Source organism: Macaca fascicularis, chromosome 11 (genome assembly GCF_037993035.2).
Source record: "Macaca fascicularis isolate 582-1 chromosome 11, T2T-MFA8v1.1".
Taxonomy (NCBI): domain Eukaryota; kingdom Metazoa; phylum Chordata; class Mammalia; order Primates; family Cercopithecidae; genus Macaca; species Macaca fascicularis.
Genome location: NC_088385.1, coordinates 103,301,802 through 103,445,980, shown reverse-complemented (window position 1 = coordinate 103,445,980; position 144,179 = coordinate 103,301,802). Strand labels below are relative to the sequence as shown.

At 38.2% G+C, this 144,179-nt stretch overlaps 1 protein-coding gene, 1 non-coding gene and 1 pseudogene across 5 annotated transcripts; all 3 read left to right on the top strand.

Annotated features, from left to right (window-relative positions):
* Positions 1–26,750: 26,750 nt before the first annotated feature.
* Positions 26,751–142,414, top strand: CDK17 (cyclin dependent kinase 17). Of its 4 annotated transcripts, none has more exons than XM_005571919.5 (17): positions 26,751–27,331; positions 93,354–93,500; positions 103,897–104,061; positions 108,569–108,702; positions 110,859–110,984; positions 121,280–121,336; positions 122,646–122,760; positions 123,616–123,710; positions 124,010–124,072; positions 126,196–126,319; positions 132,014–132,134; positions 134,513–134,610; positions 135,126–135,231; positions 137,332–137,374; positions 138,369–138,459; positions 140,084–140,161; positions 140,690–142,414. In XM_005571919.5, the coding sequence occupies exons 2-17, from the start codon at positions 93,383–93,385 to the stop codon at positions 140,725–140,727; spliced, it is 1,572 nt and encodes a 523-aa protein (XP_005571976.1). In that variant the 5' UTR covers positions 26,751–27,331; positions 93,354–93,382; the 3' UTR covers positions 140,728–142,414. The 4 variants fall into 4 exon arrangements, with proteins under 4 accessions (XP_005571976.1, XP_073863674.1, XP_073863673.1 ...); XM_074007572.1 differs by lacking the exon at positions 26,751–27,331 and adding an exon at positions 27,806–27,969; XM_065524672.2 differs by lacking the exon at positions 26,751–27,331 and adding an exon at positions 56,473–56,539.
* On the top strand, positions 35,291–40,733 carry LOC102144781 (small nuclear ribonucleoprotein Sm D1 pseudogene; annotated as a pseudogene).
* On the top strand, positions 118,481–118,617 carry LOC123567841 (U4 spliceosomal RNA). The gene has a single exon (XR_006690933.2). It is a non-coding gene; the product is annotated as a U4 spliceosomal RNA (small nuclear RNA).
* Positions 142,415–144,179: the final 1,765 nt, after the last annotated feature.

Sequence of the window (144,179 nt, the reverse complement as noted above, 5' to 3'; positions counted from 1 at the left end):
ATGCACATTTCACTATTTTCTCCATAAAGCTGAACAGGTCTTAAATGTCCTGTTTTCCCTAGTAGGGTGCTGATTCCTCCTTTCTGCCAACCCACCTCTCTCTGTTGCTTCCAAACAGGCACTAAATACTTCCCCCCTCCAAGGCCGTTTCCTAGATTAATTCTATTTGGCTTCAAAAATTCTTACCATTATCTTCATCTCCTCTTTCCTAATAATTTTTTTCTCATAAAGATCTTTTTTTTTTCTTTTGAGACAGAGTCTTATTCTGTCACCCAGGCTGGAGTGCAATGACACAATCTCGGCTCACTGCAACCTCCGCCTCCCGGGTTCAAGAGATTCTCCTGTCTTAGCCTCCTGAGTAGCTGGGATTACTGGCACCCGCCACCATGCCCAACTAATCATTTTTTGTATTTTTAGTAGAGACAAGTTTTCACCATATTGGCCAGGCTGGCCTGGAACTCCTGACCTCAGGTGATCCACCCGCCTAGGCCTCCCAAAGTGCTGGGATTACAGGCATGAGCCACCGTGCCCAGTTAGAAAGACCTTAAAATAGCATTTATCACTGATTCAGTAATTACTTAAGGAATTTAGCATTCCATAAACATGAATAAAGCCACTACTGCATACCAGGTATTGTGATAGCTGCTAGAGATACAGTTCTTGCCCTCAAACAGCTCATAGTCCAGTAGGGAAAAATGTATCTTCTGTACCATCTACACAGACATTTTTGTCCTGAGGTTAAATTTAAAAATACAAATGGCAAAGAAAATATATCTCTCTAGAGAAAGATTTACAACTCTTTTGGGAGACAATATAGCATTACAGTTTCAGTAGGAACTCCTTTTCCTTGCTGATAACTTTAGTATAAACTGGCCAGGCATGGTGGCTCATGCCTGTAATCCCAAAACTTTGGGAGGCTAAGGCAGACAGATCACCTAAGGTCAGGAGTTGAAGACCAGCCTGGCCAGCATGGCAAACCCTGTCTCTACTAAAAATACAATAATTAGCCGGGCGTGATGGCGGACACCTATAATCCCAGTTACTAGGGAGGCTGAGGTAAGAGAATTGCTTGGACCCAGGAAGCGGACGTTGCAGTGAGCTGAGATCATGCCATTACACTCCAGCCTGGGTGACAAGAGCAAAACTCCATCTAAAAAAAAAAAAAAAAAAATTTAGTGTAAACTTACTACTCTGGTCATGTTATATGTCTACAGCATAACTTTTTTTTTTTTTTTTTTTTTTTGAGACGGAGTCTCGCTCAGCCGCCCAGGCTGGAGTGCAGTGGCGTGATCTTGGCTCACTGCAAGCTCCGCCTCCTGGGTTCACGCCATTCTCCGGCCTCAGCCTCCCAAGTAGCTGGGACTACAGGCGCCCGCCACCTCGCCCGGCTAGTTTTTTTGTATTTTTTAGTAGAGGGTTTCACCGTGTCAGCCAGGATGGTCTCGATCTCCTGACCTCGTGATCCGCCTGTCTCGGCCTCCCAAAGTGCTGGGATTACAGGCTTGAGCCACCGCGCCTGGCCCAGCATAACTTTTACAACAGAGCTTTTCAGTACTAGTTTCATCAGCTCCCATAGACATAGTCTATGTTCCAGTAAAACTAAATTATGTTCCTATTTCTAAAATACAACTGATGATTATAAGGCACACCATGAATTAATGAACATTTCAAAGAAAAAATGACACAACCATAGTACATTCAGATGGTGGTTATAAGACATGTACCAATTACACAAATTTGAAAATGTTAAAATGGAAGAGGGGAGCAGAAGGGTAAAGTGTGCATCTTCAGTTAAAATATATATAGTGTTTGTTGCTCTCAGAAAATGCTTTGCATTTCCTGGGCTCCAAACATTTGCGTGTGATTTTCCTTCCATTTGGAACATCTCTCCTCTCCCTTCCTCTACATACAACCTACCCAGTTTCTAAGGATTTCTTCCTCTCATCAAACCTGTCCTGATCCTACCAACCAAATGTGATCTTTTGTTTGTTGGTTGGTTCATCCAACAAACAGGTATTGAATGCCTACTATATGTCAGGCACTGTTCCAGGCATCAAGGATAAAATGGTAGACAAGACAGGCATAGTGTCCTGTCTTCATGGAGTTTCTTACACGGGGAGACATAAAAAGCAAGTGGATCAACAAATAAATGAAATAATTGTACATTGTAATGAATGCTATGATAAAACAAACAAGGTGCTGAGACAGAGAACTATATAGGGGTGTGTCAGCTGTGGCAGATGGTCAGGAAAGATCTCTACAGGGAAGTAAAGTAAGCTGAGAGCTAAAGGGAGAGGAGGAGTTATATGTGCATGTCTGGAGAGAGGCACATCCTAAGCACAGGGAACAACATGTGCAAAAGCCATGAGGTGGGGTTGCGTTTGATGTGTTTGAGAAATCCGGCTTTTCATTCCTTGGAACCTCCAGAATATTTCATATCTTCCTTTGAGGTTAATATTTGTTTGCCTTGATCATAATCCTTGTTATTTTCTTTCCTTTTCTTTTCTTTTCTTTTTTTTTTTTTTTTTTTTTTTTTGAGACAGAGTCTCACTCTGTTCCCCAGGCTGGAGTGCAGTAGCACCATCTCGGCTCACTGTGAACTCCACTTCCCGGATTCAAGCGATTCTCCTGCCTCAGCCTCCTGAGTAGCTGGGACTACAGGCGCTCCCCACCACACCCAGATAATTTTTGTATTTTTAGTAGAGAAAGGGGTTTCACCATGTTGGTCAGGCTGGTTTTGAACTCCTTACCTCATGATCCGCCCATCTCGGCCTCCTAAAGTGCTGGAATTACAGGCATGAGCCACCATGCCCGGTCATAATCCTTGTTACCTTCTTATCACTGTTTGCATACCTTACTAATTCATAAGTTCTTGAGGGCAATCATTAAGTCTAATTCATCTGTGTTTTCCTTACAGCACCTATGACAGTACCTTGCACAAAACAAATGTTCAGCAACTATTTTTTGAATTTTGTAACACTGTAAATTGGGACCATATTTACTTAGCCAATTATAGAACATTTTATTGAGCTACATTTTAATAGTATACTTTAAGTTTTTACCAAAGGTTGCTGTCATAGCCATATTAGATTCATTAAAATATTTTCTGTAACATGTTACTGAAAACCTTGTTGAATGCCTTATTCACTCTGCCCTATATGAGCTCTTTTCAGAATTCAGCACTAGCAAAAATTTCACTTCTGAACTGGTTTGCTTTTTCTCCCTTCTGAACCCAAGATTCGTATAATGAATTGTGCTTCTCCTTGCTGTTCTGGTGCTAGGAAACTCAAAGTCAATTGAACTATTTAATTTGAACAATTTAAGCCACATGTTTATCCATATGGTTATAATGGTTGTGTTTTTCTTTTTCCTGGATCCTGACTTTTCTTCTTATAATGACTAATAAAACAGTTTGCCAGGCTCTGTGCCAAGCGATTTACATGAGTTATCTCATTTAATCTTCACAACAATCTTGGGTTCTATAGATGAAAAAAGCTGAGGCTTAGAGTACTTATCAAACAGTTAGTAAATATTGGAGCCTGGATTGAACCCAGGCAGTCTGGCTTCCCCACTATGTTGTATTTTAGTATCTTATCATGTGGAGTATTATCTCTTAAAACAATTTCAAGAAAGAGGAGGAGAAATATATGTATGTATGCTTATCAGTACATAAGTATATTTATATAAAATGACTTGAATTGAATTAAAAACAAATTACAGTAGGTGTTGATGACCTATCTCACACATTATATTCGGTGTTTTTGTTTGTTTTGAGTCTTGCTCTGTTGCCCAGGCTGGAATGCAGTGGTGTGATCTCCGCTCATAGAAACCTCCACCTCCCAGATTCAAGTGATTCTCCTGCCTCGGCCTCCCAAGTAGCTGGGACCACAGGCACATGCCACCACGCCCAGCTAATTTTGTGTGTGTGTGTATTTTTAGTAGAGATGGGGTTTCACCATGTTGGCCAGACTGGTCTCGAACTCCTGGCCTCAAGTCACACATTATATTTGGTAGTCATTATGAAACCTACAGAGTCCACTACCCTTTGATTATTTGATGTAAATGAGTAGGACATAAATGATAGAGTATTTTTGTTGTTTTTTTTTTTTTTTTTTTGAGACTGAGTCTCGCTCTGTCGCCCAGGCTGGAGTGCAGTGGCCGGACCTCAGCTCACTGCAAGCTCCGCCTCCCGGGTTTATGCCATTCTCCTGCCTCAGCCTCCCGAGTAGCTGGGATTACAGGCGCCCGCCACCTCGCCCAGCTAGTTTTTTTGTATTTTTTAGTAGAGACGGTGTTTCACCGGGTTAGCCAGGATGGTCTCAATCTCTTGACCTCGTGATCCACCCGTCTCGGCCTCCCAAAGCGCTGGGATTACAGGCTTGAGCCACCGTGCCCGGCCTGTATTTTTTTTAATTAAAAGAAAATTTTTGCTAGGCGCGGTGGCTCACGCCTGTAATCCCAGCACTTTGGGAGGCCGAGACGGGCGGATCACGAGGTCAGGAGATTAAGACCATCCTGGCTAACACGGTGAAACCCCGTCTCTACTAAAAATACAAAAATTAGCTGGGTGTGGTGGTGGGCGCCTGTAGTCCCAGCTACACGGGAGGCTGAGGCAGGAGAATGGTGTAAACCCGGGAGGCGGAGCTTGCAGTGAGTGGAGATTGCACCACTGCACTCCAGCCTGGGCGACAGAGCGAGACTCTGTCTCTAGGGTTCAAGCGATTCTCCTGCTGCAGCCTCCCAAATAGCTGGGATTATAGGTGTGCGCCACCACACCCAGCTAATTCTTGTATTTTTTTTTAGTAGACACAGGGTTTTGAGGCAAGAAAATAGGGTCTGGAGGCGGGAAACATAAGGCCGATTCATACTTCAGCTATGAGAGGAAATGTCCTCTCCATAGGGCATACACCGAGTAAATGTCTTTGTAACTTTACTTCATCCTCTTCACTCACATAGGGCGTACCCCAAGTAGAGGGTATTTAAACTCACAAGAATGCTGTCTGTAACAGGGCCTCTGAGCCCCTATGCTCAGGCCTGCTCCCACACTGCAGAATGTACTTTCATTTTCAATAAAACCCTTCATTCTTTCCTTGCTTTGTTTGTGTGTTTTGTCCAATTTTTTGTTCAAGATGCCAAGAACCTGGTCATCTTCTACTGGTAACAGTTTCACCATGTTGGCCAGGCTTGTCTTCCACCTCAAGTGATCTGCTGGCCTCAGCCTCCCAAAGTGCTGGGATTATGGGCGCGAACCACTGTGCCCAGCCAAGCATTTTTAAATGCAGTTTTAATACACAATTAAATCTAAGATGTAAGCAATTTTATTTTAAATTTTCATCAGAATATCAGTCTGGATAAAGAATATCTCAAATTTTCAAGTTCAAATTGTGGCCCAGCACACTGCAGTAAATTTCAGAGAGAGAGTTCCCAACTGCACTGCAGTAAAATTTCTTAGATAATACTTGCCATGTTTTAATATAAGATTGGCTCCCAATTGGGAATTGGATCGTGGGTTCCTGGCTCTTTCAGACACTCAAGTTGAGCTCATTGGGAGATTTTTATATCATTTAACACATAAATAACTCTGCATTCTCTGTCAGCCAAGATTGGTTTTACATTTTTATAGAGACAATTTGTAAAGAAAAAGGAATTTATTCCCAAGACAAATTCAACCCTTCTCTTTTTCATTTTGAAAGGGATTAATAGAAAAAGCACACATTGTCCGCAGCATATTATCAAAATTGTCGGAAATCAAATGAACAAAATTTAGTGCAGTTAAGAGCAACAGAAAAAATATGCTTTCTAAAGATAAGAAAATGATGGCCTAAGATGGTTGCAAAACCAAAAAGAGGCACAGGGTTCCTAAAGATGTGCGTGAACCAACACCACTAAAGGCCTGCAAAATTCAGGTGTGTGTTTGTCAAAGCAAAGGTTTGCCATGCAGGAATTGCAAGATGGTTTTGTGCATTGTCGAATTCTACGGTGATGATGGGATATGGGTAGAGGAAGTAGCTGATTGGCTTTGTCTAAATATTCTCCTGCAGGCCGCTTTCAATATTCTCCTGCAGGCCGCTTTCAGTGTGCTGGGTGTTTAGACTCAGTGAGTCTTTCAGAACCTCATTTGTTGTTTTCATCATTCAGCTGACATCTACTGGGTGCCCACTAACTGCCATCCACTGTGCTGGGCTGGCAGGATTTCAAGGTGAATAAAACAAGGAACTGAGAAAGGAGGTGGGGCTGGGCATGGTGGCTTATGCCTGTAATCCCAGCACTTTGGGAGGCTGAGGCTGGAGGATCACTTGAGCCCAGGAATTCGAGACCAGCCTGGGCAACGTAGTGAGACCCTGTCTCTATAGAGTAATAATAATAATGAAAGGGGGGAAAAGAAAACCAGAAAAGGAGGTGGTATGATCAGGTTTCAGAAAAATCGTCTCATACTGCTCAAAGCCCAAGAGCTTGTTTTTTGGTTTTGGGGGGTTTTTTGTTTATTTGTTTTGTTTTGAGACAGGGTCTTGCTCTATTGCCCAGGCTGGAGTGCAGTGCCTCTATCATAGCTCACTGCAGCCTTAAATTTCTGAGCTCAAGTGATCCTCTCACCTCGGCCTCCCAGAGTTCTGAGATTACAAGTGTGAGCCTCCTCACCTGTCCCCAAGAGGCTGTTTGACATGAAAAAGATTCATCAGTTTATACTGGAAAGTTTTAAGAACTTGGATTGTGAACTGAGACTCCATTAGTGATAAACACCCACAATGGAGCGTAAGTCACAGATCACAAGACTCTGGGAACATAGACTTAGAGCAAAGAGAACTGTATTTGTTTGAAACATGGTACCTTCTCCAAAGATACTTTTATTGATTTCTCTTTAAATTAATCCCACCCCACCCCAATAGTCCATATTTACCCTTCAGCTAAGAATCCTGCTTCCTTTGCTTATACTTATTTGCTCACCTACATCTCTGATTCCTTCATATTGGTCTAGAAATTAAAAACACAGAGTTTGGAGTCAAGGAGACCTAGGTTCAAATTTTGGCTCAGCCTCTAGTTACGTGACATTGGGCAAACTGCTTATCCTTTCTAAGCCTTAAATTTCTCATCTAGAAAATTAAGGCAATAATAGTAACTGTCTCACAAGTTGTTACAAAGATTAAATGAGACATATATCAAACAGCTAGCCCAATAATTATAGCTAACAGAACTGTATTCTGATAGTATCTGCTCTCATATCTAAGTGGCATACTATGTTTTTGAGGTTGGCTTGCTTCATTTTTTCCAATATTCTGTTTAATTTTGATATGTAATTCATTTTTATTCTAAAAATAATACAATAGCATTATGTTAAATTTGGAAATTAGAGAAAAAGTAGCAATATCTTTTAATTTTGCCATCCTAACACAACCATTAAAAGCATCTTGTCTGGCCAGGCACGGTGGCTCATGCCTGTAATCCCAACACTTTGGGAGCCTGAGGTGGGTGGATCACCTGAGGTCAGGAGTTCCAGACCAGCCTGGCTAACATGGCGAAACCCTGTCTCTATGAAAAATACAAAAATTAGCCGGGTGTAGTAGCGGGTGCCTGTAATTCCAGCTACTCGGGAGGCTGAGGCAGAAGAATCCGATTGAACTCAGGAGGCGGAGGTTACAGTGAGCCGAGATTGCACCACTGTACTCCAGCCTGGGGAATAAGAGAGAAACTCCATCTCAATTAAAAAAAAAAAAAAAGCATCTTGTTATATTTCCTTCCAAGTTTTTGTTGCAAGCAATTCTTTTTCCATAGTTACATATATGTTATATAGATACAGACAGAAATCTTAACTTCATATATTAAGCATGTTTCCATGTTTCTTCACTGTTCTAGTGCAGATAGCACATGGTAAGTGTTTAATAAATATTTACTTGAATGAGTCAACACGGTACAGTCAAACCTGTATCTCTGAAAATTGCTTATATCAAGAATTTCTTTTTCTTTTTTATTTTTGAGATGGAGTTTCGCTTTTGTTGCCCAGGCTGGAGTGCAATGGCGCGATCTTGGCTCACCATAACCTCCATCTCCCGGGTTCAAGAGATTCTCCTACCTCAGCCTCCCTACTAGGTGGGACTACAGGAATGCGCCACCATGCCCAGCTGATTTGGACCATGCCCAACCAAGAAAATATTTTTATGTAACAAATTTACTTAATAAGATACATTTACAGGCTAGGTGTGGTGACTCACACCTGTAATCCCAACACTTCAGGAGGTCGAGGAGGGTGGAATATTTGAGGTCAGGAGTTTGAGACCAGCCTGACCAACATGGTGAAACCCCATCTCTACTGAAAAAAAAAAAAAAAATTAGCTAGGTGTGGTGGCGGGTGTATGACCAGGTTTCAGAAAAACTGTCTTATACTGCTGAAACCCCAAGAGCCTATTTTTAGTCTGTGTTTGGTTTTGTTTTTGTTTTGAGATAGGGTCTTGCTCTATTGCCCAGGCTGGAGTGCAGTGCCTCCATCATAGCTCACTGCAGCCTTATATTTCTGAGCTCAAGTGATCCTCTCACCTCGGCCTCCCAAAGTTCTGAATTACAAGTGTAAGCCTCCTCATCTGGCCCCAAGAGCATATTTGACATGTTCAGCTACTTAGGAGACTGAGGCAGGAGAATCGCTTGAACTCGAGAAGTGGAGTTTGCAGTGAACTGAGATCGCGCCATTTCACTCCAGCCTGGGCAACAGAGGGAGACTCAAAAAAAAAAAAGTGGGGGGGGGGTGTGGTATGGTCAGTTATTATACAGAATAACTATATATTATGATAGTTCAATAGTACTTTCTTGGTAAGAATTAAAATTATATGTGGCACTATGTTTACAGATATCTACTTACATCACGTGTAACTAAAATTGAAAGGGCAAAAAGTTCTTCTAAGCTTAGGTATCCCTTGGTTTGATATGCTTTGCTTGAATGTAATGAATGTGAAAGCCAGACTGCTTACTGAACACCTTGATTCTGGCTCATGGCAGATAGCAGAGGAAGAACTGAAAAAACAAAAACAAAAAAAAACCCACACTTTTATGTTACATTATCCTAAAAATTCATGAGACAGTGTGGTGGTTTTGTTGTTGCTATTGTTATTTGTTTATTGTTTTGGAAGAAGATTCAATCTGAAAAGGCTGGAATTTTCCAAAAGCTTGTATTTGCCCTAATACTTCCCATCCTGAAACATCTGACAAGGCTTCTAATTGCATTGCTAGGCACAGGAAGCCACATGTAATGTAAGCCTCATACTTTTTAAATGATCAAGGCGAATTATGACTTGGAATAAAGGAATAACAGGGAATTAGCGCCTTTGCAAAATAAAATATTCTGAATTTACTGACATTTCATCTATTATTCTGAATTAGAACATGGAGTAACTTGCAATTATGCCATTTCTGGTTGGCAAAAAAGTGCCATATCTCAGTTCAGTCATTTTCTAATGCTTATCTGTCATATATGGGTTGAAATTTTTTTTTTTTTTTTTTTTTTTTTTTTTTTTTTTGAGACGGAGTCTTGCTCTGTAGCCCGGGCTGGAGTACAGTGGCCGGATCTCAGCTCACTGCAAGCTCCGCCTCCCGGGTTTCTGCCATTCTCCTGCCTCAGCCTCCGGAGTAGCTGGGACTACAGGCGCCCGCCACCTCGCCCGGCTAGTTTTTTTGTATTTTTAGTAGAGACGGGGTTTCACGGTGTTAGCCAGGATGGTCTCGATCTCCTGACCTCGTGATCCACCCGTCTCGGCCTCCCAAAGTGCTGGGATTACAGGCTTGAGCCACCGCGCCAGGCCCGGGTTGAAAATTTTAAAAAGAAATTTTGTGATTCCCTTTTGGAAACCACAAAGGTTCTGAATTACTTGAAATGGTAGAGAGTTACTTCTTCAAGTAAAAACTCTAATTGCAAACAGAACCTTGAGACTATAGTACACATGCAATGTTTGGCAATGCATCTGGTTTTTCTCCTTTGATGAAGAAAGAAGCTCAACACGTCACTATGTGTCACAGCTTTCGATATCATCTTGCATAGTCTATAAAGTCCCTGCCAATAGTCCTGAAAGACGTTTTACCTATAGCTGCAGAAGTCATCAATTTCTCCAGATCTTGGGCTTCCACTCATTGGTGATTACAGAGATTTTTGTCAAGAAATAAAAGCAGAATACATGAATAAGGCAAGGTTTTTGTTCAGCATAAGATCCTGAGGTTGCCATTTTGGAAACTGACCAGAAAAAAAAAAAAAAAAATTCCATGAGTCTTTTTGGCTAAGCTGCCACTGTGGGAGAGGAGATTGGGAACAGACAAATATGAACAACTTTTCCACGCCGGAGGATATTCTCCTGACTCTGTTTAAGAGTGATGAAACATGTCGATTTCTCACAAGGTAGAAATCTACAGACTTCCGGAAACACTGCAGAATACTTCTAAAGGTTAAACTAGTTTGACCTTAAAATTGGAATGGTGATGTTAACCATTTCCTTGCTGACATATACAACATAGATGATGCAGACTTTGCAAAGATGACCAACTTTGTAGATGTGAGGAAATGATGCAACTGCATTAGTTTGACAGGTCCTAGAGAAATCTAGTGCGTCTGTACTTAAACTTATTCATTTGCGACAACATACTTTTTTGTTAATCTGGGCTTTCTTATATTTGTTGCTATCAAAATTGATAGACTTATCACAAATGACCAGCATATTACCATGTAAGACTATGCTGTAATTTCTTCTCAAGTCTAGTAATGGCAGCCTTCATGTTGAAATTTGCTTTGGGGGAAGAATTTTAATTTTTTTCTTATGTATTTGCTCACTGAATTTATTTTAGATTACTCCATTTACGTGAATAAATAAGAATGAGAGGATGAAATTTTTTATAGAATTTTTTTTTTTCTGTGTGAAGAAGTCAATTTCTAATACAATAAGATAAAGTATGTGCCAAAATTAGGGGGAATGTTTATGTGTATTTTTGTGAGAAAGTTATTCTTATCTTTGATCAGGTCAAAGTGAGGTGAATGACCCTCCCCCACCAATAAACAGGGTTAAGAATTGCTCATCTAAAACATCCACTTTAGGCCGGGGACAATGACTCACACCTATAATCACAGCACTTTGGGATGCCAAGGCTGGAGTATTCCTTGAGTCCAGGAGTTTGAGACCAGACTGGGCAACACAGTGAGACCCCATCTCTACAAAAAATACAAAAATTAGCCGGGCTTGATGGCATGCAGCTGTTGTACCAGCTACCTGAGAGGTTAAGAGGCTCCCTTGAGCCTGGGAGGTAGAGGCTGCAGTGAACTATTATCATGCCATTGCACTCCAGCCTGGGAGACAGATGGAGACCCTGTCTCAATAAATAAATAGTGACTTTATTTTATAGTGAATAAGCAGAGCCCCTGGAACATAAAACATTTGCCTAAGCTAGTAAGTTTTAGGACTGGAATTTGAATCCAGTTCTTTCATGCCTAAGGCATAAGAGACATGTACTATATGTACTACTATACATGTAGCCATTACATTTCCTCACTGGGGCATCCCGTAGTGACATGAGAAAGTTATCTGGAACCAGACTAAATCAAATCAAACCAAACCAAAACAAAAAAACAACCAAACAAACAAAAAAATTATGTGAAAGTGAAGTCTTTTTTTCCAAATGTGTGACTATCAGATTTTCTCAACCTTGACTTCCTACCTGTCCAAACCTGTGCCAACTGCCAGCTGCTTGGAAAATCCATCTGCCACCTACCCCATCCTGTTCCTGCTTGTTCTTCTTCTTTAATGACAGATGTCCCAGTTACAAATCCAATAGCAGATTTAAGCATCTGAAATAACCAACACCAACCTTTTACCTGGGTGTGTCTCTATTCTCAAAACCCAAACTCTGGCTTTTCCTGGTGTGTCACTTTGCCATTATCTGAACTCTGCATATAATACTTTATACTAGAGTTTGGTGAGTTCTTGGGGCTATGTGTTGAAATAGACCCATTCCTCTAAAGAGAAAAAGGTAGAGGAAGCTAATTTAAAGCTTTTTGAATTTTCAAGTATAAAAAAGTCATACATTTTCACATTTAATTCAATAAAATATCTTTTCATAGCCTGAATTTTTTTTTTTTAGTTCAAGAATTTCTCTTTTTTTCTTTCTTTGTTTCTTTCTTTTTATTTTCTTTCTTTTTTTTTTTTTTTTTTTTTTTTTTGAGATGGAGTCTCGCTGTTGTCACCCAGGCTGGAATGCAATGGTGAAATCTTAGTTCACTGCAACCTCCGCTTCCCGGGTTCAAGGGATTCTCCTGCCTCAGCCTCCCAAATAGCTGGGATTACAGGCATGCACCACCATGTCTAGCTAATTTTTTTTGTGGTTTTAGTAGAGATGGTGTTTCACCATGGTGGCCAGGCTGGTTTCGAACTCCTGACCTCAGGTGATCCGCCCGCCTCAGCCTCCCAAAGTGCTGAGAATATAGGCGTGAGTCACCGCGCCTGGCCAAGAATTTCTTTTCAATTGCTGATCAAAACAACAAAACAGAGTTGAGATTTTGACTCTTAGTACCTCCTGTCTGCCATTTTGAAGATGTAGTAGGCTATTTGAATTACGTCTGTTGTTAGTATATGAACAATAAATAACAATATTTGCTATCAATATCAATATGGTGCTGCGATGCTGAGAGCTATATAAGCATGCCTCTGGCCTCCTTACAACCATTCTGCAAAGTAGAAAGTATTATCCCAATCTGCAGATGAGAAAATGGAGATCAAAGAAGTTAAGTGACTTGCTAAGTAGGAATACACGGTTATAAGTGACAGAGTCAGATTTGGAACCCAGGAGTAAATATTTTTTTAAAAGTCATATTAAGCCCAGCATGTGGACAAAACCTTTCTTTCCATGAATGAGTATAACTTAAAGGTAGTCTAGGAAAAACAGGTACCTACTGCTGGGAACCCCAATGGCCTTTGTTAGTTTCCAGTCCAATTTCCCCACCGTAAGCGGGAATCCTTTAGTTTGTAGCAGTAGTGGGTGAAATCAAGGTGGGTGGTTTGGGAGGATAAACTAAAATGGAAGTCCCATCTGGGAAGTTAAGTCCCATCCAGGGAAATGGTGGCAGAGGCAGCCATCCTGTATCTGATTTCTCACAAAAATGCACATAAACACCTCCCTACCCCCAATTTTGGTAAACACTTTATCTTAATGCATTAGAAATTGACATCCTTCATATGGAAAAAAAAAAAAATCTTAGAAAAAATTTTCTTTCTTTATGTTTGTTTATTCACATAAATGGAGTAATCTGAAATAAATCCAGTGTGTGCAAACACAAAAAAATCAAAACCCTTCACTCAAAGCAGCATGAGCAGACTCCACTTGCGTGAAAACACTGCGGCATCCAGCAATGGAGATGGGACATTAAATGATCTATATGGTAGCTGACTGGGCAGGACCCCAACCGTGGGTGGCACCCCTTCACTCCAGTGACTCCTACGCACGTTTTGGGAAAGACTTTGCAGGGAGGTAGGGAAGGTTCACAAAACACAGGTCACAGAGTATTAGGCAGCCAACAAATAGAATAATCATGCAGACTCTATAGCAACAGGAACAAGTATTTATGATAATGATAAATGAAGAACATAATACACATCTACCTGTATACTATTAAAACATATATGAATATGAAATAGAGGCTAAAAAGAAATACTCCAAAATGATACAAGTTACTGTGTTGGAGTTGTAAAGTTACGGGCAATTTTCTTTCATTTCTAAATTTTGTATGATGTTGTTAATGTATGATTTTAAAAGTGTTTACCAAAAAAAGATAAAAGGAGAAGAGATAAATTAATATTTTATATTATATGAGAAAAGTAGAAAGTTCTTAAAAGCATAATGACTTTTTCTTCCATTCTTATCATCTTTTCAAAGTCTACTTAAAGCTTCTTCTCATTCCAATTCATTCTCTGTTTTGAATAAAACTGGTCAGTCCCCCTCAGGCTCAATTCCAGCATAGTTTGAGCCTGTTGTATTTTGCTAGCTTGGTGTCACTTGTGTGAGCCATAGAGACTTGTCTTAGTCTGAGTTGGAAGTACGTGATCTGCAGGAAAAAGCTGAGATACTCAGTTTGCAAAATAGCAAAAGGTATGAATCAGATACAAAAAGAAAGGCAGTGTTTCTCAGGTAAGCAAATAAAAAACCTTGGATGCCAGACTTAGCAAGATTGTTTTAGATAGGAGAAGTTGGAACACCAATGCTAGGGAAAGAAATAGAATACTTCACATTTAGTTGGTTTACAGTATAAACAAAATTAAATTTAATTCTGGAGACTATTTCAAAATACAGTTGTTCAGAATTTACAGTGTGTCTCTATTGTGAAATAGAGTGTTTAACCTTTCCAATAAAAGTTCAGCACTAATCTTAATCTTGTTATGCAAAAATACTAGACCTAAATTTCATGTGACTCTACAGCCAAAACTATTAATACTTTAAAAACAAGGGGCTGGGTGTGGTGGCTCATGCCTGTAATCCCAGCACTTTGGGAGACCGAGGCAGGTAGATCACCTGAGGTCCATAGTTTGAGACCAGCCTGACTAACATGTTGAAACCTCATTTCTACTAAAAATACAAAATTAGTCAGGCATGGTGGTACATGCCTGTAATCCCAGCTACTTGGGAGGCTGAGGCAGGAGAACCGCTTGAACCTAGGAGGCGGAGGTTGCAGTGAGCTGAGATCACACCATAGCACTCCAGCCTGGGCAACAAGGACAACACTCCATCTCAAAAAACTAACCAAACAAACAAACAAAAACAAAAATAAAAAACTAGGGCCCAGGCAGTAACCAGATAACTAATTTAAAACTTCAGTTTTCAAAATATTGCCATGCAGCCAAGAATCATAAGGAATGACACGCCCCATGTACAATTTTGCAAAGGACTAGAGGCTATTTCAAGATATTCTGATTTCTTTTTTTATAATTATCTCTTTATCAAACCACTTATAAAAACAGAGGCACCTGCCTTTTATAGCTACATATAATACATTCATTGTCTTCTAAAACTAAATTACTGTTAATAAACAATTAACATTTGAAGTAAATATGTCAAAAGCTATAAACCGAACAGAAATAGGTTGACTACCTTGCAAATTCTGCTGAGTGCTAAGATATTTGGTCAAACTACATATTATGCATTCACTGAGGCCAGGGATTGCCACTTAAGGTACTGCTGCATTCTCTATAGCACTCAATGCTAGATTCCTAATTAGGCACCAGTAAGTGCCCATTGACTTGTCTCTTAAGCAATGTAACCTGCTTTGATTTCCTACTCCTACTACTTCTCCCAGCTAGAAGTCTCCCTCTTAGCCTGAGCAGCATATTCAAACTTTTATCTTAGGCTCTTAGCTTTTTCTAAGTTATGGCCAGGCCTTCTTCACCCCTGATAAACACTAAGCCCTTTGAGGACTGGGACATTGCCTGTGTCATGATTCCATTCTTTACAGTGCCTGGTTCATTTTAGACATGAAATGTAAATTGTTTGAAGGAATTATTGAAGGAAATGGTAGTTGAAAAGTATATATGAGGCTGGGTGCGGTGGCTCATGCCTGTAATCCCAGCACTTTGGGAGGCCAAGCCGGGGCTGGGGGTGGAGGGTGGATCACTTGAGGTCAGTAGTTCGAGACCAGCCTCGCCAACATAGTGGAACCCTGTCTCTACTAAAAATACAAAAATTAGCTGGGCTTGGTGGCGCACGCCTATGGTCTCAGCTACTTGTGAGGCTGAGGCACGAGAATAGCTTGAACCCAGGAGGTGGAGGTTGCAGAGAGCCAGGATCCACTACCTCACTCCGGCCTGGCAACAGAGCAAGACTCTCTCAAAAAAAGAAAAAAAAAGTGTATATGACAGTTAGATAACTTCTAGTTTCCAATCCTAAAATTGAGTACCTCCGATAAAATAAATTTAGATTTATAGCTGTACTTGTAAATACAGGGTATAGAAAGCAGGTAAATAAGAATCTGTGGTTCATATGCTTTGATCCCCTTACAGGAGAATCTTTTCAGATCACAGACGACATGTATTTTTGTTCACGGTAGCTACTACTGACCCTTCATATTCCGAATGTTAGGTAATACTTATGATGAATAATACACTAAGAAATAAACATTGATTTTTTTTTGGCCTAAATGGGGCTGCAAATCTTCGAGCAAAAAATGTTTATTTTTCTGCTTTACTTGTTTCTAAATATTGTAGTGCATCTCCATAGAAGACAGATGAGTTCTTTTGAGCATTATAAACTCTGCCTTCCTAGATGCATTTTCATCAAAGTATTTTTTTCCATGACTTTTGCAGTCACGGTGTGCGGGAGTGGAAGGAAGAACACTAACGTTTATTCACTGCCTGTAAAGTGCCAATTATTGGTGGGCACATTTATATTTGGTGTCATGTTGAATCCTCATAAAAGGCCCTATGAGATATGAACATTTTACATATGAAGAAACTGAAGCTCAGGAAGATTAACTATTTTTCTCAATGTCTTACAATTAATAGTGGAGCCAAGATCTAAACCCAGGTTCAAGTTCCTTTCACTTTTTTTTTTTTTTAGAGCTAGAATCTCATTCTTTTGCCCAGGCTGGAGTGCAGTGACACAATCATAGCTCACTGTAATCTTGAACTCCTTTGCCCAAGTGATCCTCCTGCCTCAATGTCCTGAGTAGCTGGGACTATGGGTTCAAGCCACTGCATCAGGCTAATTTTTATTTTTCGTTTTTAGAGACCAGGTCTTACCATGTTACTCAGGATAGTCTGGAACTTCGGGCCTCAAGCGATCCTATCACCTTGACCTCCCAAAGTGCTGGGATTACAGGCATGAACCACCACACCTGTCCCACTTTGAATTCTATATTCTACTGCATCATGCTAACATTTTTTAGAACATTTATGTGAAATAAAAAAGGCCTGAAATATTTTATTCCATCATGCCTAGCAGATGATAGAAAGTAGTAAAGGAATAAAGCATGATGCACAGAGACGCACCGACTGCCTTATCGGTGGGTTCATTTAAAATGATGTGAATGATCCCAACATGTAAAATAACTTTTTATTTTATTTTATCTTATTTTTTATTTTTTCATTACACACCATGATTCTTCAAAAATCTTTTTAAACAGATTACATTATGAAGTGTTTTTTCTCAACACTATAAGAAAATGATCTTGTAAACAACACAAGTAGTCTTCGTAAACGTCTTTGCGTTTGCAGAAGGTAGCAGCACTTCTGATGCCTTCTAATCAAACTAGAATTTAGGGATAAGTAATTGTTATGAGCTCTAGAAAACACTTTTAATTGTGATTTGTCTAATGACTTTGAGTATCAGGGTGCCCAAAGAAATAGGATATCCTACCCGATGGCAATTTTCTCCCCGCCTAGAGGGAAAGCACCTTTAATTGCACAGATCTATAGTTCAGACTAGGAATATAAAAAAGAGAAAATTTACATTAAATAAACACATGAGATGGAACAACATCTTGAACTTTTCAGATTATTTCCACATTGAGAAAGTGGAGGGAGAAGGGAACTGACATTTATTGCATATTATAGTCTGCAATAGGATATCCTGGATTTACCAAGTCAATATTTTATATAGAGTTAAGTAGGTTTCAGGCATGGCTCACTCACTGTTGCCCACTGCTACACTCTTGCACTAAAGAGATAAAATGTCAAGAAAAATATTTTGGCCGGGCGCACAGTGGCTCACGCCTGTAATTCCAGACTTTGGGAGGCTGAGGCTGGTGGATCACGAGGTCAGGAGATCGAGACCATCCTGGCCAACATGGTGAAACCCTGTCTCTACTAAAAATACAAAAATTAGATGGGTGTGGTGGCACGTGCCTGTAATCCCAGCTACTTGGGAGGCTGAGGCAGGAGGATCACTTGAACCCGAGAGGCAGGGGTTGTGGTGAGCCAAGATCATGCCACTGTACTCCAGCCTGGCGACAGAGCGAGACTCCATCTCAAAAAAGGAAAAAACAAAGTATTTTTAAAGTATATTTACAGCTTATATTAATCTCTTCTTTGAGCCTGAGGCTAGAAACCAATTATGGGTTAAGTGATGTGACTTCTATATTAGATATACTTACAGAAAGCCCGCATTTTTAACAGTGTGCTTTGAAAAATTCAGGCTTGTACAGACAGGTCAGATAATACAGTGGTTTCAAATAGCCATTAAACAGCACAGTGTTTTGGATCCCATTCTCTTTCTTTTTTTAACCGTATGATTAACGTGCAATAAACTGCACATCTTTAAAGTGTCCGATTTGATAAGCGTACACCCATAAAACCATCACCGCAATCATTAAAAAAAGAGAACACATTTGTCATCCCTCACAAGTGTCATGCGCCTTGGTAATCCTTCCCTCCTCCACACCCAGGCAACCACTGATCTGCTTTTTGTCACTATAGTTTGCATTTTCTATTGTTTTATAACAATGTAACCATACAGTGTGTGCTCTTTATTTGGTCTGACTTTTTTCACTCAGCATAATTATTTTGAAATTCACTCACGTTGTTGGATGTATCAGTAATTCATTCCTTTTTGTTGCTGAGTAGTATCCTATAGTATCTATTTTTTATCCCTTCACTTGTCCCTTTTTTTGGTTTGCCCTCCTCTACTTGTCAAAATTTATACTTTCTCTGATTTTATTTTTATTTATTTATTTATTTATTTATTTATTTTTTGAGACGGAGTATCGCTTTGTCTCCCATGCTAGAGTGCAGTGGTGTGACCTCGGCTCACTGCAATCTCTGCCTCCCAGGTTCAAGCAATTCTCCTGCCTCAGCCTCTCAAGTAGCTGGGATTACAGGCATCCACCACCATGCCAGGCTAATTTTTGTATTTTTGGTAGAGACACGGTTTCACCATGTTGGCCAGGCTGGTTTCAAACTCCTGACCTCAAATGATCTGCCCGTCTTAGCCTCCAAAAGTGCTGGGATTACAGGCATGAGCCACTACGCCCGGCCTTTTCTGATTTTCAGTTTCTGATTATGCCCTTGGCATTTACCCAGGTAGAGTGGACACCAGTGGTTTCTGACTGTCCTGCATCCCACCCCCCGACTCCTGTTACTTCTGCTAGAAGCACCCACCAGTCCTTTGGACAACTGCGTCTTTCCCATTCCATGTAGTCTGGTGGGATACTTCTGATTAGCATGACCCAGGCCAATCAGAGTCTTTCTTGGAATTTTCTAAATGGACCTCCTTCCTCTTGGATTAGGTGTGATGTCAGAGCTGTCAGTGAACTTATAAAGAATGAGGTTGGCACATAGACAGAAGCCCAGATGAGAGACAATCTTCCTGAATCTGACTGGTGATAAAGCCCACTCATCCCTGGCTTTCTGCATTTTAATTAAGTGGGTGCCCCGCATCCACCACCCTACTTATGGTAAGAGCACCTGTTTTTTGTTTTGGGAGGACCTCTCTTCCCATACTTTCAGCACATGTGATTCAGCTGAGGCAGACTCCACCCGTCTTTGGGGGTGAAGCATATGTCCAGGCCCTAGCCAATCACTCATCTGCCTTGACCACAGTGATAGTCAGTGATTTAAGCTGAGCTAGGTAAAGCTAATATTTGTGCTACTAAGGATGGTACTCCCTTTTTCCTGTGGGACTTGAACCTGGAAGCTTAGAGCTATAAATATTACAGACATCTTTTGACCTAATGGGTGGAGAGCCAAGGCCACCAAAAGCAGAACTGAAAGGAGAGAAACCAGGTTCTGATGACATTGGGACAGCTGTTGGCTAAGATGACCTTAAAGTCTGCGCCATCCCTAGTCTTTTTTTTTTTTTTTTTTTCTTGAGATAGTCTTGCTCTGTCACCCGTGCTGGAGTACAGTGGCATGATCTCAGCTCACTGCAACCTCCACCTCCTGGGTTCAAGCAATTCTCCTGTCTTGGCCTCCCAAGTAGCTGGGACTACTGGCGCATGCCACCACACCCAGCTAATGTTTGTACTTTTAGTAGAGATGGGATTTCACCATATTGGTCAGGCTGGTCTCGAACCCCTGACCTCAGGTGATCCACCCACCTCTGCTTTCCAAAGTGCTGGGAATTACAGGCGTGAGCCACCACACCGGGCCCCTAGTCTTTTCAATCACACAACAACAAAATCCCCTTTCTGCATCGTTTGAGTTGTTATTCATGTTGCAACAGAAAAACTTGAGATACAATGTGTTACATTCATTATCTCATTTAATCCTTACAACCTGGCAAGTAAACTGTTAACCCAGTTTTACATATGGAGAAACTTTTAGTTAAGTAATTTAGCAAAATCTCAAGGTAACAAAATCAGGACTCTCATCCAATCCAACTGATTGCAAAGCCCTATTACTATGCAATGTTGCTTCAGGGCCAGAACCCTGACCTGCTTAATTTATGCTTTTCTACTCTTTCTTTCTATTACATGAAGTTTAACACTAACAACATCTGCAGCTTTCTTATTGCTGAAATAAAACTTGTACAAGACCTAATTCTCCCTTTTCCCTGCTTCTTACCTTTTCTGTCTTCTTTCCCCTCTTCCTTGTTTTTTATTTTTCCATTTTTCCAATATCTATATTCCAAATATTTGCTCTAGTCTTCTTCACAGATCATATCAATTCTAGGATGGTCCTGGGAGTCATGTAGGCTTGGGCAAGGCAAAGTTAGTTTACTGAAATTTGCACTTCTGAACTGCTAATACTAGAAGACTACAAATCAGTCCTATCAGCTTACCTAAAAGCATATCACTGGGCCAGATTTCAAAGATGACAAACCATCCCTTCCTTCTCTCATTAAAAGGATGAAAAGGGCCGGGCATGGTGGCTCACGCCTGTAATCCCAGCACTTTGGGAGGCCAAGGCAGGTGGACCACCTGAGGTCAGGAGTTCGAGACCAGCCTTACCAACATGGAGAAACCCCCATCTCTACTAAAAATACAAAATTAGCCAGGCGTGGTGATGCACGCCTGTAATCCCAGCTACTTGAGAGGCTGAGGCAGGAGAATTGCTTAAACCTGGGAGGCGGAGGTTGCAGTGAGCTGAGATTACACCACTGCACTCCAGCCTGGGCAACAAGAGTGAAACTCTGTCTCAAAATAAATAAATAAATAAAAAGATGAAAAAAGGCCAGGCAAGAGGGCTCACGCCTATAATCCCAGCACTTTGGGAGGCCAAGGCGAGCGGATCATTTGAGGTCAGAAATTTGAGACCAGCCTGGCCAACATGGTGAAATCCCGCTTCTACCAAAAATTAGCCGTGTGTGGTGGCAGATGCCTGTAATCCCAGCTACTTGGGAGGCTAATGCAGGAGAATCACTGGAACCCAGGTGGCGGAACTCGCAGTGAGCCGAGATCATGCCACTGCTCACCACCCTGGGTGACAGAGGGAGACTCCATGTCAAAAAAACAAAAACAAAAACATGAAAAGATGAAAACAGATAATAATTCCCACAAGCCCCTGGGGAAATGGCCAATTGCCACCTTTTTCTTCTTAACCTGCTTAAGAAGGGAAAACCTATACTGCCCCAGTTCCCACTTTCCAACTTTTTTTTTTTAAAGCAAGACATTTATTAAAGCTTAAAGATGGCTTCATCATGCCTGTAATCCCAGCACTTTGGGAGGCCGAGGCAGGTGGATCACTAGAGGTCAGGGGTTCGAGACCAGCCTGGCCAACATGATGAAACACCGTCTCTACTAAAATACAAAAATTAGCCAGACATGGTGGCAGGCACCTGTAGTCCCAGCTCTCTCAAGGCTGAGGCAGGAGAATTGCTTGAACCTGGAAGGTGGAAGTTGCAGTGAGTTGAGATCGTGCCATTGCACTCCAGCCTGCGTAACAGAGCAAGACTCTATCTCAAAATCTCAAAACAAAACAAAAACAAAAAACGATGGCTTCATGTTGTGCTTCATTTTTTTCAAAAAGCTCAAATAAACTTTACATGTATTTTATTTGATTAAGGCCCACATCTGGTTTTTCTCAGAGACAGAACATCAATCTAGTTAAGAGGTATTAATATCACATTTAAAAAAGAAAAGAAGAAAAAACTAGTTAATCCCATCTTAATCTCATAATAGAGACGTGTATGCAGTCTTACTGGAAGCCTGGAAACTAACTCTCCCTGAGCATTTTGTCAGCAACTAGAGAAAAATTTCATTTTAAAATAAAATGTTTGAAAATTATGTCCTTCTTAACTGCCAAGATTGAGTTTGGTTCCTGGATTCATTTCCCTTGTAAGGACACATGACATCACTCTGCTGAAAGCTTTTTATAATGTTCCCTGGACTAGACCAAATGTCTCAGATGTTATTCATCCTCTAGGGTTAAATCTGGTACACCAAATTTGAAATTTTACATGTAAATAGGGAAGAAATTTCCCTCTCCAAATTTGTAACTTGTAAATCTATGGAGTTATTCTGATAATGATCTCAAATAGATCTGCTCTGTAAAATCTCTACAGTTAAGCTTTAAGTGACAGGGTACAACTGTATCATTATGCAATGGTACATAGCTGTTTTGTAGGTGTTGGGATGGTACAAAATATTAAAAATAAATGTTAAGGCCTGGCTAGATGTTTCATTTTTGAAGCAGGTTTTAAAAAACCTTTGACAAAACTCTTTTCTTGCCTACAGCTTCATTTTTGCCAAAAGTAAAATTATTTTTCTCAAGTGATATTTGGGGGAAAATAGTTGATTGCTGTCCTTAGCTTAATTTGCTTTACTCTTCTTTGCAAACAAACAAACAAACAGACTTTCTATATGATTCAGCCTAGTAAAATAGGGAATGAATCCAGACAAAACGTGTTTTTTTTTATTTGGTTGGTTATCTAATTTCTTTGAGAATTTTTAAGAAATATGAATTGATAATTAGAAATAGTCCAGAAATTCAGACATATGGAAAATTGTTTTGTAAACAAAGCTATGTATTGACGTTGTATAGAGCAGTGGTTCTCAAACTTTATTGTGCAGCAGAATCTTAGTAGATCTTGGTAAACAGTTTGCTGGGCCCCACCCCAGAGTTTCTGATTCAGTTGGTCTGAAGTGGGAACTGAGAATTTGCATTTCTAAGAAATTCCGAGGTCTCATTGCTGAGAACCACTGATGTAGAGCAATTGAAAACCAGTTTAAGTGTTTCTTGTTTGTATCTTATCTGAATGTTTCATATTTGTTTCCCAGACAGTGTCATTTTCAGAATGTGAATCCCAGCCAAGATTTTCTGGACTTGTTACCTTTAACTCTCTTTGTCCAAAGTTCAATGACCTTCAAAATTTTCTCCCCTCAATATTTTTATATATGTCTCATGATACAGTTACTCTATGGTGAAAACATTTTGGGATATACTTGTTTCACTGGAAAGAAAATTATTTTTTAATCTCAGAACTTCTAAGAGCCTTAAATGTGTAAATGTATATTGTGAACTTCCAAAAGGGAGATAAAGTATGTGGCATTCCTCAAGTGGATTTGATATTGGAATTCTTCCTCAATCTTTTTCCTCCACTAAGCACTATGTATTATCTATTAATCACAGTTAGGGAAACAGTCTATGTAAATAATTTTATAATTTAACATGTTTTACAAGGTAAAAAAAAAAAAAAAAAGCCTATATTATAACCTACGGAAAAAACAACTAACACGCTCACAACATTACATACAATTTTTTTGTTTTTCAGACGGAGTGTTGCTGTCATCCAAGCTGGAGTACAGTGGTGTGATCTCAGCTCACTACAACCTCCACCTCCCGGGTTCAAGTGATTCTCTTGCCTCAGCCTACTGAGTAGCTGGGATTACAGGCTCCCACCACCACGCCTGGCTAATTTTTGTATTTTTAGTAGAGACGGGGTTTTGTTATTTTGGCCATCCTGGTCTCAAACTCATGAGCTCAAATGATTCGCCTGCCTCGATCTCCCAAAGTGCTGGGATTACAGGCGTGAGCTACCGCGCCTGGCTAAATTTTAAATCAGTTTAGAAAAGTAATTAAATAGGCCAGGGGGCTGGGTGCTGTGGCTCACATCTGTAATCCCAGCACTTTGGATCATTAGAGTTTATGAGTTCGAGACCAGCCTGGCCAACATTTCGAAACCCCGCCTCTACTAAAAATACAAAAATTAGCCGGGTGTGGTGACACGGGCCTGCAATCTCAGCTATTCCAGAGACTGAGGCAGGAGAATTGCTTGAACCTGGGAGACGGAGATTGCAGTGAGCCGAGATTGTGTCACTGCACTCCAGCCTGGGTGACAGAGCAAGACTCTGTCTAAAAATAAATAAATAAATAAAAATTTTAAAATAGATAAATAAATGGGCCAGGGGTGGTGGCTCCTGTCTGTAATCTCAGCACTTTGGGAGGTCAAGGTTGGAGGATTGTTTGATGTCAAGAGTTTAATACCAGCCCGGGCTGTCGGTATAGTGAGACTCCATCTCATTTAAATAAATAAATAATGAAATAAATATTGTGCAATCTGTAATTTTTTTTTTTTTCATTGAAAGAACAAATCCTCTGGGCGCGGTGGCTCACGCCTGTAATTCCAAAATTTTGGGAGGTTGATGAGGGTGAATCATCTGAAGTCAGGGTTTGAGAGCAGCCTGGCCAACATGGTGAAACCCCGTCTCTACTAAAAACGTCAAAAATTAGCTGGGCGTGGTGGCGGATGCCTGTAATCCCAGCTACTTAGGAGGCTGAGGCAGGAGAATCGCTTGAACCTGGGAGACGGAGGTTGCAGTCAGCCGAGACCGCGCAACTGCACTCCAGCCTGGGCAACAAGAGCAAAATTCTGTCGAAAGAAAGAAAGAGAGAGGAAGAGAGGAAGGGAGGAAGGGAGGAAGGGAGGGAGTAAGGGAGGGAGGGAGGAGGGAAAGAAAGAAAAGAAAAGAAAGAAAGAAAGAAAGAAAGAAAGAAAGAAAGAAAGAAAGAAAGAAAGAAAGAGAAAGAAAGAAAGAAAGGACGAACGAACGAACCAATCAATCAAATAATCACCTCAGTTTTCATTATGAATTTCCCTTTTTTTTTGTTGGGGGGGGACGGTGTCTCACTCAGTCTTCCAGGTTGGCGTGCGGTGGCGCAATCTCAGTTCACCGCAAACTCCGTCTCCCAGGCTGAATGGATCCTCCCACCTCAGCCTCCCAATTACGAATTCTTTGTTATGCTAATGACAGATGTAGAAAGAGGAGAGGGTGAGACAGAATAATCTTTTTATTTCTCATGGAGTAAATCTAATCTAATGATATGAAGGTATAAGTATTAATGCTGAAACTCAGAATGCCATTTCATAGACTCCCTTTTTTGGTGATTTTTTTGATATTTACTAAAGTACTAATTTAGATGAGGCAAGTATATGAAAATCCTTGCATATAAATAGGCCTTGTATAAATATCAGTGTTTCTGTTTAACTTAAAAAGAACTCTGAAAGTGATGCTACGTCTTGCTATATTATAAAGTTCCAAGTTTGACTTGAACAAATTTAAAAAGCCTCATTAACAGTGCTTTTAAACAAAGCGCACTTGTTCTAACGGAAAGCTTGTTATGTATATTTGCATTCTTGGTTGTAAACAAGTGTTAAATACGTGTAGAGCATAATTGTTGCTAATTTACGGGTCCTGGTAATTTTAGAGGCATGGGAGAAGCCTGATTGACACGATCGTTGGATATAACTGTAGATGCATTCAACTTTGCCCAACAAAATAAGAGAAAGATGTCAGCATACAACATTTTTAAGGGGGAAAGGATTCATCCCTAAATACAAAAAGATAATTCTCCGAAGTTCTCAGCACATACTGTGATTTGAAACTTCAATGCAGCTTCTACTTCCGGGTGTTAACATGGAAAAAAAATTTCTCACTTCACAGGACTTTTATGTGGTTTTTTTTTCTTGTTTATGTTGTCTACATCCGGTCCCTACTCTCTCCTTTCAATCCTCTCATTATCTCCCTCTAGGGGTTTAAGTTTGTTTTTACTTTATGCTTTTATCCTTATTAGTGGAAAGAAGTGGGTCAGTATTACTTTAGTTTGTCTTCACTGCCACTCTACTGTTCATTCCTGAACTAGCTTTTAGCCTCTGGGAAAGGAGAAAGTCAAAACAGTTGGAGAAACTGGGCCAACCTCTCGCGGCCCGCCTCCCCCAAGAAAACAAAACCTAACCCGTGCAACAGTAGTCCTTTCTGTTTTCATAGCACCTTGTATTTCTCCGCTCATGACGTTCAGATTTTTATGATAGCTGTTAATCACCTTTCATCCCAGCTAGACTCTCCGTCCTTACGGGACTCAGCATATTGCCGGGCACATGATAATATATACAAAACACTGTGCTGTAGTTTAAATGAATAGATGCGGTGTGTGTGCAAGACTGCGGCACTAGTACCCACGTACCCACATACAACAAAGGAGAAAAGTTGCAGCCATCAACATTTTTCAGTGTGGGTCTTTTGACATGGACTCTCTAGAAAGCCAGTGGAGAACCGTGGCATGGACACACCTTGTACAATAATTACTTGTATAACAGAAGCACGAGTTTTCGTTTGGCAGGGGGAAGTCGAGGGGCAGGGGGGAAGTTGGAGGGGCTGAATTATTCACATGATTTCTCCCCCAGTCGCTGCGGACAGGCACTATTCCGCTGGGGTCCTCTGGCCCCCTCCCGCCGTTCCCCCTACGCCCGCATTTAGGAGTCGGGAGTTTCCCGGGGACTCCCGCCCCGCCCTGCATGCCCCTCCCCCGGCCGCCGGCCCCGCCCCCGCCTCCGCCGCCGCCGGCAGGGGTCGCGCTGCCCCCGGCGAGCGGCTCAGGCGGGGGTGGGGTAAGCTCCCGCGGCCGGTCGCTTTTCTCCGCCGCCGCTGGTTGGATCGTTTCAATAAAAGTCTTTTTTCTCTTGCGCTCGCTCTCCTCCGGGGAACAGGCGGAGGCGTCAATCCGCAGCCGCCGAGTGCGAAAGCGACGCACACGCAGGGAGCGAACGCGGGCCGCCTGCAGTCTCCTGAGCTCCCCGCGGGCCGCCGCAGAGCCGCGGAGAATTAGGAGCCAGCGCCCGGCCGGACCGCCTCAGCCCGCCGTCGGCGCCCGCCCCGCTCGCGCCCGGCTGCTCCGAGGGGATTAGTGGGCCGTCCGCGCGGCTCGTCGGCGCGGGAGCCATGTTGACCGGGGGACTTGGCAACGCGTGAGACACCCGCGGCCCCTCCCGAGGCTCCGGACCCGCGGCGAGATCCGGAAGGCGGCTGTGGCGGCGGAGGCCTGCGCTCGGAGGCGTCTCACGTCTGCCGGCAGCTGGGACCCGGACCTGCATCCGGTCTCCGCGGGCGTCCGCGGAGTCGCTTCCCCCTGTGCCTCTCTTCGCCTCGACTCGGGACTCGCGGTCCCCGCTCTTGCTGGTGAGTTGGCAGCCGGCGTCCGCGCCGCGCTTTCCCGGGTGTCGGGTCGGCCCCGGGGCCGGGAGGCTGCGTGGGACAGAGGCGGTGGCGGGGGCGGGGGCTGCTGGGGGCGCGGGAGGCTCAGGCCCGGCCGGGAAGTTGAGCGAGGAGGCGCGGCGCGGGGGGCTGTCGTGCGCCTGTCATCCCTGGGGTCCACCGAGGACCCTGGGTCGCCCGGGGATTTCCGGGGCTCGGGTGGGGTGTGAGTGTCTGCGAGCTGCTTCTCGGCAGGCGCCGACAGATACAGACGCAGCCGCCTCCGGTGCTCGCTGCAGCTTTGGTCTGCGGGGGAGGCCGGTCTCCCCGCGAGGCGGAGGACGGGAAAGAGGCAGAAAGTCCCCCGAGACACAAAGGTCCCCCTTGGCGGGGGTGGAGCTGGAGGCGCGGACGACGCTGCCCGGGAGGGGAAGGAAGGGGCGCGGGTCCGCGGGAGGTGGGAGAGGAGGCGGCGGTCGCGGCGCCTGCAGCTTCTTGGAGACGCCGGGGCTATGCGCGGGTGGGGAGCGCGGAGGAGGAGGAGGAGGAGCCCGCGCGTGGGGAGTCGGCAGAGACAAAGATCAGGGCAGCCTCCTGCCGGCAGGTCACACCCCGGAGTGTTGGTCGGGAGCGGAGCTAGAGGGAATGTGGGAAACCCAGCAAAACGATGGGGAGGGAAAAATGCGGGGAGGAGGGTGCCTCGTGCTGTCGTCTTCGTCGCAGTTGCTTTTCTCAGCTTTTTTGTACGCGATGCTTTTGCTCCCCAACTCAGCTGGATAGCTCCAGATTCCCTCCCTCCTATCACCCCCACACTGCCACATTGACTCTCCTGTGGTTTTTCCCCTCATTCTCCCCCTTCTTTTCACCCACTCCTTTTCGGGTAAGCCGTATTTTGCTTTCAGCTTGGGGAACGTTTGTTAATGACAGGATGCCTGAGCTTGTTCTGACCCTGAACTGCCTTGAACTCCTCTCTCTTCCTCCCACCCTTTCCTTTTCTGGGATCTATAATGTCACATGGCCGTTAACAATTAGCTTTTCTTTTGCAAAAGTGACAAAAAGCATTTAGCTGAAATCTGTGGCTCTCGCCTCCTTTATATGAATATGTCCACCAAAGACACCTCGTTGGTCATGTTCTATCACCTCTTCGTCAAATTAGTATCAGGTCCTAACAGGTCACTTTCAACATAAAGAAGAGGCAAGTTTTGTTTTGAGACTTGATCATTCCTAGGGTGAGCAAAGTGTATTCCAGGCAGCCAGACCTTCAGTCACTTATCAGGAAATGCTTGACCTAAAGACAGACAATTCTTTCCCCAAACTTTGCTGTTTCTTTTTTGAGTCTTTGTTGAAAGATTTCTTTTAAAAGGCAAGTGTGAGAAGATCCCAGTAACAAATCTGACTTACTCTGTTTTAGACTTTCTTAACTCTTGGGCAGAAGAAAATGAATGGGATTTGAAGACCTTTGATACCTTGAGTAGACAAAGCTTCCCTTGAAACTAGAAATAAGACTAAACTAAATTTTAAGGGAAAAAATTTGCTAGTGGTAATATAATTGGTTTTGTTTCATTTTTTTTTTTTTTGGTGAGGTTTTGACATTTGTTAAACGTTGGGGTGTTGCTTTGTTAATGAAGTCATTTCAGTTTTTGCAACTCTGACATCTGCATGCTTCCATAAACAGTGAGTTGAAACAAAAGATAATGTGACTATATTTAAGGGATATTCCTTAAATTCTTTTTTATGTTATGAGAGAGAATGCTGGACTGTAAAGAATGTTACTTTATCTGGTAAACCGTCTCATAGGCCAGAAGCACCAACAGTTTGGTTGGCTTAAAAAAAACGCAAGTCTTTGAATTTAAGCTTATGTAAAATTACTATGCAGATATAGGTTATTTATTTTTACAGTGAAAATAAAACGCTATTGAGGTATACATGGAAAGAAAATAAAAGCAAAGCCTGTTTGATGTAGGGACGTTAATGTTAATATCACTGTACGAACAGTCATAGCTTGCTGCTCACTGCCATTAAAGGGTTGACATATAAACATTGTGGAAGAGATTTCAGTTTCAGGACTAGTGTCTGAATTATGGGACTCCCTACCACACCCCACCACTTAAAACATTTTAGAGACTTTTGTGAAATTAACAGGTCATATAATTAATAATTGTTGTTTTATGTATATTTATTGAAAGACAATATTGAGGATACATTGTTTTTTTTTCCTGCATATTTATCAGTATCGAATTAGAAAATTGAACTTTCAGTGTCACTGGATGGAAATCTACCAAAAAGTAGCAAGGTTTCCGAATGGTGGGATTTATTGGTGATTAAACATTTTTTCCCTGTATTTTACAAGTTTCACATTACATTTACAATGAGAAAAAAAATGTAAATGTAGAATTAAAGTCTTGTTAATACCGTAATTTGCCTATTGCTGTACTAAAAGAAGCTTCTATAAAATGTGTCATCTCATCCTTAGATTCAGGCCTGAAAGTAACTTTCAGTGTTGGGTATTTGAAATAATGCAGCCTGTCACATGTACTCTGGTTACCAGAATGAAAAAAACAAAAAGAGATACATATATAGTAAGGACACATGAAATTGGAGGAATCGATCCCCATTGTAGCTTCCTATACCAGTAGTCTCTTTCTAATAAGTCACTGCTTTTATTTAAAAAAAAATAGAAAATTTGAATTTTATTTGCCCTGTAGCACAGGATAGCTGTGTTGACTAAGCACAGATTTTAATGCATATGTTTGTTGACATATTTAGTTTTTGGATACTAGTTCAGTCCTGCAATTATGGTGGAACGAGATGGCGTATAAAATCATTTTGTTTGCTTTGTCAAGACTTGTTTTTCTCTTTATTTTCAGCAATATTTTCCTTCTTTTCTTTCACTGAAAAACAATGCAACTATTTTATTGTGAACAATGGAAGCTGTAATGGCAACTGAGGTAGCTATTCAAAAGTGGAAATGACGATGTCCCTTAATATTATAACAGTTATCTGTGAACACAAAAATTTTTACTCTATGATTTTATTTGTTATTGTCTACTAATGTTGAATATTTATAAGGCATTACATTTTGAATTTTTATTGATGTTTCCTAGCCTTTGGAAAATTTTACCGTCATGCGCTGGCGTTCTTTTACATGGCATTTAGATTTCCAGGATGTTCTTTGTATTGTTTGTTTGTTTGTTTGTTTTGTTTGTTTTAGACTTCAGGATGGATAATTACTTTATTGCTATGATGTAAAAATTATATTCTCTAGGGAATTTTACCTATTTAAAAAATGGTCTGTTTTCATACATGGGAAGGATGAATAGTTTTAGGTTCTTTTGAATTTTGAATGTATAAACTTTTAAATAGGAAATCAGCATTTAAAGTATATTTCGTAAAGTGATTATGGTATTTTGCATTTTAAATACAGAAGATAAACAGTAGGTTTATGGCACTTAAAAATGTGCTTTATGTAGCATTTTTGCAGTGAAAAAAACTGCCTGTAATAGCGAACCTAGTGTAGTTCACTAGCATTCAGTCTACAATGTTGGCAATTTCTTTGAACTGATGGGGAGAGGACCAGTTAGACTGGCTTTTAAGAGTTTATATTGTCATCAGTGGATTCTTTGTCATTATTTTGCTTCCAGTATAGTTAGTTGGTGGTTACTTTTGTTATCTATGAAATATTGACCTGGCAAGAGGAATAGCCAAGGGCCAGAAAAGTGTATTGAATATACCTGAGTGTAGTTTATTGTTCCTAGCCTGTCTTCCTCTCCCTGTTGGTCAACATGGAAAATCAATAGACATCTACCAGTAAATCTAGTTAATAATGTTACCATCTTCTGCAGTAACCTGTGATACTGAATACTGTTTGAGGATGTAGAATTACAGACCTGTGGCATATTGGGATGAGGTGAAAATTATCTTGCTCTCCAAAGTCTCCTTTTGAAAATATTTTTTGATACTGCCTTAGTTTACTCGGTCTACTATAACAAAATACCATATATTGAGGTGGCTTAAAACACAGACGTATTTTCTCACACGTCCGGGGCTGGAAGTCTGAAATCAGGGAAGCACCTGCCCTCTCAGCTGTCTTCTCCCTGGGCACTCTTAAGACCTTTCCTCCCTGCCTGCAGGTGAAGTGGGAGGGAGATAGGAGGAGGGAGGGGAGGGAGAGGTGAGGATGTCTTTTTCTTTTCTACTTAAAAGGGCACAAATCCCGGCATGAGAGGGTCTCACTCTTAGGACCTAATCTAAACCTAATTGCTTCCCAAAGGCCCACCTCTAATAGCCATCACACTGGGAGGTTTGGACTTCAACATGTGAATTTTGGGGGTATACACATCTTCAGTCCATAACATAAACTTTGTGAAAGAAATTAACGTTAATTAATTACCTCTGCTAGGCACTATGCTAGGTATTATTTTGTGAAATCCTCACAATAAGTGCTTCATATAGGTATTCTGCCTGTTTTCAAACGAAGAGACAAAGACCTTAGGATAAGTCATTGTTTCCAGGGACCGACCGCTATGGTGACATTGACATTCCAGTTTAGGCATTCAGACCACTACTCTACACTGTCTTCATGAGGATGAGATGTTAAAAAGTCAATATTACTGTCTGCACTTTATAAACAGGGAGTGAGAAATTAGAAAAGCTCATCAAAATAAGATTTAAAGTACATTGAACTGGTTTTACTACATTAAAAGATTGCAGTATATAAAATATGTAAGGTAGGACATGCTGCTCAAAATGAATTAAAAATCAAGATGCTAAAAAGATTTAAAACATTTATATGGGCCAGGCATGGTAGCTCACGCCTGTAATCCCAGCAGTTTGAGAGGCCAAGGCGGGTGGATCACAAGGTAAAGAGTTCCAGACCAGCCCGGCCAACATGTTGAAATCCTGTCTCTACTAAGAATGCAAAACTTAGCTGTAGCTGCGCGTGGTGGTACATGCCTGTAATCCTAGCTGAGGGTGAGGCAGGAGAATCGCTTGAACCTGGGAGACGGAGGTTGCAGTGAGCCAAGATCGCACCATTGCACTCCAACCTGGCGACAGAGCAAGACTGTCTCGGGGGGAAATAAAATTATAGATTTTTTGAATAAATAATAAATAAAAATAAAATAATAAATATTCTTTGTCTACCCTTTTTTTTTTTTTTTTTCCCCGAGACGTAGTCTCAGTTGGCCCAGGCTGGAGTGGAGAGGTGCAGTTGCGTGATCTCAAGCTATTTTCGGGTCTCAGCTTCTGGAGTAGCTGGGACCACAGGTGGTGTGAGCCACCACGTCCAGCTAATTTTTGTATTTTTAGTAGAGATGGGTTTTCACCACGTTGACCAGGCTGGTCTCGAACCCCTGACCTCAGGTGATCCACGCACCTCAGTCTCCCAAGGTGCTGGGATTATAGGTGTAGGATACCGTGCCCGTGCTTGTCTACCTTTTAATAGCACAATTTTGTTTCTTTTTGTGCATTTGTTAGTGTAAGTATGTTCAAGAGTACTCAAAATTTTGTGTACATGTTTGTAAACAAGGGAAAAGGACCCAAAGATAATTTCTCTTTCATTGTATTCTAGTTTCGTTACTAACTTTGGCCTTCTCAAGTCATATTTAATCCTACTATTCTTATATTTGGTGGGTAATGTTTATTATTAATATGTGTTAATATTCAATAATGCAAACAGAGTTGGTAAAAGTTGATATTAATACTTGTGAGAATTTTTTTTTTTTTTTTTTTGGAGACAGAGTCTCACTGTATTGCCCAGGCTGGAGTGCAGTGGCGCAATCTCTGCTCACTGCAACCTCTGCCTCCTGGGTTCAAGCTACTCTCCTGCCTCAGCCTCCCGAGTGGCTGGGATTATAGGCATGCACCACCACGCCCAGCTAATTTTTGTTTTTAGTAGAGATGTGGTTTCCCCATGTTGGTCAGGCTGGTCTTGAACTCCTGACCTCATGATCTGCCTGCCTTGGCCTCCCAAAGTGCTGGAATTACAGGCGTGAACCACCGCGCCCAGTCTATACTTGCAAGAAATTATCAAGTAACAGTATTGAAGCCCGTATCACTCCAAATTTAGACTCGCTCTTCTTTAAATTAGTTAATATGTATTTTTTAGTATTATTTAAAATAAGTATTTTTTGAAGTATAACAACTTTAGATTTTAGTATTTTTTTTTTTTTTTTTTGAGACGGAGTCTCGCTCTGCCGCCCAGGCTGGAGTGCAGTGGCCGGATCTCAGCTCACTGCAAGCTCCGCCTCCCGGGTTCACGTCATTCTCCTGCCTCAGCCTCCCGAGTAGCTGGGACTACAGGCGCCCGCCACCTCGCCCGGCTAGTTTTTTGTATTTTTTAGTAGAGACGGGGTTTCACCGTGTTAGCCAGGATGGTCTCGATCTCCTGACCTCGTGATCCGCCCGTCTCGGCCTCCCAAAGTGCTGGGATTACAGGCTTGAGCCACCGCGCCCGGCCGATTTTAGTATTTTGTATTATTGACTTGTAATGTTATTTCTGGTGGAAAAAGAAGCTTTTCATTGAGAATGTGTGTGTGTGTGTTTGTGTTTGTTAAGATACAGGGTCTCACTCTGCCACCCAGGTTGATTGCAGTGGTGTGATCACTGCTTCCTGTAGCCTTGACCTCTGGGGCTCCAGTGGTCCTCCCACCTCAGCCTCCCGAGTAGCTGGGAGGGACTACAGGTTCAGCGCCACTAGTCCTGGCTAAATTTGGTATTTTTAGTAGAGATAGGGTTTTACCATGTTGCCCAAGCTGTTCTTGAACTCCTGGGCTCAAGCAATCCGCCTGCCTCAGCCTCCCAAGGTGCTGGAATTACAAGTGTGAGCCACTGTGCCCAGATTTTTCACTGATTCTGAAGTAAAATTGGATTCCTTAGTCAAGCTTCAGCCCTTTGAGTCTGACCTATTAAATTAGTTTTTTTTTTTTTTTTTTTTTTTGGAGACAGAGTCTCACTTGTCACCCAGGCTGGAGTACAATGGTGCGATCTTGGCTCACTGCAACCTCCGCCTCCTGGGTTCAAGAGATTCTGTCTGTCTCAGCCTCTCGAGTAACTGGAATTACAGGTGTCTGCCACTATGCCCTGCTAATTTTTGTAGTTTTTAGTAGAGATGGTGTTTCACTGTCTTGGCCAGGCTGGTCTTGAACTCCTGACCTCGTGATCCATCCGCCTAGGTTTCCCAAAGTGCTGGGATTAAAGGTGTGAGCCACTGCGCCCGGCCTTAAATTAGTTTTAAGAAGTAGTCCTTTATGGCTCAATTTGAGTTAATTTAATTTTGCAATTCAGGTGTGTAGTTGGTAAGTATTTTTAAAGCATTTATTATGTCTTCAGTATTGTATTAGCCATTATCTGTGTTGTAACAATATAATTTAATGCGGCAATATTGTAACATAACAGCAGTGTTGGTTATCTGAGTGTTCCGTCCACGGCCTTCTTTCCAGGTTTTTGTGTTTCTGGCAATCTCATCTATATTTAGGGCTTTGTTCTTATCACCCATATGCAATAATCTCCAACTCTTTATTTCTAATCTAGACCTTTTTTTCTGAGTTGCATTCTAGCTTCCTACTCGATATTGCCTTAGTGTGCTCACTTACCTAAGCTGAACTCAAATCCCCTACTTCTGTTCCCACTCTCAGTGAATGGTACCACTGTCAGCCTAGTCACATAAGCCAGAAACTTTGGCAGCTTCTTTCTTATGCTTTTCTGTTATGCTCATTTCCCCTTAGTCCAGTTAGTCACACCAAGTCCTGTTAATTTTAATTCCTAAATATCTTTTAAATTTATTTTTTCCTGTGTCACTGTCTTACGTAAGGGTTTTGGAATGTCTTATCTGATTTACTGGCTCCAGTTTTGTCCCATTTTAACTAACCATATTCTTTCTTTATGTTTATATATGTATCTTATCATTTCATCCTTTTTTCCGTGCTGCAATCCATTCAGCCATCCATGTCTGAAGTACCTGCCTACTCTGTACTAGACACTATGGTAGGTGCTAGGATACAAAGATGAAGAAACTGGTATGTTAATATTACAATGCTATGACACTTGTAGAGAAATTCTCATTTTTGAGCCCAAACATTGCTTCCTCCAACGTGATCTTTGTTCCATTCTGACAGAGCTATGGTGGTTCTGCTATATAGTATTTGTATATACTGTAGTACTTAATATGTTATATTGTAATTTATTATTTTCAGGTCTCTCCCTCTTTTGGCTGGCTTTGTGCCCCAGAAGAGGCCGTGTTTTTTTCATTTCTGTATTTCTTCCCATATTATCATATTGTTAAATTGAATAAAGTGATGGAATTAGGAGAAACAACACCAAGGTGGTAAATTAAGGTCAGAGTAGGCTTAGAAGCAATCAAGAATACATTTTGATACAGTAGATAATAAAAAGCTTTTAGGTTTCGAATACTGGAACTATACAGTTTGGTGGTATTTGTGTGAGAGCAATCTAGAGCAGTTTGTAGGCCAACTTCTAGGGACAGAAACTTGGCATTATTGAGACTTTTTAATTGCGTGTGAGCTGTACTAGTTAGTGAAAATGGAGAGAAAAGGGGTGTGGCCTTCAAAGATTGTTGTCTTTTAGACAAAATGGAAATATAAAATTATAATGTTAATATGTAAAGAAAATACTCATTTCTGAAGGTCTGAAAACATTAGTCAACATAGCAAGAGTAAAATTTGATTTAACCAAAAAAAACTGGCCGGCCGCGGTGGCTCACACCTGTAATCCCAGCACTTTGGGAGGTCAGGGTGGTCAGATCACTTGAGGTCAGGAGTTCAAGACCAGCCTGGGCAACATGGCGAAACCCCATCTCTACTAAAACTACAAAAATTAGCTGAGTGTGGTGGCGCATACCTGTAATCCCAGCTACTCAGGAGGCTGAGGCAGGAGAATTGCTTGAACCTGGGAGGCTGAAATTGCAGTGAGCCAAGATCTTGCCACTGCACTCCAGCCTGGTGACAGAGTGAGACTTCATCTCAAAACAAAAAAACAAAAAAACTTCTTCTATAGTAGGTGTGTTATAAGTAATAGATTTATTTTAAACGTTCGTTCGGGATTATGGCTTGGTAACATGTTGTTTGAAGTGTGACATTTCAAATGAATTTTCATAATTTGTGGGAGTCAGTGCCTTTTTAAATTCCTCAACTTTACATAGTCTTCTTAAAACACTTTTTATATTAAGCTTTTGAGATCATGGTTTATTAACCAACATTTTTCATTTCGGTAACCATGGGGTATTCTGTTTTGCAACAATTTTTGCCCATAAGTTGGTGAGCATGGATTTTTTTTTGTTGATCCCTCCCTTCTCCAGATATCATTTACATTTCCATTTTGTACTGATCCCTTTTCTTCTAAGCTATAAAATGGTTGAAACATTTATTTCGGGTACAATTTTTTGGAAAAGATGTGCAACTTAGGTTTCTATTGTATAAAGTTTAGAATTGGTTATATGTTTTCAATTTTCTTTTCATAAAGACTACTTTAGTAATAACTGATAATAACCATATTACTATAAGCTCATTACTTTAACTCCTGGCTGGGCAAGGTGGCTCATGCCTGTAATCCCAGCATTTAGGGAGGCAGACTGGGGAGGATCACTTGAGCCTAGGAGTTTGAGGCCAGCCTGGGCAACATAGGGAGACCCCATGCCTACAAAAATATTTTAAAAATTAGTTGAGCATGATGGCACATGCCTGTAGTTCCAGCTACCCAGGAGGCTGAGGCAGAAGGCTCTCTTGAGTCTGATAGGTCGAAGTTGCAGTGAGCTGCGATCATGCCACTGCACTGCAGACTGGGTGACAGAGTAAGAACCTGTCTCAAAACAAAACAAAACAAGAAAACCCTCAAAACAAAAAAAAAAGCTCTTGAAGGTCAGTTTCTTCTTAAAGATGAGGAAGTAACAGAACCTACTTGATAGGGTTGTGGGAATTAAATGAAATAATGCATGTGATATAGTTTGGATGTCCCCTCCAAATGTCATGTTGAAAAGTAATCCCCATTGTTAGAAGTGGGACTTAGGCAGGCTCAGTGGCTCATGTTGGTAATCCCAGCATTTTTGGAGGCCAAGATGGGTGGATCACCTGAGGTCAGAAGTTCGAGACCAGCTTGACCAACATGGTGAAACGCTGTCTCTACTAAAAACACAAAAATTAGTCGGGTGTGGTGGCATGCACCTGTAGTCCCAGCTACTAGGGAGACTGAGGCAAGAGGATCACTTGAACTTTGGAGGTGAAGGTTGCAGTGACTCATGATTGTGCCTCTGCATTGCATCCTGGGCAACAGAGCGAGACTCTGTTGTTTGAGACTCTGTCTCAAAAAAAAAAAAAAAAAAGTGGGGCCTGGTGGTGGGAGGTGTTTGGTTCATGGGGCAGATCCCTCATGAATGGCTTAGCACCATCCTCTTGGTGATGAGTGAGTTCATGTGACATCTGGTTGTTTTAAAGTTTGTAGCTTCTTCTTTGCCCTCTCTTGTTCCTGCTCTCACCATGTGACATGCCTGCTCCCACTTGGTTTTGCACCATGAGTAAAAGCTTCCCGAGGCCTCCCCAGATGCCAAGCAGATGTTGGCATTATGCTTGTACAGCCTGCAGAACCATGAGGCAATTAAACCTCTTTTCTTTATAAATTACCCAGTCTCAGGGATTCCTTTATAGCAGTGTAAGAACAGCCCAACACAGCATGTAAAACATTGATTATTTTTGCTATGACTCTGTATAGGAACTATTGGTAGTGGTAATAAAATTGTTTAATCTACTGCTTCATGTTGAAGGAATGTCTAAATCAGTGATTCACAAGGACAGTTGAATCAGAATCATCTCTGGCTTTTTGAACTTTGCATATTTCCCAAATTTTCTTACATGCCTCTACTCCCACCAGATTTGAGCGTAACTGTAGTAGTGGGTTTGCATTATTAATGGGTGTGTGTTGCATCCTTCTTGTATGTTTGGGGGTGGAGGTGTCACATATAGACATACCAGTAGACTAAGATGTGCATTCTTGTTTCTAATCTAATGACCATTAGGAATAAATAGGTCATCTTTTGTAAGCATATCTATAAGCTTTCCTTAGGGCCAACCAAATATTTCTTTGAACCATTTTCCCTGTTCTGTTTCACTTCTTTAGGCCTGTGCTTTATCATTTACTTGACATCTTAATAGTCTAGACAGTATTTGCTTTCCTTGTTAGTGACTCTCGTATGTGACTCTAGAGTTTTTCTTGTTTTTTTATGTACAGATGAGATGTCACTATGTTGCCCAGGCTGCAACTCCTGAGCTCAAGTAATCCTCCCATCTTGGCCTCCCAAACTGCTAGGATTACAGGCGTGAGCTACCACACCTGGCTGATTGTTTTTCTTTTTCTCTTTTATTATATTTTTTTTTTAGAGAAAAGGTCTTACTCTGTTGCCCAGGCTGGAGCACAGCGGTGCAGTCCTGGTTCATTGCAGCCTCAACCTACTGGACTCAAGCAATCCTCCCATCTCAGATTCCTGAGCAGCTGGGACCACAGGCGCACACCACCATGCCCGGCTAATTTTTTACTTTTTTTTTTTTTTTTGTAGAGATAGGGTCTCACTATGTTGCCCAGGCTAGTCTTGAACTACTTTATACAAGTGATTCTCGAGCCTCAGCCTCCCAAAGCACTGGGATTACAGGTGTGAGCCACCATGCCCCGCCTCACATTTTTCTGAAATCCAAATAGAATAACTGGTTATAAAGCTTACCCATCAAAAGAAGAAACTGACTTTGCATTTTATTCTTTGTCATAAAATCTGCCTGGATGCTTAGTATTGTATTATTGTTTACTATTATATGTTATTCCAGAGTAATGGCTTTAACCTGAACTTCAGAATCATTCTTGTTGACTAAAAGAAGAAAAAATCTAAAGGCATGCTTGTGTGTATGTAATCTCAAACTCTGTTTCTGAATGAGAATCTCTGGGTTTGGGTTTTTAATGTTTCAGACAATTCTTGATGGGTCCTGGAGTTTTAGAAACACGGTTCTAGAGTTTAGCACAGTGTTAAGGGAAGGAATCACTCATACATTAAATTTAAAGTAGATTCATACTTCTAGTGGGTTGGTTGGTCCTTGGTTGCTGGATTCTGTGTGCTATTGGACCCAAAGAATGATGGCACTGCTAGGACGAAGCTCATGAGATTTTTGATGAAATGATTCATGAACCTGTAACCATTTAATTGAAAAGTGGAACACAGGTCCATGGGACAGTTACAGGTGTGGATGTCACCGTGAATACACATCTTGAAGCTGTGAAAATGACCCCGAAGACAGAAAACCTGTACAGTTGGAAACACGAATTTGAGGAAGTAACGTTAAATATTTTACTCTACCAGACAGTTTACCTCTGGATACACTACTTGTGGATGTTGAACCTAAGGTAAAACCTAAGAAAGGGGAAGGTGTTTGTTACAGGAAGAGGCCAATGCAGAAGCAGAGGTAGAGGAAGAGCACATGGCCATGGCAGAGGAAGAGGGGGTCCTAGGTGATAAAGTCTCTTAAGATTACTGTTTCAAGGTAATATATGATTTGAGATATTTTCTGTACAGGTTTTCTTCGCTTATGTCAGTTTTTATTTAAATTGTTTTTTTCTATTAAAAAATTTACTGTTATGCAGTATGTCCATGTAATATGTCAGCTTTTTTGTTGTTGTTTTGTTTTTCATTTTGAGACAGGGCCTCTTTCTGTCTCCCAGGCTGGAGTGCAGTGGCACGATCTCAGCTCACTGCAGCCTCTGCCTCATGAACTCAAGATCCTCCCACTTCAGCCTCCTGAGTAGCTGGGACTACAGGTGCTGCCGCCATGCTTGGCTAATTTTTAAAAGATTTTTGTGGAGAATAGAGATGTGGTTTCACTATATTGTGCAGGCTGGTCTCAAACTTCTGGGCTCAAGTGATCCTCCCACCTTGGCCTCCCAAAGTGCCGAGATTGCAGGCATGTGGCACTGTGCGTGGCCGGTATGTCAGTTTTTAACAAAGAATGTGGAAAAATTTTTGAAGTAAAGGCAAAGTGATTAAAACTTTCTGCCTGGGTGCAGTGGCTTGTGTCTGTAATCCAGCACTTTGGGAGGCTGAGGTGGGCAGATCAGCTGAGCCCAGGAGTTTAAGACTAGCCTGGGCAACATGGCAAAATGCCATCTCTTTAAAAGTTATTTTAAAAAATTGGCCAGGTGTGGTGGCACATGACTGTAGTCCTGGCTACTCCTCTGGAAGGTAAAGGCTGCAATGAGCTGTGGTTGTGCCACTGCTCCCCAGCCAGGGCGACAGAGTTAGAGACCCCATCTCAAAACAAAGCAAAAACCAAAAAACCTTCCCATCGTTCCATCTGATTTTTCTCCCTTTTTTTGTTCTACTTTGAACCTTTTAGTTTTACCAGGGGTTGGCAGTTTTCTTAATTTTATGTACAATTGTCTTTTGTTTCAATTATTTTATGTTTTTTCCTTTAGTGGATGTTTTTGTCTGACTCTTGTTTCTTATCGGTGATACTGTTTCCTATCTGTATGGTCTCAGTTATTAGTTTTAGAAAATTATTTTTAAAATGCAAGAATGTATAATCATATAAAAAATGTACAATGTACATTCTCTAGCACAGTGGTTATTATCTTCACATATTATCTTGGCTTTTCTCCAGTATGTTTTGTGTTTTTATTTAAGATCCTTTTTATGTTTTTTTTTAAGGTACCAAATAATTATGGCTGTTAGTGTTTACAAAAGAGGCTTAACCATTTCATATTGTTTGATAATTATTACTTTTCAGTTTTCATTATTTTGTTTTAAAAATAATTTCAACTTTTATTTGTGATTCAGGGCATACAAGTGCAGGTTCGTTACATGGGTATATTGCGTGATGCTGAGGTTTGAGGTATGGATGATCCTGTCACTCTGGTAGTGAGCACAGTATGTGATAGGTAGTTTTTCAGCCCATGTCCACATTTGCCAACCCCTTCTAGTCATCCCCAGTGTCTATTGTTACCATCTTTTTTTGTTCTTTGAGATGGAGTCTCACTCTGTCGCCTAGGCTGGAGTGCAGTGGCATTATCTTGGCCCACTGCAACCTCCACCTCCCGGGTTCAAGCATCTCTCCTGCCTCAGCCTCCTGAGTAGCTGGGACTATAGGTACCCACCACCATGCCCAGCTAAGTTTTGTATTTTTAGTAGAGACGGGGTTTTGCCATGTTGGCCAGGCTGGTCTTGAATTCCTGACCTTATGATCCGCCCGCCTCGGCCTCCCAAAGTTCTGGCATTATAGGTGTGAGCCACCATGCCTAGCTTTTTTTTTTTTTTTTTTTTTTAATTCCTTGCGAAAGGGTCTTGCTCTCACCCAGGTTGGAAGGCAGCGGCATGATCATGGCTCACTGCGGCTTCGACCTTCTGGGCTCAAGTGATCTTCCCACCTCAGCCTCCCATGTAGCTGGGATCACGGGCACGTACCATCACACCTGGATAACAGTTTGATTTTTTATAGATACGGGGTCTATGTTGCCCAGGTTGGTCTTGAACTCCTGGGCTCAAGCAGTCCTCTTGCCTCAGCCTCCCAAAGCGTTAGCATTACAGGCATTAGCCACCATGCTCAGCTGTTCCTGTCTTAGGTCCATGTGTGCTCAATGTTTAGCTCCCAAATATAAGTGAGAACATGCAGTATTGGGTTTTCTGTTCTTGCAGTAATTCACTGAGAATAATGGTCTCCAACTGCATCCATGTTGCTGCAAAGAACAAGATCTCATTCTTTTTTTATAACTATATAGTACTCCATGGTGTATATGTGCCATGTTTTCTTTATCCAATTCACCATCGGTGGGCACCTAGGTTGATTCCATGTCTTTGCTATTGTGAATAGTGCTGCCATAAACCTATGAATACATGAGTCTTTTTGATAAAATTATTTGTTTTCTTTTGGGTATATACCCAGTAATGTGATTATTGAATTGAATGGTAGTTCAGTTTTTAGCTCTTTGATAAATCTCCAGCTGCTTTCCACAGTGGCTGACTTAACTTATATCCCCACCAACAGTGTGTAAGCTTTCCCTTTTCTCTGCAGCCTTGCCAGTATCTGTTGTTTTTTGCCTTTTAATAATAGCCATTCTGACTGGTGTGAGATGGTATTTTGTTGTGGTTTTCATTGCATTTATCTCATGATTAGTAATGCTGAACATTTTTTCATGTGTTTGTTGGCTGCTTGTATGTCTTCTTTTGAGAAGTGTCTTTTCATGTCCTTTGTCTACTTCTTAATGGGGTTGTTTTTTTTCTTGTGGATTTAAGTTCCATATGGATTCTGAATATTAGTCCTTTGTTGGATGCATGGTTTGCAAATCTTTTCTCCCATTCTGAAGGCTGTCTGTATACTCTTGATAATTTCTTCTGCCATGCAGAAGGTCTTTAGTTTCATTAGGTCCCACGTGTCAATTTTTGTTTTCATTGCAGTTGTTTTTGGGGACTTAGCCATAAATTCTTTGCCAATGCTGATGTCTGGAAGAGTGTTTCCTAGGTTTTCTTCTAGGATTTTATAGTTTAAAGTCTTTAATTCATCTTGAGTTAATTTTTGTATATGACGAAAGGTAGGGGCCCACTTTCATTCTTCTGCGTATGCCTATCCAGTTATCCCAGCACCATTTATTGAATGGAGAGTCTTTTTCCCATTGTTTATTTTTGGCAACTTTGTTGAAGATCAGATGGTTGTGGTTATGCAACTTTATTTCTGGATTCTCCATTCTGTTCCGTTGGTCTGTGTGTCTGTTTTTGTATTAGTACCATGCTGTTTTGGTTACTTTAGCCCTACAGTTTAGTTTTAAGTTGGGTAGTATGATTCCTCTGGCTTTGTTCTTTCTGCTTAGGGTTGCTTTGGCTATTTGGACTCTTGTTGGTTCTGTATGAATCTTAGAAGAGTTTTTTTTGTTTGTTTGTTTGTTTTGAGATGGAGTCTCGGTCTGTCCCCCAGGCTGGCATGCAGTGGCGCAGTCTCAGCTCACTGCAAGCTCTGTCTCCTGGGTTCACACCATTCTCCTGACTCAGCCTCCTGAGTAGCTGGGACTATAGGGGTCCGCCACCACGCCCGGCTAATGTTTTGTATTGTTAGTACAGACGAGGTTTCACCTTGTTAGCCAGGATGATCTTGATCTGCTGACCTCGTGATCTGCCCGCCTCGGCCTCCCAAAGTGCTGGGATTATAGGTGTGAGTCACCATGCCTAGCCTTTTTTTTTTTTTTTCCTAATTTTGTGAAGAATTACGTTGATAGTTTGATAGGAATAGCATTGAATCTGTATGTTGCTTTTGGCAGTATGGATATTTTAATGATATTGATTCTTCTAATTAATGAGCATGGAATGTTTTTACGTTTGTGTCATCACTGATTTCTTTCAGCAGCGTTTTGTAGTTATTCTAGAGATCTTTCACCTCTTTGGTTAGATGTAATACTAGGCACTTCATTTTTTGGGGGGCTTTTGTAAATAATATTATGTTTTTAATTTGGCTCTCAGCTAGAATGTTGTTGTATAGAAATGCTACTGATTTTTATTCATTGATTTTGTATCCTGAACCTTTACTGAAGTCGTTTCCAGTTGTAGGAGCCTTTTGGTAGAGTCTTAGAGTCTTTAAGGGTTTTCTAGATACATAATTGCATCTGCAGAGAGAGAGTTTGATTTCTTCTTTCTCTGTTGAGATGCCTTTGATTTTTTTTTTTTCTTGCTTGATTGCTCTGGCTAGGACTTTCAAGTACTATGTTGAATAGGAGTGGTGAGAGTGGGCATCTTTTTTTCTTGTTCCAGTTCTCAAGGGAATTGTTCCAACTTTTGCCCATTCATGAAGAGATGCTGGGTTCTATCGAAAGCTTTTTCTGTGTCTCTTGAGAAGATGATATGTTTTTTGTTTTTAATTCTGTTTATGTGGTGAATCACATTTATTGTTTTCACAAGTTGAAGCAACCTTGCACCTCAGGAACAAAGCTTACTTAATTGTGGTGAATTAACATTTTGATGTGCTGCTGGATTCCATTTGCTAGTATTTTGAGGGTTTTTGTTCCTGTGTTCATCAGGGATATTGTTCTGATGTTTTCTTTTTTCATTGTATCTCTGCCAGATTTTGGTATCAGGCTGATGCTGGCTCCCTAGAATGAGTTAGGGAGGAAGCCCTCCTTGATTTTTTGGAATAGTTTCAGTAGGATTGGTACCAATTTTTCTTTGTACGTCTGGTAGAATTCGGCTGTGAATCCATCTGGTCCCAGACTTTTTTTGGTTGGTAGGATTTTTTTTTTTTAATTACTGATTCAGTTTTGGAACTTGTTATTTGTCTGTTCAGGTTTTCACTTCCTTCCTGGTTTAATCTTGGGAGGTTGTGTGTTTCCAGGAATTTATCCTTTTCCTCTAGATTTTCTAATTTGCGTGCATAGAGGTGTTGATAGTAGGCTGAATATCTTTTGTATTTCTGTTTTCACTATTTTAAATTGGTGCTGTGACAAACTTGAACATGTGATAGCCCTTTCCCACCCACCCCCACCATTTTGCATTTCCTTAGGGTAGATAGATATCTAGAAGTGGAATTCCCAAATCAAAGTCTGTGAACCTTTTTCTGATATTCTCTGTTGTATCAGTACCACGAGTAATGTGCCACATCTGTTTTTAGTGATATGATTATCTAAAATGTTTACTTTTGATCATTGGTTTTAGAAAAATATATTTGAATTTCTTTGATTTCTGGGATGTTGGTCCTCCTCTCACCCCCATTATCCCCACAAATTGCTAAGGAGGAGACTTTGACTGCTCCCTGAATCCTGGCATCTTTTTAAGATTTTTTCTGATATTTGGTTTCTATCAAATTTATTATATATAAATAAAAAAAAAACTAGATGACTTGATGATCCATCTCTTTTTGTATTCATTCCAGCTTATTTTAATTGTCAATGCTTTGTAATATATTTTAATATCTGGCATGGCAAAACACTTAATTTTTTCTTCTAATGATTTTGATATTCTTATATATATATATATTTTTAATTCTACTTTAGTAAATGGCAGGCAAAAAAAATGTAGACCTGCAGGCGGTAGTAAAGTTTATGGGAGGAAAATTGCAGGTGGTACTTTCAGCTCCCTGAAAGTCTCTATTGTTTTCTTCAAAACTGGTCTCCCTGCTATAAAATTTGAACTGGAGATATGTCAGCTTATCTATAAGAGTTGCATCAGGAATTGAAATAGACTTCCTGTTACCCGTTGTCTGAGTTGTACCCTGTAAAGAGTATCTCTTTTTTTTGTAGGAAAAAATGGTTTTGTACATGGGATGAAACAATATAAACTCAAAACTTACAGGGTTAAACTTAAAACTTATAAGGGTTAGTTCTGTCACTCATCTCTTTAAAAAGTTTAAACTAATATCCAGTGAAAACCAACAAGGTATCGCCCTTGAAGTGTTATCTGTATGGATTTCCAAGGAGACCATAGGACTGTATACTGTCTTGGAATGTCCTCAAGAGGCTTAGAGAGCATCTTGATAAAAGGTTAGGTGGCTTATGATAGAGTGTATTAGTTTATTTGTGTTATTACCAAAGGTGAACTTATGGTTAAAGATGAATTTAGGATTATCATGAAGAGGAGAGAGTAACATTTAGCTGAGGGTATTAAGTAGGTGTCTCAGATGAAGTGATGCTGAAGGTAGTTAGCTTTACAAATAGATGAGAGAAGAGAACCACTTCCTAGGTAGGATGAAAGAATATGTAAAAAAGGAATATGAAAAAAATTTGTGTTTCTTTAAAAATGTTGTTCTCTACCAGCCTAATGAGTATTTCCATATGATAGAAATAAAGAGATAAAGGTTGCTCATAGAGGTAGTGGCAGGAAATGAGGTCAAAGAGGGAGATATTCCAGTAAGGAGGCTGTTGAACACTTTTTAGGCATAATATCATTTCTTTTCCTACAGCGAAGCCATTGGAAAAGTTGTGTACAATTGCAAATGAACTTTTGCAAGTTAAATGGACAATCTTTTGTGATGTTGGTGCTTCAGAAGCACTGTCAAAGGGTTGCTTTCCAGTATTGAAAATACTAAAAAATGGCTGGGCACAGTGGCTCATGCCTATAATCCCAGCACTTTAGGAGGCTGAGGCGGGTAGATCACGAGGTCAGGAATTCAAGACCAACCTGGCCAAGATGACGAAACCCCGTCTCTACTAAAAATACAAAAATTAGCCGGACGTGGTGGTGGGCGCCTGGGCATCTGTAATCCCAGCTGCTTGGGAGGCTGAGGCAGAGAATTGTTTGAACCCGAGAGGCGGAGGTTGCAGTGAGCTGAGATTGCACCACTGCACTCCAGCCTAGGCGACAGGGCGAGACTCCGTCTCAAAAAAAAAAAAAAAAAATGCTAAAAAGAGCTACTTGTGCCTTTTTTGGGTAATTTTTTGGTTTACCTCAGAGACATGAGAATTATTAGTGCTATCATGGCTCACTGCAGCCTCCACCTCCTGGGTTAAGTGATCCTCCCTCCTCAGCCTCCGTAGTAGCTGGGACTACAGGTGCATGCCACCATGCACAGCTAATTTTTTGTAGAGATGGGGTCTCACTGTGTTGCCCAGGCTGGTTTCAAACTCCTTGGCTCAAGCGATCCTCCTGCCTCAGCCTTTCAAAGTGTTGGGATTAAAGATGTTAGCCACAGCACCTAGGGAGAATTGTTTTACTGTCTCTTAGGAACATTTGGAAATGTGTGTTTAATTTAGAAACTGTGATTTTTGTCTTCCGATGAGGAAATGTTTCTGTATGTTAGAAATTGGTTTCACCATTTTATTTGGGGAAATAAGAGATATAAATAGTAGATTTACAGCTGGACACGGTGGCTGATAGCTATAATTCCTGCAATTTGGGAAGCCAAGGTGAAAGGGTTGCTTGAGCCCAGGAATTTGAGACCAGCCTGGGCAACATAGTGAGATCCCCATCTCTACAAGAAGTGTTTAAAAAATTAGCCAGGCATAGTAATGTGCGCCTGCAGTCCTGGTTACTCAAGAGGCTAAACCTGTGGAAGGATTGCTTAATCCGAGGAATTTGAGGTTGCAGTGAGTTATGATGGCACTGCACTCCAGCCTGGGGGACAGACTTGAGACCCTGTCTCAAAAAAAAAAAAAAAAATTAGGTTTACAAAATGTAGAAATGATAGATGCTTTTATTTAGCTATAAATATCAGCATATCTTATAATCAAGAATATAAACATTAATTGTGTTTCTGTAAGTTATTTTTGCATTTCTTTAGCCTTTATCTCCCTGCTAATGTAGGTGATCATAAATCACTTTCCATTTAACAGTAATTCAGTAAACTTACTTACAGGTTCTGGTCATACGTTAATTTTAGCAGCTGTACTGCATTTCAGCACTTTAAATTCAACTGAGTTTGACTTGAAATACTTTCGTTTTACTACACTTAGATTTTTTTTGTACATAATTGTCCCTAGGTTCGAGCTACTTTGTCTCATAGTATGTATTCATGCTTCAGAAATTAATATTTTTCTTTCTTAGTATTTGAACCCTTCAGATTCTTCCACTATTGTAACCATTTTAAGTTCTTTTTAAAATTAAACTTATTTTTGGGGATAGATAAAACTCAAGTATATAGAAAGATGTACACAAAGTCTTATTTCCTCCTTTGCTTGCTACTTTGTTTTCCTCCCATACTTTTTGGTATCCTGTTTATCCTTCCAGTGTTTGCCTTTTGTAGTTACAAACAAACTTATATTTTATTCTGGAGGTCTTTCCATATCTAGATAAAGATCTTTATTTTTAATAGCTGCATAGTGGATGTACCATAGTTTAGTCACTCAGTCCTTTGTGGCTATTTGGGTTGTTTCCTGTTTTTTGCTGTTATAGTGCCAAATGAATAACAATATACATGTAACATTTTCTATTTGAACAAGCCATTGTAGAGCTTTAGGTCACCTATTTTCTTCCTCTGTCAGCTGAGAGAACCTAGAAGCAACAATAATCCCTGTAGCAATGAGCACACCTGGTGCCCAGATCTTGGTTTCTAACACCATTCTCTAGTAAAAGGAACCAGGCCTCTATGGAGAAATGGCTGATTCTGGGACTGGGGCAGGCAATAAAACTGTAAGATTAACCTGGAGTATCTTGTAATGCTGGAAAGGAAGGAACTATTCAAACAAAAACAGTGAATGAGTTATGTCAAAGGGACACAGCCAACTGAAAGAGTTCCCAGTAGCCAATACTGGAATAATTTGAGCAACAAAAAAGTAATATTGAATTATAACCCACAGTATAAAATAATATCCATGAGTTCATGCTGATAGAAATAAATCATTTACTAAATAAATAAATGGGGAAGAATAGACAAATCTGTGCAGAATTAGATACACAGCCCTCAAGGAAGTGTAATACAACTCGCCACTTTTCAAGTGTGAGCTACATGAGGTGACTTCTTGCCAGTGAGTACCATAGTAATGTAAGATCTTACCAGCAGAAACTGAGTGTGTGGTCTAAGGGAACTCTGTTTACGATTTTTCTGTAAATCTAAAATGATACTAAAAGTTCACTTTAAAAAAACTGCTTCTGTAATTCTGCTACATACTGCCAAATTGCCATTTTGTACTACCACCTAAATGTGCAACAGGCCTGTTTCCCATAACCTCAGCAACTGAATGTGCTGTCAGACTTTTTGAATTTTGCATTTGATAGACGAGACGTGGTGTAACAGGTTATTGTATTTTTCTCATTATCAAGGACATTGGACATTTTTTCATCTGTTCAAGGGGCATTTTACGTTTTTTCCCTTCTTTGAACTCTGATGTCCTTTATTTTTCTCTTAGGTCATTGGTCTGTTTTCAGGAATTTTCTGTTGGGAGATTAGCCCTTTATTTGTGATATGGGTTGCAAATATGTATATTTTAGGTTATGATGTTTTTTCATGCATAACTTTCGACTTTTATATGGTAAAGTAATTTTTTCTTTTATGGTTTTGGATTTTGAAATATATTTAGAAAAGTCTTCACCACTCCAGGGTTATAAAGAAGTTCATCCACGTTTTCTTCTAATACTTGTGGTTGTGTTTTTCACATATGGATTTTAAAATTTGGATCCTTCAGTTCCTCTCAATCTTTGAGGCATTTTAAATACTTACCCATTGCTTTCTAGTTACACCTGCATCAGCATGATTGTGGCCATATGGGTGATTTAAATGACTTACAGTAAAAGAATACTTAGGCATTTACTCTCGGTAAGAAGTCTTCACTTTCTGATTACTGATAAGTGATTATTATAGTAAATGGAAACTCCTTTAGAGTTTCTTTTCACTGTTAAATTGTATATTTCATAGTACTTTTTCTACTGATTTATCAGTATTGTGGATTATTCATGTATCAATTGGTTTTATCCTTATCCTGTTTCTCATAGGATTCCTTTTTAGATTATTAAGCCTCTCTGTGATCTGTTTCTCATCTTCCTTAGAACTCCTACTGGTTTTATGGTCCTCTGATTACTAAACTCTATTTTATAATCTTCAGAAGTTTAATTAGTAGGCCAGTTTACTGTTGTAACTCATTAAGAAACTGGCCAATAGTGTTAGTGGATACTACCTAATAAAGGGTGATGATTTATCTTAGTCTTTTATAACAGTATTAATATTTTCCCCACATTGCTTGTGATGAGACTAGTGTCACAGAACTGAGCTTTTTTTTTTTTTTTTTTTTTTTTTGTTTTTTTTTTTGAGACGGAGTCTCGCTCTGTCGCCCAGGCTGGAGTGCAGTGGCCGGATCTCAGCTCACTGCAAGCTCCGCCTCCCGGGTTCACACCATTCTCCTGCCTCAGCCTCCCGAGTAGCTGGGACTTCAGGCGCCCGCCACCTGGCCTGGCTAGTTTTTTTTGTATTTTTTAGTAGAGATGGGGTTTCACCGTGTTAGCCAGGATGGTCCCGATCTCCTGACCTCGTGATCCACCCGTCTCGGCCTCCCAAAGTGCTGGGATTACAGGCTTGAGCCACCGCGCCCGGCCTGAACTGAGCTTTTAATAGACATTTGGGAAGCTGTCTGGTAGTACTGTGGAATGTTGGCTCCCGGAAAGTACCACCAAAAATTATCTGTTGAGTATATTGCTTATAAGCATTTGTAGGGGGCCATGCGGGTGTTGATAAGAATGGCAAACCAGAAAGGAACATCAAAGTTGGGGTGTTTATTATTGAGGGTTTGGAGTCTGGTTTAAGTATTTCAATGCAAAACTTTATTAGAATTAGGTGAGGATCATGATATAATAGTTTAAGATTGGACAGACATACCAAGGCAAGAGTTTTGAGGTAAGCTTTTTCAGTGTCTTAGAAAGTGAACAATCATTTGCTGCTATTTATTGAAAAATTGAATAGTCTGATGTTGGTTTATGTGGGTTTTTCGGGAAGTTCCTGAAATGAACAATGAAGTTTTTTGTAACTCTTATCTGCCTGAGCAAGAGTTTCCTGGAATAGCAAAGTCATGTTGTTGAAGACAGTTGTATAGTGATAGTTAATATAGATTGTAAACTCAGTGTAGACAGTTTCAGTTCTCAGTGTCCATTTAGAACCACAAGAAACTTGAACATGTATTTATAAAAAGTCTGATTCTTAGGCTAGTTTGCAAAGACAGTGCATTCTCTTGGTTAATAGTTTGACTTTCAATTTTTTCTCCTGAGGAGTGAGGTCTGACTTTAACAATTCGGTGTCAGACATGCCCAAGTAGGCAGTTGGATAGGTGAGTCTGAAGCTTCATAAAGAGGTCAGGATCACTGTAATACCAGCAATTTGGGAGGCCAAGGCAGGTGGATCACCTGAGGTCAGGAGCTCGAGACCAGCCAGGCCAACATGGTGACACCCCATCTCTACTAAAAATACAAAAAATTAGCCAGGCGTTGTGGTGGGTGCCTGTAATCCCAGCTACTCAGGAGGCTGAGACAGGAGAATCACTTGAACCCAGGATGCAGAGGTTGTGGTGAGCCGAGATCGTGCCATTGCACTCCAGCCTAGGCAACAAGAGCAAAACTCTGTCTCAAAAAAAAAAAAAGGTTAGGATCAGAGATGGAAATTTGGGAGTTAGTGCGTATAGATGTTGTCCACCCAGAATGAGCCTGCCTAAGGAGGAAACATAGAAGAAAAATGCTTGTGCCAGGACTTAGGCCACACTGGTGTGTGTATGTGTGGCTGAGGGTGGGGTAAAAGGGTGGAATAAATTTACAAAGGGGTGGCCAGAGAGGTTGGAAGAAAACCAGGATATTGTTATAGAGAAGCCAAGGAAAATGTTTTTAGGATGATGAAGGACTGGTCAAACTCCTATAATTATAGGTAGAAGCAGTGAAGATAACTGGTGTAGGTTAGTTGAGGAAATTTCTACCTGAAAGCTCTATGTTTAACTCATTTTTGTGTGTATATGTATACACACAGGCACACAGTATGGGTTAGGGAAAGGGTCATGATATAATTGTGGATATTGTAGCTGGTTTGAAGTATACATAGGGAAGAGTGGGAGACCAAACAACAGAGAAATAGAGTAAGATTATTGGCCAGCGTTGAGGCCCATTTGGGTTCGCTGATCAGACTGCTCTGTTGTGTGACTGACTACTCAGCAGTGCTGAGATGAGCTGGTGCTGATGTGGAGAAAGTCTTAGGTGGATTAGGATTGGGATGGACTAGGATATATTTGTGCATTACAGTAGACCCAAGTATATGTACCTTTCTGCCTTTGGAGTGGCTGTAGCGCTGTGTTGCTTCATTTATTTCTGATGGGCTCTCCTGATGACCTCACTTGTTTGAAAGCTTACTGCTTGACTGGTATTCAGCCCATCTGAACTTATTTTACTTCAGTTGAGAAGTAAATTAGTTCCCCCCTTTTCCTGGTTTCCACAGAGTCGTGAGATCTCCGGTGTTGCTTCTTAGGAAGAAGGGGCATTTGACTAAATTTATAAAGGAAGTATAAGAATTTGCCAAGAGGTCAGAGAATGGGATGAAGGGGAAGGGGTTAATTGTTCCTGGTAGAGGGATATGCTTGTACAAAGTTAAGAGGTCTGAGCAAAGCACCTTAAGGGAATAGAAGCTACAAATAATTTCTTTGAGGCAATGAAGCGCTTACTCACTGTGTATCTCTGGAGATGGAGCTGAAAAGTAGTGGGGTCAGAACACAAAGTTCTTGTAAGCCTAGGTGAAGAATGACCTGTTGGCCCCAGAGATTTTTACTTCACAGTTTTTCTATGCATGTGCAAAATAAAGGCTGTTCACAGAGCTATTCAGTTCATGACATTCTTCATGTAAGAATTGTCTAGTGGGAAAATCTGTTTGCAGATTAGTTATCTGAATTTGATAATATTTTCTTAGAAATAATAATTTTACCAATTTGGCTGCCATGTTACTCCATAAAAGTTACTTAATTTCTCATTTTGGCTGTGATTGGGGAAAAGGTTAGTGATACATAGCTTGCAGTTTTATATACAGTACATAAATTGGATGTTCATAATTTGGGAGTATACAGTGACAAAAATAGTATATGTTAAATGCTTACTGTGTGTTAGGTATAATACATGCATTCTGATTTAGATCTCACATCCTTTTGAAGTAATTGTTTTTTGTTGTTGTTTTTTGTTGTTTGAGATGGAGTCTCGCTCTGTAGCCCAGGCTGGAGTGCAATGGCGGGATCTTGGCTCACTGCCACTTCCGCCTTTCGGGTTCAAGCGATTCTCCTGCCCCAGCCTCCTGAGTAGCTGGGACTACAGGCATGCACCATCACACCCGGCTAATTTTTGTATTTTTAGTAGAGACAGGGTTTCACCATATTGGTCAGGCTGGTCTTGATCTCCTGACCTTGTGATCTGTCTGCCTTGGCCTCCCAAAGTGATGGGATTACAGGCATGTGTCACTGTGCCCAGCCATTGAGGTAATTGTTAATTCCTTTCTCTCTCTCTTTTTTTTTTTTTTTTTTTTTTTGAGATGGAATTTTGCTCTTGTCACCTAGACTAGAGTACAATGGTGCAATCTTGGCTCACTGCAACCTCTGCCTCCCAGGTTCAAAGAGATTCTCCTGCCTCAGCCTCCCTAGTAGCTGCAATTACAGGTGCCCGCCACCATGCCCGGCTAATTTTTTGTATTTTTGGTAGAGACAGGATTTCGCCATGTTGGCCAGGCTGGTATCCAACTCCTGGCCTCAGGTGATCTGCCTGCCTAGGCCTCCCAAAGTGCTGGGAATACAGGCACTTTGGGAGCCACCGCACCTGGCTTTGTTAGTTACTTTCTCTGAAGAGGAGACTAATGCGGTTTTCTCAGTGTCATACTTCTCACTCTCTTCAGTGTTCAAATGAAGGAATCAGGATTTAAACCTAGGTTAGGCTTACCCTAGAACTTACTCTCAGTTTCTCTTAAAGAAAGAGAACTTCCTATGTGCTGTATAAACCCTTTATCACTAGTGCCAAAGTTGTGTGTACCATAATTAACATTTCACTGTAGGTGTTAATTAAATGTAGGGATGTGTTAACCTCTAAGCTTTTGAGAAGACTGAACAGATAGTAAGCAATAATGAAGCAAAGAGAGAATCTAGGCTCATATAGCCAATCTTTGGTAAACTAGAATCCATTTAATTCACCTAATGGAAAATTCAGATAGCCCAAACAGTATCCTATTTGTCAGAATTCTGGTTAATTCAAATATTACTGTTTTTAAATGTTTTTCTATATCCTCATAGGAAATCTTTCAACATGGTTTAAAGACTGTCGTTTGTAATGTATATGCATGTTTTACTCTCTTTTTCTTCACTTTGTGTTAATACTTTATTTTTTTCTATTTATAATATACTGAGGTTTCCTAAATAAGCCAAATTAGAAGAATAGTTCTACAAATAAAAATGAAAACCTCTGAAAAAAAGTTGTGGCTGTGGAGTTTTTTTCAGTTGGTTATTCAGGTATACCTTTTCTTACTGTTTTGGTGAAAATCTACAACTTGGCCTTTACCTTAGATCTTATAAAGATGGTAGAGTATGCTTGGAAATTGGTTCATTGTTATGCTGCCTTCCTGTTAGGATTGGTATGTGAGCAATTTCTAATTTTCCACTTAGCAAGTAATGTGAAGGAGGATTAGAGTGCCTCCTACCCGTCACCAAATCACAAAAAAGCTTTTCCGAAGATAATGGTAGTTTTATAGTTTTGAGATCAGTTGATTTGGCCCTAGGAAGACTCTATTTTGAGGTCTTTTTTCAGTATCTTTGAAATTAACTGGCCATATAAGGGAGAGATTTTTTTTCCTTCACAGCTCTTCTTCCCCCAAAGAAAACCTTTACCAGAAGATTGAAGAATGCTGGCATTTTTAATATGTTGCCAAGTCTTCCACTGTTGCCAAGGAAAGTTGGCCACTACTTAGTGGAATTTGTCTTATAAAGGCTTTAGTAGTGTTAGTTTTTAAAAAATGTTATAAATATTATTGTCATAGATTACAGAATGACAAAATAGCATTTGTCCAGTTCAGATGCCTCTTGGAGAGAAAGACTAGAAAAGTTGTTCACACACACACACACACACACACACACACACACTCTCTCTCTCTCTCTCTCTTTCTCTGTGTGTCTCTCTCTCTTTCTCCCTCCCCCGTCTTTTTAACATGATAAGCAAATCATATTTACCTTGTGCCAAGTATGCTAATAACATTCTTAATGAAACCTACATGAATATTTAGAAAGTAGGTGATTTTATGAGATTTGCAGTTTAAAAACATAAAAGGCGATACATAATACTATTTGGTCATGACTGAAAAATATGTCATGTGATAATTCAGTTATTTTTGAAGGGAAATGAAATTTCATTTTTTTAATTATTATTGAGATGGAATTTTGCTCTTGTTGCCCAGGCTGGAGTGCAATGGCCTGATCTCGGCTTACCACAATCTCCGCCTCCTGGGTTCAAGCGATTCTGCTGCCTCAGCCTCCTGAATAGCTGGGATTATAATATTGGTCAGGCTGGCCTCGAACTCCCGACCTCAGGTGATCCGCCCACCTCAGCCTCCCAAAGTGTTGCAATTACAGGCTTGAGCCACTGTGCCCAGCCGAAATTTCATTCTTAACAGTAGCTGTCAAATGTGGCCTTTTAAATATTTAAATATATATTTAATTCTTCCTGTTAAAATTTTGAGGCCCCTTAAAATGCTGTTTTAATTTTTTATTGTTGGAGTTAGGAGGTGGTTAAAGGGTGAATAATTAGCTGGGCTTCACAGGATATCTTTATGTCAGTGGGTCATCATATCTCACCGTGTGAAGTCTGATCTTTTCAGCAGTTCATTTTGCGATAATCTGGTATTGTAGAATCTCTTATGCTAATTAGAGGGTAAAGTATAAATGTTAACTTAGAAGTACATAATGAGAAATAATCTGGCTTGATATAACAATGTTTTAAGGGGGGGATGTGAGTGATGCAGTGGGGGCAGGAAGGGACATAAAGATTTTTTAAAAAATGTTTCTTTCCTTAAGAAGTTTATGATACGATGAAACCCAGGAAGTTTTTATTTACATAGCCAACTTGATCCTGGTAAGTAAATCAATTTAGAAGACCTGATTTCAGATCTGAGGGTTGGTTGAGAATAGCTTTAGGGTAGTGAGTTTTCAACCTTTTTGGTCTCAGGACCTCTTTATACTCTTAAATGTTACTGAAACAGAATATGAAAACAGAACTTTTAGGTTACAAACAATTGTAATTTACTTAAAAATAACAAATATTATGAAGTTAACGAATCTTAAAATTAACAAATCTTAAAAAACTATTTTCAAAAATATGAGAATAGCATTGTTTTACATATTTGCAAGTTTCTTTAATGTCTAGCTGAATAGAAAACAGCCGGATTCACACATCTGCTTTTGCCTTTTAGTTTATTACAATATTCAGTGTGGTCTCTGGAAAACTCCATTGTACACTCGTGTGAGAGAAGTGTAAAAAGGCAAATAACTTAATATTTTACAAAAATAGTTTTTACTTCAGGATGCTCCCATAAAGGTTCCCCAGACCCCACATACTTGGAGAATCTCTGCTTTAGAGCAAAATCAAGTGGGTTGTCTATCCTACCTTTGATCTTACTCTGAATTGGATATTCTTACAGGCTGTTTCTCTCAAGCTGTAGTAACTCATTAAATTCCATTTCTGGAATCTACTCACAGGTAACTTCTGTGACTGGTTGGAGCCATAGGCTTTGTTGGAAATGGCAAAGCTTGCTAGCTGTGTCATTTCAGGTAAATGTATTCACATTTTGGAATGTTTTCTCTTTTGTAAAATGGGTTGGGTAATACCAATTCATAAGACTTTGGTGTGAATCAAATAAAAAATTAAAGCAATATGCAATTGCTAATCAAATCTTGCTGTTAGTAGGAGTTGGAAGAAAACATTGCCTGACATACATTCCAATTTTCTCATGTACATTTTGATTAAATTTGCAGAATATCCTGAACTCTTGATAAGATTTGTGTCTTCCTTATTTATAAGTTACTCTGCAAGGACTTATTTTTAAAATGCCCTCCGTTTTGTCCTTCTTTCCAGCTCTTACACTCGGGGCTTCTTAGAGCCAGTTCCTTCACAAATAAATGGGAATTTTAAAACAAAAACAGCAAAATATCCTTCCCTAGAGTGTTCATAGTCTTGTGCTTAAATAAACAGTTAAGGAGTTGTTATATAAAAGATACATAGGAGGGCTGTGTGTGTGGTGTGGGGAGTACCAGTTCTGTCTAGACAGATGTACAGTAAGGAAAGGAAGGATTAGTTCATGTGTTCTCAACTGCTGATTTTTTTTTTTCTTTTTTTGAGACGGAGACTCGCTCTGTTGCCCAGGGTGGAGTATAGTGGCACGATCTTGGCTCACTGTAAGCTCCACCTCCCAGGTTCATGCCATTCTCCTGCCTCAGCCTCCCGAGTAGCTGGGACTACAGGTGCCTGCCACCATGCCTGGCTAATTGTTTTTGTATTTTTAGTAGAGATGGGGTTTCACCATGTTAGCCAGAGGATGGTCTCGATCTGCTGACCTTATGATCTGCCTGCCTGTGCCTCCCAAAGTGCTGGGATTACAGGCGTGAGCCACTGCACCCGGCCCAACTGCTGGCTTTTTTTTTTTTTTTTTTTTTTTTTTGAGATGGAGTCTCGCTCTGTTGCCCAGGCTGGAGTGCGGTGGCCGGATCTCAGCTCACTGCAAGCTCTGCCTCCCGGGTTCATGCCATTCTCCGGCCTCAGCCTTCCGAGTAGCTGGGACTACAGGCGCCCGCCACCTTGCCCGGCTAGTTTTTTGTATTTCTTAGTAGAGACGGGGTTTATAACTCCTAAAAGAACATATTTTCAAGCACCTTATATTTTATATTTTAATATCTTATATATATAATTTATCATAAATTATTAATATTTTTATATCTTATATTTTAACACGATTGCTAGATAATTATATAGTGTGAAAAGTTAACTGTATTTTTTCATTCTCTTATTAAAGCATATTTTACTAAAAGGAGAAAATAATACAGGATCAAATCTTTTAGTAGTTAGAATGTGTTTTACCTAAAAGTCATATTAATGGTTTTTAAGTACTTTTTTTCCTTGAATTTATAGGCATTTTCCTTATGTTGATAGAGGAACTGATGGTTAGGGGAAGTGTCTAAACTTAAATCTAACTTATTTAGAGAAAAATTGTACATTGATATCAATATGTACTAGTCATTTTCTGTTTATTTTATTTTCGAGGCAGAGTCATCCTCTGTCACCCAGGCTGGAGTGCAGTGGTGCGAGCTTGGCTCACTGCAACGTCTCCCTCCTGGGTTCAAGTGATTCTCATGCCTCAGCTTCCTGAGTAGGTGGGACTACAGGGCCGCGCCACCACGAATTTTTGTATTTTTAGTAGAGATGGGGTTTCACCATATTGGTCAGGCTGGTCTTGAACTCCTGACCTTGTGATTCGCCTACCTCAGCCTCCCAAAGTGCTGGGATTACAGGTGTGAGCCACCGCACCAGGCCTATTTTATTTTATTTTATTTATTTTATGTTTTATTTTATTTTATTTTTGAGACAGAGTCTCGCCCAGGCTGGAGTCCAGTGGCCCCATCTTGGCTCACTGCAACCTCCACCTCCCAGGTTCAAGTGATTCTTATGCCTCAGCCACCAAGTGTAGCTAGGACTACAGGCGTGCATCATCATACCTGGATAATTTTTGTATTTTTAGTAGAGACTAGGTTTCTCCATGTTGTCCAGGCTAGTCTCAAACTCCAGACCTCAAGTGATCTGCCCATCTTGGCTTCCCAAAGTGCTGGGATTACAGGCATGAGTCACTGTGCCCAGGCAACCTTATTATTATTATTTTTTAAAAGAAATCCTTACCACATATACATGAGATGTATCTATGACATTATTAGGATAACTAGATGGGCTGATAGAAAGATTGCTCAGCACAATTTTCATTTATAAGAAATACTTAATTTGGTTTTTTCCTTTTTCTTAGTGTTGTCAAGTTTTTTCTTTTTTTTGAGACGGAGTCTTGCTCTGTCGCCCAGGCTGGAGTGCAGTGGCCGGATCCCAGCTCACTGCAAGCTCTGCCTCCCGGATTTACGCCATTCTCCTGCCTCAGCCTCCCGAGTAGCTGGGACTACAGGCGCCCGCCACCTCACCCGGCTAGTTTTTTGTATGTTTTTTAGTAGAGACGGGGTTTCACCATGTTAGCCAGGATGGTCTCGATCTCCTGACATTGTGATCCGCCCGTCTCGGCCTCCCAAAGTGCTGGGATTACAGACTTGAGCCACCGCGCCCGGCCAAGTTTTTTCTTTACTTTTAAAGAAATCAACCAGAAATGTTAGAGACCGTGTTGGTTTATGTAAAGAACTCCTTTCATGAATACAGGGCTTCATCTCACAGCAAAAAATTAGTGAATTTGAGTGTTTTAACATGTTTAAGGTACATAGTTATATAGGTATGTATATAGATATATACTTTTTTTTGTGATTGTTTGAATTACCAATTTGATTAGTGGACGGGTCCTGAGTTATTTGATTCACTAAATTCTTGTTTTTTGGTGAATACACCTATCACAGACCTACTTTTTTGAGTTCTAACTTGAAAGTCAGTAGTGGTACTGAAGCCTTTTTTCAAACTTTAACGTGGATTTTGTAGTAAAATTGAGTAAGACAGCCATTTCATAATACCACTTGTAGCTTCCAGCAACTATCATGACATTTTGTATTCAAACGGTTTCTTTAAAGAAGACTTTATAGTTACTTAGGGTTTGGGACTCTATTGTGCTCCTTTCCAGCCTTATTCATTGTGCCTGTCCATCTCTCTATCTTAGAGTAGCTTCTTTTTAAATTTCTTCTTCCAAGGAATCAGCTGATGCTTCTAAGGCAGAGTCTGGAGCCAGTATTATGGTTTCATATCGAAGTGTCAAAGTACTTCATTTTGTAGTGAATGTTAGACGAAAATGTGGAACACATCAACAATTGGAATATTAAAAGGAGGATATTTCCTACTTAGATTTATTTTACTTATTAGGGAACTGAAAATACCTTTTAAGAATGAGTGGCAACAAGATTGGCCTGTGCTCAAATTTTAGGAGGCACAGTGCCCAGAGAGGGCTCCAGAGCTCTTTTGCTGGCTGCCTCCTCTGGAGCAGCTCACTGGCCAGCTGCAGAGCACATTGATCTGGTCATGATTGCTTTCATCCTGGAGTAGAGCAAGTTCACACAATTTAAATCAAGAGCCACATTAGAAGCTCCTGACCTCAGGATAACCTCTCATTTCCTACCTTTGAAAGAGGGAACAAGAGGGAACAGTTCAGTCACTTCCTAACATCTAGCCACAAAAATGCATGGGAAGATACAGCCACATCTAAAGATAGTGATCTCCTGATTTTCTTTATAACTTAGGTGGATTCAGAATACCATCTTCCAGTTTTCCCTCGGAATAAAAGGAACAGTAGTCCTAATCTACGGTTCTGTGTTGAATAGAGAAATAATTCCTTCCCTTCCGCAAGCTCATTTTTTTTCCTATTGAACTTTTCCTAGGCCATTCATATAGATGCAGCCTAGATGAAATAGACTTGGACTGTTTGTAAACTCACCCTTTCCCTAAAATATCATACTGGAGTGTGACATTTCTTACTTGTGTTAGATAGCAGACTAGTGTTTCTTGACGTATACATTTTTAAATGCATGCTTTCTTTTGGTAAATTTAGGCCTCCTGTTATTCTCTGAGTATCCCTACCAGTCACTATAAGGGATTTTTTTTTTTTTTTTTTTTTTTTTTTGAGACGGAGTCTCGCTCTGTCGCCTGGGCTGGAGTGCAGTGGCCGGATCTCAGCTCACTGCAAGCTCCGCCTCCCAGGTTTACGCCATTCTCCTGCCTCAGCCTCCCGAGTAGCTGGGGCTACAGGCGCCCGCCACCTCGCCCGGCTAGTTTTTTGTATTTTTTAGTAGAGACGGGGTTTCACGGTGTTAGCCAGGATGGTCTCGATCTCCTGACCTCGTGATCCGCCCATCTCGGCCTCCCAAAGTGCTGGGATTACAGGCTTGAGCCACCGCGCCCGGCCTTTTTTTTTTTTTAAAGTAAAGATGAGGACTTACTGTGTTGTCCAGGCTGGTCTTGAAATCAGGGCTCAAGCCATCCTCCTGCCTTGGCCTCCCAAAGTGCTGGGATTATAGGAACGAGCCACTGTGCCCAGCTCATTATAAAGGTTTTATTGAAGTTTATTTTCTAGAGATTTCAACTTTGCTTCTGCTGTGACTCACATGCCAGGATAGGTAATTACACATATGGAACACTAAGTTACTGGATTGATAAGAGGGACTGAGAATTGTGAGTAGTTTCTCACCTCTTAAGTTGTAATTGTACTCTTTTCTCCCATTCTATTTTTTTTTTTTTTTTTTTTTTTTTTTTTGAGATGGAGTCTCGTTCTGTCGCCCAGGCTGGAGTGCAGTGGTGCAATCTCGGCTCACTGCAACCTCTGCCTCCCGGGTTCAAGAGATTCTCCTGCCTCAGCCTCCGGAGTAGCTGGGACTACAGGCGCACGCCACCACACCCAGCTAATTTTTTTGTATTTTTAGTAGAGACGAGGTTTCACCATATTGGCCAGGCTGGTCTTGAACTCCTCACCTCATGATCCTGGGATTACAGACGTGAGCCATCACACACAGCTATAAGATTTCTTAATAACAAAGGAACTACCACTTTGCTAGAAGTCTCTGTGCTTGACTTGAAGGACATACTGAGTTACAGCGAAAAAAGTAAGAGCAAAGGTGTTTAATTAGAAATGTCATGAAATGAGGAAAGAAAAGGAAATAAGGTTAAAATATGCGTAGGTGTTTTACAACTATTAAAATTCCGTTGACTTATGTAGTTAGTCAATATCTTTCTACTCAGAAAAAAGAGAAAAAGATCCAGATATTTAACAGAAGTTGCATATGTTTGTGTACCTTCCTGATAATTGATGGTATTGAGCTATCTGTAATCTTGGTTAAATCCTTGTAAGACCACTGATAACATATTAATATTTACTACCTCCGATTGTCCAGAGTTATGGGTATATTATATCCCTAGTTGAAAATCTGACTGATTTATTAAAAAGGATCACACTGTGGGTGTTAGCCTTAGTCAAACAATTTAAACAAGCATGGGGTACTACAAACTGATTTTTTTAAAAATGTGGGACAGTGCTGCTTAAGCCACTTATAATTTCACTTGTTTTTCAGAGATGATTTTTACTTGATGTCTGTTTGTCCCAGATACTGCGATACACTAGACATAGTAATATATGAGATATATGATAGTGGCTGTGATTTATTACACCTAGAACTAAGGGAGGTTTTCAGATGGATATTTTACTTTCCCTTATATGAGGGACTGGGTCATACTGCTTATAAAAGAAATGACTAAAATGGCCTGCTGTGTAGGAAGGGTAACATCTGTGTTCATACAATAAATGGATGTGGCCTAGTTCTCTGGTGGAATGTCTGACACTTGCCAGTACTGTTCTTAAAAAGAGTTGGTTAATAATTTTAAATAATTTGATTTCATTTAAAAATACACTGGTCAGTCTAGGAAAGGTGGATAGCAATGGAAGGTATTTGCTAGAGGCTTTTTGGCCTTCCCCGTGTCTGAAATCTCTTCTCAGAAGTGTTGAAATGTAACCAGGAGTAGAAAAATTTTCCTTACTAATTATGGAATTGAGTCTGGAATTTGCCTTTTTGATTCTGCCAAAGGAGAGATATTCACAGGCCTACCAAAGGAGGAAGGAGGAATACTTATAGGTCTCCTGTAGAAGTACTATTGAAAGTATTATCTGCTTTAAATAAACCTAGTTTTTAAAAATAAAAACTTTTTTTTTTAATTGATACAGGGTCTTGCTATGCTGTCCAGCTGTTCTTGAACTCCTAGGCTCAAACAGTCCTCCCACCTCAGCCTCCCAAGTAGCTGGGATGATAGGTGCATGGCACCATGCCCAGTTTCTATAAACCTAGTTTAAAAATACATAAGAGAAAAATCAGATAAGTTGATCTCATTAGGAAATAATTTGTCAAACACATTTTGGTAGCATAGTAAGTGTGATTTGTTAACTTTCATATAATTTGATATTGCTAAAATTGCTTTTAGGTGTAGGTTTTCTTTTGAAAAAGATTATTGAGGGTTCTGACTATTCAGAAATATTGCTTAATTTCACAAAAATTGAAAGGAAAGGCAGTTTGTGTTTCATTCATAATCTACACATAAACCAACTTATTTGTGTGAAGTTAGTGAAGGAACACACAGGATTTGCATTTTGTCTTATCAGGGTTTACTAAATAGTGATTCTTGGGTGAGTCTTAAGTTTTGAGCTTTCGTTTTCTTCTTTATATAACAGGAATGGTAAATTATCTTTTTTACTTAATAGAATTGTTTTAAGAGTCAAATAAAATTATGGATGTAAAGACTCTGTAAACTCCATAAAGCTAGGTATATAGTGATGTTATTCATGTTATTTTAACAGTAAATTGATGAATGAATTATCCACTTTGTGGAATAATTATTTTAATGATTGGCATAGGGAAGATAATGTACCATTATCAAATATCTCATCTTTGAGAAAAAAGCAATTTTATTTTTATTTAACATTGATATATATTTAAGGACAGTTTTAAACTCTTTAATTTTTATGGATAAATGTACAGCAAATATTAATAAAATGTATAGACATTCAGCAATTAATAGGTTGGCAAACCTATTTGTGATATATATAAATAGACAAAAGTTTGGTGTCTGAAAATTTCCTCATAACCAAGTAATGCTTTTGCCCAGTTCTGCACCTTTTTTATATACCTTGATCCTGTCTCATATTTGTGAGGATTTCCTGAGTCCTTGAATATGCTTTATTGCTTTTCCATGGTGCTTGATGATACTAAAGGTAGGACCAAATTCCCAGCCCAGTAATTTTGTTTTCAAGGAAATTGTTGAAGTTCATTTGTGAAACATAAAGAAAAATATTTTCTGTTTTTAGGGACTCAAGTAAAGAGCAAACCTATGGAAGTGATATCCTATAGTGTGTACCGTCTTGATGGTACTCACCTGAGAGTGGTTGTTGTAAGGAGTATATATTTAAAGCACAGAGGAGAAAACTATGGGAAAAGAACAGAGCAGCCAGAAACCAAACAACACAGCCAAATGATTTAACATAAGTGTGATTGGAGTCCTCAATGAAATGGATACGTGAAAAGATGATTGGCGACATTAGTCACCAGGAATATACAAATTAGAATTACAGTGATACACTGTTCATCAGAGTGGCTAAAATTTAAAAGGTAATACTTGTGTTTATGAAGATTTGGATCGCTGGAACGCATTGCTGGTGGGAATACAAAATGGTGTGGCCGTTTTGGAAAACCAGGAATTCTTTAGAAAGTTAAACATGTATCTGCCATGTGACCCAGCAGTTTTACTCAGGTATTTACCCGACAGAAAGGAAGACATTTGTCCATAAAATGATTATACAACAATGTTCATAGCAAATTTAATTGCAGTATTGACAAACTGAAAACAATGTTCATTAACAAGCAAATGAGAATATGTCATATCCACATAGTAGAATACTCTTAAGCAATAAAAAGAAACAAACCACTGATACACAGAACAACATGGATTAATCTCAGAATTCTTATGCCAAGTAAAGAAGTTACATGTATAAGAGTACATATCCTTATGTGATCGATTTATGTGAAATTCTAAGGAGGATCATGCTGTAAGGGACTGAAAGGAGGTTGCTAATGGGACTACTTGGTTACCTTCTCGCACTGTGAACCTCTAGCATTTTGAGATGTGTAAAGTTCAAAAAACAGTATTTATTTATTTGTTTGTTTGTTTTGAGATGGAGTCTTGTTCTGTCGCCCATTCTGGAGTGCAGTGGCACATCTCGGCTCACCGCAACCTCTACCTTCCGGGTTCAAGCAATTCTCCTGCCTCAGCCTCCGAGTAGCTGGGACTACAGGCACGTGCCACCATACCCTGCTAATTTTTTGTATGTTTTTAGTAGAGACAGGGTTTCACCGTGTTAGCCAGGATGGCCTCCATCTCTTGACCTCGTGATCTGCCCGCCTCAACCTCCCAAAGTACTGCGATTACAGGCGTGAGCCACGATGCCTGGCTCAATGATATTTATTTTTTACAGTCACAGTCTCTTGAAAAAGTAGCACGTCATGAAATACTAGAGTGCTGTGGAAGCCCTGTACAGGGGGCTCTAATTTTTTTTTTTTTTTTTTTTGAGGTGAAGTCTTACTCTGTTGCCCAGGCTGGAGTGCAGTGGCGCCATCTCAGCTCACTGCAGCCTTCGCCTCCTGGGTTGAAGCAATTCTCCTGCCTCAGCCTCCCAAGTAGCTGGGATTACAGGCGCCCAACACCACGCTCAGCTAATTTTTGTACTTTTAGTAGAGACGGGGTTTCACCATGTTGGTCAGGCTGGTCTTGAACTCCTGACCTCAGGTGACCCTCCTGCCTCGGCCTCCTAAAGTGCTGGCATGAGCCACCATGCCTGGCCAGGGGGTCCTACTTTTAAAATGCTAATTGATGACCTGTTTTCTTCTTTTTGTAACTGGAGGTGATATGAACTTTGATTAGAGATATAGAGTGTATATCTATTAATCATTTCTGTAATTATCTTTGTCCCTTCAAGTATTTTTTTTTTTTTTAAGATGAAAGAGCTCATGAATTCTTGATAAATGTGTGAGGTCTTTCTTCTTTCATCACTGTACCTTAGATGCTGAGAAGACACATCTAGAACATCTGATTTATGGTATGGAAATCATTTTAGTCAGTGTCGAACCCTCTATCCCCCTAACTCCACCAGCAGAATGATAGGTGAAATACATTCCTCCAAGATCATGTTTATGTTAATTTTGGTGTCCTCTCGTTAATATCATCATTACTGTGGGCTACGTTTGGACTGCTTGCTTTCCAAAATAAAAAAATTGTATGTGATTAGAGCCGAGGGCCAGAGATACATCCCTAGAGCTAAGAATTGCTTTACATTTTTGAAGGTTGCTTAAAAATATTTAACAGAGACTGTATATAGCCCACAAAGCCCAAAATATTTACTGTTGGGTCATTTACAGACAAAGTTTTCTGACAACTAAACTTAGAGAATCCTCCAATAGGTTTTTTCAAAACCAAGATTTTATAAAAAAGTGGAGGCTGGGTATGGTGGCTCATACCTGTAATCCTAGCTTTTTGGGAGGCTGAGGCGGGCATATCACTTGAGGCCAGGAGTTTGAGACCAGCCTGGCCAATGTGGTAAAACCCCCTCTCTACTGAAAATAGAAAAATTAGCCAGGCATGGTGGTATGTGCCTGTAATCCCAGCTACTCGGGAGGCTGAGGCAGGAGAATTGCTTGAACCCGGGAGGCAGAGATTGCAGTGAGCTGAGATGGGACCACTGCACTCCAGCCTGAACGACAGTGAGACTCTGTCTCAAAAAAGAAAAAAAAAAAATCAAAGTGTGCTGTAAATATCTTATGTTCAATTAGTTGTTTTATTGGTTTGAGGAGGCAGAGTTTACGATAAAATAATTGAGCCTTTGTTGGTGAGGTGCGGTGGCTCACGCCTGTAATCCCAACACTTTGGGAGGCTGAGGTGGGCATATGAGGCTGTGGTCAGGAGTTTGAGACCAGCCTGGCCAACATGGTGAAACCCCGTCTCTACTAAAAATACAAAAATTAGCCAGGCGTGTTGGCGGGCACCTGTAATCCCAGCTACTTGGAAGGCTGAGGCAGGAGAATCACTTGAACCTAGGAGGCGGAGGCTGCAGTGAGCTGAGACTGCGCCACTGCACTCCAGCCTGGGCAACAGAGTGAAACTCTATTTTAAAAAAAAAATTATTGACACAATTTATGTTCTACAAAGCTCACACCCTTAGTGTGTATAATTTAATGTTTTTAACGTATTTATCGTTGTGTAACCATCACTGTAATCTAATTTTAGAACATTTTCATAATCCCTAATAAAAGCTGTGTACCAGTTTCTCTCCATCTTTCTTCCATTCCCCTATCTCTCTGATCCTGTAAATAATAAATGAGGCCGGGTGCGGGGTGACTCATGCCTGTAATCCCCAGTACTTTGGGAGGCCGAGGCGGGTGGATCACCTGAGCTCAGGAGTTTGAGACCAGCCTGGCCAACGTGATGAAACCCTGTCTCTACAAAAATAAAATTACAAAAAAAAAAAATAGCTGGGTATGGTGGCGGGTGCCTGTAATCCCAGCTACTCGGGAGGCTGGAGCAGAATCGCCTGAACCCGGGAGGCGGAGTTTGCAGTGATCCGAGATTGTGCCATTGCACTCCAACCTGGGAGCCTCCAGAGGAAGACTGTCTGAAAATAATAATAATAATAAATGAAGTTACTTAGTCCACTAGTTTGAAATTAACAGAAGTGGACCACCATTTTGCTGTCTTTGGAAAAAGGGGTTTGTTGAGTAAATAATAAGGTAAACAAAGCTACCAGAAAAAAACAGAAGTTTGAAAAACCAAAATATTTGTATGCACTCTAAAAATCAATGTAACTGCAATTGGCAACAAAATGTAATGAAAACATATCCTGAGATAATATCCCTTAGCAATGCATTAGGTTATTAATATAGGAGAGTTCTTTGACTAAGTTTTAAAAGTCCATGAAAGGACACATTAAGTCATAGTTTAATTTCCATCATTTTTTCTTTCATTTATTCAGTAATGTTGTATTCTGTAGATTTGGTGAAATGTGGCATGTTTGATTCAAGATAAATATTAATAAAAAGTTAACTATTACAGAAAGACTCAGAACATCTCAGGCAATAAAAATATCAAAGTAAATTACTAGAAGAAGATTTGGTCTAAAGAAAAAACCTACTTATATTTGAAAGTAATGAAATGGCATTCATCTAAAATTTTAGCAATTCAGTCCTTTCACTAATCCACATTAATCTTCTCTTCTGATGATTTTTGAGTAAGTGAGAATTTCAGGTTTTCACATAAATGCCACATTTGGGCCTTAAACATTTTTCCATCTTGGTATGCATGGGTGTGGGGAAAATTTTTTTTCTCCCAATTCTTAAGGTTTTGATTCTGTTTTGTAAGATCTGTATATTGCCTTTATTATAGAAGATAGAAGGGTCATTCTTTTCAAAGTTTGGTGTATTAAAATAGATACCCTTATTTTGGTATTGATTATTTAATTTCCTCTTAAGTCATGAGAAAACTCAAACAGCCTAGTTTAACTAGATTTTGTAACTGTAAATATTTGTAAAATATTACCTTAAATATTTTAAATGGAGAAAAAAAATCATAGAGGTATTAAGCTGTTTTCCTTCAGCTTCAAACTTACCCATTGAAACTGCTTTGTGAGGTTGGAGCTGGGATCCTACAGACTATATTTCTCTTTTATAACTAGTTTCCTGTTACATTTTGCCAATAGATGGTACCAATGGGAGATAGGAGAGTAAAAGAGGAGGGACAAGGGACTTTTCTCCTTTTTGTTTACTTCCTCTTCCTGTTCATGTCTTCACAGCAAAAAAGCTTCACCCTGGTAGGAACAGGAGTGGCAAATGGTTCCAGTTTGCAGTTTTTCCACACTCATAAAACCATCTTCATCACATCCCCTCATAGATGCCAGCATCAACTAGCCATTTCCTCCCTCTCAAAAATCTGGGTTCCAGCTTTGCAGGGTTCCCCCTCCAAGCTCTTGACATGTAGTTTTCTTTTCAGAGGTCTGGATCCCAGTTTCATAGGGTTTCTTCTTCAAGCCTCTGAGTTTTCATAATTCCTACGACTTCTCTTTGTTCCTCTCAGCTCTGGTACGCATAGTTGCTTTTTGCATTACTATGTCTATGATATTTGTCCTCCTTTTTGCCTTTTCAGTTCTCCAATTTTCCTGGTTAGCAGCTTTTATTAAATTATCTGTTAAAATTACAGGTGTAGTTTCTGTCTCTTGACTGAACCCTGCGTAATATACTGGTCTAAATACGAGGCCTTTGCCAACCAAAGTCCCGAAGATCACATTAATAGCTACTGAGCCTCTGCAATGTGCTGGCCTTTCCCTGTTCTCGGTATCCCGTCGGATGTCTTCTATGGTCCCAGAGCTGCCTGGGTATACGTCGTCATCACACTGCATTGCTGTTGTCTGCTTTTCTGTAGTGTTTCTCATCTTGAGGCCAGTGCTGATGTCTTTAGTCTCTCTGTCCTTAGTTCCTAACGCAAGATTCATATAAACTAGGTGAATTGTGACAAAATTATCTGATGAAGGGAGAGATCTTATTTTGATAATTTTCGGCATCTAAAATTCTTCAGAAAATGAGATGTTTAAATCAAATCTTAACCTAGTATCAAAGATTATGTGATACCCTCCAGAAGTCACATACCTGAGGCTTGATTAGGTTTTTCTAGTTCAGTTGTTCCCGAGATTGAATGTGCCTCATTCTCACCAGCATATTTTACCAGCTCTTGTAAAACTGTTCCAGAGAAAAATGTAAATCTATCAATCAAGATACCTTTCAAATGATCAGGCCTCTGCCCATCATCTCTTCCACCTCCATTGCGCTTGTAGGGTGAACCCTGTTTCCTTCAATGTAATTTCTTCATTAGTACCTAAATGTATGCTGGATGCAGAGTCACGCTGAGAGTTTCTAAGACTTCTAGATATTTTGATTACAGTATACTTTCCTCTCTATTATTTAGTGGGGTCACCTTGGCCTGTATACCCTTCCAGACCGCTTCCCCCATCATAGTGCATGTTATAGCCCCCCCGTGTCATTTCTGCCTTAATACCTTTTAGTGTAGGTTACCTTCCCCTAAGTATAATTAAACAAATTTATAATTACTATGTCTATTCCTGCTTTATTTCCTTTATAGTGGAGATTTGTCGACTAACTATGGATAGCTTGAATGTCTTAGTTTACTTTATGTGGATTTTTAGAGGAAAAAGTAAATATGTCTTTGAAATTTCTATGTACTTGTTAAGGGATGTAGATAATTTGTTTTCTATCTTTCAGAATTTTGATGGGGATTTGGTTTAAACCTTTACTTTTTTTGCTGTTTGAGTTTTATAGTATAAATCTTTTTAAGAAATTGTGTTTATTTTTGTTTACTCTTGAATTTTAATATATCATAGTATGCTAATTAATATAGTGTTTGTCTTCACATGCCAAAATGTTGTGAAATTGTGAAAATTGTTTAGATATATTCTTTTTCTTGGGAATATGATAGGAATTGCTGCCTACTTGAAATTAGGCATGGCCGTGTGACCTGATTTAGCCAATGAAATCTGAGCAAAAGTAACGTATAATACCCATAGATGGACACTTTAAGAGTGAGTTTGTATAGGTAGTACTTTGCCACTGTTTATCCTCTTGCCATAGTGGCAGCTCCTTCACCCTAGATCCTTGAAGACTTGGAGCAGAGCCTCCAGTCAGTGCTCAGTGGATGTATAACATGAAAGAGAATAAAATCTTGGTTATTATAACCTAGTCAAATCTGACTGCTACAGTTGGTATCAATTAATATGTCTTCTTTAAAGGAATATTTCTCAAATAAACACATCTCAGATAAAAACAGTTGTTCTCCCATGGTGTGTGTAGCTTCATGTTTGTCCTTAGTGGTTATAATAATCTGTATAAATTATGAAGAGAATCTGCTGGAATGATTAGTTAGGTGCTTTATTTGTGGGTCAAATAGTAGCAGGTGTTAGATATGTTGGTGGGCCAAGAAACGAAGGGAAGCCAAGAATGGAGTGATACATCTTCCAAAAGAGAACAAATGTCATACCCGATGACATCAAATTTTGTACCTGATGATGTCAGATATAGGCCATTTGTTTCAGGAAGAAAAAAAAAAGCCGTCTGACCAGTTTTGGAAAGTCATCTGTTAAGAATATACAGTTACCTAGTGGCAGGTCTGGAAAAAAGAAATTCGCTCTTTTGACTCTAGCCATATATCCTTTTTTTTTTTTTTTTTGGCGGCCGGTGTGGGCAGGGAGTGTGGAGACTGAGTCTCACTCTGTCACCCAGGCTGGAGTGCAGTGGCTTGATCTCAGCTCACTGCAGCCTCCACCACCTAGGCTCAAGCCATTCTCCTGCCTCAGCCTCCCAAGTAGCTGGGGTTACAGGTGTGTGCCACCACACCTGGCTACTTTGTTTTGTATTTTTACTAGAGATGGGGTTTCTCCATGTTGGCCAGGCTGGTCTCGAACTGCTGACCTCAGGTGATCCGCCTGCCTCGGCCTTCCAAAGTACTCAGATTACAGATGTGAGCCATGTGCCCGGCCCCTGTATCCTTTTTATTATCAAAATATTTCACCTTGCACACTTAGTAAGAAACAGGTAAATAAATATATGTATACATTTCACTTACTCTCTTAAAATCTACTTTTACTTTTTAATTATGCTTCTGTTTTTATTCTTTTTTCCCTAAACTTTTTTTTTTTTTAACAACTTTGCACAGAATTTTGTTAATCATAATTCTGGGCTTATGACAGGATCCTCATTGGTCCCTGCATAATCTGCATATCTGTGTGTATGTAGTTATACAGCAATAAAATAATTAATATCTGTGAACCCAACTTCTTAAATATTGTCAGTAACTTAACTTTTTATGTGCTCTTCTCCTTGCCTCTCCCTAGTTGGTAACTATCATAAACTTTATTTTAATCCTTTGTATTTTTAGAAAGTATTATATATAGTTTACCTAAACAATAAATATATTGTGTTTTTTTATGAAAAATACTAAATGTAGTCTTCTGGGACTTTTTGTTAAAGATCACATTACTAATATTCGTCCTTATTGCATGTGGTTGTAGTTCATTCATTTTCACTGCTGTATAATATTCCATTCTGTGAATTACCATAATTTTTTTATCTATTATCCTGTCTGTAATAGACATTTAGGTTGTTTCTGGTATTATGCTATTACAGACATGTTGTTGTGATCATTTCTGTTCATATTTTTGGGTAAATGTGTTACAGTTTTTCTTGGTTATGTACCCAGGGTTAAAATCTCAGGATACCTTTCTCAGGAAGAATTTGAATTTACTGGCCTAATAATATTACTAGTTAACTTTTCACCAGATAAAATAAGCTGGATTGCTCTCACAGAGAAGGTAGGGCATGTACAGCCCAGCGGTGCAACCTCTCAGTGCTTGCTTTATCATTTAAAAAGGTTGGTTTTCAAATGACTAGGTAGGGTCATTCTACTATAACCTTTCTGTAGTTGTACTTTGAGAAATACTTATATGCAAGCTCACGAATAGGAGTGTTCATCACATAACTGAGATGTAAAATAATTGCCTTTTTGTCTCTCCTGTTTTTGTTTATTTTTTGAGTCAGGGTGTCACTTTGTCTCCCAGGTTGGAGTGCAGTCATAGCTCACTGCAGCCTTAAACTCCTGGGCTCATGTGATCCTCCTGCCTCAGCTTCCTAAGTTGCTAGGACTATAGGCACATGACACCACATCTGGCTCTTTTTAAATATTTTTTTGTAGAATTGAGGATCTCACTGTGTTGCCTAGGCTGGTCTCAAACTCCTGGCCTTGAGATGCTCCTGCCTCAGCCTCCCAAAGTGCTGGAATTATAGCCATGAGCCATAGTGCCTGGCCTGAGCTTCCTTTTAATGGGCTTTTTTTCTCTTTTGTATATAACCATTTGTAAATCAAAATGAGGCACTACCTCAAGTGGTTACAATTGTTCTCTTGGTTCTGTTCTGAGTAAAACCATTATTATCAAAAGCATCAGATGACATTAATAGATCACTTTCTGAAGTCTCTCAAACTGAACAGCTGTTTAAAACAAATGCCCTTTCTGTGGGGATTTATCATCTACAAATCAATTTATCATTCATGATGGAAATACTTACATTCTGAGTGACATTTAAGTCAGATTTTAATTAAATTTTGAATTTTAATTTATTGCCCAACAATGTATACAAAAATATGTTTAAAGAAAATAATGAAAATAAGTTTCAGTTGAAAAATATTATCTTGTGAAAGTCAGAGGGATCTAAGGGATTATTTATACAAATGACGGTGTTGAGAAACAACCTTAATAAACCTGCTCGAAGCTTCTCAGCTACTGGTTATTTTTGTCTAAGTTCTTACTGAACTCGGGAGGTAATGGGTAGGGATGTCATTTCATGTAGGGGTTCAAATATAGTGAACTATAATGTCTTGATCTCTACAAGCTTAATAGAGGCAGCCAATTAAATGTTAAGGCTTAGCACAGTAACTCATGCCTGTAATCCTAGCACTTTGGGAGGCCCAGGTGGGAGGATTGCTTGAGTTCAGGAGTTCAAAACTCCATCTCTACGAAAACAAATATTAGCTAGGTGTGATGGTGCATACCTGTAAGTCCCAGCAACTTAGGGGGCTGAGGCAAAAGGATTGCTTGAGCCCGGGCAGTGGAGGCTTCAGTGAGCCATGATCCCGTCACTGCACTCCAGCCTGGGTGACAAAGTGAGATCCTGTCTCAAAATAAATAAATTTTATATATGTTCTCACATGACTCAAACAATTTTCATGTAAAGTTCATTTTGAGTATGTGTGCTATTATTTGAATTTTTGGCCTTTGAAATAATTATGAAAACATTTATTGTTATTATCTTGGAGTTTCACTCATTTGCAGAATAACTTCTTTCTGAAAATGATATAACATCTCCCAAGACTAAGTAATATTAACAGAGTTAATATTTTATCTTTTTGCCCTCAATGCCTCATATTGCTGGGGACATGATAGGGCCTCTGTGTGAATGTTTGTTGAAATGAACAAATAATACTCTTTAACATATAGGAGAAAATCTAAGCACAGCAGTTTGTGAGACAGTGATCAGAAACTTTGCCAGTTAATAGATTGACTTCAGTAAGGGAGACAGAACCTAAGTCAAAAAAGATGAGTACTCTCTAATACTATATTAGTATTTGCTATCATTCATTCATTCTGTTGTAGGTATTTATGAGTACTTGTTGAGTGCCAGGATTTGTTCTAAATGCTGAGAATACAATAATGAGCAAAATATATTAATTCCCTGTTCTTAAAGAGACCACATTCTGGTGGAGGGGATCAACAATAGACCAATATAGGCTGGGCATGTTGGCTCACGCCTGTAATCCCAGCACTTTGGGAGGCTGAGGCGGGCAGATCACAAGGTCAAGAGATCGAGTCCGTCCTGGCCAACATGGTAAAACCCCATCTCTACTAAAAATACAGAAAAAATTAGGTAGGCATGGTAGCACGTGCCTGTAGTCCCAGCTACTCCGGAGCCTGAGGCAGGAGAATTGCTTGAGCCCAGGAGGCAGGGGTTGCAGTGAGCCGAGATTGCGCCATTGCACTCCAGACTGCATAACAGAGTGAGACTCTGTCTCCAAAAAAAAAAAAAAAAGGACCAATATAGAATGTTAGCAAGACTGTGCAGAAAATTAAAGCAGTTAAGGGGAATACAGTGTTAGCTGGGTGTAGAGTTCTCACTGTTTTGTATAAGGTGACGGGGGAAGTGATATTTGAGTAGAACCTAAAAGGAAATAAGGAAATGAGCCATTAACATCTTGGAGAAAATGCATTCCAAGCAGAGGAAGGGCAAGTGCAAAAAAAGAAACAGCAGAGACTGCGCTGCTATGGTGGAGTGGGTAGGAGTGGAATGGCAGAAAATGAGGTTAAAAAGAAGATTGGCAGACAGGCCACTTATGAGGCTTAAGAGGACCTCATAAGCCATTTAAGAACTTTGGGTTTAACTGTTGAGTAAGTGCCAGTCATTGTAGGGTTTTGAAGAAGAGTGGTTATGTTATTTATAATTTAATATGTTTTCTCTGGCTGCTATATAGAAATACACTATGGGCAGTGGGGCAGGGAGAGCAGAGGTGTTGGGGTGGGAGCAGTAAGACCAGTTAGGATGCTTGAATTTTTTTTTTCTTAAGAGTTGGGGTCTCACTCTTATTACCAGGCTGGAGTGCAGTGGCGAGATCACAGCTCACTGCAGTCTCAAACTTCTGGGCTCAAGTAATCCTTCTGTCTCAGCCTCCTGAGTAGCTGGAACTTCAGACATGTGCCACCCTGCCTGGCTAATTTTTAATTTTTTTTTTTAAGAGAAGGGGTCTCACTATGTTGCGCAGGCTGGTCTTGGAACTCTTGGCCTCAAACAGTTCTCCCACCTCAGCCTCTCGAGTCACTGGGATTACAGATGTGAGCCACCATGCCCAGTGGGATGCTCTAAATGTTAAATTCTAATCTAAGAGATGATGAGACTGGGCTTAGATCAGGATTTTAGCAGTTCACGTGGTCAGACTCTGGATACATTTTGAAGGCTTTGGTGATACATTGATTGTGGAATGTGAGAAAAGGAAAGAGCAAATGTTAGACTATAGTTACCATCCATTTATTGCCATAGTGAAGACTGCAAGGGGAGCAGAGTTTGAAGGAGTAGAGATACATGTGCTATTTTCTTCTTGAAATCTGTCTCTCATGCTAGATTTTAATTCTTCAGTAGTTAGCAGGTAAAAGAGTTGCTTCCTAACTCTGGAAATGTGCTACTGTGGAAAGAAAGTTAAGTTGGGATCCCAAAGGTGAAATTTTAAGATCTGACTCTCTCAGAGGCTTGGCCAGATCACTTCACTGTTTTGAGCCTCTTCAGGCTCTGTTTCTTTAATCATAAAATAAATTGTTTGGCCCAGGTTGTCTCTAATGTTTCTTCAGTTGTCAGAATTGGTGTCTCTGTCCATTCTGTTTGGAACAGCATTGATTACTCTTCTTACTCGTCTACTTGTTAACTGTAAGCATTCCTTAAGTTTCTGACCTTCCCTCTTGTTACACATACCCTTCCTGGCTTCAGTTGGTTTTATATAAGTGCAACTCTCAGACTCACACTTTAAACATTGACTTTTTTTCTGAGTTCTAGATTAAATTTGTTCCAATAGATTCGATCCTTAATTTACTTTTTTCCCCCAAACTTACCTTCCTGTGCTCAGCCATTAGTAATTTTGATTATGGTTACTATTATTACTAGCCATTACCTTTCTTATTGAATTATTAATGTTCAGTTTACTAAGACAGGTGAACTGAAATTCAGCTCAGGAAACTAACCTAGCAAATCTCACAGTGTGATTTGTGATCCTGAGACACTTTCAGAAAGCCCACAAGGTCAAAACTTAATTTTCATAATACTAAAATATTGGCCCCCCTGCCTTTTAAACTCTGTTGACATTTGCCCTGGTGGTACACATGCAATGTGTGTAAAACTTCTTCTGGTTCCTTATTTCAAAATCATGGCAGTGGCATTCTTTACTTCACACATACAGGGAAAAAAACAGAAACAGTTTCACTTAAGAATGTTCTTGATGAAGGAGTAAAATTTATTACTTTTATTAAATCTCACCATGTCTGTCTTAATATCTTTGTGATGAAACTGGAATAAGACATTTCTGCTACATAGTATAGCCATACAATGGAATAGTAAACATCCATTTAGAAAGATGATGCATAGCTACATTTATTTACATAAATGGATCTCCATGAAATAGTTGAGGGGAAGTAGCTGAAATGTAATACTTGATGGGAAAACAGCCTATGAAACAGCATGTGTGGCCTGATGGAATTCATGTGAATGTATTTATGTATGTTTTTTGGAACATTAGGTTTTGTAAAGTGTTAAAAGTATCATTGATAATACGTGGCCAAATACATTTGGAGCGTCAATAGTACTTATTAGTATATTAAAAGTCTCTGCAAAATTTTATAGTTTTTCTACTTTATTAGATTTAGCTTTCCAGATTTGACCAAACTATTGGTAGTAGTGGGACAGGTGGTTTCTATGATGTATGAATTTTGTAGACCACTTTTAATACCTTTATATGGGAAAACAAACAGTATTCATTCCCAAAAACCTGTGTCTGATCCAATTAAACTATTTCATAAACTCTAATACTTTAAAAAATTATCATCTATTTGAGTAGCAGAAGAGCTGTAATTTGAAATGTTGTCCCTGAAAAACTTCATATTACATTTTTGCTCTTGATTGGGTCACATTTTTCTGTTTCTTGGTCTCTAATTTTTTATTTGTTGTCAGACATTGTGAAAAAGGACAGTACAGACTGAAGTATTCTGTCAGGTCACTAGTGTTAGGGGCTGAGCCAGTTCAGTTTGGGATGGGACCTTGTTGCAGTTTTACCACTGGTATCACATGTTGTGAAGGCAGAATGAGGACACTCCCTTTATTAGAGTTTGGGATCTGAGCACCTGTTTGATTCAGGAAATCTTGCCATCCTTTATAGCCCACCCCAGCCTTTATAGCCCAGTTTGTTGTACTGTGGGAGATCCCTCTCTTTCACAGCCCAGCTGTTGGCATTTTGAGCAGCTGGGACATGTTTTTTTTTTTTTTTTTTCTTTAGCCCCACTTCTGGCTTCAGTACTCACCTCTGGAGAGAGTGCTGAACTAATACCCTGCCACCTTCCTTTGGCAGGCATGACCTTGCACTTAGTGAAGGCCCTGTGCCACTTGAACAGGGGTTTCTCTCAGCTCTCCGGCCTTGTCCCCAGCATTCGGTGGTCCCATCGCCTCACCTTCCTTTATTCAGCTTCAATACTTGGTAGGGATCCTGTTAGGAAAGTGCAGATTTGCTTTGTGAATGAGGCGTCTGAGATTTTAACCTATCTTGCTAGCCCCCATGTTCCCCTTGAAAAGTCTGTTAAAAGCTGGCTAGTTTCCCCCTGCTGTTGCAGGTTCACTTCTCCTTTCACCATGATCCCAGCCCTGTTTTCTTTTTCCAGAAAGGGCTTGTTCCTCTAGAATTTAGTTGATTTATTTTCTTTGCATCCTCAGCTTTCTGAGTTTAAAAAACTATGATTTTATAATTTGTCTGGCTCGTTCTTATTGTTAAGCTGGGAGCAACAACAGTCTTGTGTGAGCGTCTGCATCATAACCATGAAGCACTAATCCTGGTATACTCCGTTGTGTTCAGCATAATTGGTATAGGTCATATTGAAATTATTTAGCCAATTCTTTCAGTAAAGCTCCACTCAAATGAAATATTGGCCATATTTAGGCTTGGTGGAAAACTGATATAAATGCCTGCTAACACAATAGTTAAAATTTTTTTATTGTGGTAAAATATACGTAACAAAATTTACCATTTTAGTTATTTTTAAGCATAAAGTTCAATGACAATTAAAATCGAAATTTTGTGTAACCATCACAACTATTTCTAGAGCTTTTTCATATAAGTAGAATTATACAATATTTGTCATTTTGTGTCTGACTTAGTTCCCTTAGCATAATGTTCTCAAGGCTCATCTATGTTGTAGCATATGTCAGAACTTCATTTCTTTTTATGACATTGTATATATATGCCACATTTTGTTTATCCGTTGATTGGCAGGTTGTTTTCACCTTTTGGCTGTTGTGAATAATGCTTCCATTAACATTGGTATACAAGTATCTATTTGAGTCCCTGTTTTCAGTTTTTCTTTTTCTTTTTCTTTTCTTTTTTCTTTTTTTTTTTTTTTTTATATCCCTAGGAGTAGAATTACTGGATCATATGATTATTCTGTGTTTACTTTTTTGAGGAACTTCCAGTTTTTCACAATGGCTACACCATTTTACAGTTGCATCAGTGTTCCGGTTTGTCCACATCCTCACTGACACTGCTTTCTGTTTGATAATAGCCATCCTAGTGGGTATGAGTGGTATCTCATAGTGGTTTTGGTTTGCATTTCTCCAGTGAGTAATACTGTTGAGCATCTTTTTATGTGCTTATAGGCCATTGGTGTATCTTTGGTGCAATGTACATTCAAAGCCTTTACCCATTTTTAAATTGGGTGTTTGTTTTTTGTTGTTGAGTTGTAGCAGTTCTTTCTGGATATTAAACTCTTATCAGATATATGATTTGCAAGTATTTTATCCCGTTGTGTGGGTTGTTTCACTCTCTTTACTATCATTTTAAATTTAAAGTCCAATTTTTTGGGGGGTCTTTTTTGGTGTTGCCTGTGCCTTTGATGTCATATTTAAGAAATCATTGTGAAATCCAACATCAGGATTATTTCTTCTAAGGGTTTTATAGTTTTAACTCTTATATTTAGGCCTTTGATCCATTTTGAGTTAACTCTTGTACATGGTGTAAGGTAATGGTCCACTTTCACTCTTTTACATGAAAACATCCAGTTTTCCCAGCACAATTTGCTGAATAAACTGCCCCTTCCCTATTTGGTCCTGGCATCTTTGTCAAAAATCAGGTGTTAGAGTCTGTGTTTGGGCTCTCAATTCTATTCTGTTGGTCTGTATATCTATTCTTATGCCAATACCATAATGTTTTGATTATTGTAGCTTTTTATCTTTTTATTAAGTCTTGAAATGAAGACAGATGAGACCTCCACCTTTGTTCTTATAGTTCAAAACTATTCAAAGTTCCTTGGAATTCCATATAAATTTTGGATATCATCTTCTTCCTTTTTTTTTTTTTTTTTTTTAAATTTGAGACAGGATCCCACTATCATCCAGGCTGGAGTGCAGTGGCATAATCATAGTTCACTGTAAACTGAAACAAATTTTAGACTATGTTCTTTTTCCGCAAAAGAGCACCATTGGAATTTTGATAGAGATTGCATTAAATCTATAGATCATTTGGATACTGTTGACATCTTACTAATATTAAATCTTCCAATCCATGAGTATGGGATATACTTTCATTTATTTAGGTTTCTTTAATTTTGTTCAACAATATTTTATAATTTTCAGCATATAAGTCTGTCACTGCATTGGTTAAATTTATTCCTAAGTGTTTTACTGTTTTTGATGCTATTCTAAATGAATTCTTTTTAAAATTTCCCTTGGTTTTTTTTTTTTTTTTTTTTTTTTTTTTTTAAGATAGAGTCTCACTCGGTCACCCAGGCTGGAGTGCAGTGGCCCAAACTCGGGTCACTGCAAGCTCTGCCTCCTAGATTCACGCCATGTTCCTGTCTCAGCCTCCCGAGTAGCTGGGACTACAGGCGCCTGCCACACGCCCGGCTAATTTTTTGTATTTTTAGGAGAGACAGGGTTTCACCATGTTAACCAGGATGGTCTTGATCTCCTGACCTCGTGATCTGCCTGCCTCGACCTCCCAAAGTATTGGTAAAATTTCCCTTTCATGTAGTTCATTGCTAACCTATAGAAATACAACCGATTTCATCATGGCAGTTTTCTTTCTATATCTTAAGGAAATTAGTTTATTAGCTCTAACAGGGTTTTATTTTTGGATTCTTTAGGGTTTTCTTCATATAAGATCATGTCATCTCTAAATAGCGATAGTTTTACTTTTTCCTTTCCTATTTGGCTGCCTTATATTTCTTTTTCTTGCATAATTGTTCTGACTAGAACTTCCAGTACAGAAGTGGTGCAAGCAGGCATCTTTGTCTTGTTTTTTATCTTAAGAGAAAATCTTTCAGTCTGTCACCATTGAATAGGATATTAACTGTGGGTTTTTATATACGGCTTTTTCATGTTGAGGAAATTTCTTTCTGTTCCTAGTTTATTGAGTGATTTTATTATGAAAGGGTGTTCAATTTTGTAAAATCCTTTTTTTTTTTTTTTTTTTGCTAAATCAGTTGAGAAGTTCATGTGGTTTAGCTCCATTTTGCTAATGTGTGATGTATTACATTAGTTGATTTTCTTTTTTTTTTGAGACAGAGTTTTGCTCTTGTTGCCCAGACTGAAGTGCAGTGGCCCAGTCTCGGCTCATTGCAACCTCCGCCTCCAGGGTTTAAGCGATTCTCCAGCATCAACCTCCTGAGTAGCTGGGATTACAGGCATGCACCACCATGCCCGGCTAATTTTGTCTTTTTAGTAGAGATGGGGTTTCACCATGTTGCCCAGGCTGGTCTCCAACTCCTGACTTCAGGTGATCTACCCGCCTTAGCCTCCCAAAGTTCAGGGATTATGTGCGTGAGCCACCGCGCCTGGCTACATTAATTGATTTTCTTATGTTGAACCACCCTTGCATTCTTGAGACAAATCCTAGTTCGTTATATACTCACTTGGTATAATCTTTTTAATATACTGCCAAATTCAATTTGTTAGTATTTTCTTAAGGATTTTTGCATCTATATTTATAAAGGTTACTGACTTGCAAAATTTTCTTTTCTTATGATGTCTTTGTTTGGCTTTGGTGTCAGGGTAATGTTGGCCTTATAGAAGTCGAGAAGTGTTATCCCCTCTTCAGTTGTTCAGGAATAGGTTGAGAAGGATTTGTTAATTCATCTTTAAATGTTTGGTGGACTTTACCAGTAAAGTCATCTGGTCCTGGGCTTTTTTTGCATTGGAAGTGTTTTATACTGATTGTCACCTCACTTCTTCGGTATATTTTGGTCGTCTATTTCTTGTTAAGTCAGTTTTGCTGGTTTGTGTGTTTGTAAGAGTTTGTCTGTTTCATTAAGCTATCCAATTTGTTGGCATATAATTGTTCATACCATCCTTTTATAATCTGTTTTATTTCTGTATATTTGCTAGTAATGTTTCCACTTTGTGATTTTAGTCATTTGAGTCTAATCTCCTTTTGTTAGTCTAGCTAAAAATTTATTTTGATTTTTTTTTTTTCTTTTTTTGAGACGGAGTCACGCTCTGTCACCCAGGCTGGAGTGCAGTGGTGTGATCTCGGCTCACTGCAACCTCAGCCTCTCAGGTTCAAGTCATTCTTCTGCCTCAGCCTCCTGAGTAGCTGGGACTACAGGTGCCTGCCACCATGCCCAGCTAATTTTTGTATTTTTAGTGGAGATGAGGTTTCACCATGTTGGCAAGGATGATCTCGCTCTCTTGACCTCATGATCCACCTGCGTTGTCCTCCAAAAGTGCTAGGATTACAGGCGTGAGCCACCATGCCTGGCCTTTTTTTTTAGACAGAGTTTCGCTCTTGTTGCCCAGACTGGAGTGCAGTAGTGCAATCTTGGCTCACTGCAAACTCTGCTTCCTGGATTCAAGCAGTTCTCTTGCCTTACCCTCCTGGCCACTCCACCTGGCTAATTTTTTTTTTTTTTTTTTTGAGATAGAGTCTCACTCTGTCACCCAGGTTGGAGTGCGGTGGTGCGATCTCAGCTTACTACAACCTCCGCTTCCCAGGTTCAAGGGATTCTCCTGCCTTGGCCTCCCGAGTAGCTGGGACTATAGGCGTGTGCCACCATGCCCACCTAATTTTTTGTATTTTTAGTAGAGATGGGGTTTCACCATGTTGGCCAGGCTGGTCTTGATCTCCTGACCTTGTGATGTGCCTGCCTCCACCTTCCAAAGTGCTGGGATTACCGGCGTGAGCCACTGCACCAGGCCATTTTTTGTGTTTTTGGTAGAGATGGGATTTTACCATGTTGGCCAGGCTGATCTTTAACTCCTGACCTCACACGATGCACCCACTTCCCAAAGTGCTGGGAGTATAGGTATGACCCCACTGCACCCAGTCTCTTTTAGACAGCATTTATGTGGATTGAGTTTTAAAAATTCCAGTCTAACAGTCTCTGACTTTTAATTGAAGAGTTTAATCTATTTACATTTAAAATACTGATAAGGAAGAACTCATTTTTCTAGTTAGCTATTGTTTTCTGTATGTCTTGTTTCTAACTCCTCAATTTTTTTTTGTTTTTGCCTTTTTATTGCACTTAGCTAATTTTTAAAATAGCGTACCATTCCAATTCCTTTGTTTTTTTCCTTTTCTGTAATATGTTGTAGTTAGTTTTTTAGTGGTTACCTTGGGGATTATAGTTAACAACTTAAAATGATAGTAACCTCATTTAAATAATACCAACTTAGTTAGTAGTATATAACGTCTGCTCCTCTATATCTCTCTCTCTTCCCCTTTATATTGTTATTGTCACAGATTACCTTTTTATATTTTTTGTGCCCATCAGCAGATTTATAATTTTTTTTTTTGCCTTTTAAGAGAAATGCAAATCAAAGTCACAATGAGATAACATCTCACACCAGTCAGAATGGCAGTTACCAAAAAGCCAAGAAACAACAGATACTGGCAAGGTTGCGGAGAAACAGGGATGCTTTTACACTGTTGGTGGGAATGTAAATTAGTTCAACCATTGTGGAAGACAGTGTGGCAATTCCTCAAAGATTTAGAACCAGAAATACCATTTGACCAGCAATCCCATTACTGGATATATACCCAAAGGAGTATAAATCATTCTGTTATAAAGATACATGCATGTGTATGTTCATTGCAGCACTGTTCACAATAGCAGAGACTTGGAATCAACCCAGATGCCCATCATTGATAGACTGGATAAAGAAAATGTGGCACATGTACACCATGAATACTATTCAGCCATGAAAAGGAGCGAGATCATGTCCTTTGCAGGGACATGGATAAAGCTGGAAACCATTTTGCTCAGCAAACTAACACAGGAACAGAAAACCAAACAACTCATGTTCTGACTTATAAGTGGGAGCTGAACAGTGAGAACATTTAGACACAGGGAGGGGAACAACACTTACTGGGGCCTGTCGGAGGAGGGTGGGGGTAGGGAGAACATTAGGTAAAAGAGCTAATGCATGTTGGCCTTAATACCTAGGTGATGGGTTGTTAGTGCAGCAAACCGCCGTGGCACATGTTTACCTATGTAACAAGCCTGCTCATCTTGCACATGTACCCCAGAACTTAAAAAACAATAATAAAATAACTAGAAAAACAAGAAAAGCAGAAAGAAGAGTTAAAAACCAAAAGTGCATGAATACTCTCTTTTATAATTACCCGTGTAATTACCTTTACCAGTGTTATGTCTTCTTATGTCCTTTCATTACATCCTGAGGGTTTCCCTTTATCTTTCTTGTAGAGTAGGTCTATTGGTGACAAACTTCTTTGGCTTTTGTTTATCTGGAAATTTCTCCTTCATTCTTGAAGGATAGTTTTGCTGAATATAAAATTCTTGGTTGACTTTTTTTTCTCTCTAGATTTAAAATGTTCCATTCCTACTGCTGCCTGGTCATCACAGTTTCTGATGACACATCAGCTGTCAATCTTATTGAGGAGCCCATGTGTATGTCTAGTTGCTTTTTCTTGCTGCTTTCAAGATTCTTTGTCTTTGGGTTTCTATACTTTGGATATAATGTGTCTCAATTTTGTATCTCCTTTGAATTTTTTCTTGGATTTCACTGAAATTTTTGGATGTATATATTCATGTCTTTCATCAGGTTTGAGAAGCTTTTCACCATTATTTCTTCAAATATTTCCCCCTTTCTTTTATATTTGGGGGCTCCTGTGCTGTGTATGTGGGTACACTTGATAGTGTCCCTGTCCCATAGGTTCATCAGGCTCTATTCATTTTTCTTCATGCTTTTTTCTTTTTATCCCTAAGACTGGTTAATTTTAATTGCCTGGTCTTCAGATTTGCTAATCATTTTTTCTGCCTGCTCAAATCTGTTGAACCACTCTAGTGAATTTTTAAATTATAGTTATTGTAATTTTTAGCTTTGGAATTTTTGTTTGGTTCCATTTTATAACTTCAGTCTCTTTGTTGATATTCTTGTTTTGCTCATACATTGTTCTCCTGATTTCCTTCAGCTCTTTGAGCATATTTAGGACAGTTGATTTAACATTTTTGACCAGCAATTCCAAATTCTGTGCTGCTTCAGGTTTCTGTCAAATGCTTTTATTCTTAATGGGCCATGTTTCCTGTTTGTGTGCTCTGTGGTTATTTGTTGAGACCTGGCTACTGTACTACAATGTGGTAACTGTGGTTATCGGATTCTCCCACTCATCAGGCCTTTCGCCTTTCTTGGCTAGTTGAAGGCTGTTGTCATCCCTTTGTGACTTTCCAAAACCATTTTTGCAAACTGTGTTTTTCTTGTGTGTGTAGTCACTGAAGTTTCTATTCCATTATCTCTGTAGTAAGTCAGTGACCTGGCAATGATATAACAATATGTGGTTTAAAGAAGGTGCTGTCTTGTTAGATCTTAGAGTAGATGCAGATGCGCCTCCCCTGCCCGGTAGCCCCAGAGGGCCTAAATAAAGGCAAGCATCTGCCTCTGTGCCTGTCTCTCAGTGATCACCAAACTGACCAAAATATTCGAATTTTTGGAGGACAAACTTCTCCCACTGCCTGCTGTGGCACTAATAAGTCGCTCCAGAGATGGGGGCTGCTATTCCCTACTGTCGTGGCAAAGCTGAGAAATGGGGAATGGTAGCTACTGGTTTGCCCATGTGGGTCTCCTATCAGGATCAGTAGTCTCTGCATGAAGCATTTTCCTGGTTGTTTTAAGTGTCTAATTAGGTTCCATACTTGGAGGATAGTTGATTCTTGTTGTTTTTCCAGTTTACTGGTTGTTTTTGGTACAAGGACCAAACTCTAGGGCATTCTTTTCTCTGACATTTTACACCTCAAGTGTCACAATAAACTAATATTGTCTTTCTCATGATATTTATGAATGGAGGAAAATATTTGGTACATTTCTTTTTTTCTAGTTTGTGTGTTTTGCTATTCATACTATCAAAAGAAAAGAATCAGCCTCAGATTTGAACACATCAAGGATTAATTTTTTTTTTAGACAGAGTTTCTCTCTTGTTGGCCCAGGCTGGAGTGCAATGGCATGATCGTGTCTCACTGCAACTTCTGCCTCCAGGTTCAAGTGATTCTCCTGCCACAGCCTCCCAAGTAGCTGGGATTACAGGCATGTGCCACCACACCCAGCTGATTTTGTATTTTTAGTAGAGATGGGGTTTCTCTGTGTTGGTCAGGCTGATCTTGAACTCCCGACCTCCGATGATCTGCCTGCCTTTGCCTCCCAAAGTGCTGGGATTACAGGTGAGAGCCACCACACCTGGCCAAAGATTAAAATTTTTAAGTGTTTGTTTAAAAAACCTATAGTATGATTGCAATTTTAATTCAGTGTTCTGTCAGTATTTTGTGCAATCACTTCATGCGTTTTTTTTTTTTTTTTTTTTTTCTTTTCTTTTTTTTCTGAGATGGCGTCTCGCTCTGTCACCTGGGCTGGAGTGCTGTGGCATGATCTTAGCTCATTGCAACCTCCACCTCCCAGGTTCAAGCGATTCTTCTGCCTCGGCCTCCTAAGTAGCTGGGATTACAGGTGCACACCCCCATGCCTGGCTAATTTTTGTATTTTACTTTGTGTTTTATGCAAATAACAACATTGTCTCTAGTGAAAAAAGTTTAAGTTTTAAACATTGGTTATTCCTCATTCTGTATGATTAGCTTACATGTCCTGGAGTGTGTTCGGTATTTGTCATGACTTAATTATTGTGGGGAAAATAACAGAGTATTTGCTTACATGCCACCTAATGAGTTCACTTTTTATACAGTAGTTTTTATTTATAGTCATAGTTGCTGAAAATGTTATGAAGAAATAAATCTGTCTTTATCGCTGTTTGATATTTCAGAAAGACTGGCAAAAGCAACATTAAGTGGAAAAACCTTAGTTTCCCATATAAATCCTAGATTTTATTCTTCACAATACTTGATCTACGTGTAAACTTTGCTTATTTACCTAAAGGAAAGTCATTTAAAAATAACATTTAGCATTTTCTTTAATATTTTGCAATTATTAGCAAAAAACTGTTTTAAGAATATTTCAAAAACATAAACAGTTGATTGCCACTCTACTACATCCTTTTATATTAGAGTAGCTTGAATATAAGGTGAAATTGTATCCAAAGAGTTTCTTACTGCAAATGCTGAGAAAACCACACTGTAACACCATTTTTACAAGTAAAGACTCATACCAGAACGTCTAGTTTGGGAGTATTTATACCTGTTATCGTCTTTAAAAACAGTGTATGGTATGCATATTTTTCTATTCCCAAGGCCCATTAGTTGGCATTCTACATTATCTGTATTCTTTAAGTAAATAGAATACTTACCTTTTCGGGATAAAAGAAACATAAAAACTTTCCTTAATTGTATAGCAGATAATCCAAGAACAAGTTTAGCCCAAGGTGAAGTAAGATAATACATTATATTTACAAGTTCCTTTTATGTGCTTGTTGTTGAGAACTGAGTTTTGAACATTTTCAACTGTCTTTAAATGGAGAGTTATATGCTGTCATTCTGTTACCCTTTACTGCCCTTCTACCATTTTAAATTTGATCTAAGTATTACAGAAAGCTAGCAGTGTTTTTGACATCTAGAAAAACATTAGTTTTGCAGTACACACACGTACATATATGAGACGTGTGTGTGTATACATATGCAATGTGTGTGTGTGTGTGTGTATATATATATGGTAAGTGCTATGAGTAAAAACTAAGGATAAAGGAATAGAGTCAGAAAAGGGCCCTCTGAAGAATAACATTCACACTGAAATGTGAACATTTAGTCGTTTACCATTAAGTCACATTGTTTAATCTGTCTTAATATTCATAGAAACGGTAATGTAGGATAATGGCCTCCAGATTCATCCGTTTATTCTAAGCAAACTAATGTAGGAACAGAAAACCAAATGCCACATGTTCTCACTCATAAGTGGGAGCTAAGCAATGAGAACACATGGACACAAAGAGGGGATCAACAGACACTGGGGCCTACTTGAGGGTGAAGATTGGAGGAGGGAGAGGATAAAAAAACTGCCTCTTGGGTGTTATACTTACTACTTTGGTGACAAAATAATCTGCACACCACAGAACCCCATATATGCAGTTTACCTATATAACAAACATGTTCGTGTACTCCTGAACCTGAAAGTTAAAAAAGAAATGATAGTGTAAAGATCTTAATAATCTCAAACATTTTTATTAAACTGATAAAATATTTTAACCAAACTCTTGAGTGTTCAAATTTTAGATAATCAGTAATTTAGCACTGCCCTATTACAGTAAATATTAAAAATTAACCTTAAAGCCAATGTAAGTAGTAGTAAGGAGTAGTTTTTAATGTAAGTAGTAGTTTTTACATCACAAAAGGTGTTTTTAGCTTAGCGTATGTGCTTTTGTTCTCAGCTAACGAAAAATGTTGATAAGCACAGTTCTACTTAAAGATGATTAGAAATATCAAGGAACCTATTTCATCTGGGAATATTTTTTCTGTAATAATGATCTAGGCTGTGGTAATGAAATTCTTTATTATCTGTGTTTACAAATCACTGTAACTTAATTAAAGCTTTACAATTATACCACAGATTAAAAATAGGAACAATTTGAAGATGTGATTTTATTTGAAAATTTTGTAATAAGGTTTAGCTTTGTAAGTATTTTTCTCTTGCTTTTAGGAATTAGAAATAACTTTCTTATTCCTGACAGAATATAAAATAAGCATAGTTAAAATTGTTTTATAGACAAGGATTTTCTTCACTCTTTGATGATGAAATAAGTGCCATGCATATTATTCTGAGTTAGAAGCACATAGAATGTCCTCTGATATATTGTTCAAGTGCACTATATGAAGAAAAGATTAAGGTTTATGTGATTCTATTTTTTTTCTTTTGGACTCTCTTAAAACCATGAAGATCTACTTGATGCTCCATATCAGCATTGTCCAGTAGAAATGTAATGGGCACCTCATATGTAATTTTTAAGATTTTTGTAGGCATATTTTTTGAAAACTTTTTAAAAGGCAGAGTTAATTTTGGTGATATTTTTTACTTAACCAAACATCTAAAATATTTTTCAACATTATTTTATTTATTTATTTATTGCGACAGAGTCACTCTGTTACCCAGGCTGGAGTGCAGTGACACAATCCTAGCTCACTGCAACCTCTGCCCCCTGGGATCAAGTGATTCTCATGCCGCAGCCCAAGTAGCTAGGATTATAGGTGCGCACCACCATTCCTGGCTAATTTTTGTATTTTTAGTAGAGATGGAGTTTTGCCATGTTGACCAGGCTGATCTTGAACTCCTGGCCTCAAGTGATCCGCTCACCTCGGCCTCTCAGAGTGCTGGGATTACAGGCATGAGCCATTGCGCTTGGCCCTCAACATGTTATTAATATAATAGTTATTAACCTTTTTTTGGTGAGGGATAATAAATGTTATTATCTGAAGCCACTAAGGTTTTTTTTTTTAAATTTTTAAAAAAGTTGTAAAATACACGTAACAAAATTTACTATTTTTACCATTTTGAAGTGCAGTTCAGCAGTATTTATTTCATATTTTTCTGCATCTTTCACCATTTTCCATCTCCAGAATTCATTTCATCTTGCAAGATGTAAACTCTGTACCCATGAAAGCATAACTTCCCATTCTTGTCCTTCCCCCAGCCCCTGGCAACCAAAGTCCACTGTGTATTTTACAGTTGGAGCACAACTCAGTTTGGACTACATACTTTCAAGTGTGTCTACATACATAATAAGTGCTTATTAGCCTGCTGTTGGCTACAGTTTTGGACAGCTCAGTTCTGTGCTGTAATAGATACTGAATCCGTTTATAGTTGGTCTATGTTACAGAATGTTACTATGTTATATGAATTAATTCTGTAGTAACATTTCTGTAATATTTTATTATTTGGTCCTTATTTGTCATCCAGAACAATAGGCAGGTCCAGTGGTCAGCAAAATGGTCATTCAAAAGTGGTGTGGCAAGATTCTGAAGTGGTGATGTCTATAGTTGGATACGCATTAGTGACTAGATGCCTGTGTTTGAGAAAGTTGGAGTCGGAAATGTTGGTAGTTATGAGCTACCATCTCTTAGGACTTGTTGTTGGGGCATGTAGATTTCTTGGAGTGTGCGTTGGGAATCCCCAAGACCAACCCATCATGCTTGATTTGCTCGAAGGACTCGTAGAAAAGCTGTTAAACTCATGGTTATGAGAAGCTGTTAAACTCATGGTTATGATTTGTTATGGCTAAAAGATACCAATGAAAATCAACAAAAAGAAAAGGTATATAGCTTGAAGTCCAAGAGGATCCAGATGTGAGCTTTCATTTGTCTTCTTCCACTGGAGTTGCATGGGCTATGACAACATGCAAAGAGCTTTAACCAGAGAAGCCCACCTGAGTCTTGTTGTGCAAGAAAATTACTGTGGATCGTTAGGCATGGAGTGCTCATATGACTGACTTTAGTTACTCAATCTCCAGCCTCTCCTGCAGGTCCTTCCTCACCTGAGAAATCAGACTGATACAGTATGTGCAAAAGCCCCAGGCATACAAAACAAGCATTAAACATAATTCATATTGTTTATATAGATTATCTGATGTGATCCAAGGTCTCTTTTATACAGAGACACTCTTACCAGGCAGGATATTCCAAGGGCTCGGAGGTTATCTCCCAGGAGCCTCTCACAGACTAGTGCTTTTTTCAGAATGTGCAGAGTTAGAGTACCCCAAGCCTCCCTAGTTACTTCTTCACTGCACAAGGTGATTTGGGAGCCTAACAAAGGAAGATGTTGCTAGTGTAAAGTCTTACAGAAACAAAGGGTAGATGAGAGTGGCAACAGCTCAGTACAACTTAAATATCTAATATGTTTAAACAAATGGCATGAGTTACTGACTCTAGGTAGAGCTATAAAGGTTGACTATCAGAAGTAAAGAATAGCATTTAGGATAACCATACAATTAACAGGTTTCTTTCTTTTTTTTTTTTTTTTTTGACGCGGAGTCTTGCTCTGTGCCCCAGGCTGGAGTGCAGTGGCGCGATCTCGGCTCACTGCAAGCTCCGCTCCCCCGGGTTCACGCCATTCTCCTGCCTCAGCCTCCCGAGTAGCTGGGACTACAGGCGCCCGCCACCTCGCCCGGCTAATTTTCTTGTATTTTTAGTAGAGACAGGGTTTCACCGTGTTAGCCAGGATGGTCTCGATCTCCTGACCTCATGATCCGCCCCTCTCGGCCTCCCAAAGTGCTGGGATTACAGGCTTGAGCCACCGCGCCCGGCAATTAACAGGTTTCTTAATTGGAATCAACTTCATGGTTTACTTTCTCCTTTAAATTCACCTTGCTTGGAAAGTGCATGTATTATCTAATCCACATCAAAACCTCCATTTCTGCCTATGATTGAGTAACTTGTAACAGACTAAAACTGCTGAAAACTAGAAATGCTGGGGGAAAAAATCATTTTGAAGGCATTGTAAAGGTTCTCCGTGAATCAACACTTGAAGAGTCAAGATTCAGGAGAGAAGTGAGGTAGACACACTCTGTGCTGGTTTTCCTCTTGATCCATTTTCCAACGCTTAAACTGTTGGGGGTAAGAAGATAAAAGCTGAGCAAGGCGTAAGAGATGAGCAAAAAACGACTGAAGAAGTTGAATGGAGCTTTCAGTAGTTTGTTGTTGTTGTTCTGGCCCTAGGTTTACAGTTAGAATCTGTTGAAGAGCCACACCATAGAGTGAGGACAAATCAGAGGCCTACCAATCTTTATAGTGTCTGAAACTCAGTCTCAAGTCAGCTCAGTCCCAATTGGATTGTGTCAGTCTGCTCCTACAGAGACTGTTAAAAAAATAAAAATTAAATCCTCTCTGGAGGAAGGTGACGTCATCTGGAGGCTCTACAGTTTTTCTATACACATTTGCGAATGATAACTCAATGTCTTACATACAATAAAAAATTACTAAGCATACAGGAAGATCAAGAGAAGAAAATTGACAAGAGAAACCGATTCACAGATTGTGCAGACTTTGGAGTTAAAAACAGGGGCTGTAAAATACTGTATTTGGTTCATGAAAATAGATGCCAAGGTGGAGAATTTAACTAGAGAACTAGCATCTGTAGAAAAGAATCAAATGGAAATTCTAGAGCTGAAAAATACAGTAACTAAAACTTGGAGCACAACAGATGGGTTTAACTGTAGATTAGACACAGATGAAAAGAGGATTTGTGAACTGGAGGATACATTAATAGAAAACATTTAGGAGCATAAACTTGACTTTAAACTGAGCTAAGGAATAGGAACTTTTCAATATTTCACCAAAGTATATCTCACCAAAATATGTCTCGTATTTTAGAGCATATGGGTGAAAAGAGTCCTTATTGAAGTGCAGTCGCAACTCTTGCTATTTTAATGTGTGTTTAGTATTTTTTGGTATTTTTATTATAGTGGATTTTAAAAATTTATTAACATTATTTAAGAGACAGCATCTCATTCTATCACTCAGGCTGGAGTGCAGTGGCACATTCGTAGCTCACTGCAGCCTCAAATTCCTGGGCTCAAAGTGATCCTCCCACCCCAGTCTCTCCTGAGTAGCTGAGCATATAGGCAGATGCCACCATGCCTGGCTAATTTTTTTGTTTTTTTCAGTAGAGACAAGTTCTCACTGTTTCCCAGGCTGGTCTTAACCTCCTGACCCCAAGAGATCCTCCTGCCTTGGCCTCCCAAAATGCCAGGGTTACAAGCATGAGCCACTATGCCAAGCTGGTTTCTATTTTAAAATATAAGTATATAATATGAAAGTGGTAAAATATAAAATTATTACTTATAAGTTTATTTGTGATACCTCCCCCCAGCTTTTGAGCAAACAAAAATTATTCTATAACTAATATGCATAGATTACCTGTTCAGTAAACTCAGTTACTTAGAATAAACTCTTATACTGAAAAAATAAGCAAAACATGTACAGATATAAAATAGATATCCGGAGCTGGATGGTAAATCCCCAGTACTTTAACATAGAGGTGTTATGTGGCCCTTATTCTTGGTTGATTGGGATAATGGTTATAGCGTGCATGGCAATCTGGTAAGCCAGCTCATCACAGAAATACCAAGTTAGAAAGGAAATTGTGGGTCAAGAATTTGGGTTTGGCATGAGTACCTTGTTCCATCATATCCAAGACTCTACTGTGAATTATACCATTAATTTATGTACCCGTAAGAAAAAATACTGCCAGTTACATTTTGATACCATATTAATTGTGAGATACATTCTGATTTCAAAGATGTTAAAGTGTGGAGGAAAAAGTAAGTGGTAATTCTGGTTTTAAATCTCAGTTCTGTCATTTATTTGTTTGACATGAGTCAAGGAACTTCTTTGAGCATATTTCCTCATGTATGAAAATGGGATAGTGTACTTTGCTTTTCAGAATGAGGAAGACTTAATTAGAGATAGGAAAGTATCTACTGTGTGTCGGGCATTCAGTACCAGCTAATTTGGCTTTCGTTTCTTCCTTCTAAAGCTTGGTTCTCTTAGTATGAAAGAGACACTTGAAAGCCTAACAAGGAAAAACAAAACCAAACTCTAATGTACTGGCTGTGTAAGAGCGTAAAAAGGAAAATTTCTTGTTGGAGCTGTTTAATTGTCAAACATTGTTCTTTGTCTTCCTCCATTACCTTACCCTCCCCCCAGTTACATCTGAAGATACCACTGGCTGGTTCCAATATGATGATTGATATTTATGTGATGGAACCTAAGCATCAAAATAATGTTGATATTTTACTAAAATGGCTTTTAAAATACACATTTTAAGAAAATTTCCAATCCTTCTAAACTTATTTGTGATGCTTAAAGTCCCACTCTTTAGTTTATAGAATTCCTGCTCGTCTGATGATGCCAAATAAATACAGCATTATTCAGAGTAGGTGGATCTTTTTTAAAAAGGGGTTGGATTTGGTGATGTTTGGCAGAAGTGAGAATTCCTCATTATATTCCTATTTTAAAAATTTCCAGTAAACCCAGGTGGTATTTTTCTTTAGTGGTAAAATATTTATAGCTTTAGTTTTGTGTTTATTCTTTTCTTTCAGGATTTTTCAAGCCACATTCAATTGATAGGATGAAAAAATTTAAGAGAAGGCTATCCCTCACTCTTCGAGGAAGCCAGACTATTGATGAATCATTGTCTGAATTGGCTGAACAAATGACTATTGAAGAAAACAGCAGCAAGGATAATGGTAAATATTTGGCATAGGGGGAGATGCTTCTTCCTTTTACTTTATGAATAGAATGTAAATATACTTTTTAGATAAGTTCATAATAGCTTCCTTTTGTTTATTTCTGTCTCATTCCATGGTTTCTTAAGAAATTGAAGACTGTACAACTTTTGTTTGCTTACTAACTGAAATATTTCCTTCTCACTCCGACATTACGATACCTGGTCTCAAACCCTGATGAATTGTTCTATTCCACATATCCTTCCATTTTTCGCTAGTTCTTAAATAAGGGTGCATTTTATAATATTATCTTGATTGTTAAATAACTATTAATATTTTCGTTATTATAACTACAGTTAATACAGCTTAAAAGTGCATAGGAAGTGTGTGAAATTTCTGTTTGTGGCTTCATCATAGTTTCATAATGTTTCGTGCATTCGACAGTGCTTTTTACAACATAAAGTAGTAGTATCCAGATGTTAAAATAAGAGCTTGTTAAATGTATTAAATACAAAATCCTGTTGAAATTTCTAGAGGAAGGCTACATACTCAAATCTGAAATAGCCCTAGGGATGTCATAATAATAACTGGGAAGGAACTTACGTGACTGGCTTTCAGTGTGTCATGATGTGCAGAGTATCTGGCAAATCTTCCTTACCTGTGCCTGAAATTCTCCTGTTAGAGATTTGTGGCAGTGGTTAGAAAGCATGAATATGCTTACCCCTTCCACTAGAATGCAAATATTTACGTTTTGACAGACGAAAAGGTATAGTGGAGTGGGCTCTGGACTTTTAAAATCATGGGTTTGGATTTTGGATACACTAATACACTTAAACATTTCCTAGTTGATGACTCTGGGTAAGCCATTTATCCTACCCAGGCTTCAGTTTTCTTATTTCCTTTCCTCAGAAGGGTCATTATTTGCTCAAGGTTACCCAGCTCCAGAACCAGTACTTTAGAACCCATATTTCTTCACTTCCAAGTCTACAGCATTGCTACTGTTCTGCAAGGAGCCTTTCATTCATTTGTTAAGGTTTTCCTTGATAACATCTACCTTTTTTTTTTGAGACAGTCTCGCTCTGTGCCCAGGCTGGAGTGCAGTGGCACAATGTCAGTTCACTGCAACCTCTGCCTCCTGGGTTCCAAGTGATTCTCCTGCCTCAGCCTCCTGAGTAGTTGGGATTACAGGCATGGGCCACCATGCCCAGCTAAGTTTTTTGTATTTTTAGTAGGGATGGAGTTTCACCATGTTGACCAGGCTAGTCTTGAACTCCTGACCTCAAGTGATCTGCCTGCCTCGGCCTCCCAAAGTGCTGGGATTACAGGTGTGAGCCACTGCGCCTGGCGTCGTTTTGTTTTTGTCATGGTAGGGAGGAGAGGAAATTTAATATAATAATTTGGATATTATTTTAAATCCAAATTACATTTGGGTCAAATCTCAAAGATTACTTTATGATTTTACTGTTGTTCCTCTTGCCGGAGGACCTCTTCTAGATACACAGAGCAAAATCCTTAATTCTCTTTTAGACCCCCTCATTGAATTTTTGGTGGGAAGCCCAGTGTGCTTACTTTTATGATAGAAGGGTCTTGCCAATGTGTTTGCCAATGATCAGGAATAAAATAAGCACAGTACATATCATAGTGGATGGTTTCTGTGACATATTTTTAGTATTTGACTACAAGACAAATCTCTTTTCCTAAAGAGAAGGTATGAGTCAAAGAAAATGAATGTATGTTTTAGCTAATATTTTAGACCAGTTGCATATTTTCTGGAATATTTTGGTATTAACTATCATAAAACATGCTTTGTTTTTAACAAATGGTGAAAGATTAAAAATATTTGTTTTTTCAATTTGTATGTGTTTATTAAAACTTCTTTTATTACGGTAGTAACTTTTAATAGGTAGTAAAGAAGGGCAAATATGTTATCTGTTGAGTTTCTTCTTGACCTGACTTACTTGAAGTAATACTTGAGTATGTCGTAAGAGACATTGATTCCTCTTGGGTTACAAAGATTGCTGGTAGCATCGGCTACCATAATCTACTATTGCTTGTTTTCTCTCTGTAATAGCACATGGATTTCAGCAACAGCTTTCACAGAGATTCTACACCTTTTTGGTCACCTGTCAGTGCCTAATAGCTGATTCCAACACATTCTTTTCTTGTGGAACATATTTTAGAGTATAAAAGCTGTTAGGTCACATACACAGATGCAGTCCATGCCAGAATTCAGAGAATATAACATAATGAATGTCAAGTATATACTTTTTAATTGATCTTCTTACATACAATATAAGCAGTTTATGAAGGAACAGTGAGCTTTGTTTAATGCCAAATAGTAGCATAATGCTAGCTGAAGGAGTAGGAGGAATATACAGTCATACATTGCTTAACAACGGGGATGAATTCCGAGAGATGTGTTATTAGGCCATTTCATCATTGTGCAAACATCAGAGTACACTTAACAAAACTAGGTAGTATAGCTTACTGCATACCTAGGCTACATGGTACAACCTGTTAAATAATAGGCTACAAACCTGTACAGCATATTATGGTACTGAATACTGTAGATAGTTGTAACACAATGGTAAGTGTTTGTGTATCTAAGTCTATCTAAACATAGAAAAGGAAATGCATTGTGCTACTATGTTACAGCAGGTACAGTATCACTAGGCTATAGGAGTTTTTCAGGTCCATTATAATATTATGAGACCACTGTTGTATATGATGTCTATCATTGACTGAAACATCACATGGCACATAACAGCAGTTTATAATTTCCCTAAACTGCTTTTGGACCAATTTTTGATCACTTGTCTCTTGATTAGTCACAGGCATGATCACAGTCCTATTACTCTTGCATATCTAGGCACATGACACTCCTGCATACTCTAGATCCAGAACACATTAATTGGGGGGTAATACTATAAACATCTTGGAAAAATTATGTGTATGATGCATTTGGTTATACTTATACCCATAATCTCACTCATGCATGTTCTACCTCTATCCAAACAGAATGTGAGATATTATCTCTCTCATTTTGATAACTGAGTCATACTATGAAGGTTTTAACTCAGTTATAAATCTATAATATAATTCACATTACTTTGTCTGTTTATAGAAACTAGTATGTTTGCACATTGACAGGTTGGTTGAACCTAGGAATGAAGAATCCTGAATTTGTATTCAGTATGTTAAAAAAAAAAGTTGAAAGTTTGCAAATTTGGTTGATTTAAGGATACTGGCCTTAACTCATTACACCTTTCCCTAAATATGAATAAAATTTTTGCACAAAAATTTACAAACTGAAATGTACAAAATAATTTTTTCTGTAGTGCCTGGAAGAAAAAGAATTTTGAGCCTATCAGGTTTCTTTTTACTAACTGAGAAGTGTTGAATGTTCAATTTTTAAAAACCTGTCAAGGCCAAGCATGGTGGCTTATGCCTGTAATCCCAGCACTTTGGGGAGGCCGAAGTGGGCAGATCACTGGAGGCAAGGAGTTCTAGACCAGCCTGGCCAACATGGTGAAACCTGTCTCTACTAAAAATACACAAATTAGCTGAATGTGGTGGTGCATGCCTGTAGTCCCCCAGCTGCTCAGGAGGCAGGAGAATTGCTTGAACTCAGGAGGCAGAGGTTGCAGTGAGCCGAGATGGCGCCCCTGCATTCCAGCCTGGGTAACAGAGCTAGACTCCATCTCAAAAACAAAACAAAACAAAAACCTGTCAAAAATTAATTTACCTCAGTTCTTCAAAAAGTTAAATGTAGACTTACTATATGACCCAATAATTCTGTTCCTAGGAATATACCCCAAATAATTGAAACAGGTAATCAAAGTCTTGTACACAAATATTTACATTTGTAGCAGCACTATTCACAACAGCTAACATGGAAACAACCCAGATGCCCATCAGCAGATGAATGGATAAACAGAATGTGGTCTGTCCGTAGAATGGAATATTATTCAATACATAAATGAAGCGCTATGTGCGATAGCATAGATGAACTTTGAAAACTGAAAGGAGCCAGACCCAAAATACTCTTATGATTCCATTTATATGAAGTATCCAGAATAGGTAAATCCATAGAGTCAAAAAGCAGATTAGTGGTTCCCAGAGGCTGATAGGGAGAAAAGACTGAGGAGTGACTGGTTAATGTGTATGGAATCTTCTCTGGTGATATGAAAATGTTTTGGAAAACAGAGAGGTTATGGTTGTACCACATTCTAAGTATATGAAATGCCACTGAATTGTATACTTTAAAATGGTTAATGTTATAAGAATTTCATCTCAATTAAAAATTCAGTTCATCTGAGCTATAGCTTTCCCTCATAGACGCTCAATTTATTTGATGTCTTTTTTTTTTTTTTTTTGCTGTCACTGCAGCAGAACACGTTTGTTAAGTCTTAATTCTATTTTAAGACTTACCACAGAAAGTTATATTTCAGAATCTTGTGTTTACATAGCCTTGAACTTATTTTTTCTTATATTGGGAAGATATATTGAGATTATTGAATCTGATGAGGAGAATAGGTGACAATTTAAATGTGAGGAAGAGAATAAATCACAGTTGTAGAAAGGTAGAGTTATGTTATGTTGTACATATACTACTTGAGACTTCTTGACCAACTGAAATTCTTCATCTAATGTACATGTTCTCAAGAAGTGTAGTCAGATAAACCTGACAATGTCACTTATCATGATTATTTAGGATTAGAAGTAACATCAAAAGGCAAAGATTTAAATGGCCTGGTTCTCCTGAGATTCCAAATTCTCATTCTTAACCTCCCCATTTGTACAGTGGAGCAATTTGTCATGTTTGGAGTCAACAAATCCCAGTTTTATGGATATTGTGAGCCTCTGTCTTTTACCTCGGTCTCTTTATCTTGCTGATCTCTTACATGATAGCTGTGACAGTTTGTGGTTACATTATAACAGTAACTGTTTTTTACAACAGTGGATAACATAGGGAGTTTAAGGAGGACTAACTCCTACACATAGCACAAGTTCCAGGAAAGGTTGAAGCGAGGGCATACACTCCATTGGATATATGTAGGATCTAGAATGGGATCAGGCTAGTAGTAATGTTTAAAAGAGTAGGACTGGGAGGAGGGAATGGCTTAGGCTATGAGTTGGGCTGTGAAATTGCATGTTCCTGCTCATAGTTCACGTAATGAAAAGATCCAGATAAATAAGATGCCAGATAACACTTCTTAGTGGAATCATAATGTTTGCCATGTTGTGGTGGTAAAAATCATTGGAAATCCTTACTTGGAACTAATTATAGAATATAAAAGATCTGCAATGTTTCATGTAGATTTCCATTACTTTTTTAAAGTTAAGGTAAAATATATATAACACAAAGTTTAACATTTTGAAGTATACGATTCAGCAGCATTAAATACTTGTCTATTTACATGTGTATCCATCACTGCTACCCATGTCTATAACTTTTTCATCATCCGACACTGAAACTCTGTACCCATTAAACAATACCTCCACATTCCCTCCTCTCCCCAGCCCCTGGTAACCACAATTCTACTTTCTGTGTATGAATTTGCCTATTCTAGGTACCTCATATAAATGGAACCATATAATATTTGTCCTTTGTGTCTGACTTATTTCCCTTAGTGTTATTATTGAATTGGCCAGTTAATTACTTTCAAGATCTGGAAGTGTTAGAACAGTTTATTCTGTTTTATTGTGGCTCTCTCATGGGCTACAATCTCTTCTCTATCTATACCCTCTCCTTGGGTGACCTCATCCAATCCTATAATTTCTGCTGCCATATATATATTGACTACTGCTAAGTCTGAATCTCCAGTTAGGCTCTTCATCTGGATCTCTAGATTCATATTTAAATGCCTTCTTGTCTTCTCCACATAGATGTGTAATGGGAATCTTAGACTTCGTATGACCAAATCAGAATTCTTGATTTCCTTTCTCCAAAATCTGCCTCTCCTCAAACTTTCCTCACTTAACCAGTTACTAAAACTAAAAATCTAGGTGTTGTCCCTGATTCTTTTCTCTCCTTTACCTTCCTGTTGTCTCCTCCCTGCCCCCAACCGTCACCATTGTGGCTTCCAATTTTTTACCACATAAATAACCTTTACAAACTCATGATTACGATAGTCACCTGTATCAGAGGTCCCCAGCCTTTTTGGCATCAGGGACCAGTTTTGTGGAAGACAGTTTTTCCACAGACTGAGGTTGGGGGGATGGTTTCCGGATGATTCAAGCATATTATATTTATTGTGCCCTTTATTTCTGTTATTATTACATTGTAATATATAATGAAATAATTACATAACTCACTATAATGTAGAATCAGTGAGAGCCCTGCCCTTGTCTTCCTACAACTAGATGGTCCCATCTGAGGGTGGTGGGAGACAGTGACAGATCATCAGGCATTAGACTCTCATAAGGAGCACAAAACCTAGATCCCTCGCATGCACAGTTCACAACAGGGTTAGTACTCCTGTGAGAATCAATGCTGCCACTGATCTGACAGGAAGTGGAGCTCAAGCAGTAATGTGAGTGATGGGGAGTGGCTGTAAATACAGATGAAGCTTTGCTCACTCGCCCACTGCTCACCTCTTGGCCAGGTTCGTAACAGGCCATGGACCAGTACTGGTCTGTGACCCAGGAGTTGGGGACCCCTGATCGATGTGACTGATGCGCAATTCCAATTATAGTCCATTAATAAATCATGTTTCATATATTTTTAACAGTTGATCTGGCAAAGATTTAAAAATATTTTGAGGCTAGGCATGGTGGCTCCTTGTAATCCCAGTGCTTTGGGAGATTGAGGTTAGGAGGATCACTTGAGCCCAGGAGTTTGAGACTAGCTGGGCAACATAGCAAAACCCCATCTCTACCAAAAAGACACAGATTAGCCAGGTGTGATGGTGTGTGCCTATAGTCCCAGCTATGGTGGGGAGGATGAAGTGGGAGGATCACATGAGCCCAGGTGGTTGAGGCTGCAGTGAGCTGTGACTGCACCACCGCACTCCAGCCTGTGCAACAGAGCAAGACCCTGCCTGGAAAAAAAGAAAAAAAAAATCTTTGAATAGACGTTTTTACTATAAATGCTGACTAAAAGCTGGGTGGTAGGAGTGTGTGTGAAACTAATTTAGCAATTGTGTCTGCTGGCCTGTTGCTTCTGCCTTTGTAATATGTCCTAAATCTGTCTGCTTCCCTCTGTCTTCAGTACAGCTATCCTAGTCTAAGCCACCAACATTTGTTACTTAGGGTACTATAGTAATCTCCTCCTTTTGCTCTTGGTTCCCTATTGCCTGTTTTTCAAACAGCAACCAAGGTGGTGTCTTAAAAAATTATTTTCAATAATTACAAATTCAAAGGAAGTTACGAAGATAATATGCAAAGGACCCATACTTGTACCGTTCTCCCAGTCCCCCTCACCATTGTGGTTCCATCTTATGTAACTACAGAACCCAGGAAATAGATACTGGAATAAAGTCTAAATATAGTTCTGTGTCATGTCCTCACCTGTGTTGATTCGTATAACCACTGCAGTCAAGATAACTATTTCATCATGACAAGAGATCTCTCGTGTTACCCTTTTGTAGTCATCCCTACCCCCTTACCTCCTACTATCTCTAACCCTTCACAGTGATATTTTTGAAACATGAATCAGATCATATCACTCCCCTGCTTCAAAGCTACCATAACTGATTCCAATCTGAGAATAAAATTCAAACTTTTATGGTGAAGTATGAATGTTGAATGACTTGTTCCCTCCTTACCTCTCTGGTCTCACCTAGTACCACTGTTCCCTGCACGGTTAGGTACTCTAGCTATACTTGCCTTCTTTCTAGTCCTCTAACACAGTGGTTCTCAAAGTGTGATCTCTGGACCAGCAATGTCAGCAGGGCCTGGGAATTTGTTAGAAACACATATTTTTAGATTCCACCCCAGACCTACTGAACCAGGAAGTCTGTGGGTGAGACCCAGCAATCGTGTTTTACAGATCCTCAAAGATGATTCTGAAGCATGTTAAAGTTTGAGGACCACTATTCTAACAAGTCAAACCCTGCCATATGTCGGCTTTTGCAGTAGCTTTTTTCTCTATCTGGAATATTATGTTATCCACAACTTACCCATCTTCCCTGACTGGCTCTTCCTTGCATTTAAATTTCTGTTAAAATTATCTCAGCAGAGAGAACTTTCCTCAGTATACAGTGTAAAATAACTAGCTACTCATTTCCACATCCCTCTATTTTAGTCTTTTGCATATTGCCTGTCATTACCTGACTCTGTGTGTGTGTTTTTTTCCCTATTAGGTTTTATGCACTCTGAGAATAGTACTTTGTTTTGTTCACCAGTTGATGCCCAGTGCCTAGAGTAGTGTTTATCAAATAATATGTCCTTATGATCCCCATTTTTTTCCTATATTCTCCAGAACAATTAAGCTATATTCTCCAGGACAGCTTTACAGAGCAACTAAAGTGTTGTCTGTAGGCAAAGTATTTGCATAATTTGTATTTAATATTTTACAAATTATTTACGTGAAATGATCTAGAAAGAGAAAAAAATCTTCATTTTTCTTTCCTCTTTCTTGAGACAGGGTCTTACTCTGCCACCCAGGCTGGAATGCAGTGGCATTATCTTAGCTCACTGCAGCCTCAAACTCCTGGGCACAAGAGATCCTCCCACTCTATCCTCCTGAGTAGCTGGGACTACAGGTGCATGCCATCATGCTTGGCTGAGAAGAATCTTATTGTATGCTATAGCTTGTATTATCTCACATTGTTTGTAATTTGTTTATGCATTTATTTCAGATAGCCCCTCCTTATTCATTATTAAATCATTGATTATTTTGCTAGACTTAAGACCCCCAAATTCTTTATCAGGTACTTCCAAGGAATGTACAGATCACAGGAAACTTTAGACACGTGTTCTGTATTACTAGGTAGACATTTGCCCCTATCTCCAATCTGGTCTTTGACCCGGATTAGATAGCTTGGACCTTGAGTGAGCCTTTGGGCCCTCATGCCCCATCCTTCCTCTACACTTTCAGGCAACCAGTACTAGTAGAGGCTCAGGCCACATGGCCTTCTTGGCCCATTTTTCTGGAGCCCATACCCTGGTCCTGTTCTTCGGATCCTAGCATTTTCTTGTGAGAAAAGCCTTTCACTTTAAGGCTTGTAGCCAGCTCCTCCTGTCAGCCTGTCCTTGGTTGAGAAACCTTTACAGGCAGAGGAATCCCCTGATGAGGAGGTATCCTTATGCTTGATTGTTAGCTACAGAATAATAGTTGGCTTCATTTTAAAAAGAATGTATTCAGAGCAGCCCAGTTCTTTTTAAAACTCCTTGGCTGCTATCAGTAAAAACAGAATTCTAATATAGAAGATTAATTGTGTATCACAAGACGTATCTTTAACCTGTATCAGAGCTCTTCTTTGGAGGTGGAAAGGAGTCATGAGATTTCCAGTAAACATTACAAAACAGGTTCTCCCCCATGCATAATTAAATAGCTTTTAAGTATTATATTTTTTAAATGTTTCTGCTTGGTTATGGGTCCGTGATTGTTTAAAAATTCTTTATATTAATCCCAAATTCGGGGGAATAAACTTGGAGCCTCTGTATTGATATGTATTTAGGTATTCTGTTTTATTCACTAATTGACATACTTTTGAATGTCCAGCAAACAGGGATGTAAATTCCTTTAGACCGGGACCATCCTTTTATATTCTAAAGCATGCTTAATTTCTTTTTTTTCTCTTTGAGACGGAGTCTTGCTCTGTTGCTTAGGCTGGAGTGCAGTGGCACAATCTCGGCTCACTGCAGCCTCTGCCACCCCGGTTCAAGCAATTCTCCTGTCTCAGCCTCTTGAATAGCTGGGACTACAGGCGCATGCCATCACGCCCAGCTAATTTTTGTGTTTTTAGTAGAGATGGAGTTTCACCATGTTGGTCAGACTGGTCTCAAACTCCTGACCTTAGGTGGTCTGCCTGCCTTGGCTTCCCAAAGTGCTAGGATTACAGTTGTGAGCCACGTGCGCAGCCAAGCATGCTTAAAATAAGGCACACAGGTAGTCAGTAAATGGAGGAGTGGTATGGAAACATTCTTGAGATACACTAAAATAAACAAACGGATGAAAATTTGGTTGGGTATATTAGTAGTTTTGTGGTTCTTAGCCACTTTTGATTATGTAAGAAATGGATGGTTATTAGACCAACTTAAAATATTCAAGTATTTTCTTAAGTTTTTTTTTCAGAGAAACGATTTTAATTTTAGTACTGTGTATAGGTAAGCAAAGCAGTTAGGCTAAATGTAATAATCTCTGTTACAACTTTTTGATTTGCTTTCTGTTTTGCTTTCTCAATCCTTCTCATGTGATCCTGGATCTTGGGCTGATGATGGAATGATTTTTGAATACTACGAACCACAGAGCCTATTGTGAAGAATGGCAGGCCTCCAACGTCTCACAGCATGCATTCCTTCCTCCACCAGTACACAGGATCTTTCAAGAAGCCCCCATTGCGGAGACCACACAGTGTTATTGGAGGGAGCCTTGGTTCCTTCATGGCAATGCCTAGAAATGGAAGCAGATTAGGTACTTTGATTACTTGTCTATTGTGTTTACCTTTCTGATTATACGTCACGTAAATTGTTAAGTTTTAGTTGTATAAAAGTCAGCAACTTTTATTATCTGGTTTCTTCTGTCAGATAAAAATCAAGTTGAGATCAAGAGGAATAGCAGAAAGATGGAAAGTTCTAGAGAGGTAGTAGTTCTGACAGTACAGAGAAGTAATATTTGAAAAACCTGTCCATCAGGAGGGAAATGAAACCCATAATAAATGGATGCAGTATTTCAAGATGAATGGCAATTTGGGATGGTGTTTATTTTAGGGTCATGCTTCAGTAACTTTTCAGATCATCACCATATAAAGCCTAGTGCAATGATTATATATATGGTTATCAGCCAAATTTTTTCTTCTTCTGTCATTACATCTTTAAATATCCAAGAAAAAAAATTTGCAAGTTTCTGTTTATATTTGTTTATTCCTCTGGCCTTTTTTGATGATGTCTTTATGTTTTTATTTTTATTTTTTTTTGAGACAGCATCTCCCTCTGTCACCCAGGCTGGAGGGAAATGCAGTGGAGCCATTGAGGCTCACTGCAGCCCTGACCTCTCAGGCTGAAATGATCCTCCCACTTCAGCCTCCTGAGTAGCTGGAACTACCTGTGCATGCCACTACGCCTGGCTAATTTTTTTTTTTTTTTTTTTTTTTAAAGAGACAGGGTCTCACTATGTTGCCCAGGCTGGTCTTGAACTCCTGGACTCAAGTGATCCACTTGCCTTGGCCTCCCAGAGTGCTGGGATTACAGGCATAAGCCACCACACCTGTCCTATTATGTTTTGATTTTAAAAATCACTAACTATTTTATAGTCTTCTTAGATAATTATATTTACTGAAGTTCCTAGGGGTTTTATTCTACTGCTCATTTTATGTGCTTACTCTTCGTATAGTATATTATTTCCAAATGTGTTTCTTTAATTTTGGGAGTATGAGCTTATCTACAGTGAGGTTTTTTTCTATGAGAAATGCATATTGCCTTTATCTCTGTAGGTGTATCTCTACAGAATGGTGTGCTGGAGTTGGCTCACACTAGTTCATGAGAGATGATTGTTAAATTTTCAGGAACTTTGCAAACTGGTTGTTAAACAGATACTAACTTTTAAATTATGTAAGTTTACAAATAAGTAAACTAAATTAAAAACAAAGGTAATGAATACTCAAAAGTCGTTGCTTCCTAATTTTTTACCACTTCTAACTATTATCTATGCCACTGGGATTATTTTTTCTATTCTAGCTCTATGTTCAAAAACACTATATGATGGTGTGCTACTGCACATTTCTTCCCAACCGTATGGTCAGTGTTGTCATGTTGGTAGCCTGAAGTTGTCCATGGAGAGAGAGGTCAGAAAACACTATAGATCAGGCCTTGGCTTATTGTTTTCTTGTTTATCTAGACCAGGGGTTTGCAAACCCTTTTTTTAAGGGGACAGTTAGTAATAAATGTTTTAGGTTTTATGGACATATAGTCTCCATTGCATATTCTTCTCTGTTTAATAATCCTTTAAAAATACAAAAAACATTTTTAGCTCATGGGCCATATAAAAAGAAGCCAAACTTGTTCTAGACCTTTGTTCTAGAATTAAGACAGTGTATTGAAAATGTTAGTAATGCAGATTAAATTTAAAGGGTATTGTGCTGAAGGAGAAAAGTATATTGTATATGCAGCTGTTACATTACCTGATCAGCAAAGGTATCCCTCTCCCCCCGACAGATGAGTAAAGTTCTAACAAACCTTCATTGTTTCACATTTGTCTTGATGGAAATGAAAATACCAACTGGTAATCATGTCAGAACTATGCTTGTTTGTTAATGACATGAGTAATTATTTATTTGGGTCAGATGGTACTCAAGTATTTATTCAGTCTGAGATTAGTAAGCTTTCTTTGTCATCCAGTTCCTTGTGCAACAGGACAGATTTTTTTTTAAGTGTACTCTTTAAGTCTCAAAGGTGTAGCACTTTGGGAGTTGAGCCTTTCTGTAGGAAGGTCTCACTTGTAACTCAGAAACCCAGGGCTTCATTGTTTATCCCAGTGTGGAAGGTAAACCCAGGGACCTTCTCATCAAGATCAGCAGCCTCTCCCAAGACAGTGATAAGAGTCAATTTATGCATAACAGCTTTGGGTTTTCAGTCCTCTCTTTGTTTTTGCTTCCTAGGTATTATTGATACATTTTTGCACATTCAGCTCTACGTTTTAAAATACTATATTTTAGTCAACATTTTCTTGAGGAAAGGAAGATTTTCGTATCTCACTAGAAATGGAAGGCATCATTAAATTATTTTTAACATTTTGAAAGTGTGACAGAAAAGATTATGTGACCTCAGATGTGTTATATACCAAATTTTAAGAGGTTAGGAATGAATCACCAATACATTACTTTTGCTGCCAAATTAATTTTTTGTTCACGTATCACTATAAAATTTCTCCAGAAATCTCAACATAACTGACTGAAGTGTATTCTTAGATTACATATTGAGCTATTAAAAATCCATTATCATTTGCAACTGCTTATGAATATTAATTGTTTTCTCAATATTGAGTTAACCAAGACAAAAATACAGACATAAAGTGAGTTCTAAGATAGAGTTGATATGAGACCCATGAGTTCGTATTTCTCCTTAATCTAAGCAGTTCTCGTAATTTTATATGTAAATATTTTAAAAAGTTAACATACTTATAAAATACTATTTTTAATTGTCTCACACATTGATATTTCATATAACTTCATTTGAAAAAGAGATCTAGTTATCTAGGCCATTCTTTGATTGTTAGTTAATATGCAGTTCCCTTGAATACTTGTTAAGCACCTTCTAAGTGCCAGACGGTCGGTTAAGTTCTGGAAATAGAAAAGTGAGCAAGCTAAATCCCATCCCCAAGGATCTTATAAAATCATATGCACAAAAAAGTGTTCTTCAGTGCAGTGGGTGGGGGCACAGTAGTCAACTGTGTCTGAGATTAGAAAAGACTTCACTGAGTGATGACACATGAGCATAGTTTTGAAGACTAAGCCTGATCTCACAAGGTTGATAAAATAGGAAAAGGCATCTTTTAAAAATGAGAAAAAGCATGTGTTAAAGCAATGCAGTGTGAAACAACATAGTTCTTTTTGGAAAATGAATATGTGTATAGAAAGTAATAGTGGCAAGAGAGGAGTTCTAGAGATCTAGCATTTGTTTCTGGTATACTCTTCTTGCTAGGTTATTAGAGAATGACTGACAAATGCAGGTATATAAGTATGTAACTTGGCTGGGTGTGGTGGCTTATGTCTATAATCCGATCACTTTGGGAGGCCAAGGTGGGTGGATTCCTGAAGTTGCAGTTTTTTGAATTTTTGCAATCAGACCTTGGTGATGACCTTGAGCAGTAGGATATAAGTAACTCCCACATACTTAGTGTTCCAGTAATGGAACACTAGGCATAAATTGCTACAAGTTCAAGATGAGCCTGAATATCACAGCAAAACCTTGTCTCTACAAAAATAAAAAATAAAAATAAAATAAAAATAAAAAAATAATAAAACAAAACAAAACACCAGATGTGGTGGGTGCCTGTACTCCCAGCTACTTGGGAGGCTGAAGCAGGAGGATTGCTTGAGCCTGGGAAGTAGAGGCTGCAGTGAGCCATGATTGTGCCACTGCACTCCGATTTGGCCAAGAGAGCAAGACCTTGTCTCAAAAAAAAAAAAAAAAAAGAAAACAGTATATAAGTTTGTTTTTAATATTTTCAAATGGAATTTATCTTCCTCGCCCTACTTCCATTTAACTTTTATCTCTATTAAACATACCATAACCCACCTTTATTGTAATATGTTTTTGCTCTGAACAGATTTTGAGTATTTGAAGATCATAAACTTGTTTTTATAGTTCTCGTCCAAAGCAGATATTCAGCAAATAATTTTTTGTTTTATTTTTAACGCTGAGGGTGCAGGGAGGAGAAACTGCATTAGCAGCTTTTAAGAGGTGTTTTAAAGAACATTGAAAGAATTAGCTCCATTTGACCATAGACCCAGTGACACATTATTTAATGGAAAGAATACTAAATAAGAGGCAAATGACCAGGCATCTATTCTAGCTCTGCGTCCAAGCCTTGTGACCTTTTGAAAGTCATTTAACCTTTCAAGTCTCAGTTCCCAGATCTAGAAAATGAGAGCACTGACTCATTCTCAGAGATATTATTTGCAGTTTATATTATATACTCAATATAATATATTTTATTATAGTAATATTATATTACTCAACCCTTGATAATAACTTGAATGTTAATTTTTTTCATAATTTGAAAGTGTAAAAAAATTTCATACTACTTTAAGACATTTGAGTCATATTTTCATCTACTAACTGCATACCTGTGGCACCCAGAATGTAAATGACTTTTATGCTATGATTTTTACTTGTTGGCCTTCCATATTTTACCCATAGTGATAATAAATTATATATTAGAATATAGTGTATCTCTTTTAATGTTTCATTTTTTAATATAGATATTGTTCATGAAAATCTGAAAATGGGATCAGATGGTGAGAGTGACCAAGCTTCTGGGACATCATCTGATGAAGTCCAGTCACCTACAGGTGTTTGTCTCAGAAATCGTATACATAGACGGATCTCAATGGAGGTAATCATTTAAAAAATACAAATATACCTGTGAATATGTGTGTTGGTATATTTTACATATATTTACTCCACTCGATATGTATGTATCGTATATGCCCATTTAAAAATTTTCATGAAGACACGTGACACTTGTAAGAAAGTTACTTCTTTGCATTCATAAATTGCAGTCTGCGAATATTTCCACTCTTTGCATTTTTATCCCAACATAGATATGCAGTATTATAGTTGCTCACATTCTGTGAAACATTTATTTTAATTTTTGGTGAAACGTTATTTTAGTTTCTCCATTAAGGAGAAGTGAATTTTCAAAAATTCTAGAAATACAGGTTGATATATTAGCAATGTCTTCTTTTTAGAAAATATTATTTTAATTGTATTTTTGAGGTTCATTTGGGTAATTAGCATTTTATTTTCTCTTTCAGATTTTAAGAGGTATAAATAAAATACACAGCTTTTTTTCTTGCATTATATTATAAAAGTGGGTGTCCTTTCCTTTGTGGTTCACTATACCTACTAGTCTCTGAAGCACATTTATTTCTCCATGTAAAAGGATGAAGAATTCATTTTCTTTGCTTTGTAAGCGTTGTGGTATAACCTTGAGGATATAAGTTGATCGTGACTGTTATTTCAGTACATACTGTAAACTAAAATAGGTTTCTGCAAAAAAAATTGAACATGTTTTGAAATAAAAGTATTGTTGCTTTTTTGATGCTGTTGAAATGATGATTAGGGTATCTGTCCTATTGGTTGGTTATATTTTCATTATAAAAAGATTGCATCTTGATCAGTTAAGGAAAACTTACCAGTTTTCTAAATGATAAATTAATATTTTCAATTGTTGAAATCAATGATATATTTATGTGACACAATACTAATGAAAATATTTCTTATTTTTCTTCACCTTATAGATGATTTTTAAAATCATTTGTTTTATTTAGTATTAGGGTCTGTATCTGGAGTTTCTCATTCTTCATTGAGCTGTAATTTGTTTCCCCACCACTAAGGAGGCATGCTCTAGATTATATTCTTCTTATAGTATGTATTTTTTTCTGTTTTATGAGACAGGGCCTCATTCTGTCACCCAGACTGGAGTACAGTGGTGGGATCTCAGGTTACCACAGCTTCAACCTCCTGGCCTCAAGTGATCCTCCTACCTCAGCCCCCCAAGGAGCTGGGACTAGAGGCACACACCACCACGCCTGGCTAATTTTTTTGTATTTTTTTTTTTAGAGACTGGGTTTCACTATATTGGCTTCCCAAAGTGCTAGGATTACAGGCTTGAGTCACTGCACCTGATCTATAGTATATTTTAATATCTGGAAAGACTTATTTTTGTATCTCTCCCCCATATACATACATACTCTTTCTTATTATGGAAGGTTTTTGGATTTTTTTCTGTTTATTCTATTATTGATACATTTTAGGCATTTTATTTTGTTCTAAGAATAAGCTTATTGTGTTTTCTTAGTGGTTATATAACTTATAAGATTAATATAGGGAGGACCAGTATCTTTTCATTACTTATTCTTACCATTTGGTGGCATTGTATGTTTTTATACTTAAGTCTTATATTTCTCAGTAAATATTTATGCAGTTCCTATACCTCTCCATTCTGTTTCATGATTTGGCTGCTATTATGAATAGGAGGAATTTCTTTTTATAGGGCTTAAATTTCTTGATGTGATGATATAGGCAAGATTCTTTTCAAGTTTCTCCCAGCTCACATTGTATAATTAAATAAAGTAGAAATGCCATTAACATGGCAGTAATAAATATAATTCTCTTTCCCCATGTTGCATACAGGATCTTATGTACTTGGTTAGTTATTTAAACTGATCACAGAGTTTGTGGTAGTCTTTGCCTATTCTTACTATAATAATTTTAAAGTAAATTTCAAGTTTAATTTACCAGTGAAAGGACTTAAAAATTACTGGGGTTGCAAAATTTCATTTCTGTAACACTTCGCTGTATATGTTTGCTTACAGTAAATGTTTTTGCCATGAGTGTGTCACATATAATCCATGTAGGTAACATTGCAACTGCAATAAAACTTTACAGTTACTTATCGCTAAGAAATAATATATTAGAGCCTATGAATACAAAAGCCAAATGCCCTTGCCTTTTCTATTTTTGATTACTTTTTTTTTTTTTTTTAAGGATTTAAATAAGCGGTTATCGCTGCCTGCAGACATCAGAATACCTGATGGGTATCTTGAAAAGTTGCAGATTAACAGTCCACCATTTGACCAACCAATGAGTCGAAGGTCTCGTAGAGCTTCCTTAGTAAGTTTTTGGTCTCCTGTACCTCCACCATCAATCAGATCTGCTTGTTTGATTCTTCTGGGTGTAAACATTTTGAATTAACTTTTATATTTGACCTTGGAATAGCTAAATTTTATTATATTGCCTTCTCGATTTTATTATTTCCCATTCTTAAAGGTTTATTGGAACCCTTAAGATGCATTCAATAGAATGCATATTGGAATAGGATTTAAGGTATATTATATTTTATTTTTGGTAAATATTAATACGTGCTAGATATATAAATACATACTAGATATATAGATATACTAGATATGTGCTGGATAAACATACGTATTAATATATACTAGATATACAGAGAAGTACACAAACCATAATTGTACAGCTCAACCAACTTTTGAAATGTTAACATACCTGTGTAACTAGTACCTGGATCAGTAAAAGAAAATTTCAGAAATCTCAGAAACCCCGTGCTACTCCCTTTCTCTTTGCTTAGTATTCCTCACTTCCTCAACTGTAGCCATACTCTCTGCCTTCTGATGCTAAAGATTAGTTTTACACATATGTGTGACACTGTTCTGATCATACTGTTTTTATAGTATGTTTTGATATGTGGATCTGTTTAAATCCCATTCACATATATTCTTATTTATTTTTTAGATGTGTAATATTATCTTTCTGATTATCCTTATTAAAACTTCTGAGCTTTGTGTAATTATGAATATGTAATTATAATATATTTTATATAAATATATAGAATTATATACTTATATAAAGTTTATATATATATTGCACAATATGTATCCCAGTATGTATGTAAGTTATACATATTTATTATTTTTGTGGTTGGCTTCTTTTGTTCAGTGTTACGTTTGCGAGTTTCAGCCCTATTTTTGCGTGTAATTATAGATAGTTCATTTTCATTGTTGCATAATATTCCATTCATGAGTGTACTGTACTTTATCCATTCTCTTGTCGATGGGCATTCTGGTTGTTTTCAGTTTTTGGCTATTACCAAATAATGCTTCTATCACCATTGCTGTGCATGTTTTTTGGTTAACATATGTAAGCATTTCTGTTGAGTGCTTACCTAGGAGTGGAATTGTTTCATTATATTGTATGTGTATGTTGTGCTTCCCTAGATACTGTCAACAGCTTTCCAGAGTGGTTGTACCAACTTATACTTCCATCACTAGCATATAATAGTTCTGGTTGTTCTCCTTGCCAACTTTTGATAATGTCTTTTAAAAATTATTATTTTAACTTTTCTAGTGAGTTGATAGTGGTCTCTTGGTTTTGTTTTGCATTTGTCTGATGACTAAGTTGAACACCTTTCTATGTGTTTATTATTCATCATATGTTTCTTACATGTTTATATTTAGATATTCTCTTTGTGAATTAACTACCCAAGTCTGTTTTTCTTCTCTTTCCTATTGGGTTTTCTGTCTTTTCTTATTGGTTTATACGAATTTTTCAGTATATTTTGTATAAAGGACCTTTGTCATTACATGTCTTACAAATACATTTTCCTAATATTTAGTAATTAACCCAGCACCATTTATTCAAAGGATAACTTTTCTTATTGCAGTATCACTTTAACATAAATTCAGGTGGTTGTTTATGTGAGAATCTCTTTTGGATGATGATAGTCCTATAGTAGAGATACATATAAAGTGCTTTGGGACAACAAAAGAGGCAGGAAGTAAAATGCCTTGGTAAGTTACAAACTTACAGAGATAGCAGTTGTGCTGGTCCTAGAAGGATGGGCAGAAATTTGTCAGTTAAAAATGGTCTATGAATGAAGGGTGTTTCAAGCAGAGGAAAATTCGTGTACTAAAACTGAAACCCAGAGGTTTGGGTGTGTATGTCATGTTTGGGAAATTAGAACTGATATGAAGGGTAATATGGAATAATATAAAAGCTATGGCTTGAACGGACAGGACAGATCCAGAATGAAGCCTTAGATGTCAGGCCAAGGAGTCTGGATTTCTTCCTATGTAATGAGAAGACATCAAAGGTATTTATTTAAACAGGGGCTGACATGATCACATTTTTGTTTCATAGCATTAGCTTTAGGAAAAGTACAAACAATGAATTAGAAAGACTAGAGGCAAGGAGAATTAGGAATTTATTCAAAATTAAGGGTGATGTGGCAATCAGATGGAAATAGAAAGTAGAACATAAATCCTAGGGACCAGGAAGGGATAAAATACCACCTAATATCCAGTTGGACTTTGCACCTGAAGGAAGAGAAATCGATGATGACTCTTGGATTGCTAGCAGTTGATGTATCTCCTTTTTTACATTATTGTTGTTATTATTATTATTATTATTATTATTATTTTTTTTTTTTTTTTTTTTGGAGACGGAGTCCTGCTCTGTCACCCAAGCTGGAGTGCAGTGGTGCAATTTTGGCTCACTGCAATCTCCGCCTCCCCGGGTTCAAGCGATTCTCCAGCCTTAGCCTCCCAGGTAACTGGGATTATGGGTATGCACCGCCATGCCCCACTAATTTTTGTATTTTTAGTAGAGATGTGATTTCACCATGTTGGCCAGGCTGGTCTTGAACACCTGACCTCGAGTGATCCACCTGCCTCGGCCTCCCAAAGTGCTGGGATTACAGGCGTGAGCCACTGCATCCAGCCTTTAGATATTATTATGTAATGGAACTATTTTCTTTGGAGACAAGGTCCAACTCTGTCACCTAGGCTGGAATGAGGTAGCACGATCATAGCTCATTGTAATCTTGAACTCCTGGGCCCAAGCAATTCTCACATGTCAGGCTCCTGAGTAGCTAGGACTGCAGGTGTACATCACCACACCCAGCTAATTAAAAAACTTTTTTTTTTTTTGTAGAGATGGCATCTCACTGTGTTTCCCATGCTGGTTTCCAGTGCCTGGCCTCAAGCAGTCCTTCTGCATTGGTTTCCCAAAGTGCTAGGATTATCGGTGTGAGCCACCCCACAGCACCTGGCCCAAGTGGGTCAGGTTAGATATTCCAGTTAGATATTCTAAAAAATATTTTGGTTACATACTCTAAAAAAATAAAATCACTTTATGCTGTATATACCATGAGCACATTGTTATTTGACATTCACCAATATATAAATATGGTAAAAAGTATAACACAGACTTGATTTTGGTATAAGCTTATGATTATCATAATTCAGCATCACTACTTAAGACATTTTTTTGGGGGGGTGTGTGTGAGAGAGAGAGAGAGACAGAGTGTCACTTTGTCACCCAGGCAGGAGTACAATGACGCGATCTCGGCTCACTGCAACCTCTGCCTCTGGTTAAGTGATTTTCATGCCTCAGTCTCTTGAGTAGCTGATATTATAGGCATATGCCACCATGCCTGGTTAATTTTTGTATTTTTAGTAGAGACGGGGTTTTGCCGTGTTGGCCAAGCTGGTCTCAAACTGCTGACCTCAAGTGATCCACCTGCCTCAGTCTCCCACAGTGTTGGGATTACAGGCGTGAGCCACTGTGCTTGGCCAAGACATTTTTATTGGGATGATTTTGCCATTTGATTGTCAGGTCAAAGTTTTCTTTGGCTATCAATTTTTATCAAAGATTGGTACTTAGGAAAAATTTTGAGGTTGTATTTGTTCCAATGGGGAGTAAAAATTGATTTAATCACCATGTAATTTTTTAAGCTATCATTTAAGAGCATCTTTTACAGTCTACATGAAATTAAGGAAAACAGTGCCCTCTAATGAATGCTAAGTGATTAGAGTTTTTATTTATGATTAAGTGTTCCTACCTACCTCCCCCCTTTTTTTGTTGAGATGGAGTTTCACTCTTGTTGCCCATGCTGGAGTGCAATAGCATGATCTCGGGTCACCACAACCTTCGCCTCCTGGGTTCAAGCGATTCTCCTGTGTCAGCCCCCTGAGTAGCTGGGATTACAGGCATGCGCCACCATGCCTGGCTAGTTTTATATTTTGAGTAGAGACAGGGTTTCTCCATGTTGGTCAGGCTGGTCTTGAACTCCCCAATTCAGGTGATCTGCCTGCCTCAGCCTCCCAAAGTGCTGGGATTACAGGCGTGAGCCCCTGCGCCTGGCCTGGGCTTACAGATTTCAGATAAATCATGCCAGCTATGTTTTGGATTTTACTGATACATCCATTTCATTATTCATCTACCTTACTAAAGCATACTTTTTGGAAATACATTAAAAATTATTCTTCAAAATGAAAATCTCTACCCTAGGTTTATATTTGAACATAGGCAGTGAAGGAGGGCAAGTGAAAGTTAGGGATGGATGGAAAAGGAGTGGGAAAAAGAAATTCATTCTTTCACATGTATTAGAATTTGTGTATCTATGGATAATATATTCTTTATATACCTAAAAAGTAAAAGTTTTTTCAAAGAGATCAGTTTTTCAGCATAGAAGTCTGGACCCTAGGTTTATGTGTAAAAGAGATGGGTAAAGATTAGGGATGGATGGAAAGGAGGCAGGAAAAGAAAAATATTATTCACGTGTACTAGAGTTCATTTTTTCCATGGATAATATACCCTTAATCTAAAAAATAAAATGTTTTTTAAGGTAAAATGTAAAATTTAGCCTTGTCTTCTAGAAGTTTTAAACTTTCAGTGTGGTGGTCTCATTTTTTTTTTTTTTTTTTTTTTTACAAATTATTTGTAGAGACAGGGTCACACTATATTGCCCAGGCTGGTCTTGAACTCCTGGCCTCAAGCAGTCCTCTTGCTTTGCCCTCCCAAATCATTACAGGTGTAAGCCACCTCTCCTGGCCTGTTTTCATATTTTCTAATGACAATATATAATGAGTAGTGAAAATAACATAAAACCTTTGCTTGAGTAGGAATTAAGAAACAATTCATTTTTCCTGGAGAAGTTATACAGTGGTGCTCATTGGGTCTAATATAAATTTATGGTCATCAGCCTTGCATAGATCCCCAGTGTTGCCTGGCTACTCCACTGTCTTTCTCTGATTAACTCTTCCTCTTCTTACTGTAAGCAGATGATCTCTCTTCCTACATCAAAAAAGAGAGAGGGCCAGATGCTGTGGCTCATGCCTGTAATCCCACCACTTTGAGAGACTGAGGCAGGAGGTTTGCCTGAGCCCAGGAGTCCAAGACCAGCCTGGACAACATAGTGAGACCTCCATCTTTACAAAAAATAAACAAAGCTAGCCAGGCGTAGTGGCACACCTTTGTAGTCCCAGCTACTTGGTAGGTGGGAGGTGAGAGGATCACTTGAGCCCAAGAGGATGAGGTTGCGGTGAGCCATGATTGCACCACTGCACTCCAGCCTTGGCAACAGAGCGAGAGACCTTGTCTCAAAAATAAAAGGGGGCCATTAACTGGAAACTCCCTCCTTTTCTGTATAATAAACTTGCAAATCTACTATACATATACTCATTCTGTTCTTTGTTTTTAATTTTGAGAAGTTGTCCCCCTTACTATCCCATCTTTTCAGGATGCTTAAGACTGTTATCCCTATAAACTCATGTGTGTTCAGTCTCCAATTCCTTATCTTAATCCTTTCCATTGACTTTTTATTTACATAAACTTACAATTTTAGTTTTATATTTACAGAAAAAATTACAAAAATTATATAGTTCTTATATATCACTTAACCAGTTACCATATTACTAACATTTTATATTACTTTAATACATTTGTCACAACTAAGGAACCAACATTGGTACATTACTAGTAACAAAACTCCATAGTTTATTCAGATTTTACTAATTTTTTGTCAGTGTTCTTTTTCTGTCCCAGTACCCTGTCCAGGATACCACATTACATTTAGTGATCATATGTCATGTTAAAAATATTGGCTATTGGATTGGTGAAGTGCTGTTTAGTAGTACTTTATGATTGATAAGAAATAAAATATTCTCAGCATATTTAGTTAAATATTAGAATAGTGGGAAAGCCTATATGTAGATAGTCAGGATTCATCAGCGCTTCATTGCCCTTACGATAATGGTATATACCCAGTGGAAGTTTTGTGAGACTGAGTGCAGCTTCAATTAGAATGAAGGTCATCCATATATAAAAATTTGTCTTATTGTATTAAAATCATAAGTTTCTACATTTTAAGAGCATATTCCTTCCTAAACAATGAATGTTTGGATTCTTCATTCCTGGTTTTACCAATGTAGACCATATAGACCTTTCTTATTTCTCAGAGCAGGTGAGAAAATACAGTCAAGTCCTTACATTTGTCAGCAATTAGAAAGATAAGATGGAATGTGGAAGTGAGGTTCAAAGTCCCACAGAATTTACCTTTAGCATATTATGTACAGGTATACAGGATTAAGGTGGTATTGTGGTGGTGATAACAGCAATTTTTGTAAGACAAATTGACTCGGTAGAATAGAGATTCTCAATCTCTCCCCCTGCCCACCAAGTCTAAGGGATAAAACACATTTCTGTCATTAACAGTAACTGGGTAATTCCCACAGGGAGGGAAATGAATGTTTGAAAAAGCCTCCCTCTTCCCCTGCTGTTTCTTTTTTTGTTGTTGAGACGGAGTCTTGCTCTATTGCCAGGCTGGAGTGCAGTGGCACGATCTTGGCTCACCACAATCTCCGCCTCCCAGGTTCAAGCGATTCTCCTGCCTCAGCCTCCCGAGTAGCTGAGATTACAGGCGTGCACCACTACACCCAGCTAATTTTTGTATTTTTAGTAAAGACAGGGTTTCACCATGCTGACCAGGATGGTCTTGATCTCCTGACCTCGTGATCCACCTGCCTCAGCCTCCCAAAGTGCTGGGATTACAGGCATGAGCCACTGTGCCCGGCCCTGTTTCTTATATATTAATACATACTCACTCTTAAAATGTCATCTATATATCCTCTGTACATAGAGAAGCTTCCCCCTTTATCTCTGGTTTCATTTTCCACAATTTCAGTTACCTGAGGTCAAGCACAGTCTGAAGATAGGTGAATATAATGCAATAAGATTACTTTGAGAGTGAGAGATAGAGACAGCATTCACGTAACTTTTATTACAGTGTATTCTTATAGTTATTTTATTGATCTCTTACTCTGCAAAATTTATAAATTAAGCTTTATCTTAGGAATGTATTGATATGTATAGGGGAAAACCTAGTACATACAGGTTTCAGTGCTGTCTGCTGTTTCAGGCATCCACTGGTGGTCTTAGAAGTATCCCCTGTGGATAAGGGGGACCTTCTGTACTTCATTTGTTTCGGTGCTCAGTTAAAACAGCATCTCCAGCATGTGATAGAGTAATTACGTTGCTAGATCCAAAGTAAACAAAAAATTTTCCATAAGGCTTGGTATTGCTTACAAGTTACACTGAATTCTAGGAATACTATTATAAATTATAATTTAATTTATATATATATATTTTTAGAATTTTCATATGCTTATGCTCTAAGAGTCATCTAAATAGGAGTTTGCTTGGGGCTGCCAAAAAGTGAAGTATTTTCTTGGAACAGTGAAATATCAGAAAAAATTCTCTTTATTTGTCTGGAAAGCAGGATTAAGGGGGCTTTTATATTACATGAAAATATAAGCTTTGAGCAGTGGTAGTATCATACCCAAGGTTTATCCAAGGCGCAGTTATTGCTAATTGAAAATTTTTCCAAAATACCCCGCCATGACAACTTGCAATATAGTTGGCACTGGCAATTTTTGAGTTTCTACGGAGACTGAAACAACAACATATACATTATAAAGTTTATTGTGCTATTTGTTTAGCTATTATTTCTTTTTCTATGAAACTTTTAAAATATTCTAAAATAATCTAGGATGGAACTCAGTCTAGATTGTGAACTCATGAAAGTGAGAATCATATCTATCTGTCTTCTCTAGCACCTAACATTGTGCTGGGTAAATGTTGAATAAATGAGCTTTGTCCTCTGTCCTCTGAATAATTTCTGTAGGAGAGCACGTCAACAAGCTAGTCATTATATCTATTGTTAATCTTGTCGTGTTCAGCAACTAAAAATGCAAGCAAAATTTTCTAAAAATTTTATTTAAAGATTCAGTAAGTACTATTTTGATGTAATCATTAAATCGTAAGTTGGAAATTTCTAAAATGGGGGCTACGCTTTTACTTTTTGAATTAGGATCTGACAGACAATTCACTAGTGTAATTGTGCCTTTGTCTGAATTCTCTGCCTGCCTGCCTGCCTGCCTGCATGGGTGGAATTCAGTAGTGTTGTTTATTTTCTAGACTGATTATTCAAATTTAAACCTAACCTCATACATTTTTGTCTTTGCAGTCTAATTTGTAGTCCATTTACATAGTCTTTAAAGCAAACCTCGACATTTTGTCATAGTAACCATTGGACCCTAGTGTGTTTGATGTTTTAAGAACATAGTAGTGTTCATTCATTCCAGATAAAAGGATTAATAAGAAAATTTCTCTACTCCTGAGAAGAAAAAATGCCTAGCTTACAGTCTTATTTCCTGTGTGCTTCTCATTGTTGTAATGACATTTTAAATATTTTTTTCAGGAATATTCATTCTTTTGTTCATACTAGTTTGCATTTATTCTCAATATAGTGTTTTTCCCCCCATAAAATATGACACAAAACCTAAAATTCATGGCAAAAATGCGATAGTTCCATATTCATGAATTTATAAATTCCAGAGATAAGTATCAGAATAAAGATACTTTATTAGTTTCTGTGATCTTGGCAATTAGCTTTTTTTATAAAGTAAAGTGTTTAAGATCATATATAAATAGGCTATATAAAACATATGTGAATTAAAATATTATTCAGAATCAGACTGTCATGTACCAGATAGTGGGCTATTTGCCATGTTTTTCATACTGATTTTAAAAACTTCACTTGTATTTTAAAAATGTTATCTATTGTAGTTTTACTTCTTTATTTTGCATAGTTATTGATACCAGAAAGCAAAGGACTTAATACTGAGTCATGTACAATACATGGATGAATAGTGTATGATGGTTGTAAAACTTCATTTTTAATTTAATGTTTTATGAAAAATGTCATATATAGGAAAATGTCATAAAGAGTACAAAAATAATTTTTCATTCATTCAATAATACCTGTAACTGAAGTTTTAATTAGTTTACTAAAATTGAGTTAAGTACTATTGGATGTGTAATTTTCCACATGGCTTTTAATATGATATATATCATTGTAACAAAAAGATAAAAACAGTTCTTTTGAGGGGCCTCTGCTACTTTATTTTCTCATTCTGTTTTACTTTTTTAAATATTTCTGCTCTCTTAGTCCCTAGTTTTCAATCTATCAAAAATTTTTTTTCCTAAATGTTACAGTTTTTTCTTTTTCATTTTAAATATTGGGTCTGTATTACATATTTAGGTATATTTCATCTGCCCTATTTATCATCTCCATACACAATAGGCAGGCAAGCTCAAGGTTTTTGAGAACTCACTTTTAAAGCATTTTCTCTTGTTGTGGGTTGTTTTTTTTGTTTTTGTTTTTGTTTTTGGCGAGAGGGTGTAGCCAGAATTAGACTTACATTGCTGCTTCTATGTTTGCCATTTCCTGATCCGTAGTAGAGCATGATTTTCAGTTGTCTTTTTCATTATATTTTGATTGGAAAGCCTGAAACAAATAGTATTTTATTGTTTGCACGGCTTCCTTGGGAATTAAGATTGGTGAGGGAAAATATATAGGAAAGATATTTATTTTGCAATTTTGTTAAAAAGAAAATCCCAAGTAGTTATCCTTGATAAGATTCTTTAGTATCTTAAAATGCCTGTGGTATCTTAGAATAAAATAAAATATTTTTCATGACAGAGTGTTAACTACGTATATAAAAGTTGGGTTGACAATTTTGATTGTGAACTTTGATATTTTTGAACCTTTGAATATTCCAACATTGGGTTTATTTTAAAACTTGATAGATATTCAACCATTTGATTATAATCAGATTTTTCTATTCTTAGTCACTCTTTAGAGTGGAAAAGTTTCAAAAGTTGAGGAAGAGATGAATTGAAACTTTAAGAATAAATACTAGGCCAGGCGCGGTAGCTCACACCTGTAATCCCAGCACTTTGGGAGGCCAAGGCAGGCAGATCACTTGAGGTCAGGAGTTCGAGAACAGCCTGGCCAACATTTTGAAACCCTGTCTCTGCTAAAAATACAAAAATTAGCTGGGCGAGGTGGTGCGCGTCTGTAATCCCAGCTGCTCCGGAGGCTGAGGCAGGAGAATCACTCAAACCCAGGAGGTGGAGGTTGCAATGAGCCAAGATTGTACCACCGCACTCCAGCCTGGGCGACAGAGTGAGACAACGCTGTCTCAAAAAAAAAAAAAAAAAAAAAAAAAAAAGAATAAATACAAAATTTATCATTGTTTACTTTTCAGTCAGAAATCGGCTTTGGAAAAATGGAAACCTACATCAAATTGGAAAAGCTTGGAGAGGTAAGTAAATATTTATTTCAAAAATGTAAGACACATTTTTTTCTTATTCTTCATTCTCTGTTACTCCACAGTTTTTGTTAACCTGGAAAAAATATAAATACTGATGTCTACAAGATTATATACTTGTTCTGGAAAGGTAACAGAGTTTCTAAGAGTTAAGAGTCTTCAGTTCTTGAAATTATCCCATCAGTTTGAGAGGAAATGGATTTTTTTTTATAGCTTTGAAATTTTTATTGCAGTAGAAGTATTATGTTTTCTTGATAACAAAGTAGGCATTTGTCACTTAGTCTACTGGCATTCTACTGTCTGTGCCATTATGGGAAATTGCATGAGTTCAGACCTGTGAAAAATCAGAATAAAGATAAAAACACATTTTTTGAAAGTTAAGGAAGTTCTTAAGATCTTGGTTTTCTTGGACTTGCTACTGGTACTACTGATTTAGAAGTGGCCTACCTCCTATAGTAAGAAAGGGCAAAGAAAATAATAGGGAAGCCTTAAAGGAGCTTGAGGGCTGTCCTGGCAATGATAGAAGAGATCCTTGTTTTTTAAAGGAGAGTTAATGTACGAAGATTCTGAAAAGTCTAGAAACATGGGTAGAATTTTTATGATTGCCGGGCGCGGTGGCTCACGCCTGTAATCCCAGCATTTTGGGAGGCCAAGGCGGGTGGATCACGAGGTCAGGAGTTTGAGACCAGCCTAGCCAGCATTGTGAAAGCCCGTCTGTACTGAAAATACAAAAATTAGCCGGGCGTGGTGGCGGGCGCCTGTAATCCCAGCTACTCGGGAGGCTGAGTCAGGAGAATCGCTTGAAACCGGAAGATGGAGGTTGAAGCAAGCTGAGATCGTGCCACTTGCACTGTAGCCTGGGCGAAAGAATGAAACTCCATCTCAAAAAAAAAAAAAATTGTGATTTAACAATATGTATATTACGTTTTCATTTTTCAATTAATATGTTCAATTAGTGTCCATCAGTCTCCATATACCATTGCAGGTAAAGCACCTTTGATTTTAAAGCTGTTGATCTAATTGTTAATCTGAAATAAAGTACAAAAAGTAACTATTCTGTCTATGTTTTTATACTCTTGAGGCACTCTGTAGTGTTTACAGAAGTATGGAAGCTGTGCATATGAACTGAAAGTCCTGTTTGCAGTAAGAAAAGCCAAGGCTGATCATTGTGTGTTTTTCTTTGCAAGATGGAATTTAACAATGCTTAGAAATTAGAAATTCAGGTAGAGCTCTTTATTATAAGATGGTATTAAATAGACTCTTATGATACTTTTGATGTGTCCTTTAAAAATATATTTTATAGGGTACATATGCAACAGTGTATAAAGGAAGAAGTAAATTGACAGAGAATTTGGTGGCATTAAAAGAGATCCGATTGGAACATGAAGAAGGTGCACCCTGCACAGCTATAAGAGAAGGTATAATAATTATACAGAACATTTTAAAATCAGAGTGGTGGAATAAGAGTTTATTTTTTATAAGTAAAAAGAGCTCAGATATACAAGTAATAAATGACTGGAAGATATAATTAAACCTTTAAAAAGCTAATTTCTAAAGCTGATATTCACAAGAAAGGAATTATATTAGTGTATAACTTATAATGAAATCTGAATTCATTAAAAATCACTATCATAGACAACTATGTGTCACAGGGAAATGTTATACATTGGTACATGGGGAACATGGTAACTATTAATTAGCCAGATAAACTAAATAAATTAAAAAACAGTATGTAAACATTTATATCATAGTACCATTTTATAAAGAAAATATTATTCAGAAAATGGCTTGAGGCAACCGATTAGTAATGTGGAGGGGAAAAATGGTTCCATGTACTTTATATCTAAATTAATCCCAGAAGTTTCAAAAGTTAACATTTAAGAAAAATACAGAAGGTGATATGAGAATATTATAATATTGGGAACAATTTTAAGTATTATAATATCAAACCCGGTAGTATAAAAGAAAAGAAAAAACTGATTTCCATGAAAATTTTTACAACCAATCCCCTTGGTAAATTATTGTTTTAAACTTAAGAGAATCTTTTTTTTTTTTTTTTTAATAGCACTGTTTTCCAGGCTGGTCTTGAACTCCTGGGCTCAAGTGATCCGCCTGCCTCAGCCTCTCAAAAGTGCTGGGATTATAGGTGTGAGCCACCGCCCAAGACCTGAACTTAAGAGAATCTTTTAATCAGTTCATATGTTCAACTTACTTCAGGTTTTTATAAAGACTACCACAGACTAAACAATTGTCTTTCTTTTTCTGTTTTGCAGTTTCACTATTAAAGGATTTAAAACATGCAAATATAGTAACCTTACATGACATTGTTCACACAGATAAATCTTTGACTTTGGTGTTTGAGTATCTGGTAAGCATCTCATAAAAATTCAGTATTTAACTTTGCTTTAGAAAAACATAGTAAACTGGACTTTTAGTTTGTTTTTTATTTTTCTTTAAACTGCAACTGTGCTTAGATAAATTGGACTTTTTAACAGCCCAAGGAACTTTATTGTTTAGTTATCAGTTTTTAATTAAATTAAATTATGTGTATGGTGCATCCAATATCTTTTCTTGAAAAACGACATATTTTGAAAAACAGTATTAAGTGAACCAGTCACAACATTCTGAAAACTGTGTATCACATAGCAGAGTACTGTGTTTTTCCAGGATAAAGACCTGAAACAGTACATGGATGACTGTGGAAACATCATGAGTATGCACAACGTAAAGGTATGTTTTCGTATGTAATTTTTAAATTTTGTTTAAAGCATAGGTGAACCATTATATAATGAAATGTACCAGCCTCATAACTCTTTTTCAGGGTTTTCTGTTTGGCCTTTATAGGTTATTGTCCTCTGAACATGCAATATTTACCCAGAACTTCTGTTGACTATACTATAGCTTTCTTAGGATCAGACCTTTTTGTAGAACCACTTTATTCTTTTGACATTTCACATTATAACTGATTGTCCTAATATAGAATATATGTACAGGTATATTCTGCTTTAAAAAAAAATTCAAAATAAATACAAATGATGGGTGCATTCTGTGAAAGGCCTTCTTTAAATAGTGAACTCCCCAAATAAATGGTATTTAATTATAAAACAACAACTTTTCAGGACTAATGAATAAGGCCAGAACATGCAGGTTTTGTGGACCCTATGCTGGAAATACCAATCTGTACTGTTAGGAAGCGGAGTAAGATAATTGGTATGTTTTCTTACTACAACATATTTAAAAATTTAATGCTAAAAAAGTTTGCCATAAAATCAGTGCCAGATGACACCCAAAAGTTATCAACTGAGTAACAGCATCAGGCATAGTTTGTATTCTTATAGTAGGTTTCTTTGACCTGAGTGGTGTATCCAAATTTAGCAAAGATTTATTTATCCAAACTTAGTCAACAATATGTAAGAACCTATTCTGAAAATAGGCTGTCACAGCTGTGCACTTCAGACATTTCTAATTCTGTAGGTAGTAATTTTAAACTTACATTTAAAAAAATATTAAGTTTGGTGGTTATAAGAGAGAGCCAGTTTCTGTTACTAAAAGACAGCTCAGAACATATGGATAACACATTGCTAAGGATTTTTTAAAAGGGCTTTAAATGTACTTCCATATATATTCTGTCAGGGTTGTTTTCATCATATTTTACATTTTTTGTTTGCAACGTGTTATAACTGCCATTTTGTATCTTTTTTTGGTTTTAATTTTGTTTTTTCTGCTTTTTATTAGCAATAATTTGAAAATAAAACAAGGTCCTTCATGATGTTAATTTCACAAATGTTGAGACGTTTATTTCTTTAATGCCAGGTTTACATGATTAGCTTAAGTTGGAAAGCATTTATTATTTATTTGTTTAAATGGCCTTTATACTTGCAAAATACAAAGTGTAACAGGAATTCATTTACAGTAATTTTAGAGTTTTAAAAACATAATTATGTAGACTGCAGAGACTTTGGCACAGAGAATTCATTCAGGCATACCATTGACCTGCTGCCTTGGCTGCCTCAGTGTTCTGATGCTCTATTTTTCACCTACAAATGAACTGAGGGGAAACTCTTGAATCCTCTGTACTTGAGGTTCTTTTTGTTAACCCCAGAGAATCAAAGGTCATATGTGTTCCAGAAGCCTCTTTCTACCAAAATCTACAACTAAAACCCTACCATTAGCCTTATAGGAATTGCTTTTTTCAGAGTCGTTCAGAACACTATAGGGCTAATGCCCCTTTGTGAATCACAGTAGATTTTGAAGGCTGAGTAGGACGTGCTGAAAGTAAAGTACCCAAGAGGTGGGTGATAGAAGCTGGTTTAGGTTATTTTTATAGTAAGTAATTTGCCAGAGCTGTGCAGCAGCATTATCTTTGATACCTCAGACTTTTCATAAAATCACCAACTCCAGTGCCTTATTTTAAAGACACTGCCCCAGATCAGAGTTTTTCTTTTTGTTTTTTTAAGGAGTGTTGAGTGGGAGGGGGATTGGTTGGTTGTTTTGCCAGAATTTTATAATTAAACTATGTAAACCTTAGTAGGCCTGTAAGTTTATGAGGATATGTTTTTTAAGTCATTTTCCACAGTAAATCAACTGTTACTGCTAGGAGGAAGTTTCATTTTAAAAAATATTTCCATAGATACTGTTAGACTAAAAGAAGTGGGTGCTTCAAATAGAATAATAAACTATTAAATTCAGAAAGCCACTATAAAAGGAAATAGACATGGTACTTACGGATGCAATTACTTTCTTTTTCCTGTTACAATGTTCTAGGCCAGTTGCTTTTCTGCTTACTATCATTTATGCTTATACTAAAGCATGTCTCATCTGTAAGACTAATTTTTATTTATTTGTTTCTATAGCTGTTTCTGTACCAAATTCTACGTGGTTTGGCATATTGCCATAGAAGAAAGGTATTGCATCGAGACTTGAAACCACAGAACCTCCTCATTAATGAAAAAGGAGAATTAAAGCTAGCAGATTTTGGTATGGAATGTATGAGATATCTATTAGTACTTCCAGGTTCTTAAATTTAAAAGATCAACCACTGTCATAATATGCCATTGCTTTTATGTGGGTTTGGAAATTGTCTTGGTAGCCCACAGAATAAGATATTTGACAGAACTTCAGTGGGTGATTTATGTTGGTTATTAGCAGTAAATTGTAAAAGGCACAGGCTGTTCTCAGGTGTGGACATAGACCCCTAGGGCTCCTGAGACCCTTGTAGGAGGCCTCTAAATGTAAATATATTACCAAAATTGTACCATCTGTTATTTGCCTTTTTCACTGTGTTAATACTTGCAATGATGATCCCAAAGTAATAACGCATAAAACTATATATCAAAGTAGTGGCACCAAAATAAATCATTTTATTCTTTTTGTTTGTTTGTTTGTTTGAAAGATGGAGTTTTGCTCTTGAAGCCCAGGCTGGAGTACAATGGTGTGATCTTGGCTCACTGCAACCTCCGCCTCCTGGGTTCAAGTGACTCTCCTGCCTCAGCCTCCCAGGTAGCTGGGATTACAGGCATGCGCCACCATGCCTTGCTAATTTTGTATATTTAGTGTGACCACCATGTTGGTCAGGCTGGTCTCAAACTCCTGACCTCAGGTGGTCCACCCACCTCGGCCTCCCAAAGTGCTGGGATTACAGGCGTGAGCCACCGGGCCCAGGCCATCATTGTATTCTTTACCACTACATTTACGTAAAGGGAAAACTGTCAGTTACACTTAAAAAGGTACATGATGAAGCAATAAAATTTATTAATTGTATTTAATTTCCATCCTTGACATTTCTTTTTAATATTTTATGTGATAAAATGGGAAGTGTACATAAAACACATTTGCTGCACACAGAAATAATGTGGTTGCCTCTCAAGGAAGAGTACTCGTGATTATTTGAGTGCAAATTGAACTAGCCCCGTTATTTGAAGGGACACCATTTTTACTTAATGACTGACAGACAAACTATGGTTATTCAGACTTAGGTATTTGGCAGACATTTTCCTGAAAATGAATGAAGGAAGCCTATCATTTCAAGGACAAGAACTCACAATATTTCTTGCCAATAATAAAATTCAAGTTTTCAAGCAAAAATTAGAGTTTGGAAATTGGGATCTGCTTTGAGTTTGATGGCTTTTTAGTACTCAGAGACTTTTCTGATGAGATCGATGTTGATGTTAACACGATTTTTCGATATGCTGAAAAAGTGTATAAACATTTGGAATGTATAACTCAGGGAACCAGTGTTTTCCAAATGGCCAATGCATGACATTACAGAATCATGCATGGATAAAAGACCCATTTAAAGTACAAGATAGATCAATGAATTTTAGTGCAACAAAAGTATGAGAGGTTCATCGTTATAATTTCTGTTACCACAAAGCTTTAAAGAGACCACTTACTTTGTAGTTCTGATGTAATGTCAAAGAAAACTATTCATGTTTATCAGAAAAGGCTATTAAAATGCCCCTCCTCTTTCCAGCCTCATATCTGTGTGAGATCTGATTTCCTTCCTATATGTATGTATGTTGTGATATGTATATTTCATCTACTGTGATACATGTTGTGATATGTATCAAAGTAACATCACAACACATCGAATGCAAAAACAGATGTGGAATCCAGTTGTCTTCTATTAAAATCAACTTTAGGCCAGACATAGTGGCTTAGGGGTGTAATCCCAGCACTTAAGAGGCTGAGGTGGGAGGATCACTTGAAGCCAGGAGTTTAAGACCAGCTTGGGCAACATAGCAGGACCCCATCTCTACACCAAAAACAAGATTTCAAAGAGATTTACAAGAAGGCCATTCTTCTTACTAAGTTTTGTTTTTATATAAAAAAAGTTTTCCATAAAAATGTCATTCATGCTATATATAATGGGTGGTGTTTTTAAAGAGAAAATATTTTAAAATTTGCTGTTTTACTTTCTAATGTGGCAAATATCAGTAAATATATCCACAAAAATAAAAGCTCTTTAGGTCTTTGATAATTTTCAGGAGTAGAAAATGGGTCTTGAGAGCAATGAGTTTAGAAGCAACTACTGAAAGGAGTTCCCTTAATATACCTGCCACCATTACTCTGTATTATATGCTCAATAATTTAATTGCAGCTATTTATCTATATCTTTTTAGCTAACCTGGTTTTAAGGGAATTGAAAGTAAAATTAAATGCTCTTTTTGCTTCTAGAAAGTAAACTTTTTCGTATCGAAGGAACTCTGTAGAGTAGCTTTGAATTTTTTGTATTCCACATTCTGAGAGTTTGAATACTCTTAGAGAACTTACTTTTTAAAAACCCATGCAGTTTTCCATAACTAGAATTTATAGTTCTTTTTCATAAATGATTATGGTAGTTTTTTGTTTGTTTGTTTTAAGACAGGGTCTTGCTCTGTCACCCTGGCTGGAGTGTAGTGGTGCAATCTCAGCTCACTACAACCTCCGCCTTCTGGGTTCAAGCGATTCTGGTGCCTCAGCCCCCAAATAGCTGGGATTACAGGGGTGCCACCACACCCAGATAAATTTTGTATTTTTAGTAGAGATGGGATTTCACCGTGTTGTTCAGGCTGGTCTCAAACTCCTGGCCTCAAGCAATCTGCCTGCCTTGGCCTCCCAAAATGCTGGGATTACAGGTGTGAGCCATCACACCTGGCTTTGATTATGCTAGTTTTATGTTTGGAGTATTTCGTTAAATTTGATAAATACAAGTGTTTCAAGTATTACTCTTCACTGTTATTAAATGGTGAATTTGTTCTGGAAATGCCTATACTTTTGCTCATTTAATACTTTGCCATTTGAAGGGTAAATTACTTTTTGCATTTCCTTCTTTAAAAAGGAAATGTGTGGGTCACCTGTGTTTGAATAACAATTATAAGCTATTTACATATGCTTTCATAGATTATAAAGTCTCTTCTTGGGCATAGTTTATGTTGTTATTTCCCTTATAATAATTGTTACTCTGTCTCTCTTTTTTCTTTCTCCTTCCCTCAGCCACCATTTCCTTTTCACCCTTTTTCCTTCTTCTCTGTCTTAGCTACTCTGCATTTAATGCTCTTTAGTCCCAATCCCAAAATGAATGTCAGTGAAGAGAAATACTTTCATGAGGCCAAGGCAGGTGGATCACATGAGGTCAGGAGTTCAATACCAGCCTGACCAACATGGTAAAACGCTGTCTCTACTCAAAATAGAAAAATTAGCTGGGCATTGTGGTGGGCACCTGTAATCCCAGCTCTTTGGGAGGCTGAGGCAGGAGAATTGCTTGAACCCGGGAGGCAGAGGTTGCAGTGAACCAAGATCATGCCACTGCATGACAGAGCGAGACTCATCTCAAAAAAAAAAAAAAAAAAATGCAAAAGGAATGTCAAGGACTATAAAAAAATCTACCTTTGGCTGGGTCCGGTTGCTGACACTGGTAATCCCAGCACTTTGGAAGGCCCAGCAGGCAGATTGCTTGAGCTCAGGAGCTCAAAACCAGTCTGGGCAATATAGCAAATACCTGCCTCTACAAAAAATTTAAAAATTAGCCAGGTGTGGTTGTGTGCACCTCTAGTCGCAGCCACTCGGGAGGCTGAGATAGGAGGATCACTTGTGCCTGGGAGGTTGAGGCTTCAGTGAGTCATGATCAAGCCACTTCATTCTAGCCTGGGTGATAGAGCAAGACCGTGTCTCCAAGAAGAAGAAGAAGAAGAAAACTACTTTTTTCAGGGAATACTCTTGAGTGCTTTAAATTTTGCTTCTAACCTCTACAAAGCAAGCTAGGCAAATTTTACCTACAGGGCAACAAGAAATTCTGATTATTCCGTGAGATAGTATATTCAACTCTGTCTCTGTTTCTTCCTTTTTTTGGTTGCATAGTAAATATGACTTCATGTGAAGGAGGGTCACATAACTTTGAATATTTATCCTATAAGGTGTTCTCTGTCCCTCTGAAAATTCTACCCTTTTCCCATGATCAGTGAAAATCAGAAGTCTTGGAACTAGTGATATAGATATTTTCACTAATGATAGAAAATGGCTTATATAATAATACCATATCACATTTAATTATTTTGGTTTAGGAGAGATTGTTTCATTTCATTCCAACCAATATTGAAATTCTAATTGTGAACTAGAAGCCCATGTAGACAAACACTGTAGTTCAGAATCCTCTCAGGAGTGGGAGAGTAGGATACAGAGGAAACTATAACTGGTAATTTGCCTTGATATGGTATGTTGCGGGATAAGCACATTAGCAACCCTGTCCTTTGCCTTCCTATAACCCACTTTTAATATCAAGAAGAGAGATCAGAAACCTACCTCCATCTTGTTAATTAATTACCAAAATCAGTATGAAAATAATTTGTCGGTCGGACTTACTTCACCAAGTTGAGATGCTAGAGTAAAACTTGTAATTAAATGAAATAATGTCAACATTGTTCCAGTTATACCGTTTCCCCATTATACTGAACTAAAATACTATATGAGTCCTGCCTCATTAAATTTCTGACATTGTTTATGTGACCTTATTCAGTAAAATAAAATACTGAGTTATTTTGTGACATTTTTATTTAATATTTTAATCAGATATACAAAGTTATATATAACAGCAATCTCAGCCTAAAAAATTCTTCCTTGTTTTGGCCAAATAAATTAATAATTTTCCAGATATTTTTCAAAGTTGCTTCTTCAGATCGTAATTTAGAGGCTTAGAGATAGTAACAACTCTCTCACACTAGTAACTCGAGATAAAGTTGTAAACTCTAGCCTTTATTTCTGGATTATCAATGGATTCCATATTAAATTAGCAAAGGAATGGCAAATGTTTTATATCACTTACAGCAGGCTTGTCTGACCCATAGCCCATAGGCTGCATGTGGCCCAGGATGGCTTTGAATGCAGCCCAACACAAATTCGTAAACTTTCTTAAAACATGAGATTTTTTTACGATTTTTTTTTTTTTTTAAGGTCACAGCTGTTGTTAGTGTATTTTACGTGTGGCTTAAGACAGTTCTTCTTCCCTTGTAGCCCAGGGAAGCTAAAATATTGGACACGTCTGACTTAAACAGCAATTAATAATATCCAAGGACAATGAAGTCTGTCTTACTCCAAAATCATCCATGTAACTTAAAACCTAAAAAGGGAGTACAGAACAGCATTGTAATTTTATTCCGAGGAAATTGTCTCTAAGTCGAGTTCTGCAAAGAAATTGTCAGTAAATCTCAGTGAGATTATGGATCAGTAACTTCACAGTTTTTGATAAAAAATGGTATAGCAAATGAAAGTTGGAATCAGGTTAAAAGGTGACAAAAGCTCATAGCTGTTAGAAGTAAAATTGTGTGTCTCAATGTCATTGGCTTATTTTCGATTAATTTAATTGCAGTTGAGAAATAATTTTGGCATCATGATTCATGGACAGAAGGAAAACATCTTAAGTTTAGATTCACCCAGAACACTTCACCAGGTGTATTCAAACATAAAAGCAAGCATAGTCTCTGGTTGTGGAATTCTTGTTTAGTTCACTACATAAGGATTTGCTGACTCAGGGCCACTTGCACTCAACAAATTCCTAAAGCTAATTGTGTTGAAGCCTCAAGAAGCTACGAATTAACCATCTCAGGCATCCCTTTGAATGGAGTCATGGTGAGAATAGGGTCTGAGAGATCCATTATAGCTTTTGCTTTAACCCTTTGTTTTATTTTCCCTATGAAGGACTAGCCCGAGCCAAGTCAGTTCCCACAAAGACCTACTCAAATGAAGTTGTCACACTATGGTACCGGCCACCTGATGTGCTTCTTGGTTCCTCGGAGTACTCAACACAGATTGACATGTGGTAAATATATACAGATGTCACTGACATTTATAATTTTGAAAGAATGTAACTGTTAATGCAGGGTGTATTGATAAGTATTTGACTTTTAAGGAGGTATGATTTTAAAGAGCCATAATATAAACAGTGATTAATGAGTTCTGGCATGGGAATTAGATTACCTAGGTTTAAATACCAGTTCTGCCATTTAGAACTATGTAATAACTTTATTCAAATTACTGGCCTTTGCCTCAGTTTCCTCATTTAAGGAAATGGGAATAGTAACAACTACTTTGAAGTGTTGTAGGAGATGTTAAGATTAAATGAACACTCAGAGGAGTGCTTTATGAGACACTCAAGAGTATCTGATACATAGTAATTTAAAACAAAATTATCATTTTATCATCATTTAATATTCACCAAAATCTTTCTGCTTTAACTTGAACTAAAGGTAAAAATTAAAATATTGTAGTTATCTTTTTCACACACCACTTCGATCCTGACACTCTTCTACTCAAACACCATTATTGCCACCTCCTTCATTACCTATGGAATAAGGTACAATTAATTCCTCAATCTGATACTTAAGGATTTCCATAAGATGTCTCTAAACTACCTTTTCCAACTTATTTCAGACTATTTCTCAACAGAAATGTTCCCTTTTAGCAACATGGCATACTGACTACATCTCAGGAATAACGTGGACTTTCCTACCTTTGCTCTTGGTGTTCATACCAGTCCACCCATCTGGAATGCCCACTCTGGTGCCCTAACTTGGGCCCATTCCTAGTAACGTTCAGAACACAGCTTTTCGTAAATCCTTTTCTGAATATACTCTAGCCTCTGGTGGCAGTTCCTTCCTCTGAACTGTGGTTGCATTTATTTTCTGTTCTTCATGTGGTAATAAGTCATATACCTATTTCTGTTGCTATCTTGAACAATTATATAAAATGTCTCATATAACTTTTTAAAATTAATTTTTAATATTGTAAAATAGTTATAAAATTTATCATTTTAACCAATTTAAGTGTATAGTTGAGACATTAAGTACATTTATATTGTTGTGCAACTATCACCACTATTTCTCTACCTCCAGAATCCTTCCATCTTGCAAAACCAAAACTCTGTACCCATTTAACAATTTCTTCCTATCCTCCTCCCCCACCTCTGGTTTCTGGTAACCACTGTTCTATAATACTTTCTGTCTCCATGAATTTGACTGTTCTGAGTACCACTTACGAGTAGAATCATGCAGTATGTGTCCTTTTGTGACTGGCTTATTTCATCTGGCATAATGTCTTTAAGGTTCATTCACATGGTACCGTATGCTAGAATTTCCTTCCTTTTTAAGGCTAAAAATACTCCATTAAATATATATTCCACATTCTGTTACCCATTTATCCATTGATGGACATTTGGGTTGCTTCCACCTTTTGACTATTGTAAATAATGCTGTTGTGTACGTGGGTATACAAATACCTTTTCAAGACCTTGCTTTCAATTCCCTCTCTCTCTCTTTTTCTTTTTAAGAGACGTTGTCTCACCATGTTGTCCAGGCTGGTCTTAGACTCCTGGGCTCAAGCAGTCCTCCTGAATTGGCTGGATTTCCGTTCTTTTAGATATATATCTAGAAGTAGAATTGCTGGATCATATAGTAATTCTGTTTTTAATTTTTTGATGAACCACCATATTATTTTCCATAGCAACTATATCATTTTACTTTCTTACAATATGTAAAATTAACTTTTATATATAGCTGCTGGATTACAAGCCCTTTAATGGAAGGATTATGTCTTAAACTATGTATGTACATACAGTTCCTAGATGACTATTCTAGGAACCACCATTCTATTCTCTGAACCACCATCCATTTCTTTTCCTTCTCTTACACACACCACCTTGTACCAACATGTTCTACCTCTGCTTCCTGCATCAAAATGTCTTGAATCATTTGTTTCTCTCCATTTTCCTGCCTAGCTTAGGTCAGTGTCATCTCCTAGGTTACCATAATATCTCTTCAGTTGTTTTTCCCCCCGCCTGTCTTTGTTGTTCAATCCATGGTCTACACTATTGCTAATACAAGGATTCAGTGAGATAACTGATGCACTTAAAAAACATTTCTAACACATAATAAATCTTCAGTCACTGTTGTTAGTGTTATTCTTCAAGGATTGTGCAAAGGAGAGTTGGACATTTTAAATGGGAAAAATAGATACAGCAATATAGAAATTGAGACAAATAGGGTAAATGTGAACAAATTAGTTAGATCTAAAATATCTCTTCAGGAGGTTTTCCAACAGGCTAGTGCAGAATTCTGCAGAGAGGCAATCTTAAGGAAAAGATTCTTGGGCTTCATAATATGTAAATGAATTGCTAAATTATTTTCATGATCTATTTTAAAGGGGTGTTGGTTGCATTTTCTTTGAAATGGCTTCTGGAAGACCTTTATTTCCAGGATCAACTGTGGAAGATGAACTACACTTAATTTTCCGACTGCTAGGTAACAGAAGAAATCTTTTCCCAGTGATTTTGCACCCACAATTGACTAGCTTGATAAGACTGTATCTCTAAAATACATATATTAAAATTTGATACTGAGACTAACATAAATAGCTGTTACTTAGAAGAATTAGAATGAACGCTATGAAGATAGATCCTTCTAGGTAACTTCATCTGCTAAGTTTTATCTTTGCAATAAAGATTCAGTGGAAAAACAATATAATTAGTATGGAAAATTGGATATCAGCATATTATTAAGGAATATTGCTAACTTTGGTGGTATCAACTGAATAGAAAAAGGGCCAGGCATCTGTTTTACAGTATCATTGCGAAGTCCAAGCAAAAAGTCCATGTACATTTATTTCTGTTATATCAATTGCAGCTGAAGTAGTTAAGTCATCTGGTAAATGTAAATTGTTCTCTAAGACACTTTGTTATATATGCGCATATATAGTTTTTATATATAAATTTTATATATATTTATAAATATATTTAATTTTTTTTTTTTTAATTCAGGAACTCCATCTCAGGAAACTTGGCCAGGTATTTCTTCAAATGAGGAGTTCAAGAACTACAACTTTCCAAAATATAAACCACAGCCTCTAATTAACCATGCACCCAGGTATTTTTTTTTTCTTATGTGAAAGGGGAAACTCACATGATTCTTTTCAATCTTTTGAAGGATTAGCCACAGTAAGGATTCAGGAAAAAATACATAATACACATAATCCTTACATATTTTAGGATCTTATATAATTTGGAACTGTATATGTATTAGAATTCTAGAGTTTATGTAGATAGTTCCTTTTCCCAGAAAGAAGATATTGATTAATGCCTTATTCTGTACCACAAAGATTATGATGAAATTCCTGTTTTGCTTTCTACAGAATTATTCTGTATTTACTTAACAAAAACCTAAGAAAGGTTATGTAAGTGAAATCTTGACTCTATAACACAAGGTAACCTATCAGTATTTTGACGAGTGTTAATGATGTAATTCATATTTGAAGAATATAAACTCTGTCCGATTCCTTAGCAAAATGTAACATCTAAATGTTAGCCATTCATTTAAGTTTCTTCTTAGACCTACCCCAAGATCAATCCAAGGCTCCCAATAAAATTTGAGTCAGAACATTTTTACTTGTAGAATGTATTACATTTTTAGGAGATAACATAGAATAACCCCTTTGACTGCATTTTCCATCTCCCCAGGCCCCCAACCCCCCCAAAATTTGAAAGTCACCAAGATACCAAATAAAGACATCATTTGTTTTAACCCAAAGCCATTCACATTGCTCACAACATAACATACTTGTTTTGCTTCCTTTTATTTTCAAGCTAGGGAAGGAAGAGCAAAATGGTTATGACACCAAAAATATTTTTAAAGTATTTATGTGAGTTGGTACTCTTATTGTTACTATAGCAACTAATACCATTCTAACTGGATTTTCTTAGGAAGAAGAATAATATGTGCTGGGCTTTTTTTTGCACATCTCTCCCAAGTAGCACAAATTCTATTTTTGTCCTTTAATTATTGCTTGCTTTTGGTAATGTTCCATGTAGAAGGTTGAAGCTTTTCTTTGAAGCAGAGTCTCCATGACTGTAGTACCTAGTTTGTCTGTGCCCAGGGAACTCTGGATATGTGCTAGAATGGCAAACTACGTAGAATGTCTAAACTGCAGCATCCACAGGACCCACTTGAGAGCACTTGGAAGAAAATGTTTCTTTACTCATTATTGTACTTTTACCAGTGAAAGGCAGTGTAAGATAGAACCTGTTATTTCTGATCAAGATAATCCCAGGCCGGGCTCAGTGGCTCACACCTGTAATCCTAGCACTTTGAGGGGGGCCGAGGCAGGCTGATCACCTGAGGTTGGGAGTTTGAGACCAGCCTGACCAACATGGAGGAACCCTGTCTCTACTAAAAATACAAAAAATTAGCCCAGTGTGGTGGTGCATGCCTGTAATCCCAGCTACTCGGGAGACTGAGGCAGGAGAATCGCTTGAACCCAGGAGGCAGAGGTTGCAGTGAGCCAAGATTGCACCTTTGCATTCCAGCCTAGGCAACAAGAGCGAAACTCCATCTCAAAAAAAAAAAAAAAAAAAAAAGATAATCCTTTAACCCTACTACCCCTAGTTATACTAATTTCATCTTTATTATGTCATTAGTTTTATATCCCTTACTGATGAAGGTTTATGAAGTTATTGTAGCATATTTAAATTGAACTCAATACCTTCTAGTACCTCATGCTAAGCAGACAACTCTAAAAATTTGTTCCTGAATAGCTCATTTCTGTGTTTGTCTTGAACAACAGTGATACATTTTAAGGTCACTTGTCTCTGTGTTTTCACCTATGTAATAGGAAAGTGATGCTCTTATATACTTGCCTTTAGTGAAAGACTGTGAAAAGTGATACAATATTTAAGCTTTCTTAATACTATAAGTTACATTGTTTTGAGACAGCATGGTGATTTTTAAAATTCTTTAATTTGTTCTTGGATATTGAAAATTCAAATTGAAGCCAAGTTATTTATGACTTAAACAAATAGCAAGGCCAGTCTTTTAAGACTAAAACAGATTTGAGCCTATTTGAAGGCAACAAGAGTGACTATTTTAGGGCATTTAAATTTAGCAGATTAAAACACTTAGAAAATAGTTTTATCTTAAAAGTTTTATCAGCTAAGAGAGAATAAATTTTTACTTGTTCTTTGTTGTTTCTAGGTTAGACTCTGAAGGAATTGAGTTGATAACAAAATTTCTTCAGGTAAGTCAGATCTTACAGTAATTGTTAAATAGGTAGTTAAGCCTCAGCTTCCTCATCTGTGGAATGGGATCAGTAGTACTTCCTCAGTATTGTTAATGACAAATAAAATTATCTATGCTTAAGGCACATGTTTAAGTAAAAAATAAAAATAATATGGTTTCTCCTAATGTGCCTGGGTCTCTTGTCACTTACAACAGTCCGAGGTAGTTGGTTATTGGCATTGATCAGCCGTGTCAAGGCCACATTCTCTGCAATTGATGCTCTCTTATGTTCTCTTTTCCTTATACCTACAGCCTTTGTAGGATGCTCTGCCTCCAAATACCATTCATATTTCCCTCCAAAGCAGGAATAAGAGGGGACGATAAGTCCCTTTATTACCAGCCACATTAGTCCTCTTGGAACTTGGAAGCAAAAGCTTTACAGAAACCCCTACAAGGTTTCCTTCCAAGTCTCATTGGCCAGAACATTAATTGTAGGAAAGACTGGGAATTGGGGAGCAGGATTGTCATAATTAGCCTAAATTTAGAAGAGTTATGATTCATGATTCATCTATCAGAGCTGATGGACACCTTGAAGAAACCTAGGTTGTATCATCAAAGAAAAAAGGGAAATGAGTATTGGATAGGTAATTAAGAATGGATGCCATAAAAATACTAGGTATGTGTCCACCAGTCCTTTGGTATTCATGAAGAGAAGTAACTACACAGGTCAAATATTTTTATTTTTCTTTGCTTCAGAAAGTACAAGGAATGTAAATTCTTATTTAAGATCCAGCCTTATGTTAGAAATGTGGAACTGAGATGATATTATGCAATCTCAGCGGTGACTCAAATTAGAGTATAACTGGAGTATTCCAAATTGTTGATTGAAAAATAGTCATCATATTAAATAATCAAAATTTTTAAAAATAGCTCTAAATGCTAATTTGCCCATCTCCTACTTTTTATAGTAATTAGAGAAAAAGCTAATGAAGCAGTTCTTTGCTTTTTCACAGTATGAATCTAAGAAAAGGGTTTCAGCAGAAGAAGCCATGAAACATGTGTACTTTCGAAGTCTGGGACCAAGAATACATGCTTTACCAGAAAGTAAGAGAAATCCTAAAGTGTTTTCCCCGCTTTATTTTTATTTGTCCGGGGTTAGGGACTGGGGTGATTGGGGAGATGGCTATTGATTTTTAAGCCTAAGATTTTAGTATTTTCTGTAGTTAGATTAGAATTTCTTGAAGGGAGGTATGTGTCTTATTTCCCTATGATTTAGTTGTTACTTGTAACATTGAGCGCATTGTCAGGAAACCAATGTAGGAAACCAAAAGTACTTAGGCAAAGATCATTAATCTTATTGGACTTTAGTTGGAACATGTCATCTGATGACAGGCATTGTCCCTAGGCCCAATCTAGCTTCAATTTAGAGTTGTTAAAAGTGAATTTCAAACAAAAACTAATGAAGCGTAACCGAAACATTAATTGTTTTCTTGTGAAAATACAGTTTTTCTTGAGATACAAAAATGATTTTCCTTTATTGTGGTCACTCTGATTTTACTGTCCACATGACGGCGGTGAGCGTATTGTCAGAGTCACTGAAATAGCAGATTTCCCGTGCCTGAGTAACATTGATTTTACTCGTAACATTCTATTTTTAGATTACCACAGTATTTTACTTTAAAATAGAGTAAGGTGAGTGGAGAATTGGAAGAATGTTTCGGAACTAAGCTGCCAAAAGCTTTCGTTAATTTCCCATTCTCATTTATTAGACAATATTGATTCATCAAAGCTTGTGTAGCAGTCAGTGACAAAGCTAACTGGAATAAAAAATCCTTAATACTTTTCACTTCAACTTTACTGGATGTATTTAAATGAAAGAATACCTCTTTGACAGAGATTGGAAATGAAAGAGATAAATTACAAGTGTTCTTTTAAAGATATTTGTATTTCACCCGGCGCAGTGGCTCATCCCTGTAATCCCAGCACTTTGGGAGGCCGAGGCGGGCAGATCATGAGGTCAGGAGTTCGAGAGCAGGCTGACCAACATGGTGAAACCCTGTCTCTACTAAAAATACAAAAATTAGCCGGGCCTGGTGGCACGTGCCTGTAATCCCAGCTACTCAGGAGACTGAGGCAAGAGAACTGCTTGAACCTGGGAGGCGGAGGTTGCAGTGAGCCGAGATCATGCCACTGCACTCTAGCCTAGGCGACAGAGTGAGACTCCATCTCAAAAAGAAAAAGATATTTGTATTTCATTATTAATACCAAGTTTCACTTTGAGGTAGGCAATTATGGTTGCACAAACCTTTTCCTTGTTTTTCACTAAAATTCCGAAGATAGCTTGAAGGCCTGATACCTTCATGTCATTGTAAGGAGACAGAGAGAAAGGACAGAGAGAATTAACACCTAGTATAATAATATATTTTGACTGGATCTCCCAACCCCAGAAAGTCCTGGAACAAACAGTGTATATTCTCAGAGAAACACTGCTCACAGCATGCTCTAACACAGAGTTGGGAGAAGAAAGGTTCTAAAGGTGGATTACTTCATTCATTTAGTTTTCTCCTCAGCACATTGGGATAAAAAGGAAAAATTTCAGCAGGGCTGTCACCTTGTAAAATGGTTTCATATTGAATCAGTATATGCTTTATAAACATTTGTTGATAGTTGGGTTGTGTTTGTTTTAATGTTAGACCTTCACCTAATAATTTTTGTCTATGCATTTTAGGTGTATCAATATTCAGTTTGAAAGAGATTCAGTTGCAAAAGGACCCGGGTTTTCGAAATTCTTCTTATCCAGAGACAGGTGTGTTTGTCATAAACCATTTCACGTGTCGATCATGAATTTTTGCGTGGAACCAAGCTTTTGGTTTATAAATTGATCAGTAAAATTATTGATGTAAAAACCAATGTACAGTGCATTCCACAACTGTTTATGTTTAGCATTGCACGTACTCACTTTTCTGTATGATGTGGGCAGCTCAGTAAATCTTCAGAGAAAAATCTGACTCAGTCAAGTCAGGGATCCTGAAAGCTGCAGATGGCACAAAGACCTTTTACAAGTGACCTGGCTTGATCACTGCACACGCCATCCCTGGTACCTGAGGCAGAAGACACATCTTGTGCTTCCCTAGTCATCAGGTTCATCACTTCGAAGCATAGAAGCTGTAGACTGACCCCATCAACAGAAGGGTCATTTAAGACAGTGCTGATCACTCTTACCATGGAATATTAGCTTTTGCTGGTGGGAACATTAGCTTCCTAGTCACCAAATAACTGTGTGTGGGATAAAACTGAACCTTGAACTGCCTCATAAAATGACTTTATATTTTAGGACATGGGAAGAACAGAAGACAGAGCATGCTCTTTTAAGTCTGATAACATGGTTTCAAGCCCAGCCCCCAGCCTTTCTTACCAATCAAGGACTCAGATCTGAAGGCAATTATTTCTTTTGGTGGACTTGGAATCTCCGTTTGTCTACACTGTCCTCTTCACAGTGGAGTCTTTTTATTTCAGACCTACAGATTGTTTTTATATTTGTTGTCACAGTGTGACAATTTTTTGTACAGTCGGTTTTAAGGTCTTCTCTGCCATTAGAGCCAGTAGGTTACAGCTATTGATGTAACTGTAGCTGCAATTTTTGTGCAGGACTGAGAAACACAGTGCATTATTTATTGCGGAATCATTGCTGCTAAATAACTACTGTCTGTTTATTTAACACAACAATTGAATGCCTGAAGAAGTTGCAGTGGCTTTATTATATGTGAATGCATCTGTTTCTCCTCACGAATTGTTTTACTGCTGCATTTTTTGTTTGTTTTTAAAATTAAACTGCAGTGTTTCCTGGAATGTAAATTTAGCTTTGCTTAATAGTAAAATAAGTGAGCCATCTTGAACACTTTAATTTTATACTATATAATTTCTTAATGAACATTGGCAAATAGAGTAGCTAAGAGATTGACAAGCACATTATGTTTAGATAAGCATGTGATGCAGAAGTTGATTCAAGCAAGTGAATCTCTGACACTTTGAGGATCTCACATTAGACACCAACAAATTAAAGCTCCAAAATTATTTATTTTTTACCTGTTCCTCACATTAGAAATGTCTACTGCATATTACTGGATATTCATATACTAATATGCTTACCTATTTTACATTGTGTTTTAAATTTAGTTAAAACTTAACTGTAGAAGTCCATTCAAACACGAAGTCTTGCTTTGTTTGTTTTAAATACATTTATTTTATTAGAAAGGATGATACTTCATTGGGGAACAGTTTCTTTCATTTGGGGGCTATGTGTTTCAATAACATTCACTTGGAATCAGCTGAAAGCTGTAATATGTCTTTGAAATGAGCCATGATAAATTACAAACAAGAGAAATGAGAACTTACAGGATTGCTTGAAATTATTGTCGGTATTATCTGTTTACCAGAGATACTAAATATTAGTTTTAATTATGCATCTCTTCGAACATCATAAACACACTTTGGTGTTGGTAACAGTATTTTAAGCATTTGTGTTCACTTTTAAGGACTATTTGTTTAGTGCATCTTACTATAAATCTTAATTGGTATATTTTGAAATGGTCGTGTAAATTTTTGCCTTATATATCATGAAAATAGTCATAACTTAATTTCTTTTCCTGAATTCACTGTAAAACATTCAGGGGTCCTACCATTTCTGTTCAGGAAATCTTGTAGTTTATTGTTGTTATTTAACAGTATTAAGTGGATTTTTGTATATTTCATTTTAACTTTATTTGTGAATAGTGATTGTGGCATGTTTGGGGTGTTATTTTAATATTTCATGATACTGAAATTTTAATTTTTAAAAAAATTTTCTGGAAGAAACAGATTCATGTGTAATGGTGAATATTGGACCACTACTGCTTTTCACATTTGTAAATTGGTTTTATGTTAAACCTTGTAGCCTAACAAACTGCTGTTCTTTCTAACTGACGGACATGTATTAATATTGTACTTTGAAGGTTATAAATATGTGGAAATTCCTTCATTTTGTTTTGAAATTTATAATAACAAAATCTCCATGTTGTTAGAATGTGGTTTTATTGAGTCGCAGTTCTTTCTTGGGGATGAAGGCTGTGCCAAGTGGGGTCCTTTCCTTTTGTGGGTCATTCTCAAGATAGTGAAGTCTCACTGTGCTAGAGGTGTTATTGCTTTCTGTTTGTGCCAATCATTTGCTTAGTAATTTCTACTGGGTTTTTTTTTTTTAATAGCACTCTCAATTATAAAGTTTCAAATTTGTCATTTCATAGAATGTATATTTGATTTGTTGCAAATTTGACGTATAGTTTTTCATAGGCTTATTTCTTGCGTATAAAAGGTGAAAATATATATCCATTTGTTGCATAAAATGTTTCTTCCTAGGAATTCCTAGGGGTATTTCTTCATTTTATTAAGGAATTTGGCAAGCAAACAAGTGTTTGTTTTTTTGTTTTATTTTTGATACTCGAGCACCATTCAGATCCTGAAAACATTGCAGTGAAGGGAATTGAAACTTCGAAACTGGAAACTTTGAATACCTATGATTCCTCTTAAACTGATAAGGTTCTTAAAGGTAAGAGAAGATATGCCTTTTATGTTTTCTTTCCAATTGGTACTGTGAACACACATTGGATGCGTCACTTTAGGTGTATACAGTGGCTGCATTCTGTTTAAGGCTTTATCAACTTTCATTTGAAAGGCTGTTAACATATAATAATCTATCTTTTGGACTCGGGACTATTTATGTGGGTTGTTTTTATCTTTTAAAAATATATATATATATTATATATATATATAGTGTATATATATATATATCATAAAATTTGGCATTGTAATTATTTGTATGTGTACAGTTCAGTGGCATAATTATAGCCAGAAAGTTGTATAACAGTTACCACTATCTACTTCTTAAATTTTTCATCACTCCAAACAAACGGTGAACCATTTTACCCTGCCCCAGCCCCTGGTAACTGCTAATCTACTTTCTGTCTCTCTGAATTTGCCCATTCTAGGTATTTCAAATAAGTGGAGTCATACCATATTTGTCCTTTTGTGTCTGGCTTATTTCATTCAGCATAATGTTCACAGTTCATCCATGTTTAGCATGTATCAGGACTTCATTTCTTATCATGACTGAATAATATTCTATTATGATTATACATGTTTTGTTTATCAATTTATCTGTTGATGGACACTAGGATATCCCATCTTTTGGCTTTTGTGAATAATGCTGTGTGAACATTGGGGTATAAGCATCTGTTTGAGTCCTTGTTTTTAGTTATTTGGGGAGTATATACACCTAGGAGTGGAATTGCTGGGTCATATGATAATTCTGTGTTTGACTGAGGAACTGCCAAAATGTTTTCCACAGTGGCTGTACTGTTTGATATTTGCAGTAGTAATACATGAGGGTTCCAGTTTCTCCTCATCCTTGCCAATTCTTTTTTCCCTCTTTTTTTATTACATTCATTCTAATAGGTTGAAGTGGTATTTCGTTGTAGTTTTTATTTGCATTTACGTAATGATTAGTGATGTGGAACATCTTTTCATACTTTTTTGGCCATTTGTTTATTTGCTTTGGATAAACCTTTATCCAAAGGTTTATTCAAGTACTTTGTCCATTTTAAAAATAGGGTTGCTTGTCTTTTTGTCACTGAGTTGTAAGAGTTCTTTATGTGTTTTGGCTATTACATCTTTATGAGGTATTTTATTTGTAGTTATTTTCTCCTGTTCTTTGGGTTCTCTTTCACTTTCTTTGGTGTCCTTTCGTTGCACAGAAGTTATTTTTTATTTTATTTTTATTTATTTATTTATTT

What these genes read in the sequence shown, in the direction of transcription:
- CDK17 (XM_065524672.2), top strand. Translation starts at nt 56,509, where the DNA reads ATGGCAAAGCTTGCTAGCTGTGTCATTTCAG. An exon ending in ATAGACGGATCTCAATGGAG is followed by an intron (nt 108,703 to 110,858) that starts GTAATCATTTAA and finishes TTTTTTTTTAAG; the next exon opens with GATTTAAATAAGCGGTTATC. An exon ending in CTGCACAGCTATAAGAGAAG is followed by an intron (nt 122,761 to 123,615) that starts GTATAATAATTA and finishes TCTGTTTTGCAG; the next exon opens with TTTCACTATTAAAGGATTTA.